This window comes from Peromyscus leucopus, chromosome 3 (assembly GCF_004664715.2).
Source record: "Peromyscus leucopus breed LL Stock chromosome 3, UCI_PerLeu_2.1, whole genome shotgun sequence".
NCBI classification, from domain to species: domain Eukaryota; kingdom Metazoa; phylum Chordata; class Mammalia; order Rodentia; family Cricetidae; genus Peromyscus; species Peromyscus leucopus.
Window position 1 is genome coordinate 140,948,677 of NC_051065.1, and position 144,179 is coordinate 141,092,855.

General features: G+C 38.6%; 4 protein-coding genes across 5 annotated transcripts in view; 3 read left to right on the plus strand and 1 right to left on the minus strand.

The window, feature by feature from the left end:
• The window catches only part of LOC114685855 (T-cell surface glycoprotein YE1/48-like), a 24,600-nt gene extending 20,527 nt beyond the window's left edge, over positions 1-4,073 (plus strand). Inside the window, exon 7 of one of the 2 annotated variants that reach the window (XM_037204066.1) lies at positions 3,625-4,073. In XM_037204066.1, the coding sequence (XP_037059961.1) occupies positions 3,625-3,778 (154 nt within the window). In that variant the 3' untranslated portion in view covers positions 3,779-4,073. The remainder of the gene's footprint in view (positions 1-3,624) is intronic. The other variant, XM_037204067.1, reaches the window with a different exon arrangement.
• Positions 4,074-29,193: 25,120 nt separating this feature from the next.
• Positions 29,194-105,634, plus strand: LOC114685854. The gene is made up of 13 exons (XM_037204322.1): positions 29,194-29,345; positions 30,820-30,909; positions 31,813-32,031; positions 34,009-34,148; positions 38,240-38,343; positions 42,456-42,611; positions 78,754-78,864; positions 80,575-80,738; positions 82,559-82,648; positions 83,936-84,157; positions 86,132-86,274; positions 87,806-87,909; positions 104,512-105,634. The coding sequence occupies exons 1-13, from the start codon at positions 29,234-29,236 to the stop codon at positions 104,663-104,665; spliced, it is 1,809 nt and encodes a 602-aa protein (XP_037060217.1). The 5' UTR covers positions 29,194-29,233; the 3' UTR covers positions 104,666-105,634.
• Positions 105,635-123,268: 17,634 nt separating this feature from the next.
• LOC114685866 (ankyrin repeat domain-containing protein 13A-like) lies at positions 123,269-125,477 on the plus strand. Its single transcript, XM_037204068.1, is given in 2 exon segments — positions 123,269-123,711; positions 123,713-125,477. Coding segments are annotated over 2 exon segments (1,758 nt in total). The 3' UTR covers positions 125,028-125,477.
• A 2,256-nt stretch (positions 125,478-127,733) lies between these two features.
• The window catches only part of LOC114685852 (killer cell lectin-like receptor 2), an 18,552-nt gene continuing 2,106 nt past the window's right edge, over positions 127,734-144,179 (minus strand). The window contains exons 3-8 of the mRNA XM_037204069.1: positions 142,433-142,492; positions 141,324-141,551; positions 138,385-138,527; positions 136,710-136,813; positions 129,340-129,401; positions 127,734-129,162 (exon numbers count right to left, since the gene is read on the minus strand). Of these exons, the coding sequence (XP_037059964.1) occupies positions 129,014-129,162; positions 129,340-129,401; positions 136,710-136,813; positions 138,385-138,527; positions 141,324-141,551; positions 142,433-142,492 (746 nt within the window). The 3' untranslated portion in view covers positions 127,734-129,013. The remainder of the gene's footprint in view (positions 129,163-129,339; positions 129,402-136,709; positions 136,814-138,384; positions 138,528-141,323; positions 141,552-142,432; positions 142,493-144,179) is intronic.

Genomic DNA, 144,179 nt, shown 5'->3' on the forward strand with positions numbered 1-144,179 from the left:
AAACCTAAGCTTTTACATATGGAAAACAATTAGTTAGCCCTACTTTAAATATTTAGGGTACATATTCACTCATCAATAGTTTTTTTTTTTTTTTTTTTTTTTTTTTTTTTTAAATCAGGAGATTGCAGGTAGAAATGTATACAAGGAATTATCTAACATCTTTGATCAAAATCAAGCCTAGCAAGGAAAGTACTTCAGCTAGTAATAATTGGGCTGCTTTGTTTTTTAATCACTAAGTTAGCTATGTATCCTTGTGAACTTTAGATTGTTTTCTAGGGTTTTTCATTTCAAAGCTATTATCAAAACATCCTCCTTTAACCTGAAGTTATTTTAAGGCTTTGTTTCAGCTATGATGCAGACTGAAACCTGTGAACCATCTCTCTACATTAAGATGAAAAGAATTTAAGTTATCTGGGCTACTGGGACTCAATTTTTTTTTACTTAATATTAACCTTAGCCACAGTCCATATGGCTCCTCAATTGAAACTCATGTGTTTTGGCTGTGTGAAATTTCTTGTTTTATTTCTTATTTTCTGTAGCCCCTGCTTTATCAGAGGCAGGGGCAAGCAACATTTTATCCTTCCTTTACCTATGTTAATTTTTCCACTAAAATAATCTCCATCATAATGTCTTCCTATATTTATTAAAGACCTGCAATCATCAAATTCCATTCAAACTAACACTATTATTGTATAAAATCATTACTTCAGTTAAACAGTGCAGTTTAGGAGGATATCATCTCCATAATAATCCTCAGGTAAAAATGCCCAGTAGAATGGGATATTTCCAAGAGATGATCATACTGCATTAAGGGAAGTGGGAATCTCCCCATGCCCATTCATACCATGCCAGATACCAGAGGAACATGGCAGTAGCCAACATGTGAAGGTCCAGCAGAAGTAAAAGACATTCTGGGGTCTGCGGTCTCGTGGTCTTTTCTATCTGAAATCCACCCATCAAGGTTTTGTTTCCTGATGGCCAAGCCCCCTGAAGTAAATTGCCATCTGCTGCTCTTCTGTCATCGCCAATGGCAAGCATGAGATTGTGTTCCTGCTCTTTATGATTCTTCCCTGACTTCCTCACTCTACATTCATCCCTCTTCTACACATCTCTCTTTCACATATCTCCTACACACATCTTTATACAGATATTGCTCCATCTCTCTACACAGCTCTCTCATCTTCATAACTACTCATCTTCCTGTCCACACAGCTCTCTCTTATAGCTTTCTCTCACAACTCCTCTACATAACAGCAGTTCTCTCTGTGAAGAAAATTCTGAACAAATATATGAGCTATATTATGAGGGTCAGAGTCATTCAATAACATATGAGAATCATGGTTTCTTTCAGGCTAGTAATGTCACATTGACCAGCCAGCCAGTGAGTGGCAATTCTTGGCTGTCAGCCAATCTCCTTGGTGAGCAGGCAGGAGGCACATAGGCTGAGTGGTCAATATTTCCCAACAGGAAGTGACACTGAAATTCAGGACTTAAACAATAAACAATTCAATGGCTGAACCTTGAGTCTTGTCATAAAATGAGGTTGGAAGTATGTTCAGAGAGTCAATTGCTGAGAGAATTATATGTACTAAAGTTGCTTTGTGCTTGATTTTAGTTCAACAATCACTTGGGAATTTGTCCTTGTGCCTATTTTGCAGGGGCAACTAGTTCATTTTGAATTTGCTCTAAGGTTTAAAATCAGTTAAAAAAATCTGTTTTTGCAGCTGAGAATACTGTTACTTTCCTATGGAGTCTGAGTTATGAAAAATATCCTGGTATTATTTCAAGTCATTAAAATTATACAGCTATATGTGCCCATAAGATTGAGATATAATCATGAGATTAAATATATACAACACATGAGATTACTCATTACAGTGCAGGTATTAAGGAGATACCACTGTTTTTGCATATGTAACATTACAGACAGAAGTAATAGTATTCAGTTTGTGGCACCATTAGCTTTGCTTGAACAGGGTTCTTCCATTAGAAAATTATTCATCTGGTGTGTTAACACTTGAACTATCAGTTGCTATCTGTTGTATAATGGCATGGCTCTTAGCATTCACAAACCTTTGATTCATTCTTTTTGTTATAAATCACTTTTGTATTACACAAATATACCACAATATTTTTCCATTTGTGAACATATGGTGTGCCTCTAAGTTTTGACAATTATGAGTAAATGCAATTATGAAAGCTATCATGCCAATTTGTGTACAAGTCACTGTGTAAGCATACATTTTTCTTTTTAGTAAATATCTTTTGTTAACAGTTGATATCTTCTGTGTCATTTCTTCCATTTACACATTAAATATATACACATGATTTCCTGACTGTACCCATGAGCATGTCTCATGGCTGTCTAATGTATATTCTATTCCTAATGTGTCTAACCTTGTCTATCTGTGTCCCAAAAGCCACTTGATTTCATTTACCTTTTTTTCTTCTAAATTCCTATGGTAAATTTGAATATTCCATTTCTCTTCATCTTAAATCCATGATTCAAAGAACATGATTTATTTTGCTAAAAATTGATTCCTTTGAATTCTCAGTTCCATGTACTGTGAGTGGGTTTCATTCTCTTTCTGTTTTTCTTTGTCAGAGTCTTATTATTCCACACTAGCTTCAAACTCCTTACGTATTGATGTGTGCCTCAAATTCCTATGTCTTGAACTGTCATTCTCCTACCTTCATCTCCAAAATACTGGAACTATAATTGTGTTCAACTATGCCAGGCTGGATTTATTATTGAGGATCTCCATTTTGAATTCATTCTGTAGTCGGCTTCCTCCATCCATTAGGGGTAAAACTAACTACAGTTCTTCTCTGACCATTTGAGATTTTTTTTCCAGCATCTGCTAACACCTCAGCCTGAGCAGGAATCTGACTTCTGTCAGTTTTTACAGGATGATTTTAATTATTAATTAATTATTTTTATTTCTGGTTTTGCTACATAGCTCAGGTTAAACTGGAAGTAATAGTCCTTCTGTTTTAGCTTATGTACTAGTTTGCTCTGTTTTAAAATTTTTTAATATGTTTTTATTTTGCATTTAATTTTTTTTCACAGAAGGGTAGTTATGGCTTCTAAAATACAATCCTGTAGAAATCATAGTTGTGTTGCATACAGGGAATGCAGTAGATTACCATGATTAAGAAAAGACCTATTAGCTATGAGGTAGGGGAAGAAGAAAGGGAAAATAAGACCAAAATATGAGTTACAAACCTTCATCTGTGCCTGTACTCCAAATCTTCCCTCTCTCCTTAAACGCAAGCATATGAAACCTCGTTCCGTGTGCTACACATATTTGTTTATTACCTTGCACATTTATTGACAAAATATAAGTGGGAAAGAAGGTTTAGGATAAAATAATTCCTTGGAAATATTAAAAATCAGTTTTACCTGCTGATCAAAAATTGCAAGTTTGGAATAAAATGAGGATTTTGGGTATGATCAAGAGATCATTTCTTTTTAATGAGCTTAGAGAATAAAAAACATTTTAGTGATTAACTTATGATTAATAGTTACATATTCTGTATATTTTGGCAAACAGAAATTTTAAAATCATGACATTTCAGTGAATGTTCAAAATTAAGTAATTGCCTATTGTTTTTGTACTTTAGTGACTTGAACACAGCGGAATTCGATCTTAATACTGGAACATGTGCATTTTTATCTAGAGTAAGACTAGATAATGATAACTGTGATCAATTCTACCCCTGTATCTGTGAGAAGAGACTGGATAATTTCGCTGATTCATACTGCAGCAAGAGCTAAAGACAAAATGGAATGTGCTGATCATCATTTGTTTCCTATAATAATTTGTGACTCCTTATGAACAAGTGTTTTGATCCCAGGACTTGGTTCTCTCTGCAAACAGAGAGATGAGCTGGAAGAGTTTGAAAATATTCTCTGAAATCTGACTTGGCATAGCAGAGGCAATCTTTCTTCCTGGAAGACACAGAACACATCTTCTCTGCTGCATGGACACCCTTTGCCACAAGCTCTGAAGAATCTGCTCTTTCTGTTTACTTAAACACTCATAGAACTAAATAAAGAACCCTAAAGAACAGCCTGAATATTTCAATATCAATAGGATAAATCATCTCAATTGAAAGCACAATTAAGAACTACAGTGTAGTTATAAGCTTCAATTTCTTAGTTGTTAGTTGATTGCTGTTCTATTTTTTTTGTGTTTTGTTTCATGTAGAAGTTTTCTTCATTGTTATAAACATTCCACTTGCCCATAAAATTTAATTTAAAATTTGGTGAACATTTGCAACTATAGTTCAAGGAACTACTGAATACATTTTATGCAAGGTATCAGTTTATCCCATCCTTCTTTAAACCATCTATGATAAGTTGAGGCCTTAAAGAAATGGTGGTAATAATTGAAGTTGGCTAGATGTAGTGGCTTACCCTACATCTTATCACTTAGGAGGCTAAGACAAGATTGCTGAAAAAAATTAATACAGTGAGAGCCTGTGTCAAAGAACCAAACAAACTAAAAATTGGGGCCAAAAATTTCCTAAGTATTTTCCAGGGACATCACTTTATCTTATACAACTGTACCCAAGTAATCAAACTTAAGACATCTAGTATTGGTACAGTAATTTAATCTAATCTAGGATCCATGTATTCATCTACTGACTGGATAATGCCACTCTAGGTATTTCATCCATGTTCAGGTTCACATGCATTCAGTGCTGATGTCATTGTTGTGTTCTTTAGTCTTGAAGAATTTTTTATATTTTCTGGTGGTGGTAGTTTTTTTTTTTTTTTTTTGGTTTTTTTTTTTTGTTTGTTTCTTTCTTTTTTCCAAGACAGGGTTTCTCGGTGTTACCCTGTCTGTCCCAGAATTCTCTCTTTACAGCAGGCAGGCCTGGCACTCAGAGATTTGCCTGCCTCTGCCACCTGAGTACTGAGATTAAAGATATATATACTAGCCTTGGCCACGCTAAATTTTGTTATATCGACAAGATTGACCTCTAACTCATGGAGATACACTTACTTTTGCCCCCCAAGTGCTGGGGTTAAAGACATGCAACACCATGTCCAGCTGAAAAATATGGACTTTCATAAGTATACTACCTATCCTCCATTAAATCCAAGTAGAACATTTCCATCTCCTCTCAGTCCTTTCTTGCCCCAAGCTATAGCCTTACACAGTAAGTTGGTTCTATTCCCATTACAACTTTGTATCTGCTTTCTTTTTGCTTACCATGTTTTTAACATTAACCAACAACTTTTTCTTTTTAAAATATTATTTTTTATTAATTCTTTGATAATTTCATGCCATTTTTAAAATCATATTAACTTCCCTTGGTTCAGTTCCTTCCAGTTCACTCCACCTCCATACCCACTCAACTCCCTGTTTTTCTTTCTCTTTTTCTTTTTTAGAACCCATTGAGTCTAGTTGTGTTGGTCAGCTACCTTTGGATATTGGCCCTGGAGTTGGTTCACTGAAAATATTCATAAAATTGACAAACCTTTGGTCAAATTAACTAAAATATACTGATAGGATTGAAATTAATAAAGTCAGAGATGAAGAGGAAGACATGATGGACACTGAGAAAATTTAGGAAATCATAAGGACATACCTTTAAAAAATTTTGTATTCTTCTCATGAGAAAACTGGGTGTCCCTAAGCTTGAAGCACAGAGGGGGAGCACTTAAAAATTCTTTTTTTTTTTTTTTTTTTTTTTTTTTGGTTTTTTGAGACAGGGTTTCTCTGTGTAGCTTTGTGCCTTTCCTGGAACTCGCTTTGGAGACCACGCTGGCCTCGAACTCACAGAGATCCATCTGCCTCTGCCTCCCAAGTGCTGGGATTAAAGGCGTACACCACCGCCGCCCGGCTTCAAAATTCTTTTTATGACACCAGCAAATGTTTATTGGAATATCCTCCTGATGGAATTTTCCTTTAGTGAGTATGAAATGACCTCCCCTGCTGCTTCTCACTAGTTTTGGTTTGAAGTCTATTTTGTCAGATATTAGAATAGGTACGCTATCTTGTTTTTTAGTTCTGTTTGCTTGGAGTATCTTTTCCACTCATTCCTCCTACGTTTGTATAACAAAGACATGGTGGAAGAAATAACTGAGAGCTTACATCTCAAATCACATACAGGAAGGAGAGCAAGCTAACTCTAAATGTAGTGAAATATTTTGAAACCTCATAGCCTACCCCCTGTGACATGTTTCATCCAGGAAGACTATACCTCCTAATCTTCCCCAAATAGCCACCAACTTGGAACCAAGTATTCAAATATCTGAAATTTATAGGATACTTCTCATTTAAACCATCATTGGTGGTATTCATGTTTCTTGAAGGCTTATTAAAGAGACAAGTATAGTGAAAAGCAGAGAAAAGAGATGTGTTCAATGTGACTGTCACTGAGAACAGGAAAAAAAAACAGTTCAGTGAACTCCAAGTGTGGTGGTCTTGGGTTCCTCAAAATATTGTCTACCCTAATAAACTTATCTGGGGTCAAAGAACAGAAAAGCCACTAGATACTTAGGAGAGGCAATGGTAGCACACACCTTTAATCCTAGCATTCCAGAGGCAGAAATCCATCTGTTCAAGGATACAGCCAAGCATGGTGACTCGCGCCTTTAATCCCAGAAAGTGAGCCTTTAATCCCAGGGAGTGGTGGTAGAAAGCAGAAAGCTATATAAGGCATGAGGACCAGAAGCTAGAAGCATTTGGCTGGTTAAGCATTTGGTCTGGTTAAGCATTTGCCTGGTTAAGCTTTCAGGCTTTAAGCAGCAGTTCAGCTGAGATCCATTCTGGATGAGGACTCAGAAGCTTCCAGTCTGAGGAAACAAGATCAGCTGAGAAGTTGGCCAGGTGAGGTTAGCTGTGGCTTGTTCTGTCTCTCTGATCTTCCAGTGTTCACCCCAATACCTGGCCTCAGGTTTGATTTTATTAATAAGAACTTTTAAGATTCATGCTACATCCAAGTCCTTCTTTGCTATTCCTGGCATGAGGCTTAGGTTTAAAGAGAGCCCAAGAGATATGCATAAATAATCAGTAGTGTTCATGTGTGGTTCCAATTATCACTGCTGTCTTTGCTTCAGTCCCTTTGCAAGAAGTTTATAGAACCCTTTGCCATAATTGTAATCTGCTGTGGGATGTCTTTCCATATGTTGTGAATATGTGTTGCTCTGATTGGTTGATAAATAAAGCTACATTGGCCTATGGTAGGGCAGGATGGAGGCAAGCAGGAAAATCCAAGAGAGATAGGAGAGGAGAAAGGAGAGTGGGGCAGATGCTGTTAGCTACTGCCAGGAGAAACAAGATGTAAACTACCAGTAAGCCACAAGCCACATGGCAAGGTATAGATATGTAGAAATCTGTTAATTTAAGATATAAGATCTAGCTAGCAAGAAGCCTGCCATGGCCAGAGTTTGAAAATAATATAAGCCTCTGTATGTTTATTTGGGTCTGAGCAGCTGCAGAACTGAGCAGGACACAGAAAAAGTTTCAACTACAGTAATCTGCATAAAGAAAATGTAGGCATAAACGGAATTAGACCATTATTTAGAGCTGTTGATCCAATATAGTGATCTCTGGTCACCTGTAGCTGCTGGGTCCCTGGGAAGATAGTGACTTACATAATAGCTATAAGAATTAACTCTATGGAAAGATTAAAATAAACAAAAAGCTAAGGATTCTGTGTAGTTCCAAATTATGTTTTTATCTCTTGATTTGAGTCCCAGAAACTCAGCACTCCTTCATTCCCACATGAAGCTGTCAGACCCCAAAGAATCCCTTCCTGACAATCTCAGATAGTATTTTTCCAACTCTCTCTTTACATTTCCTTTAGTGCAATTACTTTGTTTCCCTTTCTTAGACTGATACTACAAGAAGTCAAGCAGAAGATAAGAATACCACAGAAATAACACAGTATAAGGTTTCCTTTTTTCATATTCTGGAAGGGCCTCAAAAGTTTAGTGGTGCTTGGTTGAATCTTACATAACCATTATAGTAAGTTGGCAGCAACTTTTAGTTAAAACCACCCTAAAGATATTTCTCTGCCATCCCCACTAGTGATTCACTCTTCCAGATACCTCGTTGCCCTCATGGCCACTGATACCACATCTCCTGTGAAAACCTATGATAAAGTTGGCTGCAGAATTTCTGAATGCCTTGTATGCTCCTGACTTTCATTTTAGCTATCTTGACCTGTACTATGGCAGGCATACTGTAGCCACACATTGTCAGAAACACAAGAACCAAAATTAGGGAGATTTAGAAACCCACTGGTCTTGAAATGCTTTTGAGCCCTGGGTGGAACAGACTTTTCATTATATGTGTACAAATGCATGCCAAAGGACTACATACTTATAGTTGTTATGAGTTTCAGTGGGCTTCTGAAAACAGAAAAAATTAACCATACATGCTATTTCTAGAAGTAGGAATGGCCTCAAAGGCAAAGTAAAGCATTTGGATCCCTCATAATCATTCTGGATTTATCATCCCTGTAGCTATAAAATTTGGCCTTATTTCCTGGCAGAGCAGTATGTTGAGAAGATACCACAATGCAAAATAAGATGATCTACAATGAAAAACAACACACAGAAGATGGCAATCTAAAGGCAATTTTTGTGGTTTGTGATTGAAAAATTAACAGGACCCTAGGTCTCCCAGGCCTTCAAAGCTACAGAACTCTGGTCTCTTCCTGAGATCTCTGCTTTATATATACTGTCCTGTTATTTTTAAATTTTTTTCCTGCCCTCAGAAAGAGGAAAATTTCTTTGAAGTGATAACATCTTAAAATTTTGTTTCTTTGAACATAAGGAATTTTTCATCCATCACCAACAGGCATCATTGTTCAAGCTTGCAGACATGATGAAGTAGGTTTTACTTAAAAGACCCCTCAGAGGAATTCTTTAGATGGAGAAGAAAATCTATGGGATAAAATGGTTTTTACTAACCACTTTATGTGACACATTGTGTGGGTATGGGTGCTAAGATGTTTACTGGGAAGTCTTTGTGACATACAGTGTGGATGTGTGTGTGCTATGTGCTATGATTTTTACTAGGAACTCTATGTGACACACAGTGTGGATGTGGTGCTGTGTTATTTTTCCTGCACTTCCATACAGGAAGAGCTCCTACCTTTTTTTCTATCTCATTGTTTTTTCTCCTCTTCAGAAATGGTTAAGGAGGGTGTTCTCACAGTGGTAAAATCTCATGGCAATAGTTAGAAGCTAATGTAATCCCCAAATTCTGATAGTTGATGCTATTCCTGTTGTAATAAACATCTTGCTTAAAGAATCATTAGCTTAGAACAGGACTTCACAGGCCCAAATAGCCCAAGAAATCTGTGGATTTCTCTTTACAGCTTAACTCAGTATTTGTCAGCCATACTTTCCCCTGCATTTGATGCACACAAATGCTACTTGGAGCCTTTAAGTGGTGAAGAAGTGATACTCAAAATATCCATGGTGGTTTTCAAGGCAAAGTCCAACATCTCCAAATAAGAGGACCATCTCTTTGATCTGTCAACTGCTAACATACAGAAAACACAAGAAAGATCTATTTTATTTGACACAGATTTCAATAGAGTTAGTTCAAGCCCTTGCTATTATGAAGACAATAATGTTGGCAACTTTATTTAGTTACATTTAGACCATATGTGTCTCACTGTGTTTGCTTTTACTGTACCCAATGATCCCAGTACCTTCTTCTTGCTGGATCTTCATGATTTTACCACCCCACACATGTTTCCTATGTCAACAGCCAGCCGTCCTGATAGAAATACTGAAAGGACCTACCTTGTCTTTTATGGCCATGGGAAGCTTCAAAACAACTTGTATATGAAAAGTCCTATTTGTAATTATTTTTACTAACAAAGACTTAGAGGTTGTTAAAATACCAAAGAAAATGGGACAAAAATGTGCTTTCAGTGAAGGAAATTTGGAAGTTTGATTTAGGGTATACAAGTCAAGTAATTCCACTTTAATGATTGATTAAATGTTAAAATTCTGTACAGTACCCATTTACTACTAAATACTTCGTAGATGTTGGATTTACTTGCAAATATGTGTGTGAATACTCTACAAACATGCATGGTATGTCTTTATGAAAAGATTTTTGTTTTGTTTTGTGGTTTTTGAGACAGGATTTTGATATGTGGCTCAGTTTGGACTCAAACTCTTGATCCTCCTGCCAGTATCTTCTGAGTGACGAAATTCATAATAGACCACCATAGCCGGCATGAAAGCTCACATGAGAATCACACAGTGGCATGCCAAGGGGTGCTGTGATGATGATTGGTGCTGGCTGCTTTAGAGCTGCCAACAATAACTAAACACTGTACATTTTATAAAGGGTGGATAATTACACATAAACAAAAGTCCTTGGTCAAGCCTTTTAATGTACGTTCACTTGTAGTTACCTCATTAAACTGTAAAGTAAATGAGTGGAAAACCAATTATGTAGAAGGTGCTTCAGGAATCCAGGTACAATGGATGAATAATGAATGAGCACCATGTGATGAGGTTTGTAACATGACTTTAAATGGATTTGGGGAATTTTTAAATCCAAATAGGAGGTATGTCTTTGGAACCCGTGAGACCTGTACTGTTTGTCCACTTTTGTGTTAAACTTGCTCACCAGACTTTGTGACATTTGCACAGAGGCCACCAGAGGGCATCTTCAATAAATCACATAAACTCAAGGCTCAAAAATTGGAAATGAGTCTTAGTAAATTTATTATCAGATGCTGCAATTGGGAATATTAGTAGACTATTACTGCAATAAACTTAGCAAAATATATTATTACCTTAAAAATGAAAAGTAAATTTTGAAATCCTTCTTCAGAATATAACATATATTACAAAATGCCCATATTTCTTCCCCTTAGCATCTGTTATATTGCCAAATACCAAATAAAGCCTGTGCCCAACAGTAGAGTAAAGGTTAAGAGTATTTGATACAGTCTATCACAGTGTTTATATTCACAACCCCAGCTCTTGGGCAGCTAAGGCAGGATGATCATCATGAGTTTGAGAACAGCCTCAGCTAAAGAGTGATATCCTGTCTTGAAAAGCTAAAACTATGCCGGGCATTGCTGTGGGATGTCTTTCTGTATACTGTGAATATGTGTTGCTACCATTGGCTAATAAATAAAGCTATCACACAGACTTTCATGTAGGCAAAACACCAATGAACATAAAATAAAAATAAGTTATGTATTTAAAAAAATACTGAACAGCTCCTATGAAATAATTTTTTAAACCCAACAACTCTTGGACTTAAACAATATATGTTTTTAATTAATTAATTAATTAATTAATTAATTAATTTTTATGTATATGGATACTTTGCCTACATATGTGTCTATACGCCACATGTGTTCAGTGCCTGTGGAGGCCAGGAGAGTATGTCAGACCACTAGAACTGGAGTTATGAGCTACCATGTGCATGCTAGGAACCCAACTCAGGTTCTCTGGAGGAATAGTCAGTGCTCTTACCTGCTGTGGTGGTTTGAATGAGAATGGCCTCACAGACTCATATATTTGACTGTTAATCTTCAGGTGTTGGAACTGTTTGGGAAGAATTAGGAGGTAAGGCCATGTTGGAGGAAGTGTGTCACTGGTGGTGGGCTCTGAGCTTTCAAAAGCCCATGCTATATCCTGTTAGCTCTCTGTCTTGTACTTGTGGATAAGATGTAAGTTCTCAGTTACTGTTCTAGCATCATGCTTCCTTCTATGCTCCCCATCATGATGGTCATGAACTCTAGTCCTCTGGAATCCTGAACCCTCAGTTTAAATGCTTTCTTTTATAAATTCCTTTGGTCATGGTATCTTGTCACAGCAATAGAAAAGTAACTAAGAAAACTGCTAAATCATCCCTGCACCCCAGACAAGCACTATATTTTTAATAATCTAAAACTTCAGTGCAATTCCACATTCTCCCATGAGTGTTACACTAAATATTTGTGGGAACCTACACCAAAAGAATACAAGTTTGAATCATTCCAAGGATATAATGTAAGATTTGAATAAATATTATTTATATATTATATACTACTTCTAAAAATTTAAAACCCTTTCTACCGTATGAGTGAAAGGGAGAAAAGAGATGGCACTGTAATGGTCATCTTGCCCCTTCTGTTGAAGTTCTCTGCACTGGGTGTGGAGTATACAGTGTAAGCTCTTGAGCCTTTGGCTTCCTGTGTGGTTTAGCACAAATGCCTTAAGTCACTCTAGATACTTCTTTTCCTCAGTTGTGCTAACCTCTCAGGAAATACCTGGTCTATTTTTACATCTTATTTTTATAGAATCAACAATACAATGTTTTATAATGGCCTTCCAATTCTTGTGATGGTGGGAAGTTAGCATAGACAAGCCATAGGATGTCTAGAATACATCAGTTATTTAACTGTATGTCATGTTTTTTCTATTTGTTTGAGTAAGCTTTAGGAAGCCGTTGTCCAATTGTTACTGGGATTTCACTCCCAACTCTGCTTATCTCTCTAGTCTTTGTGATCTCTGTTGAATGAATTCAGATGAGACAGGGTGTAGGGTAGAAACAGGCAGTGTTTAATACAAAATAACATGAGGGGATTTTAAGAGTGAGAAGAGCAATAAGCAAAGGAGTCATTATAGAGACCACCTCACCATTCACTAAATCGCAGTCAACCCACCAAGGAGCTCTCTCCTAAAAAAAAGCATGTGGAGGTCAGAGGACAACTTTCAGGAGTCAATTTTCTCCTGCCACTAAGAAGTCATTAGACTAGTGGTTCTCAACCTTTCTAATACTGTGATCCTTTAATACAATTCCACATGTTGTGGTGACCCCCAGTCATAAATTATTTTGTTGTTATTTAATAACTGTAATTTTGAGACCATTATGAATCATAATGTAAATATCTTATATCCAGGATATCTGCTGGCATGCAACCCCCAAAGGGGTCGCAACCCACAGGTTGAGAACCACTGCTTTAGGCTGAACCATCCTGCCCTCCCTGAAGGAATGAACTTTCCATAGAAAACCTTATTTATCTGTATCTTTACATTGTAAAAAGAACAGAGTGCATATTTCTTAGAATCCTTGCAGAAATACACTCAAGGGACAGTGTTTAGACACTGTAGGAGAATGTGTTAGTTGCAGGAAAGGATTGGCAAATTCTCAAATGAACGGTTATCTGATAAATTGTTATTCACAGACGGATATAGATTAAAAATGAAACTACAGAATGAGTAGTATTGCTATTAGATACAACCCACTCAGGATATGTTGGTATTTTGTTTATAGGAAACTTAACACTGATGAAAAGTATTGGCCACTACCGGTGAAATTGTTGGTGCTACCACATTAAAGACTATGTTGTGGTGTAGAGGAGTTTGACAGTCGGCTAAAATTGTCTCATATCTTTTCAAAAATTTCCTTCTTCCTAAAAAACTAATACTCTACATTATTTATTTCTAATACTAAAACATCATTAGTTCTACGTACAGTCACTGTAAACGTTGTTGAGATAGTTTGAATGCTTTTTTAAAATCAAATCTTCAATTTTTGTGCATATTGCATTTCTAAATCTAGACCAGGCACATTCCATCTACCAAGGGGGTATGGGGGACCAGAAGCCACCATATTGGATAGAGAGCTCTGAGTGTTGGTCTAACTCAGTTTATGCCTACATTTTATTTATGCAGATTACAATTGTGGCAAAGAGTTCTATAGACATCTCATGGAGGCCTATCCTTTCTTTTCTTCTGTATCTCAGCCTGTGTTGCTGTTTGCCTGGTGAGGTCTCTAGGCCCTGAGGACAGGGGGTGAGGAGATGTGGAGGAAATGGCACAGTCTCCAGCAGGTTGCAACAAGCTTATTTACTTTTAGGGAATGGTAAGCCTTATATACTCTTTATATCTCATCCTGGGGATGAGGTCTGCTTTAGTGCTCACTGCTGAGTTGGTGCTTTCTGATAGGCTCTGGAATCTGCTGGCCATTGCTGGCCTCAAGGCCTCCTTTTGGACATTTTTGCAGGATGCCTAGTCATTTTGGGAGCAGTACAGCACATGTTCTATCTTATCCAAAACGTGCAACATTTCTGCCTGCCTCAAGCCTGTATGCCATTTTTCATAACTCCAACGGTAAGACCAGAATTTACATGCAATCAAGTATAATTTTTTTGAGATAGGATTTTACTATGTAGCTCTGGCTGTAATGGAACTCACTGTGGATTCTAAGTTGCCCTGAAACTCACAGAGATCCACCTGCCTCTGGCTCACTGGTACTGGCATTAAAGGCATGTGCCACAACACCCAGCCCAAAATCATATTTCTATTATGATTAGATTTTGCAAATTGTATGTATGTGTAGAATTGTTTTACTTCTTAAGTCATAATCTCTATTTTTGTTCTGTATTGCTTGCAGGGTCCATAGGAGTATCCTTCTTTCAAACTACTAAATCTTATCTTAGTGCAGGAAAGAGAAATCCCAACTGTTAGAAGTTATTGACATTAGGGTTCAGAAAGCTGAACATTTATATTCCTGACCAGGCTACTCCTCAAAGGAAGACTACAATAATAGGCATCATCTTTTGACAAGATCCAAACCAATCCTCAGGCAGAACTTGGACTGTGACAAAATGAATTCTTTATGAAGAGAATGAAGGTGGGAATGGAAAAAGTTCTTTTTGAAAAAGATTCATTTATTTTTATGTGGATAAATATTTGGCTTGTGTGTATGTATGTGTGGCACATGCATGCCCACTGTTCTCAGAGGCCAGAAAAGGGTGCCAGACCCCTGGAACTGGAGTTATAGATGGTTGAAAGCCACCATGTATGTGCTGTGAACTGAACCAAATCCTCTTCAGGAGCAGCACATACATTGAACTAACTCTCTGGCCCTCCTTGGTGCCTCTCTATCTATCTGTTATGTTATTCTTTTCTTCATTGTCAAGTCCTGTCTGAGTCCTACCTCTGGCCCTGGGTCGACACATGACTTTCTGAACTGCCAGGACAATTACCAGATTAATATCTAGCAGAGGCTTTCTGGTAAAGAACAAAGAATTCAGTTTTTACTCCTTCCAGAGCCAATCCAATGGGCCTGTTAATCATCTGGGCTGGAAATGCTTTTCAGGAAAGCCATGAGGTTTTAGAACAGTACACAGCCTACCCAAGGATGAAGGGTGGTATAGACTCACTATGTTATTTAAAAGAAAGAAAGAAAAAAAAACAGGACAGGGAATTGAATGTAGGTAGAGTTTTTCTGTTCCCATAGCCACTTCCCAGATAATCACTTAGAATCTTAATTTTAATCATAAATGCTCAGTCAATATCTCAGGCTTGTTACTAGCTAACTTTGACATTTAATTTAACCCACACTTCTTATCTGTGCTTTGCTGCATGGCTCAGTACCTTTTCTCAGTTTGGCATGCCCATCTTTTTTCTCCCTGCATCTGCTGGTGACTCCTCAGACTCCACCCTCCTCCTTCCCAGTCCTTAGTTTGGTTGTCTCATCTATACTTCTTGCCTTGCTATTGGCCAATCAGGTTTTTACTAACAATGAGAGCAACACATTTTCACAGTGTGCAATGACTATTCCACAGCAAGCAAGAGATGGGGTTGGGGTGCAAGAAGAACTGGGGGGAGAAGTCAGGGGTTAATATGACCAAAATACATTGCATATATTTTCCCTCAAAGAATAAATAAAAGTATTTTTTAAAAACTCTGCAAGTATGTGTAATTTAGTTCAAATTTATCTTCTTCGTAGAAGCAAAATAAAACCGAAATTATCTAAATTATATCACCATGACTCCAGATTCATATTCATATGTATATATGTATAAGATATATACAGAGAGATGAGGAGATAGAAAGTAGTACATATGCCCATTGAAGGGTTAGCTAGAATCATAAGCATGTATTTATAAAGATTAAAATTACAAGAAAATTTTTATTTTTTCTGATAATATATTTTCCTCATTTTGAGAACAAAAGTGAGATTTTAGTTTAGCAATATTTTGTCTTTTTTGTTTATATATTTATTTAATTTTTTGAGAGGGTTTCAGTATTTTATCTTTTAATCTAATAAGTTTGTACTGATGAACTTCAAAATTTTAAGCTTGAAAATATCAGAAAACACTCGGTAACAATTGTATTATGTACTTAATACCTGAGACAAGCAGCTTCACCAGGGAGGGTTTATTCTGGCTCACAGTTTGAAAATGGCAGAGGCTAGAAGGCATGACAAGGGGACAGTAAGGTGGCCGGTCACATGGCACAGTCAGGAAGCATGAAGAGAAGAAAGCTGGAGTTCAGCTCCCTTTGTCTTTTCCATTCACTGCAAAACCTCAATGAATGCAATAGGGCCGCCCACATTCTTGGTTCTTCCCTCCTTTGTGGAACAAACCTCTTGGAACAAACTCAGGATGTGCCCAGAGATTCGTCTCCTAGATCTAAATCCCACAATGTCCACAGTTTTACCATTGTGGTGAATAAAAAAACTAAATGCTTTTTGAAGGATTACTTAAATCCAATTCTGAAGACACCTGTGACCTCCATTAATTGCTATGGGATGACCTGTGATTAGCTTTAAATGATACAAAGGCAACATGCATTCCTTAGAAATCACACCTCAAATTTTGCATTTTGACTCTTTCCTTGGCCAAAATCACACAAGAGTATTACTGGAGATTCACTTCAGTCCTTAGGTGAAGTGGCCTAAAGTTAGAAACCCCTGAGCACTTCCACATTGAATGAAGCAGAAAACAAGAAACAGAAGAGATTACAATAAGGTGGGTGTAGGAAGAAATCTTTGAAAGGTCAAGGTGGATACACTAGAGTACAAATAGCAGAGTGCCTGTGTCTTTGTCTTCTGGGGATTTTACGGAGGTGATAATGGAAACTCTTCTGCCTAGGATCATGCGTGTGAAAACTGACCTCCACTTCTGTGGGCCAACGGAGAAATAAACAATTAACCACTTTCCGTCATCTTGGTTTGACTCAGCAGTCAGTTAAAGGCTACTCTGTGAGGCCAACCACATTTGCTACCCCCAGTACCCTCTAGCTTTTGCTTGCTGGGGGTCAGGAAGGCACAGTTAGTCTAAGTACTACTATCAGTTTAAAAGTCAGCTTTGTGGGCAGTTCAGGTCCCTAAGCTACTGCTCTATTCATTTGGAGTTAAGCTGTTTGAATATTGCTCAACTCTTAATAGCTGAAAGTTTTTAGCTGCCTCTTTGAGAACTTCTTGGACAGAATGTCTTTGTCTTGTACCTACTATTTGCCTTAGCTCTGATAATTACACAATTCACATTAATTTAGCTGTATGCAGCTGTCATTCTTCCATGTTCTGATTACATATTCTATCATGAGTATCTCTGCCTTCATTATTTACTCATTCATGTCTCATTTGCCTACTCATCGGTTTTTATCTAGCAGATCTTTTATCTAAAGATGGCTTTAACAATCTTATCATTATTTCATTTACATTTTTATTTTAATATGGACTAGACTAGTTGGATGTAAAATAGTCAAACACATATGTCTTTAAAAGAAAAATTAAAGTAGACATACAAAAGAGTTTAGTAATAAAAGCATTCTAAGAAGCACTGAAATGCACAGATATTTTGGATATATGCATGCGTGTGTGTGTGTGTGTGTGTGTGTGTGTGTGTGTTTTAGGGACAGGTAATAGTTTTAGTTAACATGGCTTTATAGGCAATATATATTCTGACAATAATATTGTATGTTTTTACTCATAGTAAATGTTATTAGAAAACATTTAGCTCCATAATTTGCTATATGTTTTAAAACATTTTATTAATTTAATAAAGCTGGTCATTTTTTTTGTCAAAACTCTAAGAACTAAACAACTAAAATGTAATTTCTCTTCTCTGGATGTTTGCTATATATTTCAAGGTATCCATATAGAATCCATATGCATATAATTTATCATGTACAAGGTACACATTCTATGTATCAGATGATTTTATAATACTAAAAGTCATAAATATAAGGCTAGCTAAGTTTGAAACACATAGAAGTAACCTATTACTACAATTATTTACATGCTAAATTTAAAATCAACTTTCTATTTGCTATTAAAATAAGAAAGAAAAGAAATCAACATGTCCATAATATTAAAATATGTCTTTTTAAAGAAATGAGAAGTTCTTTAAAGAATATATTTTTAATGGAAAATAAAAGTGGCTGGAGAGGTGGCTCAGCAAGTAAGAGTGTATGCTGCTCTTGCAGAAGACCCAAGTTTGGTTCCCAGTAATCAAGTCAGATGGCTCAAAACCTCCCATAACTCTAGCTCAGAGGATCCAATGTCCTTTTCTGGCCTACTCAGGTAACTGCATACATGTGGCATACATTCTTATAGACATACATAAATACATAAAAATATTTCTAACAAAAAAGAATTCCGTTAAATATGCATCTGTTAAATAGCACATATTGGCAGTCACAAACTGAACTGGGCATCATTCAACAGAGTAATTAATATCTGTAAGCTCAAAGCATGGTTCCTAAGGGTATATAAGACCTGTGTCTACTTTTAAGAGAAACTGACCTGCCTAGAGAATTCTATAGTTGTAGATGAATTTTTAAGGTGTAGATGAATTTCTAAACAGTCTTATTAAATAAAAAACACAGAGCCAAATACAGAGGTAACAGCTGAAGAGATCAGACCAAATAGCCAAGACTAACCTTAGCTTCCCACCAGCAGTATCTTCCACAGAGAGAGCTTCTTCCTGTCTAAACTGAGCCTTTATTGCCTTCCTGTTCTGCCTTCTCATTGGCTCTAAGCTCAGCCACATGACTTTCTCGTCACTGCTTGTCTATACAGACCTCCAGGTCTGGTCTCTATGTTTGGTAGTAGGATTAAAGGCTCATGTCACCACACTTGGCTGTGTCCTTGACCACACAGAGACTCTGCCTGCCATGTGATCAGATTAAGGGGGTGTGCTACCACCACCTGACTTTTGTTTATGGCTATTTAACCTCTGATCTCCAGGCAACTTTATTTATTAACATACAAATAAAATATCACATTTCAACACAAATAAAATATCACCACATTAAACAGTCTTATTAAAAAAAAAAAACATAGCCAGAAATAGGGGTGAAAATCTGACAGAGATCAGGTGAATTAGAATAGCCATCAGCTAACCTTACCTCACCACACCTCAACTTCCAATTTGTGAACTACTTCCTGTTTTCCCCATGCCTTTATTTCCTTCCTTTTCTGCCCTCTCACTGACTATCTTAGCCCAGCTACCTCACTTCCTTGCCACTGTCTGTCTGTACAGACCTCCAAGTCTCTATAGGTGGTACTGGGATTAAAGGCATGTGTCACCACACTTGACTCTGTTCCCTAGTACAGCCTTGAACAAAGAGAGATCCATATTGATTAAGGGTGTGCACTAACATTGCATGACTTCGATTTTTACTAATAGTGGCTGACCTTTATTCTCTGATCCTCAGATAAATTTTATTGGGGGGCACAGATAAATTATCACATTTCCCCTTTTTGTCTAATAAAATAAAAAATTAAAGAAAAATTATATACAATTAGTACAATAACTATATATAATGTATACAAGCAATAAATACACCAACAACGTGTAGTCCATTTGCATTTGACAAATTCAGAGAAAACATTACATTATCTATCCTATTTTGGTAAGTCCAAAATGTACCTGATTCACTTTCCTAACTTATATTACTAACAGAAAACTATCTTATAATTTTTTTCAAATTTATACACTTTACACCTCTTAGTGAGATTCTTTTCTGAAATTCTTAACAAAGAAAACTATAACTAAAACTATCTAATCTTCAACTTCCTCAGAAATCTGAGAAGTAAATAATATTACCTAGTAAAGCAGAAAGTGCAAACAAGTGACCTCCAAAATATATGAGTTGAGAGAAACAGCCAGCTGCCTGGACAGTCACCTGAGGTTTCTCCACAAGTTGGGGCATCATCTTCAGCCTACAGGCTTAGATTATCTGAAAGACTCATTTGTGAAGCAGGATGTATGCAAAATCTATAGCTTGACCTCACATTTGGTGTGAGTATTCTATGTACCAGATAAACTTAATTTGACCAGTGTCCTGTCATGATTCAGGATTTTAAATTCTGGAAATTGTTGGTGTTTTTGTAATTTGGGTACCTATTCTTCTCAGCTTTTAGATGGCTTCATCTCCTTTATTAAATGCCAGTCTACCATTGAGAGGTTAGACTCTGTCAGCCTAGTTACTTCTTCAAGAATAACCCGTATGGGATTGGATGAGAGTTATATATAAGGGATGCTTCCTAATCCTCATTATATATTGTAACTGAATAAATAGCAAAGTTAATTCTGACTCATCAGTGATAAATTCTGCAGTCTCATTATGTAATAGCAGTCTTTCAGCATACTGAGAGTCAGTGACTATGTAGAGAGGTTCTGAAAAATCCATTAATACCAACTGAAGGGTTCACAACGCGGTTACATTTACTGGGCGGAAACTTCCGCCTAGCCATTTCCGCATCAAGAGCGTCCCGTAGCTAGGATGCCTGATGGGCCCGGATATCTCCGCCTAGCAAGTTCCGGGCCAAGGGGTCTCGCGTGATCAGAGTCCCGTGACATTGCATGGTCATGTAAGCGCGCAACGTGACCATGTGGTCTACGCACATGCGTAGAGTAGTGACGTGACCTGGCCACGCCCCCAGCCGGTTTTAAAAGTCCGGCGCGATATTCCCCATTCTCTTCTCCATGCACGTGTCTCTCCCACAGGCCTGCACACTTTCTGTCCTTTGTTTTCTAATAAACTCTATAAGTGGATTCTGTCGTGTTTCGTGACGTTTCCTACAGGGTAAGAACACAACGCAGCCAGAAAACTAACACCAACAGAATAGCATATAATTCCGATTTTTGAACTGAATTATAAGGACTTTGAACCACTTTACCTAAGTTTTCTGATTTGTAACTTGGCTTTACTTGTTTTTTTGTTTGTTTGTTTGTTTGTTTTATGCATCTGTAGAAAATGTACGAGCTCCAGATATGGGTGTTTCCTGTATAATGCAAGGCAAAATCCAATCACCTCTTTTTATAAGTTCAATTCCATAGCTTTTGGGATATTTGCTGTTAATCTCTCCCAAAAAAATTGCTTTGTGGTTTCTCCTGAATTTTCTGTTCTCTCTGCTGGAGCTGTTCTATCACCCTGAGCAGCCTTTGTTTATTCCAATAGGCATTTGGTTATTTAATTGCTCTGAGAAGGGCTTTCTTCTATGATGGCAGGAATGGTCTGAACTGAATTTGCTGTAGGGGCCTGCATGAGGCCTCTCTGGGAGTTTCCAGAGGGCTGAGGCAAAGGATTACCTTGTCTGTCCCTTGTTGATCTACATTGGTTGGTCTAATTTTTACCCTTACCAGACCTTCTGCATAATCTAGAAGGGAGGGGCATTCTGTTGCTATTGTTCCTCGAATAAACATTCTTTCTAGGAATGTCCTGTTTACACTCCCTTTTCAAATTGCCTTGTTTACCACAACCAAAACATCTGACATTTTCCCTCAAAACTTTTGATATAATCTCTCCTATGCATATATCATCATGGTCATGAGACTCAATATTGTGTCCCTGATCCAATCCTTCAAGGGTGCCAATCTTGCCTTTAATGGCCTGATTATTCTTTTGCATGCAGCATTCACATTCTCAAAGGCCAAAGATTCAATTATTATCTGTCTAGCTTCTGAATTTGGTATCATTCTATTTACTGCTGAAGACAGGCTTTGTAAGAAATCTGTGAAGGTTTCTCTGGGGTCCTGTATAACTTTTTTGAATGATTTGATTTTTTTCCTGCTTCCTCAATTCTGTCCCATGCATTCATGGCTGCCATGCAGCATAGAATTAGGGTTTGGTTATCATATAAACATTGTCTTTTTATATCCACATATTTGCCTTCTCCAAGAAGCTGATCCTGGGAAATTTCCACACCTCTAGTTCTACATTGGTGTTCTATCATTTTAGCCTCCTCCTTAAACTAAATTTTTCACTGTAAATGTAGACTGGCCTCTAGCACCACTGCAACCAATTCCTTCCAGTCCTGAGGAATAATCCTATTACAAGTTGACCACAAGTTTAACATTTGCTTTACAAATGGAGAATGCATGAGATATGATACTATAGCTTCCTTAAATTTCCTTAAATCTAACATTTCCACTGGAGTCCAATTTTCTTGTACATGCCCTTGAGCATAGTTCTTGTAAGGTTACCAAATAGATTAAGTTTGGTTTTTTGAAAATAGGCTGTCTCTCTGTAACTGTATAATTCACTCCTGAAATAATTTCACCTTTATATTCTTCTGTATGGGTCTGAATTTCTCTATTGGTCATTTTAACAGGTTTTTCTAAAGTCAATCTGGAGTTAGTTTCACCATTGAATTTTACTGTCTGGGTGTGAATTTCTCTATGATTCATTTTAACAGGTTTTTCTAAAACTTTTATCTTGGCACTTAAGTTGACCAACCTTTTAAAAACTAATATAAGGATAATTAAACAAATAGTATTCATAATTGATGTTATACATATCCCATGAACATTAATTATCCTCTCATTTAATTGTTCCATTTTTAGACTGCCTAATGTGTTATCAAACAAAGACTAATTTCCTTCCATTGTAAAAATGTTTCCCATTTTTTAATGTGAGGAAAATTCTCTTTAAACTAGTTTTTCCCTTTAAGATATCTTAATTGACCTATCAAGTCTGTGTAGAATAGTAGAAGTCTGAGGGTATTTCAAAGCAGCTACTTAGCATAGTGGCAGTACAAAACGGGAATCAAGAGAGATATAGATAGATAGATAGATAGATAGATAGATAGATGATAGATAGATAGATAGATAGATAGATAGATAGATAGATAGACTACAACCTACCAGGAGAAAAAAAAAAAGCAAAGAAAGCCCAGCCACGTGCTCTGGCCTGAGCCATATTGGGCCTGAGCCAGGGGCTCTGTAAACCTGCAAGCAGTCTGGCTGCTTGCAGCTACATATGGCCCCTTGCAGCTCTGGAGCACTCCAGCTTTGCTGGAGCACACAAGGCCTTAGCCAAGTGACTTTTTTATGAGTTCCTGCCCCACAGTTGGACGCCAAATGTAGCCAAATTTCTAAGCTGTCTTATTAAATAAGAAACACAGAGCCAAATATAGGAGTGAAAGCCTTAGAGATCAGGGAAATAGTGAGAGCCATTAACCAACCTTACCTCACCAGCTCTGCAGTTTCCAAAAGTACCAAGACTTCCTGTCTACCCAGGCTTTTGCTGCCTTGCTGTTCTGCCCTCTCTTTGGCTAGCTAGCCCAGATACCTGACTTCCTTGTCATTACCTGTCTGTACAGACCTCCAGGTCTCTATGATTCGTATTGGGATTAAAGGCCTGTGTCTCCACGCTTGGCTCTGTGCCCTAGTATGTCCTTGAACATATAGAGACCCTGACTGATAAGTGATAGGATTGAGGGCATGTGCTACCACTGCCTGACTTTTGTGTTTACCTTAAAGTGGCTTGATGTTTCCTCTGATCTCGAGGCAAAATTCATTTATTAACATACAAATAAAATATCACCACATTTCAGCACATATAAAATATCACCACACAAAACCATAGGTAAAACTCACACAGAAGAAAAATTTACCTTATCTCAACTCTAAAAATCATTTGTGAATATCTTCACTTCCAACTGGTAGATTATAAATTAACTAGACTATGTGTAGTAATTTATATTAGAGTTCCTTAAATGTGTATCTCCTTTAATCCCATGACTTCATGCATAAAATGTCTTTCTAAGTATGTTCTAAAGTATATCCCATGTAGTTTTTAAACTAAGAACAAAATATTGTAAACGACTGAAATTTCAACAAAGAGGGGTTACCTAATTAGCATAATTAATATATATAATATAAATATAAATATATATAGAATATAAAGGTGAAATTATTTCAGGAGTGAATTATACAGTTACAGAGAGACAGCCTATTTTCAAAAAACCAAACTTAATCTATTTGGTAACCTTACAAGAACTATGCTCAAGGGCATGTACAAGAAAATTGGACTCCAGTGGAAATGTTAGATTTAAGGAAATTTAAGGAAGCTATAGTATCATATCTCATGCATTCTCCATTTGTAAAGCAAAATGTTAAACTTGTGGTCAACTTGTAATTAATAGAAGTGATTACTAATTATATATGGCTTTAAAATTTTTGTAGATCAATATTTATAAAATGAAAAAATGCTTATTATTTATTACAAAAGAATTAGAAACATGGTGTAAATTGGTGTGGTAGTATATGGCTATAATCTCAGCTTTGAAGAGCCTGAACCAAGAGGACTGTGAATTTGAGACTAGCTTGGGCTACATAGTAAGTATGATACAACAACTGTCTCAAAACAAACAACCAAACAAAAACCCCAAACTATCAAAAACTTCAAACAAAACCCAAAAAAATAAGAAATCCTGAGTGTGGAGCTCAGTGCTAGGGTATTTACTGAGTATGCTCAATATTAGATTTGGTATCCCAGCAACATTAAAATGTCAGCAATAAGACCACTATGTAGGAAATGACACCAGTGTTACCCGTAAACATTATCTATGAATAAAAAGCTAAAAGTTAATACCAACAGTTTCACAGTGGAAATGTGAGCACTTCAAAGTATCCTACACTTAGCTGTAATAAGCATAATTCAAAAAAATATTTTCGTCATACAATTTCCTCTTTTTACTTTGGTCAAGAGGAGGGGCAGAAAATCATGAGCTCAAGTATCATTCAAGAGGCGATTCAGTTCTGCCTTTTCTCTTGGAGCCTCTGACGGATATAAACCAAGGAACGCCAACTTCTCCCCCAACTGGGGATCAGTTCTCTCCACCAGAATCGACTCCTGGAAGAGACACAGGTAACAACTGCTTTTATTATTTTTCTATCACATGATTATATATACTCTAGAGAATTTCAGATGGTGTGAGGTGAGAGTGGGATTACTGGGGAAGCCTTGTTGGTTCTGTTAGAGCTGATTGACTCTGGCAGCATGAGAAAACTGGAGTTTGGCATTGTTTATTTTCTTTCTGATTGTGCTGTGACTTCTGCTGTGTGCTAAGAAAGTAAGGTAGAGTTCATTACTCTTTAACTGAGTCAAATGTTTATATATAATTCATCTTGAAGGAGCCATAGGAGTGTAGTGGGTAGCCATTCCAGCTTGGATCTGGAAGCTCCAACCCCCATTGAGACTCTGGCAACTGTCACGTCTATGAGGCGGGGCGAGGGGAGGTGCTGGAAACCTGAGAGCTGGATGGGCAAGGCTCGCTCTGGGCGCTCTCTCTGCGCCTGGACCCTGGATAGTGGAGATTGATTGTGCAGAGCTCCAGAGAACACCGCTGGATTGCGATACACTTTCCCCAGACCCCCATGACCTATCCATTCCTTCATTTGTAAGTCATCCACTAAATAAATCTTCCTTTTAACTACGTGGAGTGGCCTTTATAATTTTCCCCAATATCTGGCGCCCAACGTGGGGCAAATTCCAAAGGTCTGGGCGGCTCCTGCCCTCAGCCTCCTCCCCGGCTGGCGAGTACCTAAACCCACCTGCAAAGTTCCATATAACCAGTCCATTCCCGAAAAGGGGAGCAGCTAGTCCGGTCTCAGCTCCCTAGCTTAGCCCCGAGACCAGTGAAAAACCGCTGCGAGTGAGGTATCCGCCCCCGGCTCCCGGCCATCCCGCCATCTGCCTCCAGCTGCCGCCAGCCAAGGTCGCCAGCAGGCCCTGCTTTGGAGCTGTGCCAGCACCGCCTGCTGGTTGAAAAGCGCTACTACACCCCCCATACCACAGAAAGGTAAGATAAGCAAACCAGCATTTTATTTCAAGTAAAAGTACTTGATAATTTTACATCTTAAAATTGACTAACAAATTTTGAGTAATTCTTGTAATATGGCTGACAACATTACCTCACAAGAATTTAAAAACCTTTTTGCCTGTATGATGAATGACATTCTCCTGGAAATATATGACCTTCCTCAGGCATATTTGGCCTGTACCATTTTGACATTCATCGTAATAATTCACACAGTGTTCAAACACTGATTTAATAATAAGAACAAAGATGAGTCATTATTGGGACTGATACAGGCTTTAAAAGATAGCAATGAAGACTTACAGAAAAAGAATCTCTTTCTGGAATCTGCTTTCAAAGATAGCAATGAAGGCTTACAGAAAAGGATTCTCTTTCTGGAATCTGCTTTAAAAGATAGCAATGAAGACTTACAGAAAAAGAATCTCTTTCTGGAATCTGCTTTAAAAGATAACAATGAAGGCTTACAGAAAAAGATTCTCTTTCTGGAATCTGCCTTCAAAGATAGCAATGAAGGCTTACAGAAAAAGAATCTCTTTCTGGAATCTGCCTTCAAAGATAGCAATGAGGGCTTACAAAAAAAGATTCTCTTCCTGGAATCTGCCTTCAAAGATAATAATAAAGGCTTACAGAAAGAGATTCTCTTTCTGGGATCTGCTTTAAAAGATAACAATGAAGACTTACATAAAAAGAGTCTCTTTCTGGAATCTGCCTTCAAAGATAGCAGTGAGGGCTTACAGAAAAAGATTCTCTTTCTGGAATCTGCTTTAAGAGATGGCAATGAAGACTTACAGAAGAAGAATCTCTTTCTGGAATCTGCCTTCAAAGATAGCAGTGAGGGCTTACAGAAAAAGATTCTCTTTCTGGAATCTGCTTTAAGAGATGGCAAGGAAGACTTACAGAAAGAGATTCTCTTTCTAGAATCTGCTTTCAAAGATAGCAATGAAGGCTTACAGAAAAAGATTCTCTTTCTGGAATCTGCTTTAAAAGATAGTAATGAAGGCTTACAGAAAAAGATTCTTTCTCTAGAATCTGCTAATCAGGATTTACAAAACAGGCTTGTACCCAAAATTGATTTCATTGATAATAAATATGAATATCTAATGGATAGAACACTAACTCTCCAGAGTGAAGTTATGGCTACTCAGACATTGCATAAGGAAGAAAGATTATCATTAATTGATAAAATAAGGTGTCCAGGCTGCCAGCTGTCTTGGTCTACTCTTGCAAGATTCCCGAAGTTGCTTGCATCCGTCTACCATTTCTCAGGTACCATTATGTTCCTTCTCAGGTCTTTGATGGGATTGAAGACTAGCAGTTATAGTTACAACTTAGTATATATAATATCTTAGATAGAACATATTAAGTATTAGATTCAGGTTCTTTAGGATAGGACACCTTTGAATGATCTTTATAACATGCCGTTTACCTATGCTCTATACTTCTCTGGATTTTAAAATGTGTTTCTTGCTTGATATTGTTTGCATTGGTTGTAGTTACATCTTATCTAGGTCATTATCCCTCATTATTTCTGGACAATATTTGATAACCATTCCTTTGTATATAGTCTTGTATTAGTTTAGAACCTTCTTATTTAGACAAAAAGGGGGAGATGCAGTGGGTAGCCATTCCAGCTTGGATCTGGAAGCTCCAACCCCCATTGAGACTCTGGCAAATGTCACGCCTACAAGGCGGGGCGAGGGGAGGTGCTGGAAACCTGAGAGCTGGATGGGCAAGGCTCGCTCTGGGCGCTCTCTCTGCGCCCGGACCCTGGATAGTGGAGATTGATTGTGCAGAGCTCCAGAGAACACCGCTGGATTGCGATACACTTTCCCCAGACCCCCGCGACCTATCCATTCCTTCATTTGTAAGTCATCCACTAAATAAATCTTCCTTTTAACTACGTGGAGTGGCCTTTATAATTTTCCCCAATAATAGGAGTCAGGTAAGATGGGTAAGTGTGTAAAAATACTTGCTACACAAGCCTGACTGACCATCTGAGTTTTATCCCTGAAACCCACATAAAGGTGGAATGAGAGGACTCACCTCACTCGGTACAGTTGTCCTCCGGGCACATGTGAACCATGGTACAGACACAACCTTATGATCAGTAATAATAATTTAAGAAACAAATTATCTAATGGAAAGCTTCCTTTTTCTTAAGAAATTAGGGAAAATAAGAATAATTCCAGAAATCTTCATAAAATTAAAAAACTAGAGAAGACTCAATCCATGTACTTTTTGTTTTTCATATTGTCTGTTGGCCACAATCTCAGTTATCAATGTAAGGGGCAAGGTGAGTTACAAATATTTACTATTGAATAATAATAATTATATATATATGTATATATAGGGTCTTTAATTGGCATTAATCAATGACTGATTAGTGATCAAATTAATTTTCATGTAAGCTCCTCTGGCAATATCATATTCTAGAAAATAATATGTGAAGTGATCTTTGATGTGAAATAATTTGAGATTAAACCTTCAGGTTGTATCCTGCTATGCCCCTCTCTGTTGCTCCCACACCCCACCCCTGCAATACCTCTTTCTACCTTCCTGGTTGCTGCAGTTACTCCAGGTTATGTAGCATGTCTGAGGACTTGGAGCCAGGAACCTCAGATGCGAGAGAACATGTGGCCGTTGTCTCTCTGGGTATGTTTTCCCACACTGTAGGATCTTTTCAAGTTACATCCATTTACCAGGCCTGACCACGGAGAAGAATGTGTAGGCTGTGGCTGGATGGAGAGGTTGGACATCTCAGGTGTTTAGGTTTAACCCAAGAAATATTTATATGTCTTAGAGCTCAAAATTTTAATCATCTCCTATATTAATATTCAAATGTTCTTTTTAATGTGGTATGTGGGAAACCCGGATAGACATATATAATTGAAAAGACTGCAAGAACATTTTATATTCATGTGTTTATCAAAATGCATAATTTTAAAGCAAAGACTTTTGTTTATTGAGAAATCTTGGAACTTTTGTTATTTGAATTGATAGTTTAAAAGTGTTTCAATGATTTGTGGTGGTAGCAATTTTGCCTAACCATTTTTATATATTTGGAATATTTTGAATAAACAGGCTTTTTCAATATTGCAATGACTTATGAGTATATTTTAGATTATTTCCATATTTCCTAATAATAATTGCTGTGACCATTAGAAGTATATATGACAAAAATCTTCAAAGACTTCTCACTTCTAGTGGAAATCAGGGTCAGTTCATGTGCTTTAGTGTGTTTGGGTCATTAAGGGAGTTTATCAGACCGCCTTGCCTTCCCACCCCACTGCAGCATCAGATCTAGGTACCTTCCTAAAGGTGAACATTTTAACTTCTTCTTTAGATATCATTCAAAGTTGGATTTTAAAAAAGAACATAATTCACTTACTCCCAAGATGAATGATGAGGAGGTTACTTACACAACTGTGAGATTCCATAAATCTTCAGGGTTGCAGAATGGAGGAAGGTCTGATGAGACTCAAGGGCCCAGAGAAGCTGGCCATAGAAGTAAGTGCTTTAAGTGTCTAAATTCATCTGTTTTTATGCATTATAACTTTTGACATTTGAAAACAATATTCTACTGCCTTCTATCAAAAACTATAACCTTCCATTTCAACTGGGCTTGGTGATGCACAGGGATGTGAAGCAGATAAATGAAGATGAATAAGAGAGTAATCATGTACAAATTGTTCAAAAATAAGTTTAAAAATTAGGTAATCGTTTTTAAAAGGAAATGAAAACAATAACTCTATTTCTAACTGTTAGCTGGTAACAGAGAAAGCCAGATCGGTAGAGTAGAACAATAGAAGTTTATGAGAAAAAATTTCTTGAGAATTGATGAGTGACAAATAAATACATTCTGTCAAGTTGAAAACACCATTAGAAGGTTTTTATTATTTAGTCTATGCAAGAAGAATTCTGAAACCTTTAAAACTGAAAAACTAGGGTCTGAAGAAACACCAAATGTTCTAGAGAAATGAAATTTTAATGAAATACAAAGTATGCATTAGAAACAATACTTTCTCTTTAGCAAAAGGTGTTTTAATTGTCTTAAATATTTCCAACATCTAATGCAATGAAACAGCAAAAGTAGTTCATCAGAGAAGGAAATCTTTTCCTGGGAAGAAGCTGCAGAGGAAGAGAGAGGATGAGAGAGGGTAGTGGGGATGGGGTGACTAAAATACATTATGCATTTGCAGAAATGCTAAAGAACAATTAACTTTATTAACAAAAACGAGGAAATCTCACTTTTCTATTCTCTTTTTCTGCTTTCTCTGCATGAACTATAACAGCTGAACTCTAAGCTGAGAACTTTAACTTCTTTGACACAGTGATAATCAGGATTGGCTTTCAGATTCTCAGCACCTCAGATTCACAAAGATGTTTAGTATTGTCTAGAAAAAAAATGGAACTTATGGAAAAAAGAGGGAGTTGACTTCTAGGCCCCAGAATGGATGGGCATGTATGCAAGTCAGCTCCAGAATAGCCACTGTTCCCTATATTTCTCAAAAATATCCGTTCCTCTTCCCTTCCTCCTCATCCTCAGTACTCTATCTTGGTGGACTGCACACTCCAGTTTGGGATCATCTACCTGGACTGTGTCTGTGCCTCCAGTGCTTTCTGAAGGATGCACTTTTGATCCTGTAGAACTGGGTGAGGGGCCTGTGCCTGTCATAAGGCTAATTTTAGGCTGAGTCAAGAGGATTGAGAATGTAAGGCTAAAGGTTAAAAAAAAGCTTGTAATCCTTTGAAACTTCACACATGTAGGATTTCTACAGTGGGTGCATTTTAGGCCGAAATCTACAAATTTTGAAATCACGTGTTTAGTCAGCTTGTATGATGGACTTCTGTAAAACTGTCAGAGACCAATATCTCCTCGTTTCCATGCTACACAAAATTATAAGTAGTGTTGGGATGTGCTCTTTTTATGGTGATCATATTCTTGCTTTGTTTTTTGTTTGTTGGCTTGTTTTGATTTAAGAGTGTTCAGTTCCTTGGCACCTCATTGCAATACCCCTGGGAGTCCTTTGTTCCATTCTGCTGGTGATAGGTGCAGTGTTGGTGAAACAGGGTGAGTAACTGGTATACATCTTCTTTGCCTTTCTGCCTAAATAATAAATTTATAAACAAATTATGTAGCTAACACCCTTATCCATTGTTCTGCCTATAATCAGGGGAATGTGCCAGATAGCTCTGGACTACGTTTTCGTTTTTTTGTTTTGTTTTTGCCTGACATACTACAGTGTCCTAGTCTCATACATACCTATTCTCTTAACTCTGGGGCTGTAGGAAGCTGCTTTGTTCTGTCTCATTCTTGGTATTGTTCCTCTTGAGGACTTGATGATAGTCTGCTTTCTGAGCTTAAGTGATTGTGAATAGTATGTAATATTCTGTGAGACACAGCTGTGCCAAAGAAATGATGACATTCTTTTCATTTTTCTTGGTGTTTATTAAGGACATGGATAAGTGAAAAGTCTTCATCTGTACAGAGACATTAAAGCTTAAGCTTTATTGGATTCCTTTAATTTTGTATAGAAAATCACTCCCAGGCTATGTAAAAACATGACTACATATCTGGATATTTTGCTTTCCCTCTGGTTCAATGGGAATTGTGCCATTTCTTAATGTTTCTTAGTTCACATTTTCATGCTGTGTTAAGTATTTACTAAATGTTTTACTTCGGTATTTATTTGAAAGTTTTGTGTTGTAGAAAATTAAATAATTAGAAGTTGTGGTACATCCACCATAATTTTATTCAGCTGTATTGTTTACTTTACATTAAAGTTACCCCAATAGAGAGAAATTTGTGTTTCCATTCCTATAGTTAATTCATTGTATTGTAATTTTCTAAATGTCAAAGTACCAGTTAAAGTAGTAATGTGTTGGTTGTCAACTTGGGCTTTCTCTGTTATCTTAAATTTCAATATTTACTCCTTATGAGCATTTTCTGTGTTATATCTGTTGCTAATTTTAGTTTTTCAGTATAGTCAAGAAAAACGTGAATTGCAGAAAACTCTAAATAATCTCCATCAAGAGTACAGCACCATGCAAAATGAGAGCTACTTAAGGGAAGAAATGTTAAGAAATAAGTCTAAACAGTATGATGCCCTCAAAGACCATCTGGCCTCTCTCAACAGAAAAGAGAACAGACGCTATGGGGAAACTAATGTTTTAGATTGCATACAGCGCACAGGTGAGGAGAGGATCTTGAGTAAAGAATTGCATTATTCTGCATTGTTTCTTTCCCAGAAGATTTGAAGTCCAAGTAGTAGCTTACAATGCTGGTGATCTGTGGGTTAATGGCTTGGGGTTTCTGTATCTCATAGAGGCTCCTGGAACCCCAGAAATCTCTGTTTGAATTAAGAGAATCTTATAGCTTTTAGAACTCAGTGGCTGTTCTAGCTCCAAAGGGATGGAATTTCAAATCAGCACAGCTGAAAATTCAGGTTCTTTTGGTCTATGGGCAAATTTGAATCTCCAAACATTTTGCTGAGAGAAAATGGAAGTTTCTAGCTGAGTGGATTTTCCAAATTCTTAGGTTTAAATAGACTTATAGAATTCATATAGATAGAGTCATAAAAATGTGTGTGTGTGTGTGTGTGTGTGTGTGTGTGTGTGTGTGTGTGTGAATATGTTTTCCTTCTGCCTTGGTATGAGAGAGTTGGCTTATTTGTGACTATGGTGCAGCTCCCTGCAGCACATTCTGGAGCTTCAAAACGGTGTCCACACTTGTGTAACTGTCATTGACACAGTGAATGAGTCCACAAAGATGAAAATATCAAGCTTTACAAAGAACCTTTCTTACCATATATTGTGACTGGTTAACTTTAATGACACAGTTTTTCATTCTTCAATAAATATTTTTTAGAATTTAGAGTTTACAAAGAGCTTTTGCATATGATTTCACCACACTATGATTGGGGTTAACAATCATTATTATGTAAGGATTTATGGTATCTTTAAAACTGCTGTATTATAAAATATGTAATAGGAAAAGAAAAAGTACTATTTTTTTGAAATATTCCAGACCCATGAAAAATATTTTGTGTTATTATTTTAAAATTACTTTATCATCTGTAAATGGTAGAATATTGCTGGAGTACCTATCCTTAGGAGGCTGAGACAGCATGATTATAAATTTGAGGACAATCTGGACAGCTCAGCAAATTCCAGGCTAGCCTGAGATACACAATGATACCTCTTCACAGGAAAACAAAAGTTGGAGATAAAATTTGTTAGTAGACCAAGACCTTCCCCTGCCCCTCCCTAAACAAAATAATCACATTGAGATGTTATTGCTACACAACTGCACATATTTTAATGTATGCAACTTGACGTGTTTGGGTATGTGGGCATACGGTTGAAGGCATCCATATAATTAGGAGAGTAGAATGACACCTTCAAAAGCTCCCTCATGTGTCTCTTATTTATCTTAAGGTAAGAGCTTCTAACACAGACCACAGCACAACCTTAAGTGCACAGTATGTGAGGATGAACTGGGATACAGTGCATTACTGCAGGCCTAGAATTCCATCATCCTTGTAACTGCCTCTGTGCAGCAAGTGTTTGTTCCCCATACTCCAGCTCTGGTATCTCACAACCCTCTGCTTCTTAGTGTTGGGTTGTGTTAAGTACCTTTTCTCAGTTGAGTCATAAAGGTATGGAACACCATCCTTGAGTTCATGCATGTCTGCCACTTAGTTGATCATCTCTCTTTTGGGGCATTGAGATGCAAGACGTGGTTTAATTCTGCAGTGCAGGCTGTATTAGAGTCTACTTTATAGCCAAGGATGGCATGGAAGTTACCACTTAGCCTATGCTAGCTTCAAACTGGTGGTGATCCTCCCATCTTACTCTGTGTAGTGCTCAGGCTATAGGTATAAACTATCGTGCCCAGGCAATTTCCTTCACTTTAAAGTATAAATAGCATATCTTTGTGTGCATGTGCTACATTTTTTTTCTACTGATGTCCACATCAGCTGTTTCTGTATATCCACTGTTATAAACAACACTGCATAGAGCATTGACGTACTGGGATCTGTCAACATTATAGAATTTCAATTTCTTTGAGCTCTGAAATTTTACTTAGTTATAGATGTTTAATTAAAAAGTGCTCTAATAACAGAATACTAGAAATTAAGGATTTTCATCATTCCTTTTTCTTTTGTAGGCACAAATGTTGAAGGACACTGGTTCTGCTATGACGTAAAATGTTATTTCATCATGGACAATAAACACTGGAGTGGATGTAATCAGACCTGCCAGGGCTGCAGCTTATCCCTTTTGAAGATAGATGATTACAATGAACTGGTACCATAGACACTTACATGCTTCTTTACTCTTAGACTCTGTCTCTAACCCTTGGATAGTGAGATGCTGAGCCCGGGTAGGTTCACTGAAAGAGAGACCTCTAAGTGTTGTACATGGTTTGCCTGTAACGTGAGCTGAAACTGCGCAGTAAGAGTATCCTAAGCTACTCCTTCCTGCTCCCGGCTTAGGGTCAGGACACAGGGTCTGTTATGAGAAGACTCATTAAAGAAACAGCCATGTCTTTGTAATCTCCTCTCTCTTAGGAGTCTGCAAGAGAGTCCCTCAGAGGAGCATGTTTTCCTGGAATAAGTTTAAACCTTTGATACAGTACATCCTGTGAGTGACAGTTATGTATCTCCATAGAGTGCCAACTCCACCCAGAGAGGCCAATGTCTAGGGTTTGCTCTTTGGAACCTGGAAGTGAGACTTCCTGAGATATGTAATTGGATGACAATAGAGAAAGTAACTGACCTCTGGGCCAGTTTGAAAAATGGAAATACATGAGATCCGTAGAATTAAGTAGTTTTACCAGTTAGCTCCAATGTGATTGTCATTGAAACTGTCCATAATCTTTACTTCATACTTTTTTATGTTTTTAAAAATAGATGTCTATTTTTAGAAATGAGTAATTAAAAGAAAACAAAGGTGCCAAGATGCTGACATTTTCTTTTTAAATTATTACTAACAAAATCTCTTTTAATATGAAGACTATGTTTTTTCTAGAGAAAAGTATAGATGTAACCAACCATCCCACCAAATAAGAAACACAGAAACAATGCGAAAGAGAAAGCCGAGAGGTCAGAGCTCAGAGCCAAAATCTCACCCTTCCGCCTGCGGTGTCCCAGCCTCCCGAATGAGAGCCCTATTTCCTGACTGTTCGTCTATTTAAAGAGACAGAACAAGCCACAGCTATCTCACCTCACCAGTTCCTCAGCTGGTCCTGTTTCCTCAGACTGGAAGCTTCTGTGTCCTCATCCCAATAGCTCTCAGCTGAACTGTGTTGCTCCAAAGCCTGAAAGCTTAACCAGCCAAATGCTTCTAGTTTCTGGGTCTCACGCCTTATATATCTTTTTGCTTTATATCACCACTCCCTGGGATTAAAGGCTGGTTTTCTGGGATTAAAGGAGTGTGTCACCACCATGCTTGGCTATTTCCAATGTGGCCTTGAACTCACAGAGATCCAGAGGGATTTCTATCTCTGGAATGCTAGGATTAAAGGCGTGTACCACCACTGCCACACTCTTGCTATAGCTCTAATAGCTCTGACCCCCGGGCAACTTTATTTATTAACGTACAATCAAAATCACATTTCAGTATAATTAAATTACCACCACATTTTTAACTGCAGAAAGGGAAGAAAAAAAAAAGAGGGACTAAAGAAAAAGGACAAATGAACAGGGATAAAGGCCGGTGTTATGAATATATATATATATATATATATATATATATATATATATATATATATACTAAAAAGACAAAGTCCCTTAACCAAGAGGCGCTCCAATAAAGTGTGATCTGAGAAGAATCCTCGCGTGGTGGTAAAGAGGATTCAGAACTCAACACACGGAGCGGTGACGTCGGTAAGTTCTCTAGGAACGGTGACGTCGGTAAACGCCCCACAGTTCCTAATTCTCTCTCTCAAATGAGCGGCAGCCGCCGGTTTGAGTTACTGGCGGGTTCCTGGCGTGTGCATTTAACCTGCAGTAAGGCGGAAATGAGGCCTCTGCAAGTGGCACATTAAGCTGTGTGGTGGATTTAGCCTTTGCTAGTTACAAAACAAAAAAGGTTTCTGGGCTACACGCTGCTTGGATTAAAGCACAGACCCACGATGGCTCCCAGAGCTGGTGGAAAACGGACCACCGCCATGTTGGGAAGCTGAGGTGGGCGGAGTCAGCAGCCATAGCACCATTTCAGCTTACAAATGCTGCAGTTTAAAGCAATAGATTCACAATAAGACAGATTCAGATGGAACAAGACTTTAAATGCTTTACAATGTGTGTAAAAATGTACATAGGCTTGGAAGAGAGAGGAAAAGGAACATAGACAGTTATATAAAGAAATAGAAAGTTTAAAAAAATAAAGTCTTTAAAGAGAAAGTAAAAGTAATATAAAAAATAAGCCATGTAAAGATGGATATCACACAGAGAGTCTGGATTATATTGTCTTTGGGATTTTTAACTGCAGAAAGACATTTGATTGTAAAGACTGCTCAGTCAAATCAATGTGTATATTTTAAAGGTATTTCAATTTTGAAATTTATGTCTAAGGATGTTTTACTTTGGAAAGGAGACTCTGCTTTTTTCTCTACAGAAAGCCAGAGGCTATGGATTTGTTCCAGATTAAGATACATCAGGTTTGACCAGCCAAGACCCCCTGAAGGTCTCTGATGACACCATGGCCCAGATGATTCAACATCCAGAATTGTTTCAAGGCAACTGGCTCAGACGATACAGCCTCACGGACTACTCCATGATCCTTAAATATTCTTTGCATCCCCATAAGATACAGCGCCCCCCTCCAGCAGGAAGTAGTTAAGAGAAGCTACGCCCAAATTCCCAAATATACCAAGCTGGCTTTGGAGGTGTGTAAAAGTTAAAACCTTCCTTTTAAAAAAAAAAGAAAAGGGGAAGTGCTGTGGGATGATTTGTATGTCCTGTGGGAGCCCTTCTTGGGTTCCTTGTGGCGTTACCCAGCAGGTCCGTATAGAGGATGATTAGGACCATGGGCCTGAGTGCAGGTGTTTGAGATGGTCTGAACTTGGCTGTGCTGGGGGATGGTCTGTATGTCAAGTTGCTCTGATTGGTCAATAAATAAAACCTGATCGGCCGTGGCTAGGCAGGAAAGATAGGCGGGACTAACAGAGAGGAGAAATAAAAGGACAGAAAGGCAGAAGGAGACGCTGCAGCCACCGCAATGACCAGAGACACTGCAGTCGCTGCCATGACCAGCAGCATGTGAAGACGCCGATAAGCCACCAGCCACGGGGCGAGGTATAGAGTAGTAATAAGCTCATAAGAAGTAAAGATACTAGTTGTGTATAAGAAGCAAGAATGGGTTACTTAAAGATATAAGAAAAGTTAGCAAGAATGGGTTACTTAAAGATATAAGAAAAGTTAGCAAGAAGTCTGCCACGGCCATACAGTTTGTAAAGCAATATAAGTCTCTGTGTTTACTTGGTTGGGTCTGAGCGGCTGTGGGACTGGCGGGTGACAAAGATTTGTCCTGACTGTGGGCAAGGCAGGAAAACTCTAGCAACAGAAAAGGTTGAATGATCAGCTTGAAACCTTTGTTACTGAGAACATGGTACAAAATTCATACACCAGTTCAATGCATGTATAAAAAGTTATAACATAAAAAATTTTAAAGTCAAGTAATAATGTAAATTGCCTTTTGATATAGTAATCGTAATTAAATTTAAACCCATATTTTAAAATATATTCAGGTATTTAATAGACATCATGCCACTTGCATGTCACATGTAAGACACTAAAGTTTTCCAAATATCTGTCCCTTTCCTCCTCAATTTCTGTCACTTTCAGGTCTGAACTTGAGAAGAGATTCCTCTCTGGAGCATGGAGCTTAATGCACAGCTTTTCACACATGACTTTGCACCTTAATAAATTTGCTATGAAGACAAGTCATTACTTACCATATGAACACTTCCCACATGCCTCTGTGGTCTTTGGGGATGCACAGTTGAATAATTTCATAGAGTGTCAGAAGTTATTTAATGAACCATGAATGCAGTGTGCTGGTTTTTAGGAGCCACAAGCAGTAGTATTGTGAGCTCCTGGTCAGCTTTGGTTATACAGTGAGACTTGGTCTAAGAAACACAGACACAAATCATTTCATAAACCCAGTATCTCTAGACACTTGCTGTTTTCATTTTAAATAACTCATGTAACTGACATTAGTTTTTACATAAATGAGCTACTAGTGAGAAATCACTTTAAAAATGAACTTGGAGGGACTGAAGGGCTGGAGGACAGGACAGCAGAGAAATGATATAAGAATAGCTGGGAGCTGCTATGTTGTTCTTTTCTCACCAAACCATAGGAAATTTATCATTAGATGTGTCTTTTCTCTTACAGAAGTTCCTAAATTCCCGGCTTACTAAAAACAGTTACTGGATTGGATTAAAATATGATGAGAGGAGTCAGAAATGGCAATGGATTGGCGATGGCCCATCTAAAGTGTGAGTTTCCTGAACCCTCACACTCTAGAATTGGTGCACTGTTGAGAGGATAGTGTGCAAAGGCTTTTTTTCTCATTTCACAGTGCTTTCCTCATTTTCAGTGGAGTTCAGGGCTAAGGACAAGATGCATAAGACAGTGTTTGAGCAAGTCCTAGATTGTCAAATGTTAATGGACTGGACATTGTTAATGTAAATCTTGACTGTATGTGTTGTATATACTTATTGTATATAGTTTTTCTTATATTACTTATATCCTTCTTTTATTATTTTAGACAAAAATGGGAAATGTAGTGATATATTGTTTACCCTAATAAACTTGCATGAAGATCAGAGGACAGAGACAGCCAGTAGATTAGACATAGAGGTCAGGAAGTGGTGGTACACATCTTCAATCCCAACACTTGAGATCTCATGCCTTTGCTTCGGAAGCACACATGCCTTTAATCCCAGGAAGTAATTTGGCAGACAGAGAAAGGTATATAAAGTGTGAGGAAACAGGAACTTACTCTCTTTAAGCTCAGGATTTCATAGAGATAAGAACTAATGTCTGGCTGCTTTGCTTCTCTGATCTTTTAGCTTTCACCCTGATATCTGGCTCTGGGCTTTTTTTTTTTTTTTTTTTTAATTAAAAGACCATTTAAGATTCAAACAGCAAGTTTGTTTGGTATTCTATAATCTTCTTGTACCTTTATAGGTATGTCCTTTTTAGGATGGAAAAATTTTCTTCTATGATTTTGCTGAATATATTTTCTGGACCTTTGAAGAGGGGTTCTTCTCTCTTTCCTATTCCTATTTTTTTTAAGTTTGTTCTTCTCATAGTGTTCCTGACGTTCTGGATATTTTGTGTTAGGATGTTTTTAGATTAAATATTTTCTTTGACCAATTAATTTGTTCCCTCTATTGTATCTTAAACACCTAAAATTCTCTCTTCCAACTCTTGTGTTGTTAGTGGTGCTTGCATCTCTAATTCCTGTTCCTATATCCAGGTTTTTCATTTCCAGAATTCCCTCAGTTTGTGTTTTCTGTTTCCATTTTCAAGTCTAGAACAGTTTTGTTTGTTTCTGTCAACTGTTTTATTTGTTTCTGTTTTTTTTGTTTGTTTTCTTAACATTCTTTAAGAGATTTATTGATTTCCTCCAATTATTTTATTTGTCTTTTCCTCTGTTTCTTTAAGGGAGTTTTTAATTTTCTCTTTAAGGACCTCTACCATCTTCATTAAGTTATTTTTTCAGTAGTTTTCTTGTGTTTTGGCTGCACTGGAATGTTAAGGTCTTGCTATTGTAGGATATCTGGGTTCTGGTGTTAGCATATTGCCCTTTCTGTTATTGATTGTGTTCTTACACTGGAGTGTAGGCATCTGGATTTGGGATGTTTATAGGTCTAGATGTTGATTCCTGCATTTGTGCTTGTTGGATGGGTGTATTGTCCCTTTGTTTTCTGTTTCATCTCTGGTCTACTGGCTAACTGGCCAAGTGTTTTGATGATTGGAGAGTATTTAGGTGTAGTAGTGAATCTCCACTGGGTTTTTTTGGGCCTTGTGAACCTAGGTCCAGCCTGGCCTCCAGTGAAGCTGAAGTCTTCTTCCTAAGTTGTACACCAGAATATGGAACCCAGGTGAGGGGTTGCTAATCTTCTGACTGGTGTAGACTGTACCTCAGCCTATGGAGTCTGCTGGAGTTGTGGAAAAGGGCTGGCCATGGGAAGAATGATGAGCTGGAGGGTTTTGGTGGAAGAGGGAGTCTTAGGGAGACAAAATCCAGGGGGCATGATGGTAGTCTAGCTAGGAGGCTGGTACTCACTGAATAGACCACTGGTAAGGACTGTACAAGAAGAGCAGTGGAATTCTACCTGAATTGGGAACAGGACCCAGTATCAGTGTTGGTGCTGATGGGGGGTGAAGGCATGGAATGTGCCCTGGGGTATAGGGTCTGGAGACTGGGGCAGCTCGGCTGGAAGGTCTGTCACTCACCTGTTCTTCCAACTGGAGTGTGCTGTACCTGGTCTATGGAGTCTGCTGAAGTTGTGGGGAAGGGCTGGCCACAGGGAGGATGATGATGTGTAGGGATCGGGAGTGGAGTAGGTCTTGGGGAAAAAGAATTCAGGAGGTAATAACAGACAATCTGGGAGGTGGGCCACACACACTCCCTGGTTGACTGGTAGGGACTCCTTTTTTTGTTTGCATTAAAGATTTATGTCAGTTAGGCTTGCCTTGAACTCCTGATCATTCCATCTCCATCTCTCAGGTGCTGGGACCAAAAGAAGGCATGACTGTGCATTTCCTGTCTTTTATTTCTGGAAAGATATCAACCATACTTATTTAACACAAATTACGTGGTAATCCTAGTGTCTGAAGTTCTATGGTTTAATGTACTGTTCTGTGGATGTTGCTCATGATGCCATTTTTTTTATTTACTAAGTTTCTTCTTCAGCTGCTGCAATAACTGTCTGAAGCAATGGTATTCACAGTGGTAACTTTCTCAGGAACCTTTCATTCTGTATCTGGGCAAATGGCAGGTCTGGCTCACTTCTATTCTAAATGTGCCCTGCCAGTGTGGACAGCTAGGTTCCAAATCTTCAGGAATAATTTATTCATTCTCCTTCAAGGACACTCTCAAGTAGGCTATCACAGAGGTAGTCAAAAAGAGAAGACCTTATGTGGTGCATTAATATGTTCAAAGCACATAGATTAGTATTGTTATTAATTTTGGCTTTTATGAAGTATCATTCATACAGGCTAACTCTGCTATTCCTATCTTTACTTTTCAAGGTAGAATAAAACTAGAATTGATGGTGTTTACTATGAATGGCCACAGAGTTAATGCATTTGTTTGTATTATACTGCACCAGACAGAGTGAAATGGGCAGGTAGTAACATGTAGAGTGAGGTACCAGGGACTGAAAGGATGCCTTCTCCCAGGTGAAGGGATCTTTGTAGTCCTTGCCTATGCTGCAGAATTGTTCCCTGTGATGGTGTGATTACTAGGGACAGACCTGAGGCTTCAGAATAGAAGGCCCATGATCAGAAGGTTTCTGTGGTTTCCACAAGCATTTTCTCCAGTGGGAAGATGCAGTAGCTTGGACACCTTTTTCAATGTCAGTTTCTAATGGACCTAGTGAGAAGCTATGATCTTAACCTGTGTTTCTTGAGTAGAGGACTAGGTTCGCTCCAACATGGAGGTAAAGTTAAGAGCTCATGATGCAGAATGTGTACTCCATGTGTGTCTTGTGAATAGTTACTGTCTGCTGGGTCTTTTCTTCTTTGCCCATGTTCAACACATATGCTTTATTTATTGTCCCATAATCATATCTCATTCCCACTGTACCTTACCTGTTCTCTCTATGATCCATGGGCAACTTAGTTTCATTTATCTTCCTCTTTTGTTCCTAGGATAAATCTAAACATTCTATTTCAACCTGGCTTAAATCCAGGGTTGAAGGTAGGTTATCTTTTGTTGAAGATTTATCTGTTTGCCTTCTTAGCCCCATGGAGTTCTCTGTTTTTCATCCCCTTTCTACTGTTCTTTGAACAGATTCTCACCAGGTTAATTTGGTTAAAACTCCTTGTGTTGCTCAGGTCATAACACCTTGTCCTGTTTGCCATGTACATTTATTTATTTTTTAATTTCTTTATTGAAATAAGCATCCTAGGAAATCAACTTTAGTGTAAAATTATCCCTTAGCAATACTGAAAGTTAATTTTACTTGAAGATGAAAAGTTAATAGTGTGGAAGAGATAAAGAGTAGAATTGGGATCAAGAAACTATTTGTCTGTTTACTTTTATTATTTTTTTGTGAATGTATGCATATTTATGTAACCATGTTATAGCACATCTGTAGTGAGAGGGCAATTGAAGGAATCACTTCTCTCCTTCTACTGTGTGGTATCTGAGGGTTAAATTCAGGTTGTCAGGTTTGGTGACAATGGCCTCTACTCACTGAGCCATGTCACTGGCACAAGATCATTTTTTATGAATCTAGAGAAAAAAAATAGTAAAACAAAATTCATTCTATATTCTGTATATTTGGGCAAATAAATTTTGTTTTTAAAATTGTGGTCTACATCAATGTAAGTTTCGAGTTTTAAAAACTGACCATTATGTTTTGTTTTATAGTAATTTGACAACAATGAAATCAATAAAGGAAAGTGGAATCTGTGCATTTCTCAGTTTTGGAGGTATACGTCATGATGACTGTGGCATAAAGCACCCCTGTGTCTGTGAAAGGAGAATGGATAAATTTCCTGAATCAGTTTGCAATATAAAGAAAGAGTAAAAATGGAACATTTTTCATCTTTGTTGGTTTCCTGGGATGATTTGTGTCTACTTAATTACTGAATGTCTTAATCACAGGGCTCAATCAGCCAAGAAAACTGGGTAATAGATGGGAAAGGGAAGAAATTTTCTTCTGAAACCTGACTTAACACAGCAGAAGCCATCTTACTTCTTGTGAACACAGCAGTTTATATCTGGAGAATGGATGCCATTTGTCCCAAGCCTGCAGTATCATTCTCTTTGTTTCCTGGATGACACACAGATCCAAAAACATAACCACGAAAAACAGCACACCCATCTCCTTCTCACTAGGATAATCCATTTCTGTACTCCATTGCTCTCGCATCACAGTTATGAATTAGGATGCAGTTGTGGGTGTCTGTTTGTTAGTTGGTTGGTTAGTATTCATTATTTTTCATATGTAGGAGAATTTATTTTTAAAAATAATTCCTTTGCTGTAAAATATATTTCCAGATTTGATGAATAATTCCAGGCTAGATCAAGGACTTCACACAACCATCCACAGTCCATATATGTTCTCATCCTTGCTCTGTCTCATTGATTTGCTGATAAGTTGAGATCACGTACATACAGTAATAATAAGTGAGGCCAGATGGATGTCATGGCTCAAATTTATAATCTTAGAGATACAGGAGTTTTGGTGCATCCTATATCTGCATAGTAAGTTTGAGGTTACTTGGGCCACACAGTGATACTTTCTCATGAAGCATAATAATAATGATGATGGAAATAATAAAACTAAGCTGCCCATGGACATTTACTAGGGACAATCCATTTCTTTTATAGCATCATACTAAAATAATAAATCTCAAGAAAATTAGTATTGACCAAGTAATATGTTCTACTCCATAACCCATATTCATATTTGTCAATTTTCTGCATCATATCAGTGTCAATATTTCCTCACATTCTCTATCACCATATGAATTCACTTGTAATGTCCTTTAGATCTAAAACTGTTAGTGACTTATGATGTCTGTTTTTGAACCTTGATATTAAAGAAATCAACTTTTACCTTGTATTGTATATGTAACAAAATATATTCACTTTAGGTCATGAGCAATTTGAGTTTTAAAAACTAAGTACTTATCTTCAAAAATCACTGTACAGGCTATTTTTATGTTATCTTAATAAAAGTTAAATACATCTGAGAGGGGGAACCTCAATTGAGAAGGTGCCTCAATAAGATCTGGCTGTAGGCAATCCTGTAGGAGATTTTCTCAATTAGCAATTGTTTGTTCCTGGATACCATAAGAAAGGAGGCTGAGCAAGCCATGGGGAGCTTCCAGTAATGAGCACTCCTACATGGTCTCTTCATCAGCTTCTGCCTCCTGGTTCCTGCCAGATTTTAGTGATTGTTCAGACTTCCTTCAGTGATGGATTGTTAATTGGAATGGTAGCAAAACAATCCCTTTCCTTCCCAAAATGTTTTGGTCATGGTGTTTCATCACAGCAATGGTCCTCCTAACAGAACAATATAACCCTATGAGGTACATTTTCATTTTACCACCCAAAGTGCCTTTCTGCCCCTTGGCCTCCCCACCTGGGCCCAGGTTAGCAGCTATATGTTCTCTTGTACTGTAAATTAGTAAGGCATATTCCACATGCTAAGTACAGATTTGTGATTGGCTCCTTATTTCTTTGTCTCTTTTTGTTATGAATTACCTGTGCTGATGGGTAGAGCCAAGGTGCCCACAGCAGTTGAGAGACAGAGTTGTGTGGGAGACCAGCCCACACATTTATTTACCCCAGGGACTCTTGAGGAATGAGGGATAAGATAGTTAGAAATAAAGGGGAAAGAAATGGAGAGAAAACACAGGATAGACTTGAGTGAGCCTGTATCCTTATCCACCGGCTCAGAACTTTATTGCAAAGGTCTATTTATAACAATGCCAAAGGGTGGAGCAAAAGACCTGCCCCTTGCTAGTTACAGTCAAGTGTAAACCCTTACAAATGCCTGATACTCAAGCCCATGGTCCAGTCAACCTCTTATGCAGTCTCTCTGGGTACAGCCACCAGGAAACCAAGTGGGCTACAACAGAGATGCCATGCAGATAGCTCTCAGTGAAGAGTTTTATTTGGTGGGGCAAAGAGAGGGGGGAGAGAAAGAGGGAGAGAGGGAAGGGGAGGGGTTGAGATATGCACACCTCATGGGAGGAAAGTGGAAGAGAAAGGAGAGAAATAGTAGAGTTTTCAATTAAGAATAGGCACTTGGGGCCGGGCGTTGGTGGCGCACGCCTTTAATCCCAGCACTCGGGAGGCAGAGACAGGCGGATCGCTGTGAGTTCGAGGCCATCCTGGGCTACCAAGTGAGCTCCAGGAAAGGCGCAAAGCTACACAGAGAAACCCTGTCTCGAAAAAACCAAAAAAAAAAAAGAAAAAAAAAAAAAGAATAGAAAAGAATAGGCACTTGGGAGGCAGAGGCAGGCAGATCTCTGTGAGTTCGAGGCCACCCTGGTCTCCAAAGCGAGTTCCAGGAAAGGCGCAAAGCTACACAGAGAAACCCTGTCTCAAAAAACAAAAAACAAAAAGAAGAAGAAGAAGAAGAAGAAGAAGAAGAAGAAGAAGAAGAAGAATAGGCTTTTATTGGCCAGGCGGTGGTGGCACACGCCTTTAATCCCAGCACTCGGTGAGGCAGAGGCAGGCAGATCTCTATGAGTTCGAGGCCAACCTGGTCTCCAAAGCGAGTTCCAGGAAAGGTGCAAAGCTACACAGAGAAACCATGTCTCAAAAAACAACAACAACAAAAAAGAATAGGTTTTTATTGATCGGATTCCCCTTGGTGCAGTGGGGAGGGGCTGGGATCTGCCTTGGCTCAGTGTGCCAGACTCTGCTGACTCAAAAATATTAAATTTTTGAACCCCTAGAGTTATACCTAAAACCAGTCTATCTTGTATCATGAAGTCTGTGAATGAGGCATAGCTATCTGTAACTTTAATAGGAAACTTACTGATGAACTGTCAGTAATCTTGGGATTGGGGCTGTCAGACTGATATACCCTAGTCATCAAACATCATCAAATTTGAGAAGGATAAATTTAAGAGGTGAGACAGCTTTTTAGCTACCTGGCCTGGGCCACAATCCCAAGTCTCTCTGTAGTCATTGGGGGCTTGGACAGAGGCCTCCAAAGGAACACTTGTTCAGCTGATAAGCCCAGATGATCTGACAGATTTTTCTGTAGAATAGAAATTTGGGAAGGTCATCCTACCTGTCTTGGCAGACAGAATAATCTATCCCTGTTTCTCCTCTTTTTTCAGTCTGGTCAGGATCTCAGCATTTTTCTGCATGGATGGCCTTGCCATAAGCTTCCAGGTAGAGGTTCTGTGGCTATCTATCTTCTTGGAGATGATACAGGATGCTGCCAGGAGCTGACTTGTCTCTTTACCATAAAAAGCCTTTATATTAAAAGACATATTCTCAGAGCTCTACAGGTGTTTGAGGATTGGGGGAAAAATCTGTTAGATGAATTTATAACTTTGAGAGCACACACACACACACACACACACACACACACACACACAACTTAAATCTGAATATACAGGTTTCCCAGTTAGTTACAGCTTAATGAATTAGCAAGGGCAGGCAAGGCTAACTTTCTTAAGCTTGAATAGACCTTTAGTGAGGAGAGACATTCTTCAAGCTGTTGGCAATGATATCTGAATCTATTACCATTTGTCAGGCCCTGTAGCTGTAGTTCTGATCTTTGAGTACAGCCAGATTATAATCTTGAATGGCTTATACAGAAATAATTATTTCTTAAGCTGTTTCCTGAGAAGGCAAAGATGAGTGACAAGAAAAGATCCCAAGACAGAATGAGAACAGGAGAAAAGGGGCTTGTGTAGATGTAACCAACCATCTTATTAAATAAGAAATACAGAACCAATGCAAAGAAGAAAGCCAAGAGGTCAGAGCAATAGCTACGAGCTTAAACCTTACATTTCCTCTAGTGGTGGTCCTATCTCTCCATAAGAGACCTACTTCCTGTGTGTCTGTCTTTATAAAGACTTTTTGTTCTGCCTTCTCATTGGTTGTAAAACCAACCACATGACCTCCTCGTCACTGCCTGTCTGTACAGACCTCCAGGTCTTCTATGGTTGGTATTGAAATTAAAGGCGTGTGTCTCCATGCTGGCTGTATCCTTGAACACACAGAGATCTGCCTAGCTCTGCCTACCAAGAGCTGGGATTAAAGGCGTGCACCACCATTGCCCAGCTTCTGTGATGGCTTGCTATTAGCTCTGACCCCCAAGCAACTTTATTTATTAACATACAAATAAGATCACATTTCAGTACAAATAAAATATCACCATATTTCCCCTTTTCTATTTTAATAAAAAGAAAAAAGGAAATAAGTTGTAACTAATGTAAGAAAAACTATATACAAAAGTACAATAACTATATACAATATATACAAGTAATAAATACCTAAACAAAGTCTAGTCCATTTGTATTTGACAAATTCAGGGAAAATAATTCCATTATCTATCCTATTTTGGTAAGTCCAAAATGTATTTAATTCACTTTCTATCCTAATTAATCTTCAACTATAACTAACTAATCTTCAACTCCCTCAGAGATCCAAGAAGGAAAATAATATTACCTAACAAAAATATAAAACAGGAAATGCATGCAAGCAACTTCCAAAAAATTGTGAGTTGACAGAAACAGCCAGCTGCCTGGACAGTCACCTGAGGTTTCTCCGCAGTGCTGGGGCTTAGTGTATCTGACAGACTCATTTGTGAAGTAGGATGTACACAAGTTCAACAGTTCAACCTCACATTGGGTGAGAGCAGTCCATGTACCAGAAACACCTGAATTCCACTAGTGTCCTGTTATGATTCAGGATTTTAAATTCTGGAAATTGTTGATTTTTTTTTAAATTCAGCTGTCCATTCTTCTTGGCTATGTGTGTGTGTGGCTTCATCTCCGCATCCTGTTCTTCTCCATATCCTACAACTAAATGCCAGTCTACTATTGAGAGGTGTGAGTTTAGTTACTCTTCAAGAATAACTGTTTTAGCTGCTGTTCCATTGCACATCAGAAGCCATTGGCCCAACTGCCTGTTCAGCTGCCTTCAAAGAAAAGGGCACTGCAATTTTTCCAGATTGCGAAGGTCACTTCAGGGATGGTGCCATAATGTCCTGGCCTCAGAAGATGACTTTTGATAAAACCATAACCACACTTGTTTTGGCAAGAATCAGTAGTCCTTTGTTTCATGTCCTGTCTGTCCTGTTTGTCAGCAGTTGATTCGAGGATACTTTGTTGTCCAGTGGCTAACTTTTGCCACAATGAAAGTTAACTCCATATGCAGTTTCTTCAATGCCCATATTTTCTCTGAAGTAGATTGGTGCTGCCAGGAGCTGACATGTCTCATAGTCATAAAAAAGTAAAAAAAATCTAAGTTATTAAAACATTTTAAATGTCATATTCTATAGATCTCTGAAGGGTTTGAAGATGACCTGTCTATCTAAAATATATCTGCTCAATCTTGAAAATATACCTAATATGACTACAAGTTCTATTATAATGTCTAACTACTAACATTCATTTCTTTATATCCCAATAGTTGGTAATAATAACATTCAAGGAACAGAAAATTGCATTACATTGTTAAATGAATGGTATAAGTACAATTAGAAATATAGCATATTCTGGCTAAGATCAAAAACACTGAAGACACTTTATGCTGGAGAGGATGTGGAACTAGGGGAACTCTCCTCCACTGCTGGTGGGAATGCAAGCTTGTACAACCACTTTGGAAATCAATATGGCGCTTTCTTAGAAAATTGGGAATCAATCTCCCCCCAAGATCCAGCTATACCACTCCTGGGCATATACCCAAGAAATGCTCAATCATACCACAAGAGCACTTGCTCAGCTATGTTCATATCAGCATTGTTTGTAATAGCCAAAACCTGGAAACAACCTAGATGCCCTTCAACTGAAGAATGGATAAATAAATTGTGGCACATATACACAATGGAATACTACTCAGCAGAGAAAAACAATGACATCATGAGGTTTGCAGGCAAATGGATGGATCTAGAAAAAATCATCCTGAGTGAGGTAACCCAGACTCAGAAAGACAAATATGGTATGTACTCACTCATAGGAAGATGCTAGATGTGGAACAAGGATGACTGGACTGCTACTCACATCACCAGTGAGGCTACCTGGAAAACGGGACCCCAAAAAAGACACGGAGAAATGGATGAGATCTACATGAACAGCCTGGTCATGAGTGGGAGCAATGAAGGGCGACGGTTGAGGGAAAGAGAGCGGGAGATCCTAGCTGGATCAAGAAAAGAGATGGAAAACAAGGAATAGGAGACCATGGTAAATTAAGACCACATGAGAAGGGGGAGGAAGCTGAGAGCTAGGGAGGCCCACGGAGATCCATAAAGATACCCCCGCAAAAGACTGCTGGCAATGGTCGAGAGATGGCCGGGATTGACCTACTCGGGTGATGGGATGGCCAAACACCCTGATAGTTGTGCCATAAACCCCATCCAAGGACTGAGGAATCTGGATGCAGACATCCACGGCTGGGCCCCTGGTGGAGCGCTGGGAGTCTAATTAGTGAGAAAGAGGAGGGTTTATATGAGTGAGAATTGTTGAAGCCAAGGTTGGATAAAGCACAGGGACAAATAAACAAATGAATGGAAGCACATGAACTATGAACCAAAGGCTGAGGGGCCCCCAACTGAATCAGGCCCTCTGAATGGGTGAGACAGTCATTTGGCTTGATCTGTTTGGGAGGCAGCTGTGAGGTAGTGCTGGGTCCTGGGCTCATTGCATGAGTTGACTGTTTGAAACCTGGGACTTATGCAGGGATGCTTGGCTCGGTCTGGGACGGGGGGACTGGACCTGCCTGGATTGAGTCTATCAGGTCGATCCCGGTCCTCGGGGGAGACCTTGATCTGGAGGAGGTGGGAATGGGGTTGGACTGGGGGGAGGGGGAGGGGAGCAGGAGGGGGAGAGCAGGGGAATCTGTGGCTATTATGTGGAACTGAATGGTGTTGTAAAATAAAAACTAATAATAATAAAAAAATAAAATAAAAAAAGAAATATAGCATATTCTAACAATATCAATTTCAATATATATAATTTGTATATAATATAAAACAATCCGATCCAATGTAAAGTATTTAAAACTAGTAATTGTCTTTCTTTTTTCTTTTAAACAAGAATCTTAAATCTAATCTCCTTTGCTTAGCCCTTTTCCAGTATGGGATTGAATGTGAGTTATATATAAAGGATAACTCCTTTTCCTGATTGTATCTTGTAATTGAATAAATAGTGAAGTTAATTCTGAAGCATCAGGGATAAATTCTGCAGTCTCAATATGTAATACTACTTTTTCAGCATACTGAGAGTCAGTTACTATGTTGAGAGGTTCTGAAAAATCCATTAATACCAACAGAATAGCATACAATTCTGATTTTTGAACTGAATTATAAGGACTTTGAACCACTTTACTTAAATTTTCTGATTTGTAACCTGCCTTTCCTTGTTTGTTGGCATCTATATAAAATGTATGAACTCCAGATATGGGTTTTTCCCATACAATTCGAGGCAAGATCCAATCAGCTCTCTTTATAAGATCAATTCTATTGCTTTTGGAATATTTGCTGTTAATTTCTCCCAAAATATTACTGCAAGCTCTTTGCCAAGTTTCACTTTCTGTCCATAATTTTTCAATGTCCTCCTTAGTTAAAGGTATGACAATTTCTGCTGGAGCTATTCCTGATAATTGATGAAGTCTCAATTTTCCTTTCCAAATCAAGTCAGAGATTTTTTTCCACATAAGTTTTTAATTTTTTATTTGGTTTATTTGATAAAAATATCCATTCCAACATAATACCTTCTGCATTAATATTCCTGTAGGAGAATGCCTAGAAGGTAAAATAACCAAAATTCAATCCAACTTTGAATCAATACGATCTATGTGCCCTTCATGTACTTTCTTTTCTGCCAAAGCCAATTATTTCTCAGCTTCAGGTGATAATTCCTTTAGACTATTTAAGTCCTTGTCACCTTCTAAGGTTTTGAACAAAGTATTCAGCTCATCATTTTTTACCCCAACAATAGTTAGTAGATGAGAAATGTCTCCAAATAATCTTTGAAAGTTATTAAGAGTCTGTAGTCTATCTCTCCTATTTTGTACCTTTTGGGGTCTAATTTTTATAGCTCTATTTTATATCCTAAATAATTAATAGAATCTCCTCTTTGTATCTTTTCTGGAACAATTTGTAATCCCCAGCAAGGCAAATTTTTCTTCTTCAAACTTTCTTTCTAAAGTATCTGCATTTGAGTCAGCTAGTAAAATATCATCCATATAATGATAAATTATAGATTTAGGAAATTTTTTACGTATCACTTCCAATGACTGTTGTACAAAAATATTGGCACAGAGTTGGGCTATTCAACATTCCCTGTGGGAGGACCCTCCACTGAAATCTTTTAACCGGTTGAGTAGGCACTGTGAAAGCAAATAGGCACTGTGAAAGCAAATCTTTCTCTGTCTTTTTCTTGTAAGGGTATTGAAAAGAAACAGTCTTTTAAATCAATAACTATGAGAGGCCATCCTTTTGGTAACAGAGTAGGCAAAGGAATTCCAGATTGTAAAGAGCCTATTGGCTGAATTACTTTGTTAATTGCTCTAAGGTATGTTACCATTCTCCATTTACCAGATTTCTTTTTAATAACAAATATAGGGGAATTCTGAGGGCTGGTTGATTCTTCAATATGCTGAGCATTTAACTGTTCTTCTACCAGCTCTTCTAAAGCCTGGAGTTTCTCTGTTGTTAAAGGCCATTGCTGAATCCATACAGGCTTGTCTGTTAACCATTTTAACGGTAGAGCTGTTGGTGTTTTTGGAAGATCATCAGTTGTTGTGCCCTGTTCTTGTATAATATGGATGGCTGGTGACCACTCATTAGAATAATATCTTCTAATATTTCTCTCAGAAACATGTGCTAGTTTATGATTTGTTTCTGAGGTTAGAGGGATGTTAATCTGAGTATTCCATTGTTGCATTAGGTCTTGACCCTACGGGTTCTTAGCTATGTTAGACACATATGGTTTTAATTTTCCTCTCTGTCCTTCTGGACCTATACATTCCAGCCATCTTGCACTCTGTTTCACTTGAGATAAATTCCCAATTCCTAGCAGTTAAACATTTACCTCCTGAAGAGGCCAAGTTGGATGCCAAAATTCTGGTGCAATTATGGTAACGTCCACACCCATGTCTACCAGACCAGACAACAAAACACCATTTATTTTTATTGGTAATTTTGGTCTTTGTTCATTAATAGAAGTTTGCCAAAATTTTTTCTTTATGTTTTCTCCTGAATTTTCTATTCTCTGTGTTTCATCATCCTGACCAGCATGATTTATTCCAATAGGCATTTGGTTATTTAATTGCTCTGAGTAGGGGTTTCCTCTACAACTGCAGGAAAGGTTTGAACTGGATTTGCTCGGGGGGCCTGCCTGAGGCCCCTCTGGGAGTTTCCCGAAGCCTGAGGCAAAGGATTACCTTGCCTGTCCCTTGGTGATCTACATTCCTTGGTCCAGTGTTTTCCCTACCACACCTTCTGCATATTCCAGAAGGAAAGGACATTCTGTTCCCAGTGTTCCTTGAAGAAACATTGTTTCTAGGAATGACCTGTTTATAGTCCCTTTTCAAATGTCCTTGCTTTCCACATCCAAAACATCTAAGATTCCACAAACCTTTTGAAATTGCTTTTCTTACCCACATGCATTCAAGGCTGCCATTCGACATAGAATTAAGGTTTGGATATCATATAAACATTGTGGTTGTATTGAAGCATATTGGCCTTCTCCAATAAGCTGATCCTGGAAGACTTGTTTACCTCTATCTCTCCATTGTTTTTCTGTGTTTTTAGCCTCCTCTTTAAACCACATTTGTCACTGAAGCTTTTGTCTGGGTTCTAAAACTGCATGTGCCTGCTCCCGCCAGTTCTGTGGTATAATCCTATTACAAGTTGACCAGGTGTTTAACATTTGCTTTACATATGGGGAATGCATGCCATAAGATACTATTGTCTCCTTAAACCTTCGTAAATCTAACATTTCAGTTGGAGTCCAAATATTTTGCCTATTCACTTGATCTGGTAGCTGCTCTATGGTTAATGGATAAATTAAGGATGACTGTGTGAAAACAGGCTTTCTTTCTTTAACCTTATGAGACAATCTTGAAACAACTTCACTGTTACTTTTTTCTGTCTGAATTTGAATTTCTCTATAATTCATTTTTACAGGTTTAACAGGTTTTTCTAAAACTCTTATTCTGGCACTTAAATTGACTATCTTTTTAAATAGTAAAATGAGGATAAGAAAAGTAATAAAGTGCATAATTCGATAAATATTAATCTTCTCATATAGTTGTTCCATTGTCAGACTGCCTAAAATTTCAAGCAAAGCCCATTTTTTCCAATGTACACATAAAACCCACTTTTTTTAAAATGTGGAAAAAAATTCTCTTTTAAATAGTTTCCTTTAAAATATCTGATATCTTAATTGACTTACCAAGTCTGCGTAGAACAGAAGAAATCCAAGGGAATTTCAAAACAGCCACTAGTGTCTGAGGTGTGAATCGAGAGAAAGGAGAGAGAGAGAGAGAGAGAGAGAGAGAGAGAGAGAGAGAGAGAGGGAGAGGGGGAGAGGGGGAGAGGGAGAGGGAGGGAGGGAGGGAGGGAGGGAGGGAGGGAGGGAGGGAGAGAGAGAGAGAGAGAGAGAGAGAGAGAGAGAGAGAGAGAGAGAGAATAGCCACAAGTTCTGGCTAAAAGCTTAATCCAGCCATGTGTTCCCACTTGAGCCAAGTCAAGCCTGGGTTCCAGCTTCCTTAAGCTCCGACCACATGTGTTGGCTTTACAGGCAGAGGCCCTGTTCATCAGGGCAGGCCTGAGTTGTTTATAGCACTGGCTTTAAGCAAGTAGGTACAGCTGCGTGTAACCGCTTGGGGCTACGGTCAGTCCGGCCTGAGGCCAAGCCAACCTGGGCCTGAGCTAGGGAGCCAGGCCACCTAGGCCAGAAACTGGACCTGCCGCCAAGCCAAGCCAAGCCAAGCCAAGCCTTTTTTAATAGATTCTTTTCACATTGGGTTCCAAATGTAGATGTAACCAACTGTCTTATTAAATAAGAAACACAGAACCAATGCAAAGAAGAAAGTCAAGAGGTCAGAGCAATAGCTAAGAGCTAAAACCTTACTCTTCCTCTCACGGTGGTCCTACCTCTGAAAGAGAGCTACTTCCTGTGCGTCTGTCTTTATAAAGACTTTCTGTTCTGCCTTCTCATTGGTTGTAAATCCAACCACATGACCTCCTCGTCACTGCCTGTCTGTACAGACCTCCAGGTCTTCTATGGTTGGTATTGAGATTAAAGGTGTGTGTCTCCATGCTGGCTGTATCCTTGAACACACAGAGATCTACCTAGTTCTGCCTACCAAGTGCTGGGATTAAAGGTGTGCACCACCACCGCCCAGCTTCTGCAATGGCTTGCTAATAGCTCTGACTCCCGGGCAACTTTATTTATTAACATACAAATAAAATCACATTTCAGTACAAATAAAATATCACCATAAGCTTGTGAATCACAATGTAGCCCAACTCTGAGAAAAGGACCCTCTGAGAAAAGGGAAAGTACCCTCTTGGTGGACTCTATGCCAGGGTTTTTCCATTTGACCCAGCATTTCAGCCGGTTTTGGACCAGGAACATGAGACGATGTATTCTCTTCTGAAAGTGCTTTGAGCTGGTATTGGGATGCTGCTGTCAGGACCCTCCAAAATGTTGGAAGGCTTAGTCAAAGACTGGGCAATTAGTATTTGTCATCTGATCTAGCAGTAGAGGAAGAAAATAATTGCGTTTGGCTGGGCAGGTCAATATCATATAGACAAGAATCTCTGCTGACATTTGTAGCTGCTTCAATGTTTCTGCCAGACTGCTGAAATATAGACTAGAGGTGAGAGTTAAAATTTATAATTTATTTGAAATCTTTAAGTGTATAGTTTTGGTAAGTGGTGACCAGAAGAGAGAAAAAAAAATATATCTGAAAAACTGCAGTAGTCTCATACTTTAAATTTAAAATCCGGAGTTTGTGACTCAAAATGTATCAGAATTGTATTAATGCTAAGATCTGAAAATTTAAAACCTTAATATAATGATATCATCTACTACCTCTCCAGGGCCTCACCCACACTAGCAATGATGGAGGAATGAATGCCAGGTGCCAACTGAACTTTCCTCCACCCAGATGGCTGGAGCCAGAGAAAGGTAACTGGGAATGCCAGGCCAATGAGCTGGCAAGTTGGCTATATCATCAGCGTGTATTTCCTCTGATGCATGGAGGGGAGCTTATATGTCTCTGGGTCCCACCTGCATGGGCAGCTAAGGAGGATGGAATGGCAGACCAGAACTGAACCTCCCTCTGCCTGCCCAGGTGGCTTGACTGCAGGGCGTACTGCCCATGCTACCATTTGTAAAGATAGCAATGAGGTCATATGACCTGCTTGTTTTGACCTTAGCCAAGATGGCCCTATCTGATCATGTGATCACTTCTATCAAATATGGCACCTGACCATGTGTTCATGTCCCCAGTAACAGTGGCAGCAGCAGAGGAAAGGCAGGCTGCCAGAGGAGGGAGGGGCCTGGCCCAAATGGTGGTGGTAACAGCAGCAGCAGCAGATATACAGTCAAGTGAACAGATATTTCTATGGTTAGTCCACCACCCATTTCACTCAGCTCCAGTGGGGAGGAGCCCCTAGTGGTGGCAGAGCAGCCAGTGGAGCAAGGGAAGAGCCCTACTCCAAAGTCCCGTGGGTGGAACAGGAAGTCCTGGCAGCAGGGTTATGTAGCAGAGAGAAAAGATTTAAGATAGAATTATGGACAAGGATAGGAATTAGAGGCAAGGGGTACATGCCATGTAAAGGAACCTGGCGACCAGTGCTGGGGATGTTTTCTGTATGCTCTGAATGTATTGCTCTGATTGATGGATAAATCAAACGCTGATTGGCCAGTAGCCAGGCAGGAAGTCTAGTGTAGGTGAGATAGAGGAGAATTCTGGGAAGTGGAAGGCTGAGTCAGGAGACGCTGCCAGCCAGACAAGAAGGAAGTAAGATGTAAAAGTACTGGTAAGCCACAAGCCAAGTGACAACTTATAGATTAATAGAAATGGGTTAATTTAAGATATAAGAATTAGATAACAAGAAGCCTGCCACGGCCATACAGTTTATAAGTAATATAAATCTCTGTGTGTTTACTTGAGTCCAAGTGGCTGCAGGACTGGCAGGTGAGAGAGATTTGTTCTGACCTCTGCATGAGCAGAACTGGAGTAAACTCCAGCTACAGACAGGTGATGATGTAATTGCTTAGCAGGAGGCTGGAGGAACATGGGGGAGTTGGCAATGAGGAGAGAACTGAGAGAGGATAGTGCGTTTTTTTCACAATGAAGTAGAGAAGGTCCAAGGGCTAGAATTTCTAATGTCTCAGAAATTCAGGGAGGACCAATGGCACAAGTTCCTCAGTGGACCATTGTCCAAAGAGCAGGGGTTGAGGGCAGGAGTCGGAGTGCGACACAGCCATCTCCATATGCCATTGCATAGGGGTGGGGCCTAAGGGCTGTGAGCCTGACAGACAGCAACCAAAACAAGATTGACCTCCAGCCAACAAAGGGCTCAAGATAGCTAAAGGATTGTCACACAATAGCTTTGGGCCATGCAGGGGCAAAGACCCAAGGGGCTTAAAGCCCAAAGGCAAAGTGGACAGCACTATGATACAAATGAACCCTAAGTTGTGGGGAAATGCCCAAACAGGAAGATCCTGCTTACCTATCCAATAGGGTGAAGAGTTTCCAATGGTCCTCCAGCCAGAAACATGGTGGGTGGCACAGGTTCCCAAAGCTCCTCAAGACTGCCGGTGGGCAGGAGAAAGCAGTGGGATTGCCTGGCAACCCTGGGCGCCAATGTTATGAATTACAAACAAATGCTGGTGGGTAGAGCCAAGGTGCCCCACGGCAGGTGAGAGACAGGGATGCCATGCAGATAATACTCAGTGAAGAGGGTTTTTTGTTTGTTTGTTTGTTTTTGTTTTTGTTTTTTGGTGTGGGAAAGAGAGAGATAGGGAAAGGGAGAAGGGCAAAGGGTTTGAGAGGCACACACCTCGTGGGAAGAAAGCAGAACAGAGAAAAGAGAAGAGAGAGAAATGGGCAGGGTTTTCCCGTAAAAACAGGCTTTTACATCAGGGTGGTACCAAGGGGCAGGATCAGAATATTAACACTTTTGTTATTATTATTATTATTATTATTATTATTATTATTATTATTTTTATTTTTAGTCAACTCAAACTTTTTTTCCACAGATCAGTGGTTCATTGTTTTTGTTACAAAGCACTTTTTTGGTACTCAAATGTTCCATAATATTTTGGCATTCACATGTGACTAGATGATATGTTTCAAATTTTAACAATTATGAATAAATTTCTCATGCTAATTTGTGTTAGTCACTGTGTGAACATATATTTAATTCCTTTTAGTAAACATCTAGAACTCTGATATTAGAATCCTTGTGGTAAGTGCAGTTTCATTTAACAAGGAACTTCTAGCATGTTTCACATGATACATCATCTTACTTTCTCTGCAACATGGGAGAGCTCCCTTTGACCCTAATCTTTGCCAACACTTGATATTATCAATGCTTTGGGTTTTTACCAGTGTGACCAATTGAGAAATTTACATGTCTCTAAGAACTAATGATACCAATCATCTTTTTTCAAGTACTTATTGGTCACTCATATGTTTTCCTTTGTCAAATATCTGTTCATATTTTCTCACCTCCTATTTGTACCATTGTAAAGGATTTCTGTATCAAAATAATTTGTACACATTGTGTTTGATAGAATTATGTGCTGTAATATTCTCTACTGTCTAGTCTGCATGTTCGGAAATAAATCATTTAATAATATAAAATTTAAATTTCATTCAAGTTTGACTTATCACTTTATTATGATTTCATAATAAGTCTTTAGTATGAAGAGTTTCTTAATTCAAATTTGCATAGATTTTAACCGCATTATTTTATCTAGATATTATATAGTTCCACCTTCCACATTTAGCTCAAGGTAATATTTTTTTTCATTTGGATATTTTATTTATGTTCTCTCTCTCTCTCTCTCTCTCTCTCTCTCTGTGTGTGTGTGTGTGTGTGTGTGTGTGTGTGTGAGAGAGAGAGAGAGAGAAAGAGAGAGAGAGAGAGAGAGAGAGGTCATATGCCATGTGAGTATGGGTACTTCAGAGGCCAGAAGAGGGCAATGGATCCCCTGGACCTGGTCTTTTAGGAGGTTGTGAGCCACACAGGTACTGTGAACTGAACTTAGGTCCTCTGTATGAGTAGTATGCATGCTGCCTCCTCCTTTAAAAATCATAACAGACACTTATTGAATATTTCAGGAGAGATGTTTTAACTGTATTTTATTTTGAATACATTTTTAATGGAAATAGATATTTTTAATACAATCTATTCTGATTATGGCTTACCCTCCCTCATCTTTTCCCAGATCCTCCTTACTTTCCTCACCTACCCAAATTTATATTCTTTCTTTCTCTCTCTATTTTGGATACAAACTTGCATCTAAATAATAATAATAATAATAATAATAATAATAATAATAATAATAATAAACAAAATAAAGTTAGATAAAATTAACAAACAAAACACAATAGGGCAAAATGAACAGAAGAAAAAGAGCCTAAGAAAAAGCCCAAAATCTCATACAGACACAGAGACAGACACATTTGCACACATAGAAATCCCATAACAGCACAGAACAGGAAGCAGTAATATGTATGCAAAGGACCTGTAAGGGGAAAAAAGCTCTGACAAAGCATTATGAGACAAACAACCTCCAAAAATGACACTGAGTTCATTTTGTGTTGATCTTCTACTGATGGGCATGAGGCCTGGTCATAAGAGTGCTTGTAGTATCTCAGAGTCATTTTGATTAGCATTTTCCTGATGGCTAAGGATGTTGAACATTTCTTTGAGTCTACTCAGCCATTGAAGATTCCTCTGTTGAGAATTCTTTGTTTAAATCTGTACCCCATTTTAAAATTGTATTATTTAGCATTTTGATGTGTAGTTTCTTGAGTTCTTTACACATTTTGGAAATCAGCCTTCTTTCAGATGTGCAGTTGATAAAGATCTTTTCGATTTCTGTAGGCTGCCCTTTTGTCTTATTGACAGTGTCCTTTGCCTTGAAATGCAAATCAAAATGCCTCTGAGATATCATTTTACACCTATTAGAATGGCTAAGCTCAAAACACTAACAGCAGCTGATGTTGGAGAGGATCAGGACTAAGGGAAACATTCCTCCACTGCTGGTGGGAGTGCAAACTTGGACAGCCACTTTGGATATTGGTATGCTGCTTTCTCAGAAAATTTGGAATCAATCTCCCTCAAGATCTAGCTATACAAATAATCTACCTTGAGAGCCAGCTATACCACTCTTGGGCATATACCCAAAGGATAGTCAATCATACCACAAGACACATGCTCAAATATGTTCATAGCAGCATTATTTGCAGTAGCCAGAACCTAGAAACAACCTAGATGCCCATCAACCAATGAATGGATAAAGAAAATGGAGTAAAATTACACAATGTAGTATTAATCAGTGGTAAAACCCTATCACACCATGAAATTTGCAGACAAATGGATAGAACTAGAAAAAAAAATCACCCTGAGTGAGGTAACTCAGACTATTAAAGACAAACATGGTATGTATGCACTTATAAGTGGATATTGGCTGTAAAGTGTAACCAGGACACAATCCACAGTCTCAGAGAAGCTAGGTAACAAGGAAGGCCCAAAGAAGGATGCATGGACTTCACTGGGAAGGGGGAATAGATGAGATCTCCTGGGTAAACTGGGGGTAGAGGGAGATGGGAGGATGAGAACATGAGGGATTGGGTTGGGCAAATTGGGGGCAATTATGAAGAGAATTAGTGTTAGAGTACTGAAAAAGATATCCTGATAGGCTGGGCCATATGAGGGTTAGAGAGAAACCTGGTGCCAGGGAAACTCCCAGGAATCCACAAGGATGACCCCAGCTAAGACTCCTAGTAACAGTGGAGAGGGTGGCTGAACTGGCTTTCTCCTATAATTACACTGGTGACTACCCTAGTTGTCATCAGAGAGCCTTCATCCAGTAACTTATTAAAGCAGATGCAGAGATCTACAGTCAAGCACTGGGCTGAGCTCCAGAAGTCCAGTCTAAAAGAGAGATGAGGGACTGTATGAGCCAAGAAGGTCAATGTCATGATCAGAGAAACCATAGAGACAGCTGACCTGAGTTCATGGGAGCTCATGGACTCTGGACCAATAGCTAGGAAGCCTGCATGAGACTGATCTAGGCCTTCTGCATGTGGGTGACAGTGTGTAGCTTAGTCTGTTTGTGGGGCTCCTAGCAGTGGGATCGAGACCTATCTCTGGCACTTGAGCTGGCTTTTGGGAACCTATTTCCCATATTTGGATGCCTCACCCAGTCTTGATGCAGGGGGAAGAGCTTGGTCCTGCCTCAGCTTGATATGCCATGCTTTGTTGACACCCATGGGAGACCTGCCCCTTTCTGAAGATGGAGGCCTGCTGCTTTCTGAGACAGAGGAGGAGTTGATGAGGGGGGTAGATGGGAGGTGGGGGGATGAAACTGGAGGAGAGGATGGAGAAGAAACTGTGGTCCATATGTAAAATAAATAAAGTTATTGTAAGATGTCAATGACAAAAAAAATGGTTTGTATACCCAGTGAGACTGTCAGAGAAAACTAATTTTTCATTTACAAGTGCTTATCAATTAGAGAGAGCTTCTGTGTTAGGGATATGCATTTGTTTCCACTTCCCCTTTTGGTACTGGGATGCCTTAAGGCTCAGCCATCTGCAGGCCCTGTGCATACTGCCATAGCCTCAGTGAGTTCATATATGCATCAGTTCTCCAGTGTTTGGAAGACCTTGTTTCCTTGGTGTCCTCCATCATCCATGGCTCTTATACTCTTTCTGCCTTTTCTTTCATAGGGTTCCCTGAGCCTTGAGGGGAAGAATTTGTTCATAACATACTATATAGAACTGAGTGTTTCAAAGTCTATCACTCTCTGCATATTGTCTGGATGTGGATATTGGTGAAATTATTAAGGCTACTCCACATAGTTAAAAGAAAGATTTATTTAGTGGGTAACTTACAAATGAAGGGATAGGTAGGTTGTAGGGTCTGGGAAAGGTGTATCGCAGTCCAGTGGTGTTCTCTGGAGCTCTGCTCGGTCAGCCTCCACCGTCTAGGATCCAGGAACAGAGAGCACACTGGCCCATCCTGATCTCGGGTCTTTTGGCACCTCCCTTGGCCCTGCCTTCTAGGCGTGACAGTTGCCGAAGCATCAATGGGGGTTGGAACTTTCAGATCAAAGCTGGAATGGCTACCCACTACATGTGGGTCTCCGTATTTGTTCCATCTTCTGTAGTAAATAGTCTCCTCATAACAGATGCTGTGTACTGACACTAATCCAGGGGCAGAAAGAAGTAGCTTGGGCTCAGTATCTTACTTCCAAGGGTTAGAGAAAGATTCTAAGAATAAAGAAGCGTGTAAGAGTCTATGGTACCGGTGCATCATCATCCCCTATATTCAAAATGGATAAGCTACAGTCTTGGCAGGTCTGGATTGGTGAAATTATTAAGGCCACTCCACGTAGTTAAAAGGGAGATTTATTTAGTGGTGTAACTTACAAATGAAGGGATAGGTAGGTTGCAGGTTTTGGGAAAGACGCAGTGCAGTCTGGCGGTGTTCTCTGGAGATGGCCATGCTCTATTAACAAACTTTATCTCCAACCATTGTTTTCATGTAAAGAGGTATCATTGTGTATCTCAGACTGGCCTGGAATTTGCTGAGCTGTCCAGATTGTCCTGAAATTTATAATTCTCCTGTCTCAGTCTCCTAAGAACAGGGACTACAGCAATATGCTACCATTTACAGATGATGAAGTTCTTTTAAAATAATGACACAAAACCTTTTTCTCAGCTCTGAAATATTTCAAAACATTTTTGGCACTTTTTCTTTTCTTATCACACATTTTGCAATGTTGCAGTTTTAAAGATATTATTAGTGTTTGCATAATAATAATTGCCAACACATATCACACATAAAAGCTCTTTGTAAACTCTAAATTCTAGAAATAATATTTAATAATGAATGATAAACTGTATCAACTAAAGTCAACCAGTCATGATACAAGGTAACAAAGTTTCCTTGTAATGCTTGATATTTTCATCTTTCTGGCATCATTTACTGTGTCACTGACAGAGTTACTCAAATGTGGATACCATTTTGAAGCTCCCAAATATGCTACAAGGAGCTTCACCATGGTTACAAATACCTCATACAAAGAAATAAGGGAAAAAGACATACACACAATTATTTTTATGACTGCATCTATATAAATGTTCTAAGTTCATTTCAGCCTATGAATTTTGTAAATACATTCTTATTGGAAACTTCTATGTTCTGTCAGCAACAAAGTTAGAGACTCAAATTTGCCCACTAGCCAAAAGAACATGAATTATCAGCTGTGCTGACTTACAATTACATCCCCTTGGAGCAGTAGAAACCACAACAGCCACTGAGTTCTAGAACCTGTAAGATTCTCCTAATTCAAACAGGGGTATCTGGGGTCCCAGGCCCTTCTATAAGATAAGGAAACCCCAGGACATTAACCCAAAAATCACGAGCATTTTAAGCTCCAAATTGGACTTCAAATCTTATGGAGAAATAACAATACAAAATAATGCAATTCTTTATTCAAGATTCTCCATCCCCCATGTCTGTGCACTGTATGAAATCTAAAACAGCATTAGTTTCTGCATAACATCTGTTCTGTTTTCTGTTGAGGGAGTCCAGATGGTCTCTGAGGGCATCACACTCTATAGACTTATTTCCCAACATTTCTTCGCTTAAGTGACTGTCATTTTGCATGGTTCTGTATTTTTGATGGAAATTAAAGTTTTTTGCAACTCATGTTTTTCTTGACTATACTGAGAAACTAAAATTAGTAGCAGATATAGCTCCTAAAATAGTCATAAGGAGAAACTATTGAAATTAAATATAACAGAAAAAGCCCATGTTGACAAGAAACACATATCATTACTTTAACTGGTACTTTGACATTTAGAAAGTAACAACTCAATTAACTAATTATAGGAATGGAAATAGAAATTTCTCTTTAATATAAAGTAAAGAATACAGCTGAATAAAATTATGGTACATGTACCACATTCCAATTGCATTTTTCACAGCACAAAACTTTTAAATAAATACTTCAGTAAAATATTCAATAAATACTTAACACAGCATGAAAATGTGAACTAAGAAACATTAAGAAATGGCACAATTCTTATTGGAAGAGAGAGAAAGCAAAATATCCAGATACATAGCCATTATCTTAGCACAGCCTGGGAGTGATTTCCTCTAAAAATATGAATAAAGAAATCCAATAAAGCTTAAACATTCATGTCTCTGTACATATGAAGTCTTTTCAACTAAAAATGCCCTTAATATATATATATGAAAATAAAAATAAAAATCATCATTTCTTTTGCATATCTGTTTCTCACAGAATGTTTACATAAGATTTACAATAATCTAAACTCAGACTATCACAAAGTCCTCAAAAAGCAACAATACCAAGAATGAGACAGAACAAAGCAGCTTCCTCCAACCCCAGAGTTAACAGAATAGGTATACATGAGAACAGAACACTGTAGTATGTCAGGCAAAAAAAAAAAAAGTCCAGATCTATCTGGCACATCCCTTGATTATAGGCAGAACAATCAATGAAAAGAGAGTGTTAACTACATAATTTGTGTCTAAAGTTATTACTTAGGTAGAAAGGCAAAGAAGATGCATGCCAGTTACTCACTGTGTGTCACCAACACTACAACGGCGACCAGTAGAATGAAACAAAGGATTTCTGGAGGTATTGCAATGAGGTGCCAAGGGACTGAACACTCTTAATCAAATCAAATAAATGAACAAAAACAAAGCAAGAAAATAATCACCATGAAAAGAGCACATCCAATAATAATTATAACTTTGTATACTATGGAAACAAGGAGCTATTGGTCTGTAAAAGTTTTACAGAAGTCTATCATACAAGCTCACTGAAAATGTGCTTTCAAAATTTGCAGATTTTTACCTAAAATGCACCCACTGTAGAAATTCTGTGTGCGTGAAGTTTCACAGAACTTCAAACTATTTTTACCTTTGGCTTTGTATTCTCAATCCTCCTGACTCAGCCTAGAGTAGCCTTATGACAGGCACACTCCCCTCACCCAGTTTTACAGGATCAAAAGTGCATCCTTCAGAAATCACTGGAGGCACAGACACAGCCCAGGTAGACAATCTCAACCTGGAGCGTGCAGTCCACCAAGGGAGTGTAACTGAGGAGGAGGAGGAAGGAAGCAGGAGTGGGTGTTCTTGAGAACTGTAGGGAATCGTGGTGGTTCTGAAGCTGACTTGTATACAGGTACATCCTTAAAGGGGCCTAAAGTTAAACCTCTCTTCCCCCCCCCCCCCGTAAGTTCTGTTTTTCCACTAGACTATACTAAACATCTTCATGTGGCTGAGGTGTTGGAAATCTGAAAGCCAAGCCTCTGATTATCACTCTGTCAAAGAAGTTAAAATTCTCAGCTTGGAGTACAGCTATTATAGTTCATTCAGAGTAGGCAGAAAAAGAGAACAGAAAAGTGAGATTTCTTCTTTTTTATTAATAAACTTAATTGTTCTTTGACATTTTTGAAAAAGCATAATGTGCTTTAGTCATTTCCATTCCCACTACCCTCTCTCATACCCTCTCTTCCTCTGCAGCTTCTTCCCAGGAAGTGTCTTCCTCCTCCGATAGACTGCTTTTGCTGTTTGGTTGCATTAGATGTTGGAAATATTTAAGACAATTAAAACACCTTCTGTTAGAATAAAGTATTGTTTCTAATGCATATGTTACATTTCTTTAACATTTCATTTCTTTTTCTAGAACATTTGGTGTTTCGTCAGATTCTAGTTTTTCACTTTTAAAGTTTCAGAATTCCTTTTTACTAAATGATAAAAACCTCCTAACAGTTTCTCAAATCTGATGGAATGTTTTAACTTCTTATTTGTCAATTCTCAAGAATATTTTTATTATAGAAATCTATGGATCTCCTCTAACTGGCTGACTTTCTCTGTTACTAACTAGCAGGTAAAAATAGAGTTATTGTTTCCTTTTCCTTTTTTTCTTTTGAAAATTGATTACCTAATTTTTAAACTTTTTTTGGAACAATTTCGTACATGGTTACTTTCCCACTCATACTCATTTATCTACCCCCCCCCCCATGCATCACCAAGCCCAGCTAACATGGAGGGTTATTGTTTTCAGTAAAAAGAAAGTAGGATAATGTTTTCAAATGTCAAAAGTTGCATAAAAAACAGGTGAATTTAGACATTTAAAACACTTACCTCTGTGGCCAGCTTCTCTGGACCCTTGAGTCTCATCAGGCCTTTCTTTATTCTGCAACTCTGAAGAAGACTTATGGAACCTCACAGTTGTGTAAGTAATCTCATCACTCATCTTGGGAGTAAGTGAAGTACGATCTGTGTTACAACCTGACCTTGAGTGATTTCTAAAGAAAAAGTTAAAATGTCCACCTTCAGGAAGGTACCTGGATCTGATGCTACTGTGGGTGGGAAAAAGTGGGGTATGATAAACTCCTGTAATGATCCAAACACCCTAAGTCACATGGACTGACCTTGATTTCCAATAGAGGTGAGAAGTCTTTGAAGATTTCAGTTATTTACACCTCTAATGTTCACAGCACTTATTATTAGGAAGTACAGAAAGAATTAAAAATTTACTAATAAGATATTGTAATATTGGCACAGCCTATTTGTGTTAAACACGCAACATATATAAATTGTTAGGCAAAATTGATGCCACTGAAAATCATTGAAAACACTTTTAGACTATCAATTCAAATAACACACAGTCAAACCTTTCTTAATGAATATTTTGCTTTAAAATTATTTACACGTGGTAGCATGAATCTTAAAAGGTCTTATTAATAAAAACAAACCCGGTGCCAGTTATTGGGGTGAATGCTGGAAGATCAAAGAAGCAGAACAAGCCACAGGTACCTCACCTTGCCAATTCCTCAGCTGATCCTGTTTCCTCAGACTTGAAGCCTCTGAGCCCTCATCCAGAAGGGATCTCAGCTGAACTGCTGCTCAAAAGCCTAAAAACCAGATCTAGTTCCTGATTCTCACACCTAATATACCTTTCTGCTTCCTGACATCACTTTCTGGGATTAAAGTTGTGTGTCACCATGCCTGGCTGTTTCCAGTGTGACTTTGAATTCACAGAGATCTGGATGGCCCTCTCCCTTCAGAATGCAGAATGCTAGGATTAAAGGTGTGAGTGCCACCATTTTCTGGCCTCTATGTTTATCTAGTGGCTGTTCTGTTCTCTGACCCCAGATAAGTTTATTAAAGTGCACAATATATTGGGGGACACAATATCACCACAACACATTTTGATAAATGACAAATATAAAAAATGTTCTTGCAGTCTTTTCAGTTATACATGATTCTCAAAGTTTCGCAGACACCATCTTCAAAACAATATATGAAGGTTAATATTGCTGATGATTAACATATTGGGCTCCAAGACACATAAATATTTTTTTTTGTTAAAGCCCAAATACTTGAGATATCCAATTTCTCAACCCAACCTTAGGTTACATATTCTTCTCCAGAGTCAGGTCTGGTAAATGCATGGAACTAGGAAAATCCTACTGAGTGGAGTAACCAAGACCCAAGAAGACAAATACTGAATGTTCTCTCACATCTGAGGCTCCTGGCTCCAATTCTTCAGACATGCTACAGAACCTGGAGTAACTGTAGCAACCAAGAAAGTAGAAAGGGGTATTACAAGGGTGGGGTGTGGGGGCAATAGAGAGGGGTGTAGCAGGATACCACCTGAAGTTTTAATCTCAAATCATTCCATGTACATGATTATTTCACATATTATATTCTAGTATATAATATTGCCAGAGAAAGCTATAAGAAAATAAATTTTGTCACTATAAAGCAATCATTAGCTAATGCCCATGAAGGATTCAATTTGATATCAATATACTATTAAATAGTAAATATTTGTTGTAGTTAGAGTTTTTCTGGTCCTGCCTGGCCCAGGGTCAGGACAAATCTCTCTGACCTTCCAGTCCTGAAGTCACTCAAATCCAACCAAGCAAACACACAGAGACTTATATTACTTATAAACTGTATGGATGTGGCAGGCTTCTTGCTAACTGTTCTTATATCTTAAATTAACCCATTTCTATTAATCTATAAATTGCCATGTGGCTCATGGCTTACCGGTATCTTAACATCTTCTCATGGCGGTGGCTGGCAGTGTTTCTCTGCCTCAGCCTTCCACTCCCCAGAATTCTCTTCTCTCCTTATCCCACCTATACTTCCTGCCTGGCTACTGGTCAATCAGTGTTTTATTTATTAACCAATCAGAGCACACATTTAACATACAGAACATCCCACAGCACTTCTCCTTTTCTTTTTTTTCAAAAAGCAAGGTTTTAACTTTCACATAGTAAAATTACAGATAACAAAAAAATTATCAAGCAAGAATTACAGTTACACTATCTAGTCTATTTATAATGACTAGTCTATTTGTATTTGGTAAAATTAAATAATATATCCTATACTTGTGAGTCTAAGGTTTCATATCTAACTTATCTCTTATCATAACTAAGGAAAATTATAACTCTAGTCTTCAACTACATCAAAGACCCCAGAAGAATATACTATTACCCGAGAAATGGGAGAAGGATGCAAGCAACTTTCAGAAGACAGAGACAGCTGGTAGCCTGGACAGTCACCTAATGTTCCTTTGTAAAGTTGGGGCATCTGTCTTTAGCCTACAGGCCTACAGTCTCTCAGTCATTCCTCTCTGTGTCCTGTAGAATGTCTGGCAGTTTTCTCTGTAAAGCAGGAACCTGAAGGACCATTTTGCCAAGCAAAGTTCAGTGGTCACCTTACTGTGGGTCCTGCATGTCCAGTTGATCAAGCAGTCCCAGAAAGAACAGTTTCTCGCCAAATAGCTATTTTTGCTAAGGTGAAGATAAACTCCATATGGAGTGTCTTTGATGCCCATCCTCCTCTCTGAGTAGTCAGTGCTGCCAGGAGCAGACATGTCTCATTGTCCAAAAAGTCTAAATTTTTAAAAAATTTTAAATGCCATATTTTGTAGGTGTTTGAAGTGTTTGAAGATTACCCATCTATCTGAAATATATCTATGTATACCTAGAAGACTTAACTAACATGGCTACAAGTATGAAGATCATAGATGACTAATTATTAATCTATTTCATAATTACTCATTACAATCTAAATGAGTTACATAAACATAATACTTCAAACAAGAATAGAAATATATATACAATATAACAAAATTAAATTTAAACTTGTATCAATAAACTAAAATCCATAGCAATGTAAAACATTTCTAAACAAGTTGTTACTCTTTAAAAGTAGGCTCAGCAATTTACTCTTTTATCCTATCAAATCTATATCACATCCCCTTTTCTTCTTTAGAAAGAGATTGCATTTATAATCAACCTGTTTTAAATAAAAATATTGGTTTTTCTCTGTCCCACACCAGAGGGCTCTTCTGATTTGAGACACAAAAATCTCTTAACTTTTTCTTTTAACAATATGACTGGGTTTAGAGAAGGAGTGAGCCAATTCCATCTCCAAAGCCAGCTTGGTATATTTGGGAACTTGGGCATAGTTTCTCTTACTACTTCCCGCTGGAGGAGGCGCTGTTGCTTATGGGGACATAAAGAAAATTTTAGGATTATGGAGTAGTCCGTGAGGGTGTATTGTCTGAGCCAGTTGCCTTGAAACCATTCTGGATGTTGGATCATCTGAGCCATGGTGTCATCGGAGACCTTTCAAGGGGTCTTGGCTGATCAAATCTGATGTACCTTAATGATGTGGGACGGTCTGTATGTCAAATTGCTCTGATTGGTCAATAAATAAAACACTGATTGGCCAGTGGCCAGGCAGGAAGTAGGTGGGACAAGGAGAGAGGAGAATTCTGGGAAGCAGAAGGCTGAGGGAGACACTGCAGCCGCCGCCATGACCAGCAGCATGTGAAGACGCCAGCAAGCCACCAGCCACGTGGCAAGGTATAGACTTATGGAAATGGATTAATTTAAGATATAAGTACAGTTAGCAAGAAGCCTGCCACGGCCATACAGTTTGTAAGCAATATAAGTCTCTGTGTTTACTTGGTTGGGTCTGAGCGGCTGTGGGACTGGCGGGTGACAAAGATTTGTCCTGACTGTGGGCAAGGCAGGAAAACTCTAGCTACACCTTAATCTGGAACAAATCCATAGCCTCTGGCTTTCTGTGGAAACAAAAGCAAAGCCTCCTTTCCAAAGCAACATATTCTTACATCCAAATTTTGAAGTCAAGGTACCTTTAAAATATACATATTTGCTTAACCCAACAACAGCTTTTACAATCAAATGTTTTTCTGCAGTTAAAAATCCCAAAGATAACACAATCTAGATTTTATGTGTAATATCCATCTTTATGTGGCTTATTTTTATACTACCTTGTAGCAGGAATCTTAAAAGTTCTTATTAATAAAATCAAACCCAAGGCCAGTTATTGGGGTGAATCCTGGAAGGTCAGAGAGACAGAACAAGCCACAGCTATCTCACTTTGACAATCCCTCAGCTGGTCAGGTTTCCTCAGACTGGAAGCTTCTGTGTCCTCATCCCAATGGCTCTCAGCTGAACTGCTACTCAAAAGCCTGAAGCTTAACCAGCCAAATGCTTCTAGTTTCTGGTCCTCACACCTTATATACCTTTCTGCTTTCTACCATCACTCCCTAGGATTAAAGGCTTGCTTTCTGGGATTAAAGGCATGAGTCACCATGCCTGGTGGTTTCCAATGTGGCCTTGAACTCACAGAGATCCCAGATGGATTTCTGCCTCTGGAATGCTAGGATTAAAGGCATGTGCTATCACTGCCTAACTAGTGGCTTTTCTGTTCTCTGATCCCAGATAAGTTTATTAAGGTACACAATATTTTGGGGAACACAATACCACCATACTACCTTTACTGTCTCTTTAAAGACTTTATTTTTTTAAAACTATGTATTTCTTTATATAATTGTATATATCATTTTTTTTTATTTCTTTCAAGCCTACATATATTTTACACACATTGTAAACTACTCCATCTGAATCTATCTTATTGTGAACCTATTGCTTTAAAATGCAGCATTCTAAGACTGAAACCGTGCTCTGGCTGCTGGCTCTGCCCACCTCAGTTTCCCAACATGGCGGTGGTACAGTTTACCACCAGCTCTGGGAGCCATCAACTCTCAGAAACAGTTGGTCTACGTTTTTATCACAGCAGCCTGTAGCCCAGAAACTTTTTTTTTAACTAGTAAAGGGTAAATCTACCACACAGCATAATGTGTCTCTTGTAGATGCCTCATTAATGCCATACTGCTGGTCAAAGGCACACGCCAGGAACCTGCCAACTTGATAGAGACAACTAGGAAGTTGTTTTTACCTCCATTTTAGAATCTTTTTTCTCAGGTTTTAGGTGGAAACTCTTGCCAACCTGTTGGGCACCATTTGTAGTTAGAGTTTTTCTGGTCCTGCCTGGTTCAGGGTCAAGACAAATCTCTCTCACCCGCCAGTCCTGCAGCTGCTCAAACCCAACCAAGTAAACACACAGAGACTTATATTACTTATAAACTGTATGGCCATGGCAGGTTTCTTGCTAACTGTTCTTATATCTTAAATCAACCCATTTCTATTAATCTAAAAATTGCCATGTGGCTCATGGCTTACCGGTATCTTAACATCTTCTTATGGAGATGGCTGGCAGTGTCTCTGCCTCAGCCTTCCACTTCCCAGAATTCTCTTCTCTCCTTATTCCACCTATACTTCCTGCCTGGCTACTGGCCAATCAGTGTTTTATTTATTAACCAATCAGAACATCCCATAGCACTGTTTCTGTCAATGTTACATCTACACTTTGTAACTTACCTTGCCCCTTACATTCATAACTGAGATGGTAGCCAACAGATAATATAGAAAACAAATGTACATGTATTGATCTTCTCTAGTTTTCTAATTTATGAAATTTTCTAAAATTATTCAAAATTTCCCTTATTTGCTGAGAAAAGGAAACTTTCCATTACAAAATTCTTTTTTTAAAATTGTTATTTATTATTATTAGGGGTTTTTTGGGGGGGGAGTTATCTGAGCCATGGTGCATGTGTCCAGCAAGATAACTTTACTGAGGGAGGCCCCTCATTCCACCTTTATGTGGATCCCATGTATCAAACTCAGGTGGTCAGTTTGTCTTGTGTAACAAGTACACTGAGCCAACTCACCTGGCTCCTGTTATGACTTCTTCAAGATGGGTAGTATTTAAACATTTAACCCACTCAAAAATAATGAACCTCATTGAACCCTGTACCTCATTTTCTTAGCAGACAGCAAAAGTCACAGCACAATCACAAAGAAAATAACCAGTGCTAAACTCCAGTTTTCACATGCTGCCCCAGTCAACCAGATCTAACACAACCAACAGAAAAAAGGGTCCTTAGCAATCCTGCTCTCATGTCAACAGCATCTGAATTTCTCTAGAAAATATTTGATCATGTGATAGAAAAACAATAAAAGCAGCTGTTACCTGTGTCTGGACCCAGAAGTGATTTTGGTGCAGGGAACTGATCCCCCAGCTGGGAGACTAGTTGAACTTCCGTGGACTGATCCTCTCAGAGCTCCAAGAGAAAAGGCAGAACTGAATCACTTCTGAGTGATACTCCAGATCGTGATTTTCAGCCCCTCCTCTTGACAGAAACTGAAAAGAGGAAACTGCATGATGAGAGCTGATGCTGACAGAAAGGGAAGAATCAACATACTATGACAGACGCAGAAAATCATAGCCATTTCTAAGGCTTCTAACTTATCAGTCAAAATTGCACTTTTTTTTGGTGAGTTGGTGAGTGCAGGACTTGCATGTTATCAGTAGTAACCTTTTCTAAGGCCTGTTCTCATCAGTCAATTTTTCTTATTTGTCACTCATATCAACCACCATTTTTAGGGATAAAACAATAACTACCAAACTGATGATTATAATTGACACTATGTAAATCTAACCTAAGTTAATTATCCCCTCATTTAATTGTTCCATTTTCAAACCAACCATTGTGAAATCATACAGAAACCTAACTCCCTCCATTGTAATATTGTTTCCCATTTTTTAATGTGGGAAAAACTCTTAAAAAACAAAATAAAACAAAACTAATTCCCCCCTTTAAGAATTCCCAGTTGTGGAGCCATTACTTATGGCAGGACAGCTTGCAAAACCTTGATGCAAGTGGGGAGAAGCGTGGTACTGCCTCAACTAAATGTACCAGGCTTTCCTGACTCACTATAGGAGCCCTTACCCTTTAGGAGGAGGAGATAAGGGGTGGATAGGGGAAGGCTGAAGGGGAGCAGGAGGAGGAATGAAAGGAGGATCTGTGGTTGATATGTAAAATGAATAAAAAATTCTTAAATCAAAAAAATCCTATTAAAAAAAAAGAATTCCAATTTGCCTCACCAAATATTCTGCTGCTGTTGCTGGTGAAGTGTGAGGCTTGGCTGTTGCTATGCAGAACCATCAGGCAGAGAACACAGATGGTGCACAGCCTGTCTGAGGTCAGCTACAACTGCTCTTGCATAGCTGTGAGCTGAGAGCTTGGTGGCCATTGCAACAATGATACGAGAGACTGATCAGGTGTCAAGGTGGCTACCTAGTGTGGCAGCAGCCCCAGGCGGGGGTTCAGGGGAAGGCCTCAACCTGTGGGGAGAGGGAGCCAGCTGTCTGAAAAATGGACACAGGGAATTGTGCAGAAGAAGCACGTGTGGTGGGAGTCACCAGAAGGCACAGCCAGCCTGTCATGGGTGGGTAAGTACAATGGCGTTTGGAGCCTAGGTGCCTCTGGAGTTTTGGGCTTCTGGAGTTTGGGTGGCAGCCAGAGAATGTTGTAGAGGGCCTGCAACAGGAAAATCCCAGATTCACTCAGAGGGCTTGGAGAAAGAGAGGAAAAGCCAGTCAGCACCTCAGCTGGGGCAGGTGCAACTCTGGTGGGCTGCTGGTGGCTACAAAGCCAGGGGCAAATGACTATCTTGTGAATTTGTGCCCCGAGTTGGATGCCAGGTGAAGTGATTACCTAATTATTCTTTATCAATAAAAATTTGGGAATCAGATATCGTAGTAAGAACCTGAAAGATAAGAGGAGGGGAGCAGCCACCAGTGAATTCCTACCTCTTCAGTTTCTTCCTCCTAAAAGGCCCAGATCCTCTCTCAGCCCCATGTTACTACTGTCTCCTATCTGTGTATAGTCCTCCAAACCTCTATGGCTAATTGTGGTCAGCTAGTGACTAGCTCTGCCCTCTGACTCCAAGCAAGTTTTATTTGTCAGAATAGAATGAAAATATCACACAGCATTATTACTCTTCAGAGTTTCTGTGAAGAGTTAATAAGATATACAATTAGCTTTTTGTTTTGTTGTTTGAGGCATGGTCTCATTATGTAATCCTGGCTGGCCTAGAACTCACTATGTAGACCTGGTTGGACTCAGATTCCCAGACCTTTGCCTCAAAAGTGCTGGGATTAAAGGTTTGTGCCACCAGACCAAGCCTCACAAATGAAGTTTTAAATCAGCCTGGCAAATGGGTAATAAATGTACATTTAACATTAAACATTATTATTTGAAGTCCAAGACTCAAATCTTTCCTTATCATATAAATTTGAACAAAACACTGAATCTTAAAGACTTTTTTCACATGGTCATTCAGAGAGTGTGTCACCTACTTTTTAGGGTTGGAATACCTGCAATCAGTAATACAGACAGAAGAGCTTAGATTTCAAAAAATGATTTTTTTGAGCATTCTAGCCTCCAGAACCTTCTCTAGGACACAAATTGAGCTAGTTTTCTTATCTGACCTTGTCAAAGAGTGCAGGTGTTTGGAAGAACAGAATGGGGAGAGTATGTAAGCAAAAGTGAGGAAACAGATCTACAGCAGTGAGCCAGTATTGCTCTAGAAAAACCATGTCGTTACCCCACTGCACATGGAAATATTAATGGTGCTGAGACCTTTTCACATCCTTGGCTCTGCTGAGAGGGTGTCATCCTTACCCCAGAAGCTAAGCACATGCAGGACATGTTTCTTTATGTTTTCTACATATTGTTTACCTCCTCTAACATCATGCAAAGTCTGTGGGCAAGAACTCCAGATCTATTCTGTTAATTACTGTAACTGAAGAAAAAATGGGAGATGGGGTGCCTACCAGTGCTCTTGATGAAAGAAAGGGGTAGCTAATAAAAACTAAACACATGATGGACAATTTTTTGGTTGTAGACAGTCAGGAGGATACCAAAAAACTGTAATGCCAAAGAGAAGCACCCTCCTTTAAGCTCTGTACAACTAAGCTCTGAATTTCTAGGAAAACATAAAGTGTTAATGATCACAATTAGAATTAGAAGACAGAGTCATATAAGACAGAATTGATAGACACTCCCACTGTGGTTTTTTGGCCAAAGTCAAGCACAAAACAGGAAATACCAAAATTCATCTCAACCAATTAATAAAAAGGATAGGTGAGAAACTTGAAGAAAGATTTTGTTTTCTTGACTTTTGTCTTCTAAATTCATTTTTTGTGCCAAAAACCTCATACATATGCATGCTCATATATATCCAAAATTTAACAATTTAACAAAGGTACAAATATATTAAAATACAAATTATGCAAATGAACAGACATATTGTCTAAATCGAATTAAGTCCATTAAATAAATGCTATTTTTAATCATTTAGGTACTTGCTCCCAAAGATATCTTCAGGCCCAGATAATCAAAATTTTAAGAAAACAAAATACAAATCTTGCCAAAAATTAAGTTTACAAAAATACAGGAATGACTTTTTAAAATTCAAACAAACACATAGGTCCACTGTTTTCTCCATATCATAAAGAGAAGAAGGCTGAGTGTGATGGCGCACACCTTTCTTCCAGCACTCAGGAGGCAGAGCCAGGCAGACCTTAGTAGTTCAAGACCAACCTAGTCTACATAATGAGTTCCATGCCAGATAAGACTACATACTAAGACTCTGCTCCCCCCAAAAGAAAACATTTTTAGAGAATTATATGACTCATATTCATAATTCTAACATGTAAGAGGCAAGAACAGGAGTCATGCCAAGAGTTTAAGGCCAGCCTGGGCTACATAGTAAGTTCCAGACAGGTGAAAGGAATAGTGTGAAACTATTATGTTTCACTGTCTGAAACATAAAGCAAATTAAATAGGGGTGAGGGTGGTGGTGGTAGATAAAGTTATAGGCCATTCTGTTATAAACATACACACAAATATTCTTTTAAAATATTACCCCAAGAAATAGACAATATGGAGAAATGTCATGATATATTTATGCAATGGCATGTCTATGACACTCTTGAAGTTACAGCATCTTTAGTTGCTTGCTTAGAGTCTTTATGAGACCAAGCCCATAAACAGTCATTCTTAGATAGGGAGCAGTTTATGAAGCCCCATCCTCCAATGCCATTATTTTCTGTCTGTGGTTTCTGGAAGAGAGAAAGCTACCATTTTTCAGTGATGTAATCACTCTTGAGTTACTTTGACTCCAGTGGATAACTCCACACCCATGTGCCTGTGATTGTGGCAACTTAAATAGTCAGAAAATGAAAACAGAACTATAAGAAAGACATCAAAGTGGGATTACCACTCTACAGGCAAAGGGTTGATGGGGGTAGGCAGGTATCAGAGGTGAGGAGGATAAGTGTGAGTAAGATATATTAAAAACAAGTATGACACTGCAAAACACTAAATTAACTTTCATACAAACACACATTTCAATGAGGCAAAGCTATATAAAATGGTAATATATATTAATGAGCAAATGTGATTTTTTTTTACCACATGTAGAAATTCATTTAACATTCAAACAACAATGGACACATTTGTTTATAGGTATAAATAAAAATATTGAAAAGGCAATTTGATGTTATGTCAATTGCTCTAAATAATAGTGTTTAGGCTCCACTTGAGAAAAATGACCTGACCATTCATGGATTTTGGCCAGATTCATAGTAAGAGAAATGAAACCTTTTCTGTGTAGTGGGCCTCATATCCAATCAGAGAGTAACTGTTTTCCCCCATAATAGTGATAGCACTATTGCACCAGTGGGCATAACTGGCCTGGCAGCTGTTTTCTCGCTGTTAAGTTTAGAGTTGCATAAAAATGTTGGTGGACTTTTCTCCCTCCATAGCCTATGTCTGCTCCTGTCTCTATGTATACCAGCCAGCAGCAAGAAAGCTTTCAGATGTGTTCCAACTTGATTTCACTATGTCCTGCAAACTAGATGTTCAGCGATAGAATCTTATAATACAGTTCTGGTAAGCAAACAAAAGCAATGGCAATATCCTGTGCTATTTCAGGGAAGTGTCCTACCTCTGCATTGGGACTTTTCTTTGATGCCCTGTATCTTTTGGAATTGCCAAATTCCATTCAGCTGCAGTTGCCAGTACTGGGCCTGCACAAGTTTCAGTCTGTCAACAGTCAGTCTTGGGTGCGGAAAAGATTCATTGGACATTATTCATCCCTGGGAAACTACTGGTATTGACAAATGCTGGGAGAGGGATAATTATTGTCTTCCATTTTGTCCCTATGAGTGAGTACACCAGGATGTATGAATATAGTCCTTCACTTGCACCCTGCAGGGCTCCAAGGATCGACCTAACTGGGGCAATGAGCAAAAGACCAAAAGACAGACAAAGCAAAGCTGTGATCCGGTGGTCTGGTTTCTGTAATGGAGGAGATGGGCACCCTGGAAGCATGGCTTGTTTATAATACAGCATTAAACAGGAAGACAGAGTTATTGCATACAGCCGAACAAGTATGTAGTACTTGTGGTAAAAAGCTACAATAAAATGAAAGTAAAGTTTGGTGAGAAATTTGGACATATTTTGGCAAGGGTTAGCCCATGGCAACAGACTAGAATTCAAACCATCTTTTACTTCTTCTCTTTCCTCTTTTATTGTTGTTGTTGTGTTGTTACTATCATTGTTGCTGCTATTATTATTATTATTTTTATTATTATCATTCTAATGACAATATAATTAAATCTTTTAGGTCTACAAAAGGAACATTGTCAGGAGACATTTGTGGTCAAACCTGAGTCTTTGTACATGCCAAGCAAGGATCTTTTATGAACTGTATCTGAAATTCCAATGCAGTTTTTAAAGTCTTCAGTGTTAGAATATGAGACTTCACAGGGAATGTGCACATTAAGGGCTTTGAATGAAGATCTGTGGATGCAAAACCAGCTTTCACCTTAAAGGTAATAACAGATTGTTTATTCTGAAGCCATTTTAAGTGACCTTAGCTCCATGTTCAATGTGGAAGCAGGTTCATGAACTTTTGTAGTTCTACAGAACTGAGAAAGTTATAAATCGAGGCAAATTTAACATATATTGGTTGATACTTCAGAGAGGTGGTTACAGCAAGATGGAGGAAGCTTTTGTATAGGTCATCAGATATTCTTAGCATTCAGGTTGGTGGGAGTTAGTGGTCTGTTAAGTAAATAAATTTCATGAAGTCTTTATCTATTTGTCACAGGATATTAGTTCTAACAAAAGTGGGTAAGAAATGGCTATTTAAGGGACTAGAGATTTTTTTAGTAAGGTAATTAGCCTCTGGACCTACAACATTCCAACTTCTCCACTTCACTGTAGCTTTATTCAGTAAATCGGTCTTTGATACCATAGCTTCTCTCCGAGAATTCTCATTCACAAACCTATGGGCAAAACTCACAAGAAGAAAAATTTACCTTATCTTATCTTAAAAAAAATCAGTTGTGAGTATTTTGACACCCAGTGGGTATACTATAAATGAATAAGATAACTTGTAATAATCTATATTAGAGTTCCTTAAAAATGTATCTACTTTAATTCCATAAGAAGTCTTTCTAAATATATTGCAATGGAAATCCCATGAAGTTTTTAACCTAACAACAGCAAAATGCTGTAAAACAACTTAAGTGTTCAGCAGTAGATGTTTATTTAATTGATTTCTACTGTATACAAGAGACTAATAATTATATTTGGCTTAAAATATCTCATAAATCATTATTTATAAATCATAAATGCTTTTTATTTATTAGAAATATCAAGAAACATGATGTAAATTGATGTGGTGGTATATAGCTGTAATCTTAGCAGTGAAGAAATTGAGTCAAGAAGACTGTGAGATTGAGACCAGTCTGGTCTACATAGTAAATATGATATAACAACTGTCTCAAAACAAACAAACAACAAAACACACACACACACACAGACACACACACACACACAAACACACAAACACACACAGAGTAAAAACCAAAGTCTGTAGCTCAGTGGTAGAATCTTTGCTGAGCATGCTCAATGTCTTATATTAGATAATCTCACACGGTGAAAATATCAGCAATAGACTACTCCCTTTGGAATGACATCAATGTTCATAGTAAATATTATATATGAATAAAAAGCTATAAATGTTTACAGCAAGTTTCATGCTGGAAATGTGAAAGCTTTAAAGGCATCCTAAAACACACAGCCGTAATAATCATAATTCAAAAACAAGAAGTAACTTTTTAAAATATTAACATAAGGAAAAACTTCTAACAGTCTCTTACTAAATTAAGAGTGGAGGAATGTCAGTCAACTCTTTTTACTAGTGGTTTTTCTAAAGATACTGTTTTTATTCTTGCAGATACATTCCTCTCAGTCTTCAAATATTGATTATGTACAAGATCTTCAGCATCTGTACATAGATTCTTCCCTTTCTGTCAGCATCAGCTCTCATCATGCAGTTTCCTCTTTTCAGTTTCTGTCAAGAGGAGGGGCTGAAAATCACGATCTGGAGTATCACTCAGAAGTGACTCAGTTCTGCCTTTTCTCTTGGAGCTCTGAGGGGATCAGTCCAGGGAAGTTCAATTTGTCTCCCAGCTGGGGGATCAGTTCCCTGCACCAAAATCACTTCTGGGTCCAGACACAGGTAACAGCTGCTTTTATTGTTTTTCTATCACATGATCAAATATTCTCTAGAGAATTTCAGATGCTGTTGACATGAGAGCAGGATTGCTGGGGACCCTTTATGTTGGCTGTGTTAGATCTGGTTGACTGGGGCAGCATGTGAAAACTGGAGTTTAGCACTGGTTATTTTCTTTGTGATTGTGCTGTGACTTTTGCTATGTGCTAAGAAAGTAAGGTAGGAGGTCCTATGGCGTTCACTACTCTTGAGTTGGTTAAATGTTTATATAGTATCCATCTTGAAGAGGTCATAATAGGAGCCAGATAAGATGGCTCAGTGTGTAACATACTCGATACACAGGACTGAGTGACCACCTGAGTTTGATTCGTGAGACCCACATAAAGGTGGAATGAGAGGCCTAACTCAGTAAAGTTATTCTCTGGATAACTTCACCATGGCATAGGTCCCGCCAACCACCCCCAAAACACCCAAATAACAATACATAACAATTTAAAAAAAGAAATCTGTAATGGAAAGTTTTCTTTTTCTCAGAAAATAAGGGAAATTTTGAATAATTTCAGAAAACTTCATAAATTAGAAAACTAGAGAAGATCAATACATGTACTATTTCTTTTTCCATATTATCTGTTGGCTATTATCTTAGTTATGAATGTAAGGGGCAAGGTGACTTACAAATATTTACTATTTAATAATATATTGATATCTATTATCAGATTGACTCTTTCACGGGCATTCACTAATGACTGCTTTCTAGTGACAAAATTAATTTTCATATAGTCTCCTCTAACAATATCATATTCTAGAATATAATATGTGAAATAATCACATATATAGAACGATTTGAGATTAAAACTTCAGGTTGTACCCTGCTATGCCCCTCTCTATTGCTCTCACACGTCACCCCTGCAATACCCCTTTCTACTTTCCTGGTTGCTGCAGTTACTCCAGGTTCTGTAGCATGTCTGAAGACTTGGAGCCAGGAGCCTCAGACATGAGAGAACATGCAGTATTTGTCTTTCTGGGTCTAGACTACCCCACTCAGTAGAATTTTCCTACTTCCATGCATTTACTAGGCCTGACCCTGAAGAAGAATGTGTAGGATAAGACTGGGTAGAGAGGGTGGACAGCTCAGGAGTTTTGGCTTTAATTGAAGAAATATTTATGTGTCTTGGAGTCCAAAATGTTAACCACTCACAGTATTAACCTTCATATATTGTTTGGATGGTGGTGTCTGGGAAACTCTGAGAGTAAGTTTAGTTGAAAAGACTGCAAGAACATTTTTTATATTTGTGTTTATCAAAATGTGTAAATAATTTTAAAACAAAATTTTTATTCATTCAGAAAGCTTTTACTGTTTGTTATTTGAATTGATAGTTGAAAAATATTTCAGTTATTTGCAGTAGTACCAAATTTTCCTAACAATTTATATATGTTCAATATTTTAAACAAATAGGCTGTGCCAGTATTATAATAGTTTATTAGTAAATTTTTAATTATTCCTGTATTTTCTAATAATAAGTGCTGTGAACATTAGAGGAATAAATGACAGAAATCTTCAAAGACTTCTTACCCTAGTAGAAAATAGGGTCAATCCATGTGATTTAGGGTATTTTGATCATTAGGGGAATGAATCAGACCCCACCCTTTCTCACCCCACTGCAGCATCAGATCCCAGTACCTTCCTGAAGGTGGACATTTTAACTTTTTCTTTAGAAATCACTCAAGGTCAGGTTGTAACACAGACCGTACTTCACTTACTCCCAAGATGAGTGATGAGATTACTTACACAACTGTGAGGTTCCATAAGTCTTCTTCAGAGCTGCAGAATAAAGAAAGGCCTGATGAGACTCAAGGGTCCAGAGAAGCTGGCCACAGAGGTAAGTGTTTTAAAAATCTAAATTCACCTGTTTTTTTATGCATTGTAACTTTTGACATTTGAAAACATTATCCTACTTATTGGAGAAATTATTTTGGCCACTCCACGTAGTTAAAAGGATATTTATTTAATGGTGTAACTCACAAATTAAGTAATAGGTAGGTCGCAGGGTCTGGGGAAGGTGTATCGCAGTCCAGCCGTGTTCTCCAGAGCTCTGCACAGTCCACCTTCACCGTTCAGCGTCCCGGCACAGAGAGAGCGCACAGAGAGAGCGCTGGCCCATCCAGCTCTCACATATCCAGGCGCCTCCCCTGGCCCCGCCTCGTAGGCATGACAGTTGCCAGAGTCTCAATGGGGGTTGGAACTTCCAGATCCAAGCTGGAATGGCTACCCACTACACCTACTCTCTTTCCACTGAAAACAATAACCCTCCATTTTAGCTGGGCTTGGTGATGCACGGGGCGGGGGGGAGATAAATGAATATGAGTGGGGGAGTAATCATGTACAAAATTGCTCAAAAATAAGTTTAAAATCAAGTAATCAATTTTCAAAAGGAAAAGGAAACAATAGCTCTATTTTTACCTGTTAGTTGGTAACAGAGAAAACCAGACAGATATAGGAGTTCAATAGATGTCTATCAGAAAAAGTTCTTGAGAATTGACAAGTGAGAATTGAATACATTCCATCAAATTTGAGAAACTGTTAGGAGGTTTTATTATGTAGTCTAGTCTAGAAAAATTCTGAAACCTTTAAAACTGAAAAACTAGGGTCTGAAGAAACAACATATGTTCTAGAGAAATGAAATCTTAAATAAATGCAAAGTGCACATTAGAAGCAATACTTTCATTCTTGCAGAAGGTGTTTTAATTGTCTTAAATATTTCTAACATCTCATGCAACCAAACAGCAAAAGCAGTCCATCAGAGGAGGAAGACACTTCCTGGGAAGAAGCTGCAGAGGAAGAGAGGGGATGAAAGAGGGTAGTGGGGATGGGGATGACAAAAGCACATTATGCATTTTCAGAAATGTCAAAGAATGATTAAGTTTATTTATAAAAAAGAGGAAATATCACTTTTATGTTCTCTTTTTCTGCTTACTCTGAATTAACTGTAACAGTTGAACTCCAAGCTGAGAACTTTAACTTCTTTGACAGAGTGATAATCAGAGGCTTGGCTTTCAGATTCCCAACACCTCAGACACACAAAGATGTTTAGTGTCGTCTAGAAAAAAAAAGGAACTTATGGAAAAAAGTGAGTTGAACTTAGGCCCCTTTAAGGATGGACCTGTATACATGTCAGCACCAGAACAATCACGGTTCCCTACCAGTTCTCAAGAACATCCACTCTTCTTCCCTTCCTCCTCATCCTCAGTTAAGTGCCCTTGATTGACTGTATGCTCCAAGTCGGGGTCTTCTACTTGGACTGTGTCTGTACCTCCAGTGTTTCTGAAGGATGCACTTTTGATCCAGTAGATCTGGGTGAAGGGTATGTGCCTGTCATCCAGCTACTTCTAGGATGAGTCAGGAGGACTGAGAACATAAGGCCAAAGGTAAAAAAGTCTAAAACCCTGTGAAACTTCATACATGTAGGAATTTTACAGTGGGTGCATTTTAGGTAGAAATCTACAGACTTTTAAAGCATATGTTCAATCAACTTGCTCAGCTTGTATGATGGACTTCTGTAAAACTTTTAGAAACCAATATACCTTTTTTGAATGCTACAAAAAATTATAATTAGCATTGGGTTGTTTTCATGGTAATTATTTTCTTGCTTTGTTTTTCATTTGTTCATTTATTTGTTTGTTTGTTTTGACTTGATTTAAGAGTGGTCAGTCCCTTGGCACCTCACTGCAATACCTCTGGGAATCCTTTGTTCCATTCTGCTGGTGATAATTGCCGTGTTGGTGAAAAACAGTGAGTAACTGATATAAATCTTCTTTGCCTTTCTCTCTAAGTAATAACTTTAGACACAAATTATGCAGTTAACATACACTGTCCATTGTTCTATCTATAATCAGGGAATGTGCCAGACAGCTCTCAACTGTGGTTTTGTTTTGCTTTGTTTTTTTTGTTTGTTTGTTTTGTTTTGTTTTGTTTTTGCCTGACACACTGCAGTGTCCTGTTCTCATACATACCTATTCTATTAACTCTGGGGCTGTTGAGAGCTGCCTTGTTCTGTCTTATTCTTGCTATTTTTCCTTTTGAGGACTTACTGGTAGTCTGTTTCCTGAGTTTAGGTGATTGTGTATCTTATGTAAATATTCTGTGAGAAACATCTATGCAAAAGAAATGATGATGTTCATTTTTCTAGTGTATATTAAGGAAACGGTTAAGTGAACAGTCTTCATCTGTACATAGACATTAAAGCTTGAGCTTTATTGAATTCCTTCACATGTTTAGAGAAAATCACTCCGAGGCTGTGCTATGACATGGCTACGTGTCTGGATACTTTGCTTTCCCTTTGGTCCAATGAGAATTGTGTCATGTCTTAATGTTTCTTAGTTCACATTTTTCATGCTGTGTTAAGTATTCACTGAATATTTTACTTATGTATTTATTTGAAAGTTTTGTGCTGTGAAAAACTAAAATAATTGGAAGTTGTGGTACATCTACTGCAATTTTATTCAGCTGTATTGTTTACTTTACGTTAAAGTTACCTTGATAGAGAGAAATTCCTGTTTACATTCCTATAGTGAGTTAATTGAGGTGTTACTTTCTAAATGTCAAAGTACCAGTTTGTTGCTGGAGAATTTCTCTCCAGCTCTTACCAAGTCCCGCCAGTCCCGGAGCCCACTTATAAAATAAACACACAGACACTTACATTATTTAAACTGCTTGGCTATTAGCTCAGGCCTAACATTGTCTAACTCTTACTCTTATATTTAGCCCATTTCTATTAATCTATACTTTGTCACATGGCTCGTGGCTTACTGGTACCTTACATCTTCCTTGTCCTGGCGGCAGCTCCAGCCAATTCCCCCTCTGCCTTCCTGTTTCTCTTTTTCTCCTCTCTGTTAGTTCTGCCTATACTTCCTGCCTGGCCACTGGCCAATCAGTGTTTATTTATACAAAGCAATATCCACAGCACCAGTTACACTAATTATATGTGTTGTTAATCAACATGGGTTTTCTCTGTTAACTTTAATTTCAATATTTACTCCTGGTGAGCATTTTTGGTATTATATCTGTTACTAATTTCAGTTTTTCAGTATACTCAAGAAAAACATGAATTGCAGAAAGCTCTAAATAATCTCCATCAAGAGTACAGCACCATGCAAAATGTGAGCTACTTAATGGAAGAAATGTGGAAAAATAAGTCTAAAGAGTATGATGCCTGCAAAGACCATCTGGCCTCCATCAACAGGAAACAGAATAGAATCTATGGGGAAACTAATGTTGTTTTAGATTGCAAGCAGCTCACAGGTAAGGAGGGGATCTTGAATAAAGAATTGCATTATTCCGTATTGTTTCTTCTCCAGAAGATTTGAAGTCCAATTAGCAGCTTACAGTGCTGGTGACCTGTGGGTTAATGGCTTGTGGTTTCATTATTTCATAAGGGGCATGGAACCCTAGAAATCACTGTTTAAATTAGGAGAATCTAATAGGTTCTAGAACTCAGTAACTGTTTTGGCTTTTACTGCTCCAAGGGGATGTAACTGTAAGTCAGCACAGCTGATAGTTCAGGTTCTTTTGGTCTGTGGGCACATCTGAGTCTCCAACTTTGTTGCTGACAGAACATGGAAGTTTCCAATAAGAGTATATTTATGAAATTCTTATTAGGCTGAAATGGAATAGAGCATGTATATGGGTGCAATCATAAAAAAACTTATGTGTGTGTTTTCCTTCTGCCTTAGTATGAGAGAGTTGGCTTATTTGTGACCATGGTGAAACTTACTACAGCACATTTTGGAGCTTCAAAATGGTGTTCACACTTATGTTACTCTGTCAATGACACAGTGATTGAGGCCAGAAAGATGAAAATATCTAGGATTGTAAAGAAATTTTCTTACTTTGTATTATGACTGGTTGACTATAATGGTCACAGTTTATTGTTCATTACTAAATATTTTTTTTCAGAAATTAAAATTTACAAAGAGTTTTTGCATATGATTTCACTATGCCATGATAGGGGTTGACATTCATTATTATGCAAGGACTAATAATACCTTTAAAACTGCTACATTATAAAATAAAGGTGCCGACAATTTTTTGAAATATTTCAGAGCTATGAAAAATGTTTTGTGTCATTATCTTAAAATGACTTTATCATCTGTAAATGGTAGCATAATGCTGTAGTCCCTGTCCTTAGGAGGCTGAGACAGGAGGATTATAAATTTGAGGGCAATCTAGACAGCTCAGCAAATTCCAAGCCAGTCTGAGCTACACAATGATACCTCTTCACAGGAAAACAAAGGTTGGAGATAAAGTTTGTTAGTAGAGCATGACCTTCCCCAGTCCCTAACCAAACAAAATTATCACATTGAGGTATTATTGCTATACAAACTGCATACATTTTATTGTATTCAACTTGACATATTTGGGTGTGTGGTCATACTGTTAAAAGCATCAACATAATCAGGAGAATAGACTAACTCCTTCAAAAGCTCCCTCATGTGTCTCTTATTTCCCTTAAGGTAAGATCTTCTAACATAGATCACAGCATAACTTTAAGTGCACAGTGTGTATGGATGAACTGGGGGCACAGTACATTACGACAGGTCTAGAATTCCATCATCCTTGTAACTGCCTCTGTGCAGCATGTGTTTGTTCCTCATATTTCAGTTCTGGTATCACACAAGCCTCTGCTTCTTAGTGTTGGGCTGTGTTAGAAACCTCATGTGAGTTGAGTAACAAAGTATGGTCTTGGGCCTGGCTTGTTTCACTTTACACACTATCCTTGAGTTCATCCATATCTGTCACTTAGTTGAACATCTCTCTTTTGTGGTATATAGGTGTGAGACATGGTTTCATTTTGTAGTGAAGGCTTTCTTAGAGTCTTCTTTATAGTCAGGGCTGGTAAAGAAGTCACTACTTAGCCTAGGCTGGCCTGGAACTGGTGGTGATCCTCCTGCTCTATGGAGTGCTTAGGTTATAGGAATAAGCCATTATGCCCAGCCAGTTTACCTCCCTTTAAAGGATAATAGTGTTCCTTTGTGTGCATTTTTTACATTTTTTTCTACTGATTTATCAACAATGAACACATCATCTGTTTCTATATATTTAGTGTTATAAACAACACTTCATAGATCAAGTGTGTACAAGGATATCTCAACGTTCTAAAATTTCAATTTCTTAGAGCTCTGGATTTTACTTAGTTATATATGTGTAATCAATACAGCTCACTAATAACAGAATACTATAAAGTAATAATTTTCACCATTCCCTTCTCTGTTGTAGGCAGACGTGTTGAAGGACACTGGTTCTGCACTGACATAAAATGTTATTATTTCATCATGGACAATAAACGCTGGAGTGGATGTAAACAGACCTGCCAGAATTGCAGTTTATCCCTTTTGAATATAGAGGATAATGATGAATTGGTACTTTAGATTACATACTTCTTTATTCATAGACTCCTTCCTTAACCCTTGGATAGTGAGATACTGAGTCCAGGCAGGTTTATTGAAAGAGAAAACATTGTATATGGTTTGCCTGTATTGTGAGCAAAAACTGTGCAGTAAGAGTATCTTAGGCTACTCCTTCCTGCTCTTGGCTTAGGGTCAGGACACAGGGTCTGTTATGAGAAGACTCACTACTAAAGAGACAGTTATGTCTTTGCAGGCTCTTCCCTTTCTCAGGAGTCTACAAAAGAGTCCCTGATAGAAGCATGCTTTCCCTGAATAAATTTAACCCTTTGGTATAGCACATGCTGTGACTGACAGTTATGTATATCCATGGAGTGTCAACTCCACCCAGAGAGGCCACTGTCTAGGGTTTCCTCTTTGGAACCCAGAAGTGAGACTGCCTGAAATGAGTAATTGGAAGACAACAGGGAAAGTAACTGACCTCTGGGCCAATTTGCAAAATGGAAATTATATGAGAACCATGGAAGTAAATAGTGTCAATGTAACTGTCCATAATTATTACTTTATACTATTTTTATGTTTTATAAAAAGATGCCTATTTTTAGAAATGAGTAATTAAAAGAAAACAAAGGTACCAAGATGCTGATATTTTCTGTTTAAATTATTACTAAGAAAATCTCTTCTATTATAAAGACTATATTTTTCTAGAAAAAAGGTTGAATCATCAGCTTGAAATCTTGGTCATTTAGAACATGGTACAAAATTTATACACCAGTTCAATACATATATAAAAATTACAACATAAAAGAATTTTAATGTGAAATAGTAATGTAAATTGCCATTTAACATAGTAATCATAATTAAATTTAAACCCATATTTTAAAATATAGTCAGGAATTTAATTAGACATCATGTCACTTGGATATCACTTGTAAGTTATTAAAGTTTTTCAAATATCTGTCCCTTCCCTCCTCAATTTCTGTCACCTCCAGGTCTGAACTTAAGAATGTCTTTCTCTCTGTAGGTTGGAACTTAATGCAAAGTTTTTCACATAGGATTTTTCATCTTAATGAATTTGCTTTGAAGACAGGGCATTGCTTATCATATGAACACTTTCCACATGCCTCTGTAGTCTTTGGGAATGCACATTTTATTAATCTCATAGAGTGTCAGAAATTATTTAATGAATCGTGTATGCAGTATGCCTGTTTTTAGGAGCCACAAGCAGGAATATTGTGAATTCAAGGCCAGCCATGGCTACACAGTGAAACTTGGTCTAAGAAACACAGTCACAAATCATTTCATGAACCTAGTACCCCTAGACTCCTGAAGTTTTAATTTTAAATAACTCCTGCAGCTGACATCGGTCTTTATATAAATGAGCTACTAGTGGGAAGTCACTTGAAAAATGAACTTGGAGGGACTCAAGGGCTGGAGGACAGGACAGCAGAGAACTGACATAAGAATACCTGGGACCTGCTATGGTTGCTCTTTTCTCACCAAACAGAAGGAAATTTTATCATCAGATGAGTTTTTTCTCTTACAGAAGTTCCTTCAGCTCCAAATTAAGCCGAACAGTTACTGGATTGGATTATCATATATTACAACAGAAAGCAAATGGCAATGGATTGGCGATGGCCCATCTAAACTGTGAGTTTCCTGAGCCCCCACACTCTAACACTAGTGCACAGTTGTAAGGATTGTGTGCAAAGGCTTTTCTCTCATTTCACAATGCTTTTCTCTTGTCAATGGAGCTCTGGGGTAAGGACAAGATTCATAAGACAGTGTTTGAGCAAGTGTTAGATGGGGCAGAGGAATGGTCTAGAAGCAGACTGCCAGTGATGTAATACTGAACACAGCTCAGGATTGTATGTTCCAAGATGTGCAGAGCCCAAGCAAATCAACAGCATAAGATCACTTGAAGTGACTAGAACATCCTGATAGATACTATGAGAATGAATATCTGAATCATTCACATCATTTGTTTCTGTAGTTAGCTTATATAATTGTTTGTTATTTATAATCTTAGAAATTTTTTGCATATACATACATATGTATATCTACCTTCTGTTTCAAGATGTCATATTGTGTAAACTCCAAGTTTTACGTTAATTTGTAATCTGGTAGAAACTATTCATTGATTATCTTTATTAATAATAATTCTTTTTCTTGAATATATCTCATGTGCATAAAATACAACATGATTAAACCCTTACCTTTGTCTCCCTAAGCTTCTTCTGCTTCTGTCCTAACATGTGCTCCTCCAACTCATGTTTTTTACTTGATGCTGTCCATACGAGCATGGTACAGCATCCACTGGAGGAAGGATACCTACCAGGGATCCCCCCCCCCCAAGAAGAGCAAATCTTCCTATTCCAGCAGCAGCCACCTAACATCAGTGATCTTAAGTGGTAGTGGGCAGTGCCCCATCTATACAGGAAATTTGTCATGTCCAGAATGCTGATTTTCATGGTGCTTTCCCCCTTCTCTGTCCTTACATTCTTTCTGATTCATCTTCCCTCTATTTTCTGAGTCTTGGTTGTGGTGTTTGGGGGAAGAGTTTATGAAGATATCTCCGGTATGGCTGAGCATATATTCTCTTCTCCTAAGCTCTTTGACCAATTCTGCTTCTTTGCACCTACCAATACCCATTGTAAAAAGAAGCTTCCCTGACAGAGGTGGAGAGCAGCCCAGGTCTAGGCCATAAACATAAATATTAAGAGTGCAATTTGACCACATGGGCCACTTAGTGAAATGATAGTAGCAGATTCCATACGAGGGCCCATGACTTCCACAATAATGGGCTTTTGGTTTGGATTACAATATCAAACATGACACCCTTCAACTCCAATAAGAAAGCAGTTACTTATCCTATTACTATGGGTCCACTGGACATGTATTGCCTAGAAGGTCAGTATTGTGGCTTGTGGGGTCCAATACTGGGTAAGATCTTTCAAATCTTTTCTCTCTTTGAAAATTTGAATGTAATTGGCCCACATAGTCTCATAGGAAGTGGCACTGTTAGTAGGTGTGGCTTTGTTGGAGTAGGTGGGATCTTATTGGAGGAAGTGTTTCACTGTGGGAGTGTGCTTTGTGGTTTCCTATGCTTTGGATACCACTGAGTGTGTCAGTCGGCTTCCTGCAGCCTGCACATCAAGAGGTAGCCAGCAGCAAGTCTGCCTGCACACTGCCATGTTCCCCACCATGATGATAATGCACTGAACCTCTGAAACTGTGAAGGAAACACCCCAATTAGATGTTTTCTTTATAAAAATTGCTGATGTCATGGTGTCTCTTCACAGCAATAAAAACCCTAACACACCATGACACTCCCCTACCAACCTGCAAAGGACCTTTGACCCATTGAAAGCTAGCCCAAGGAAGATGCTTCCTGATTGGATTGAGATTGATTTTTCTGTCCTGGCACCAAGTGTGTGGTGTCTTCAGAAATAGGGTGTTGCCATGTAGTTGTAGTGGAAAACCAAGGGCACAGCAACAGCTTATGTTGTTTAGAGACCTCTGTGGTATCACTGACCAGTAATTTCTTTGGAGGTATTCCTTACCTTACACTTTGATTTTTATTTAATAACTCATATTTTCTGTGGATCTAACTCTTTTTTAAATTATATTTTGATATTTTTAAATTAAATTTTCCATAGAATATATTTTGATTAGGTTTTCCTCCCTCCTTAATACCCAGTACCTCCCCACCTCCCTCCCAACTCACTCAATTTCAACTTATTTCTCCCTCATTCCCAAAAACAAAAGGAAAATAAAATCAAACTAAAGAAATCAACCAATAAGACAAAAATTGCCTAAAACAAACAAACAGACTAACACACAAAGGTTCCCAAACCACCAAAGAAAAAAGGAGTCTGTTTTGTGTTTATCAACTATGAGCTTACTAACTAGTAGGTATCCATAAGGCCTTTTATACATCCTTAGTTTTGGTTGATTCATCCTTTATTATCTCCTGTCTATTATTTTCCAGTATTCATTCATATTTTATCTTTAATCCTAAGAACCCTCCCTCTGCCTTCATTTTACATATTTATCAGTTTTTCTGATTATTGATTTTTTTTAGAAATACAAATTTTTTAAAAACCCCTAATAATTCTGTTTGTTCTTTAATAACTTGTTAGCTAGTTACATTTTAACTTACTTTTTATATCATTTAAAATAAATTTAATTTTTATTGTTTGTTGTTGGTTGTTGTTTTTAAATAGAGATTTATGTCCTCAGGCTGGTCTTGAACTCCTGATCCTTATATTTCCATCTCTCAAGTGTGAGACTACAGGCAGGTGTAACTATCTTATATCACTTTAAAGATAACAACTGTACTTATTTTACATGTGTTAATTGGTAATACTATTGTCTATAATTTTGTGGGCTTAATGTACTGTTTCTGCTGGATTTTGTTCATTATGGAATTCTTTGTGGTATTCAATGAATTTCTTTTTCAGCTGCTACAAAAACTATCTGAGGCATCAACAGTGGTAACTTTCTCAGAAACCTTTCATTCAGTGCCTGAGAACATGGCAGGTCTGGCTCACTTCTATTTAAACATGGTCCTGCCAGTGTGGACAGTTAGGTTCCAAATCTGCAGAAAGATAACTTCCTCTTTAGTCCAAGAAACTCTCAAGCAGGCTGTCACAGAGGTGGCCAGAGAACAGAAGACCTTACATGATGTATTAGTATGTACAAATCATACAGATTATCACTATTGTAATTAATTTTGGTTTTCCTATAGGAAATATCATTTCATACAGGCTAGCTCTGCTCATTTGCATGTACTTCCCAAGCATTAGAACTGTTGGTGTTTGCCACTGTGAAGGCCACAGAGTTAATGAATTTGTTTGTATTCTACAGCACCATACAGAGTGAAATGAGCATGTGGTAATATTTAGAGTGAGGTTCTAGCGGCTGAAAAGATGTCTGCATCCAGATTAAGTGATCTTCGTAGACCTTGAATATGTTACAGAACTGTTCCCAGATTATGGTATGATTACCGGGCCTAAACATGAGGCTTTTATCAGGAAGTCTAGTGGTCAGAAGATTTCTGTGGCCACCACAAGTATTTTCTCCAGTGGGAAGACACAGAAGCTTGTACACCTGCTTACAATGTCAGCTTCTAAGGAACCTAGTGAGAAGCTGTGAGCTTGTGTTTCTTGGTAGAAGTCCAGGTAGACATCACCATGGAGATAAAGAAATCATGATGCAGAATATGTGCTCCATGTGTATCTTGTGAATAGTGTCTGCTATGGCTTTTCCTCTTTGCCAATGTTCAACACACATGCCTTACTAATTGTACCATAATCATATCTTATGGTTGACTAATATGTATACTCAGCCCTACTATACATTACCTGTTCTTTATATGATCCATGGGCCACTTAGTTTCATTTAGCATCCTTTTCTGTTCCTATTGTAAATATAAATCCTCTATTTCCACCTAGCTTAAATCCAATGTTAAATGAAGGCAATCTTTGGTTAAAGTTTTATTCCTTTGCCATTTCAGCCCCGTGGATTTTGGTGGATTTCATTCTCTGGTATTCTGTGACATAAATTCTCATTAGGCTAAGCTGGTTCAAACTGATTGTATTTCCCTAACTGGCCTTGAACTCCTGATACTCCTGGATTCATTCTTTGGTATTTGAATGGTCATTTTCTGTAGATTCACTATTTATTTTGCCCTGCCTATTAGTAGAAAGCCTGGCTGTCATGCTTTACTGATGCTTTGGGAGTCTCAGCTTTACTGAAGTCTTAGTCTATACAGGAATCTGCTTTCTGCCTGTTCATAAATGAACTGAATCAGTTTTAGTTGATCAGGGTCTTGCTCCATAGCCAGGTATGGTGATATTTTATTTGTACTGAAATGTGATTTTAATTTTATGTTAATAAATAAAGTTGCCCTGGGGTCAGAGCTACATTAGAGCCATAGCAAGAGCATGGTGGTTAGAAGAGCTAGGTAGATTTCTGTGTGTTCAGGGATACAGCCAGTATTGGAGACATACGCCTTTAAGACCTGGAGGGCGGTACTTACAGGCAGTGATGAGGCAGTCATGTGGTTGGGTTTACAACCAATGAGAAGGCAGAACAGAAAGACTATTTAAAGACAGACAAACAGGAAGAAGCTCTCTCGGGGAAGCTAGGAGCACTGCAGGAGGTAAGATTTTAGCTCTGAGCTCTGACCTCTCGGCTTCCTCTTTTACATTGGCTCTGTGTTTCTTATTTTAATAAGATGATTGGTTACATCTACAGCCAGGTTTATCCTGGTTTATAATCCTCCTAAATCAGCCCCCTCCATGCTAGGTTATAGTCATATATCATTTTTCTTTGTTTGTATTGCTTTTGATTTTTCAAGATAGGGTTTCTCTGTGTAGTCTTGGCTATCCTGGAACTCAATCTATAGACCAAGCTGGCTTCAAACTCACAAAGATCCACCAACCTCTGCCTCACAAGTGCTGGGATTAAAGGCATGTGGCACCACCGCCCAACATTGTGTTTTAGTTTTTATTTAACACTTTGAATTATCTTTCACAGGAAGGTAGTTGTGGATTTAGTATTCATTGTCCATCAGAGATTGCAGATTTGTTGCACACAGGGAAGTCAGTCGATCACCATGTGTTAGTGAAGGCCCAATACCTCTGAGGAAGGGGAGGAAAGAGAAAAAACAAAACAGTCACAAACCCTCTTCTGTGACTATTCTACAAATGTCCCTTTCTCCTCAAAATGCATGTATATAAGACCTTGTTGTGTGTGCCACATGCATTTATTTCTTTTTTAAACTATCTTTATTGTAAAAAGTATCAGAGGAAAACAATTTTAGTGTAAAATTGTTCCAAGGAAATACTGAAAATTAATTTAACTTGCTCACAAAACATTAACAGTGTGAAGTAGATAAGAACCTGAGTTGTGATCAAAAGACCATTTTTATTTTTCATTTTATTCCATTTATTTTTGTGGACTATTCACATGTACTGTGACATACAGGTCACAGCACAGGTGCAGTGAGAGGAGCGTTGAAAGCATCACTTCTCTCCTATTGTGTGGGATCTGAGGTCTGAACTCTGGTTGCCTGGTCTGATGCCAATGGCCTCCACCCACTGAGCCATTTCATTGGCCCAAGACCAATTGTATGCATTTAGAGAAAATAGAAACCTTTTATTGATATACTTATGATTAATTCCATACTTTGTATATTTTGGTCAATGAATCTCGTTTTAAAAACTTTGGCCTGAATCAATATAAGGTTTGAATTTAAATAATTTCCCATTGTATTTTTCACTTCATAGTGATTTGACAGTAATGGGATCACCACGTAAGACAGGAGGCGGTGCATTTTTCAGTTCAACAGGTGTAGATGATGATGACTGTGTTAGAACTCACTCCTGTATCTGAGGACAAAAAGTGGATAAATTATCTAATTCAGTGTGCAGTGCATAGGAAAGTTAAAAATGGAATGTGGTCATCTTTGTTGGTTTCCTGTGGTGATTTGTGACTACTTAACGACCAAATGTTTTACCACAGGTCTCAGTCGGCTGTGCAAACAGGGCGATGAGCTGGAAAGGGAAGAAACATTCTTCTGAAAACTGACTTAACAGAGCAGAAGCCATTTTCCTTCCTTGCACAACACAGCAGCTTGTGTCTGTAGAATGGATGCCTTTGGTCCAGGGCCCTAAGGAATCACTCTCTTTTTTTCCTGAATGACACATGGAACTTAATACAGAACTCTAATAAATAACACACATATTTCATCACCACTAGAAGAAACCGTTCCAACATCCATGGTGTTGACAGCACAATTAAGAACTAGGATGCAGTTGTGGGTTTCTGTTTGTTTGTTAGTTGGTTAACTACTGGTTGACACTTTTTATATGTAGAAGAATTTCTCATCTTTATAGTGCATTTATTTCCTGCAAAAAAATAATTTCAGACTTAGTGTATAGTTTCCAGACCAGTTCAAATCACTCATACAACCTTCCACAATCCATATGCATTCTCATTCTCTCTCTCTCTCTTTGATCCATTTGATGATGAGTTGAAACTCTGTAGATACAGTTATATTCATTGAGGCCAGGTGCATGTGAATGTTCAAGACTTACAATCTTTTATCTTTTCTTTCTTTCTTTTTTTTTTTTTTTGGTTTTTAGAGACAGAGTTTCTCAGTGTAGCTTTGTGCCTTTCCTGGAACTCACTCAGTAGCCCAGGTTGACCTGGAACTCACAGAGATCTGCCTGGCTCTGCCTTCAAGTGCTGGGATTAAAGGCGTGCACCTTTTATCTTTTCTTATTTATTTATTTTATTTTATTTTTTATTTTATAATTTAATTTAATTTTACATATCAGCCACGGGTTTCCCCTGTCCTCGTCCTCCCCCTCCTACCCCCTTTCCCCCAGCCCACCCCCATTTCCATATACTCAAGGGCAGACTCCCCTGGGAATTCAGCTCAACCTGGTAGATTCAGTCCAGGCAGGTTCAGTCCCCTCCTCCCAGGCTGAGTGAAGTGTCCATGCATAAGCCCCAGGTTCCAAACAGCCAGCTCATGCACTAAGGACAGGTCCAGGTCCCACTGCCTGGGTGCCTCCCAAACAGTTCAAGCTAATCAACTGTCTCACTTATCCAGAGGGCCTGATCCAATTGGGGGCTCCTCAGCTATTGGTTCATAGTTCATGTGTTTCCATTCATTTGGCTATTTGTCCCTGTGATTTTCCCAATCTTGGTCTCAACAATTCTTGCTCATACAATCCCTCCTCTTTCTCGCCAACTGGACTCCTGGAGCTCCACCTGGGGCCTGGCTGTGGATCTTTGCATCCACTTCCCTCAGTCATTGGATGAGATTTCTAGCATGACAGTTAAGGTGTTTGGCTATCCTATCACCAGAATAGGTCATTTCGGGCTTTCTCTCGACCATTGCCAGTAGTCTATTGTGGAGGTATCTTTGTGGATTTCTGGGGACCTCTCTAGCACTTTGCTTCTTCCTATTCTCATGCGATCTTCATTTATCATGGTCTCTTTTTCCTTGTTTTCCCACTCTGTTCTTGATCCAGCTGGGATCTCCTGCTCCCCCAAGCTCTCTTTCCCTTGAAACTTGCCCTTCATTACCCCCACTCACATGCAGGTTGTTCATGTAGATCTCATTTCTTTGTCATTGGGTGATCCCTGTGTCTTTCTTAGGGTCCTGTTTTGTAGGTAGCCTCCCTGGAGTTGGGAGTAGCAGTCTAGTCATCTTTGTTTTATATCTAGTATCCTCCTATGAGTGAGTACATACCATGTTTGTCTTTCTGAGTCTGGGTCACCTCACTCAGGATGATTTTTTTTTTCTAGATCCATCTATTTGCCTGCAAACCTCAAGATGTCATTGTTTTTCTCTGCTGAGTAGTACTCCATTGTGTATATTTACCACATTTTATTTATCCATTCTTCAGTTGAAAGGCATCTAGGTTGTTTCCAGGTTCTGGTTATTACAAACAATGCTGATATGAACATAGCTGAGCAAGTGCCCTTGTGGTATGATTGGGCATTCCTTGGGTATATGCCCAAGAGTGGTATAGCTGGGTCTTGGGGGAAATTGATTCTCAATTTTCTAAGAAAGCACCATATTGATTTCCAAAGTGGCTGTACAAGCTTGCATTCCCACCAGCAGTGGAGGAGAGTTACCCTTGCTCCACATCCTCTCCAGCATAAAGTGTCTTCAGTGTTTTTGATCTTAGCCATTCTGTCAGGTGTAAGGTGGTATCTCAGAGTCGTAGACAAGCCCTTATCCAAAACTAACCAAAAGACAGAGAGAGAGCATAAAATTAACAAAATCAGAAATGAAAAAAGGACATAACCACAAACAATGAGGAAATCCAGAGAATCATCAGATCATACTTCAAAAACCTCTACTCTTTTCTTTTTTATTAAGAAATTTTCTATTCATTTTACATACCAATGACAGATCCTCCCATGGGGAGTCAGCAGAGCCTGATAAACTCAGTTGAGGCAGGTCCAAGTCCCTCCCCCTGAACCAAGGCTGTGTAAGGTGTCCCACCATAGGCAGTGGACTCCAAAAAACCCACTCATGCCCTAAGGAAGGATCTTGATCCCACTGCCGGGGGCTTCTTAAGTAGATCAAGTTATGTAACTATCTTGCCTATGCAGAGGGCCTAGTCCAGTCACTTAGAAACTCCACAGCTATTGGTCCACAGTTCATGAGTTCCCACTTGTTTGGTTTGGTTAAGAATTATAACCTTATAGGTAAATGAGTTTGAGGGTAGCCTTAGGCTACATAGTATGTTTGAGGTCATTGTGTGCTGCAGAGTAAGATTCTGTCTGATGAAGCCTAATAATAATAATGGTAATAATAATCATAATAATAATAATACATCTATAAATATTTTGTAGGGACAAGCAATTTCTTTTACACCATACTAAAACAATTAAACTCAATAAATGTGGATGATTTATTAATATGTTCTAATCCATAATCCATATTCTTATTAGTCAGTTTTCTCAGTTTTCTGTATCATGTCACTGTTGATATTTCTTTGTACTTAGGATCATGCAGTGCATTCACTTGTGTTGTCCTTTAGTTCTGAAACTGACTTAGGATTGCTTGTTTTTTTTCCTTCCTTCCTTTTTTCCTTTCTTCCTTTTTTCCTTTCTTCCTTTTTTCCTTTCTTCCTTTTTTCCTTCCTTCCTTCCTTCCTTCCTTCCTTCCTTCCTTCCTTCCTTCCTTTCTCTCTCTCTCTCTCTCTCTCTCTCTTTATTCGATCCTTTCTTTGTTACTTCTCTCTTTCATTCTTTCTTTTGACAATTACACTTAATAAAATCAAGTCTTGAAGTAAGATTGTACATGTAATAAAATGCATCCACTGTAAATCATGAGAAATATGAGTTTTAGCAAATATGTATACCTTTGCAAGTACCATTATGCAAATTAGTTTTATGTCAACATGACAGAAGCTAGATTCCTCTGAGAAGAGGGAACCTCAAGTGAGAAAGTGCCTCAGTAACAAACATCTGGCTGTAGGCAATCCTGTGGGGCATTTTCCTAATTAGGGACTGTTGTGGGAGGCCCCAGGCCAATGAAGGTGATATCACTGCTAGGCAGGTAATCTTGGGTACTATAAGAAAGTAGGCACAGCAAATTTAAGGAAGAAGGGCAGTAAGCTGCACTTCTCTGTGACATATGCATCTACCCTTGCCTGGGGTTCAGCCTCCAGCAGTGCAGAGCTTGAAAGAATTTCACAGAGTAGGCAAAGTACAACTTTTTTATCTGAGAGGGTAAAAAGAAAGATATTCACACAGATTATTAATAGCTTTCTTCTTCTATATTCTTTTTTCTGTATTCTATGATTTTATTCTTCCTCTACAGCTTATAAACCCTAATAAAATTTTCCAGGCAATATAAAAATTACGATGTGGTTACTGTAGATGGACAATTTACTCCTGCCTACCTGTTCCTGAATAACCAGTCAGAGGCTTAATATTAATTACAAACTGTTTGGCCTATTGCTCAGGCTCATTTTTAACTAGCTCTTACAACTTAAATTAACCTATTTCTATTGATCTACATTTTGCCACGTGTCTCATGGCAAATATTTACTATTTCATGTGTTCTAGCACATCTTGCTCCTCCGGTGGCTGGCTGGCATCTGCTTCAGCTCTGCCCTCCTTTCTCCCTGTATTCAATTTGTGTTTCCAGCCTAGCTGTCTTCTGCCTGGCTATAGTTCAAATCAGCTTAATTTATCATCCAATGGGAACAACATATATTCACAGCATATAGAAAGTCATCCTACAGCATTTCCCCTTTTCTGCCTAATTAAAAGGAAGGTTTTAACTTTAATATAGAAAAATTACATGTAACAAAACAGTTATCAAGCAAGAATTATAGCTATAATATCTAGTCTATTTGTATTTGGCCAAATTAAAGAAAATACTCTATCATTTATCCTATTTTCACAACTCTAAAGTTTCATCTCTAATCTACCTCTTATCATAACTAAGGAAAACTACAATTATAACTATCTAAGCTTCAACTCCATCAAAGACCCCAGAGGATATTTACCCAAGTAAAGAGAGAGTGCATTCCAGGTAACTTCTAAAATTTTAGATATAACAGAGACACCTGGCTGCCTGGACAGTCACCCAAAGTTCTTGTGTAATGTTGGGGCATCCATCCTTAGACTACAGGCCCATAGTATCTGGCAGACATTTCAGTGAAGCAGGAAATTTGAAGGTCTGTCCTGCCCATCTTGACAAAGTTCATCAGTCACTTTTCTCTGTGTCTTGCAAATGTCTGGCAGTTTCTTCTGTGAAGCAGGAACTTGAATGACTATCCCGCCTTGTTCACTTTCCTCTAAGTCCTGCCTGTCCAGTTTATATAACAAATTGTCAAGCAGTCCAGACAAGAGCAGTTTCTTGCCCAAATGGCTAGCCTTTGCCACATTGAAAGCAAACTCCATAAGGAGTTTCTTTGATGCTCATCACTCTTTTTGAAGTAATTGGTCCTGCCAGGAGGAGACATGTCTCAATGTCCAGAAAAGTATAAGTTCTTAAAATACTTTAAATGCCATATTTTGTATGTCTTTTAAGTGTTTGAAGATTACCCTACCTATCTGAAATATACCTCTGCATATCTAGAAAACCTATCTAATATGACTATAAGTTTGACTATTTAGATGACTAATAATTTGTATTTTTAGCTATATGTTACCTTTTTAAATGAGTTGTAGAAATGTAACATCTTAAACAAGAGTAGAAATATACATATAGTACAACATAATTCACCTTATATTTGTATCAATAAACCAAAATGTATACCAATGTAAAGTATTTTGAGATTAACGGTTATTTTTTGGATTAAAATAGAGCCAATAATCTACCTTTTCCTTATCCTTTCTATATCATATCCCCCTTTTTTCTTTAGAGAGAGACTGACTATAAACATTAACCACTTATAATCAACCCCCTTTCAATGAAAACAAACACTCATAAACAATATTTGGGAATATGGGCATAGTTGTCTATACTACTTCCTGTTGAATAGGGTCACTGGTGATCTTATGGGGATCCTGAGAAAATATAAGATAATGGTCAAGTCCTGGGAAGATCACCTACAACCCTTCTTGATATATACCATCTGCCAAGGTTCAGAAGACCTTACTTGATCAAATCTGATCCATCTTAACCTGAAACAACTCCACAGCCTCTTACTTCCTACAGAAACAAAAGGAGAGCCTCTTTTCCAAAGCAATGTATCCTTAGACCCAAATTTTGAAATCAAGATACTTTTAAAATATGTATGTTGGTTTAACTTAGTAGCTCCATAATCAAATGTCTCTCTGCAATTAGCTCATTAACAGTCAAAAAAATTCAAAGAAAACACAATAATATACACAATCCAGACTCTTTGTGTATTTTCCATGGCTTTACATGGCTTATTTTTTATGTATTACTTTATTATTTTTCAAGATTTTATTTTTATGACTATCTATACCCATTCTCTTCTCTTTCCAAAGCGTATGTACATTTTTTGAACATACTGTGACCCATTTAGAGGTTTTTTTCCATCTGAATTTATCTTCTTTGGATATATGTAATCCTTTTCTGATCACTACTTTAAACTACTAAGCACTAGGACCAAAGCAGGTGCTTTGGCGGCTGAGCTGACTCTGCCCCATTCCCTTTCCCTGAGTGCCTTGCTTCATAGTGGAGGTAACAGTGGGAGCCACATTTATTCCCCAACTCTGGAAGAAGTATTAAGTATCATGCAGCTATGCTCTCAAGCCTGCAGGCAGCAGCTGAAGCAGCTTCTTTAGACCTCAGCCTGTGAGAGACTGCGGGAGTCCACCATGTTCAGCTGAGGCCCACCATGGCCAGGGGATGCAGTTCTGTCCCTCGGCCTGTGATGAGAGACATAAACTAGGAAAGTGCTTCTGGCTCTGTTTTAGAATCTCTCTTTTTTATAAGCTCTCTCAGGTTTTATGTAGAAATTCTTGCCAAACACCTGGGCACCATATGAAGACAGAATAATCTCTCCTGCCTGCCTGTTCCTGAATACCCATTCAGAGGCTTAATATTAATTACAGTCTGTTTGGTCTATAGCTCATGCTCATTACTAGCTATCTCTTACATCTTAACTTAACCCATTTCTATTAATCTATGTATCACCACGTGGCCGGTGGCTTACTGGTACTTTCACATCTTGCCTCTTGGGCAGTTCACTGGCTTCTCTTAGACTCCATCCTCTTCTCCCTGTATCTCTGCAGCTCCTTTATTAACTAATGGTAATAAAATATATTCACAGCATACAGAAAGACATCCCACAGCAGGTTACATTCTATTTTTCAAGTGAATGATCTTTCAAGTCATCTCAAGAACCCACACACATTTACATCTAAGTAAGTTGTTATAGATTAACAGGGTATGAGCAACCATGGTATTTTTCTCAGCTAGCTTTTTTTTTTTTGCTGGCAGTCTGCATATTGAGATTACAAAGAAAGAATCAATCACTTTTATTACTTATATTAAAAGGTAATCTTTTAAGGAATTTTAAAAGAATCACAAACCTAAGCTTTTACATATGGAAAACAATCAATTAGCCCTACTTTAAATATTTAGTGTACATATCCACTCATCACAGTGTTTGTTTTGTTTTGTTTTGTTTTTTGTTTGGTTTTGTTTTGGTTTTGCTTCAGGAGATTGGGAATAGAAATGTATACAAGGAATTAACCAATATCTTTGATCAACAGTCAAGCCTAGCAAGGAAAGTACTTCAGCTAGTAATAATTGGGCTGCTTTGTTTTTTCATTCCTAACCTAATGAATAGCTATGTGTCCTTGTGAACTTTAGATTGTTTTTAGGATTTTTCATCCCTAAGCTATTATCAAAACATCTTAATCTAACCTGAAGTTATTTTAATGATTTGTTTCAGCTATGATGCACACTGAAACTTGTGAACCATCTGTCTATATCAAGATGAAAAGAATTTAAGTTATCTGAGCTACTAGGATTCAATTGTTTTTCTTAATCTTAACCTTAGTCACAGTCTGTATGGCTCCTCAATATAAACTCATGTGTTTTAGCTGTGTGACACTTTCTTTTTGTATTACTTATCCTCTGTAGCCCCTGCTTTATCAGAGGAAGGAGCAACATTTTATCCTACCTTTACCTATGTTAATTTTTCCACTAAACTCACCTCTATCATAATACCTTACTATATTTATTAAAGACCCACAATCATCAAATTCTAATTTAAACTAACACTATTATTGTATAAAATCACTACTTCAGTTTAGCGGTACAACATAGGAGGATATCATCTCCATAATAATCCTTAGGTAAAAATGCCCAGTAGAATGGGATATTTCTAAGAGATGATCATACTGCATTATGGGAAGTGGGAAATTCCCCATGCCCATTCATACCTGCCAGATATCAGAGGAAGATAGCAGCAGCAAACATGTGAAAGCCCAGCAGAAGAAAAAGACATTCTAGGGTCTGTGGTCTCAGGGCCTTTCCTATCTGAAATTTACCCAACAAGGTCTTGTTTGCTGATAGCCCATCCCCTGAAGTCAATTGCCATCTGCTGCTCTTCTGTCATCACCAATGGCAAGCTCAGATTGTGCTCCTGCTCAGTTTAATTCTTCCCTGACTTCCTAACTCTACATACATCTCTCTTCTACACATCTCTTCCTATACTATCTTTATATAGATATTGCTCCATCTCTCTACATAGCTCTCTCTTCTACATAACTACTCATCTTCCTGTCCATACAGCTCTCTATTATAGCTCTCTCTCTCACACACACAGCTCCTCTACATAGCATCAGTTCTCTCTGAGAAAAAAATTCTGGACATATATATGAGCTACATTATGAGGGTCAGAGCTATTTGATAACATATGAGAATCATAGTTTCTTTCAGGCTAGGGATGTCACATTGATTGACCAGCCAGTCAGTGAGTGGCAATGCTTGGCTGTCAGCCAAGCTCCTTGGTGAGGAGGTGTGAGGCACATAGGCTGAATGGTCAGCATTTCCCAACAGAAAGTGACATTGAAATTCAGGACTTAAACAGTAAACAGTTTTTTGACTGAACCTTAATCCTTGTGCTATAAACTTTGGTTGGAAGTGTGTGTAGAGAGTCAATTGTGAGAGAATTATGTCTATTAAATTTGCTTTGTGCTTGACTTTAGTTCAACAAACAGACACTTGGTAATTTGTCCTTGTGCCTATTTTGCAGGGGCAACTAGTCTATTTTGAATTTGCTCTAAAATCTAAAATCAGCTAAAAAAAAAAAAAAAAAAAAAAAAAACTGTCTTTGTAGCTGAGATTACTGTTATTTTCCTATGTCAGCCTGAGTTATGAAAAATATCCTGGTATTCTTTCTAGTCATCAAAATTATACAGCTTAATGAGAAGTCATCTTCCTGACCATCCACAGATATATGTGCCCATAAGATTGTGATGTAATCATGAGATTAAATATACACATCACACGAGATTACTCATTACAGTGCAGGTATTAAGGAGACACCACAGCTGTTTTTGCACATGTAACTTTACAGACAGAAGTAACAGTGTTCAGAGCTTGTGGCACCATTAGCTTTGCTTGAACAGGGTTCCTCCATCAGAAAATTATTCATCTAGTGTGTTGATGCTTGAACTATCAACTGCTATCTGTTGTACAATGCCATGGCTCTTGACATTCACAGACCAGTGATTCATTCTTTTTCTTATAAAGCACTTTTTTTTATTACACAAATATACCACGTTTTTTTCTCCATATGTGAACATGTGGTATATTTCTAAGTTTTGACAGTTATGAGTTGTTGCAATTATGAAAGCTATCGTACCAATTTGTGTACAAGTCACTGTGTAAGCATATATTTTTCTTTTTAGTAAATATCCTTTGTGAACAGTTGGTATCTTCTGTGTCATTTCTTCCCTTTGCACATTAAACATACACACATGATTTTCTGACTGTACCCATGAGCATGTCTCATGGGTGACTAATGCATATTTTATTCCTAAATTATATAACCTTTCCTATGTGCATTCCACAAGCCCCTTGGTTTTATTTATCTTCCTTTCTTCTAAATTCCTATGGTAAACTTGAATACTCCATTTCTCTCCATCTTAAATCCAAGATTCAAAGAACGTGATTTATTTTGCTAAAAAAATGATTCCTCTGAATTCTCAGTTCCATGTAGTGTGAGTGGGTTTCATTCTCTTTCTGTTTTTCTTTGTAAGAATCTTATTAGCCCACACTAGCTTCAAACTCCTTATGTATTGATGTGTGCCTCAAATCCCTATGTCTTGAACTGTGATTCTCCTACCTTTATCTCCAAAACACTGGAACTATAATTGTGCCCAACTATGCTGGGCTGGATTTATTATTAAGGATCTCCATTTTGAATTCATTCTGTAGTCATCTTCCTCTGTCTATTACAGGGAAAGCTGGCTACAGTTCTTCTCTGACCATTTGAGATTTTTTTCCAACTTCTGCTGACACCTCAGCCTGAGCAGGAATCTGATTTCTGTCAGTTTTTGCAGGATGATATTAATTATTAATAAATTATTTTTTTGATTTCTGGTTTTGCTACATAGCCCAGGTTAAACTGGAACTCACAGTCATTCTGATTTAGCTTATGTACTAATTTGCTCTATTAACAATTTCTAATTGTTAAATATGTTTTTATTTTTAATTTAATTTTTTTCACAGAAGGGTAGTTATGGCTTATAATATACAATCCTGTAGAAATCATAGTTGTATTGCATACAGGGAGTTCAGTAGATTACCATGTTTCAGAGAAGACCCATTAGCTATCAGGTGGGGGAACACGAAAGGGAAAATAGACCAAAATATTAGTTACAAGGTTCATCTGTACCTGCATTCCAAATCTTTCCTCTCTCCTTAAAACGCAAACATATGAGACCTTGTTCTGTTTGCTACACATATTTGTTTATACCTAGCTCATTTATTGACAAAATATAAGTGGAAAAGAAGGTTTAGCATAAAATAATTCCATTGTGTTATTAAAAATCAGTTTTACCTGCTGATCAAAAATTGCAAGTGGGGAATAAGATGGGGATTTTGGTATGATCAAGAGATCATTTCTTTTTAATGAGGTTAGAGAATAAAAAACATTTTAGTGTTGCACTTATGATTAATAGTTCCATATTTTGCCAAATAGAAATTTTAAAACCATGACATTTCAGTGAATGTTCAAAATTAAATAATTGCATATTGTTTTTGTACTTTAGTGACATGAACACAGTGAAATTGAATCATAATACTGGAAGATGTGCATTTTTATCTAGAACAAGACTAGATAATGATAACTGTGATCAACTCTACCCCTGTATCTGTAAGAAGAGACTGGATAAATTCCCTGATTCACTCTTTAGCAGAAGCTAAATGCAAAATGGAATGTGCTGACCCTCATTTGTTTTCTGTAATAATTTATGACTCCTTACGAACAAGTGTTTTGATCACAGGACTTGGCTCTCTGTGTAAACAGAGAGATGAGCTGGAAGAGGTTGAAAATATTCTCTGAAATCTGACTTGGCATAGCAGAGGCCATCTTTCTTCCTGGAAGACACAGAACACATCTACTCTGCTGCATGGACACCATTTGTCTCAAGCCCTGAAGAATCTGTGCTTTCTGTTTACTTAAATACCCATAGAACTAAATAAAGAACCCTAAAAAATAGCTTGACAATTTCATTATCAATAGGATAAATCATCTCAATTGAAAGCACAATTAAAAACTACAGTGTAGTTATAAGCTTCAATTTCTTAGTTGTTAGTTGATTGCTGTTCTGTTTTATTTTGTGTGTTTTGTTTCATGTAGAAGTTTTCTTCATTGTTATAAACATATCATTTGGCCATGATGTATAATTTCAAATTTGGTGAACATTTACAAGGATAGTTCAAGGAATTATATTTTATCTAAGACATCAGTTTATCCCATCCTTCTTTAAACCATGTATGATAAGTTAAGGCCTTGTAGAAATGGTGGTAATAACTGAAGTTGGCTAGATGTAGTGGCTTACCCTTGTAATCTTAGCAATTAGGAGGCTAAGACAAGATTGCTGAAAAAATTAATACAGTGAGAGCCTGTGTCAAGGAATCAAACAACCCAAACAAAATTGAGCCCCAAAAGTTCCTAAGTATTTTCCAGGGACAACACTTTATCTTATACAACCATATCCAAGTAATCACTCAGGACATTTAGTATTGATACAGTAATTTGTTCTAATCTAAGATCATGTATTCATCTACTGAGGGATAATGTCATTCTAGGTATTTTCTCCATGTTCAGTTTCACATGCATTCAATGCTGGTATCATTTTTGTGTTTTTTGTATTTTTTTTTATGTTTTCTGGTGGTTTGGTGATGGTGATAGGTTTTTTGTTTTTTGTTTGGTTGTTTTGTCCAAGGCAAGGTTTCTCTGTGTTACCCTGTCTGTCCCAGAATTCTCTCTGTAGAGCAGGCTGGCCTGGCACTCAGAGATTTGCCTGCCTCTGCCACCTGAGTACTGAGATTAAATTATATATAATTTTGGCCAGCCTAAATCTTGTTATATCAACAAGATTGATGCCTAACTCATGGAGATACACTTAGTTTTGTCCCCCCAAGTGCTAGGGTTAAAGACTTGCAACACCATGTCCAGCTGAGAAATATGGACATTAATAAGTACACTACTTATTGTCTATTAAGTCCAAGCAGAACATTTCATCTCCTCTCTGTCCTTTCTTGTCTCGAGCTGTACTCTCTTTCACAGTTAGTTGGTTCTATTTGCATTAAAGTTTATATCTGCATTCTTTTTGCTCATCATGTTTTTAACATTAACCGATAATTTCTTCATTTTAAAAATAATATTTTTACTAATTCTTTGATAATTTCATGCCATATTTTTAATCATATTCACATCCCCTGGTTCAGTTCCTTCCAGTTCATTCCCACCTCCCAACTAATTCAACTCTGCTTTATTCTCTTTTTCTTTTTTTAAAACCCATTGTGTCCAGTTGTGTTGGTCAGCTACTTTTGGATATTGGGCCTGCCCTGGAGTTGGTCCATTGAAAATATTAACAAAATTGATAAACCTTTGGCCAAATTAACTAAAAGATACTGATAGGCCAATCAACTGTCTCACCTATTCAGTTTGGGAGGCAACTAGGCAGTGGGACCAAGTCCTGTGCTCATTGCATGAGTTGGCTGTTTGAAACCTGGAGCTTATGCAGGGACACTTGGCTCAGTCTGGGAGGAAGGCACTGGACCTGCCTGGACGGAGTCTACCATGTTGATCGCAGTCCTCGGGGGAGGATTTGCCCTGGAGGAGGTGGGAATGGGGGGTAGGCTGGGGGTAAGGGGAGGGTGTGGGAGGGGGGAGAATAGGGGAACCCGTGGCTGATATGTAGAACTGAATGGTATTGTAAAATAAAATAAAATTTTTAAAAAAAGATACTGATAGGATTGAAATTATTAAAGTCAGAGATGAAATGGGAGACATTATGATGCACACTGGGAAAATTAGGAAATCATAAGGACATACCTTAAACAATATCTGTATTCCATTCTTATAAAAACTTGCTGCTCCTAAGCTTGAAGCACAGAGTGGGGAGCACTTCCAAATTCTTTTTATGATACCAGCAAATGTTTATTGGAATATCCTCCTGATGGAATTTTCCTTTAGTGAGTATGAAATGACCTCCCCTGATGCTTCTCACTAGTTTTAGTTTGAAGTCTATTTTGTCAAATAATAGAATAGGTACTCCATATTTTTAGTTCTGTTTTCTTGGAATATCTTTTTCACTCATTCCTCCTAAGTTCATAAAAGAATTACTTTTCTAATGTTTGATAAAAACACCATGATCATGACAAATTATAGAAGAAAGGGTTTATTTTAGGCTTATGGTTCATGAAGGCTAGGTTCCATGATGGCTGAGCAGAGACATGGTAAAAGAAATAACTGAGAGCTCACATCAAATCACATATAGGAAGCAGAGCAAGCTAACTCTAAATGTAGTAAAATCTTTGGAAACCTCATAGCCTGAGCCCTGTAACTTGCTTCTTCCAGGAAGATTACACCTCCTAATCTTCCCCAAACAGCCAAAATCTTGGAACCAATATTCAAATACCTAAAATTCGTAGGGTACATCTTATTTAAAGCATCGTTGGTGGTATCCACAAGTTAACCATGTTTCTTGAAAGCTTATTAAAGAGACAGGATAGTGAAAAACAGAGAAAAGAGATGTGTTCATTGTAACTGTCATTGAGTACAGAAAAAAACAACAAAACAAAAAAACAAAAAACAGTTCAGTGAACTCCAAGTCCATCTTTGCTGTTCCTTGAACGAGGCTTAGGTATAAATAGAGATGAAGAGATATGCATAAATAAACAGTACTGTTCATCATATGGTTCCAATTATCACTGCTGTCTTTGCTTCAGTCACTTCATAAGAAGTTTATAGAACCCTTTGCCAAAATTGTAATCTGCTGTGGGATGTCTTTCCACATGCTGTGAATACGTGTTGCTCTGACTGGTTGACAAAGTTACATTGGCTTATGGCAGGGCAGGGTGGAGGCAGGTGGGAAAATCCAAGAGAAATAGGAAAGAAGAAAGGAGAGTGGGCAGACACTACTAGCCACTGCCAGAAGAAGCAATATTTAAAGTACCAGTATGCTACAAGCCACGTGGCAAGGTATGGATCTGTAAAATTGGGTTAATTTAAGATATAAGATCTCTCTAGCAAGAAGCCTGCCACGGCCAGAGTTTGAAAATAATATAATTCTCTGTATGTTTATTTGGGTCTGAGCAGCTGCAGGACCAGGCAGGACACAGCAAAACTTTCAGCTACAGTAATCTACATAAATAAAATGTAACCATAAACTGAGTTAGACCATTATTTAGAGCTGTTGATCCAATATGGTGGTGACCACTGGTCACCTGTAGCCATTGGGTCTTGGGAAGTTAGTGACTTAGATAATAGCTGTAAGAATTAACTCTATGGAAAGATTAAAACAAAAAGCTAAGGATTCTGTGTAGTTCCAAACTATGTTTTCATTCTCTTGATTCGAGTGTCAGAAACTCAGCACTCCTTCATTTCCACATGAAGCTGTCAGTCCCCAAGGAATCCCTTCCTGACACATCTAAGATAGGAATTTTCCTACTCTCTCTTATGCATTTCCTCTTATGCAATTACTTTGTTTCCCTTTCTTAGACTGATACTTACTACAAGAAACCAAGCAGAAGATAAGAATACTACAGAAATAACATAGTATAAGGTTTCTCTTTTTCATATTCCGGAACGCCCTCAAATTTTTAGTGGTGGTTGTTTGAATCTTATAAAACCGTTATTGTAATTGGTAGCAACTTAGAGTTAAAACCATCCAAAGGACATTTTCTTTTGCCATCCCTACCAGTGATTCACTCTTCCAGAAGCCTAGTTGCCCTCATGGCCACTGATACCACTTCTCCTGTGAAAACCTATGATAAAGCTGGCTGCAGACTTTCTGGGTGCTTTGCATTGTCCTGACTTACATTTTAGCTATCTTGACCTGTACTATGGCAGGCATGCCATAGCTACACCTTGTCAGAAACACAAGAACCAAAAATTAGGGAGATTTAGAAAGCCAGTGGTCTCGAAATGCTTTTGAGACTTTTCATTATATGTGTGCGAATACATGCCAAAGGACTACATACTTTTGTTATGAGTTTGCTATAAGTTTCACAGGACTTCTGAAAACATAGAAGAATTAAACAGTACATGCAGTTTCTAGAAGTAGGAAGGCCTCATAGGCAAGGTAAAGCATTTGGATCCCTCATAATCATTCTGGATTTATTCTCCCTGTAGCTATAAAATTTGGCCTTATTTCCTGGCAGTGCAGTATGTTGAGAAGATACCACAGTGCAAAATAAGATGGTCTACGATGAAAAACAACACACAGAAGATGGCAATCTAAAGGAAATTTTTATGGTTCATGGTTGAAGAGTTAACAGCACCCTAGGTCTCCCAGGCCTTCAAAGCTGCAGACCTCAGGCCTCTTCCTGAAATCTCTGTTTTATGTTTACTGACCAGTTATTTTTAATATTTTTTCTGCTCACTAAAAGAGGAGAATTTCTTTAAAGTGATAAAACTTTAAAATTTTATTTCTTTGAACATAAAGAATTTTTCATTCATCACCAACAGACATCACCTTCAGACATAGAGGGTTGGGAATGCTGACGTAGGTTTTACTTTAAAAGGCCCGTCAGAGGAATTCTTTAGATGGAGAAGAAAATCTATGGAAAAATGGTTTTTATTATTCACTTTATGTCTTGTGATCTGCAAGAATATATCATAGAGATTCGGCTGAGTATTAAAGCTATACCTTGACTGGCCAAGGGTCTGTCAAGAGAAAAGCTATTTATTATGAATATTTGGTATTATCCAGGCTTTAATATTCTACCTGTCTTCTGTTAGGAAATTCTCATGTGGCCAAATATTTTCAGACCTGCTGAACTTGTAGGTAACTTCCCTGTTGGCGCTAGTACCTGGATGAGTTCAAGTAAGCAAAGACAATCTGGCAGGAGAATCACAGCATTGTTTCTTGTGCAAATGAAGCTGAGACCATCCCCCAGACCTGAGGCCTAGTGGCTCCGCCGAGCAACTGACTGAGAACAAAAGAGATTTTTACATACCAAGGTGAGAGGTAGAATAACATTCCCGAGGAGGCAGACAACAGCAAGGGAAAAAAGGAGAGACATTTTTCTGTAGAAAGACCCAGAACTGCTTGGTGAGAGAGAATAGAGGAAGACAGGTTCAGTAGAGGGTAAGCATATCTCTAGAAGAGTTTTCTGAGTGCCAGGAGTAGAGAGTAGCAGAGATGGAGAAAGAGGACACAGAGGACGAAGATGAGGCTGGAAGCATAGGAGTTTAGTCATTAGCAGGACTATGAGCTGGGGAGCTGGACAGAACTGAAGTTATAGAAACAGGAATTCATCCCAGAGAAATAAAGTAAATGGATATAGACATAGAACTTGGTATGTCTAGAGTTATTCCTGCCTTGAATGCCTGTTGGAGCTATAGCTGTATTGATGGAATTTTGTCTTAGAGAAATAAAGTTAACTGATATAAGAACAGAGTGTACATAGATTTTTTTTCCTCTCAGATATCCTATGGCAAGCAAAGCTAAACCCTGGGACCCCTGGGTACTCCATATTTACGTGACACATTGTGTGGCTGTGGGTGCTGTGATGTTTATTAGGAACTCTTTATGACATACACTACGGACGTGTGTGCTATGTTATGATTTTTGCTAGGAACTCTATGTGACACACAGTGTGGATGTGTATGCTGTGTTATTTTTCCTGCACTTCTGTACAGGAAGATCTCCTACCTTTTTTTCTATCTCATTGCTTTTTCTCCTCTTCAGAAATGGTTAAGGAGGGTGTTCTCACAGTGTTAAAATCTTGTGGCAATAGGTAGAAGCTAATGTAATCTCCAAATTCTGATAGTTGATGCTATTCCTGTTGTAATAAACATCTTGCTTGAAGAATCATTAGTTTAGAACAGGACTTCACAGGCCCAAATAACCCAAGAAATCTGTGGATTTCTCTTTACAGCTTAACTTAGTATTTGTCAGCCAAGCTTCCCCTTGCATTTAATACACACAAATGCTACTTGGAGCCTTTAAGTGGTGAAGAAGTGATACTCAAAATATCCATAGTGATTTTCAAGGCGAAGTCCAACATCTCCAAATAAGAGGACTATCTTTTTGATCTGTCAACTGCTAACATACAGAAAACACAAGAAAGATGTATTTTATTCAACATAGATTTCAATAGAGTTAGTTCATGCCCTTGCTATTATGAAGACAATAATGTTGGCAGCTTTATTTAGTTACATTTAGACCCATATTGCCATTCTCAACTCTCACTGTGTTTTCTTTTATTGTACCCAAGGATCCCAGTACCTTCTTCTTGCTGGATCTTCATAATTTCATCACCCCACACATATTTCCTATGTCAACAGCCAACCTTCCTGGTAAAAACACTGAAAGGAACTGCCTTGTCTTTTATGGCCCTGGGAAGCTTCAAAACACCTTGTATATGAAAAGTCCTATTTGTAATTATTTTTACTAACAAAAACTTAGAGGTTGTTTAAAATATCAAAGAAAAATGAAAAAAAAATGTGCTTTCAGTGAAGGAAATTTAGAAGTTTGATTTAGCATATAAGAGTCAAATAATTTAATGATTGATGAAATGTTAAAATTCTGCACAGTACCCATTTACTACTAAATAATTGGTAAATGTTAGACTTACATGTGAATATGTGTATACATTTTCTATACACATGCATGGTATATCTTTATAAACAGATTTTTGTTTTGCTGTGTGTTTTTATTTTTGAGACAGGATTTTGATATGTGGCTCAGTTTGGACTCAAACTCTTGATCCTCCTGCCAGTATCTTCTGAGTGACAAAATTCATTATAGACCACCATAGCTGGCATGAAAGCTCACATGAGAATCACACAGTGGCATGCCAAGGGGTGCTGTGATGATGATTGGTGCTGGCTGCTTTACAACTGCCAACAATAACTAAATACTGTACATTTTATAAAGGGTGGATAATTACACATAAACAAAAGTCCTTGGTCAAGCCTTTTAATGTACATTCACTTATAGCTACCCTCAGTAAACTGTCAAGTCAATGAGTACAAAACCCATCATGTAGAAGGTCCTTCAGGAATCCAGGTACAATGGATGAATAATGAGCACCATGTGATGCAGTTTGTAACATGACTTTAAATGGCTTTTGGGTATTTTTAAATCCAAATAGGAGGTATGTCTTTTGAACCTGTGAGACCTGTATTGTTTGTCCCCTTCTGTGTTAAATTTGCTCAAGAGCTCACCAGATTTTATAACTTTTGCACAGTGACCACAAGAGGGCATCTGTAGTAAATTACATAAACTCAAGGTTCAGAAATTTGGAAATGAGTCTTAATAAGTTTATTCTCAGATGCTGCAATTGGGAATATTTGTAGAATATTACTGTACATAAACTTAGCAAAATATATTATTACCTTAAAAATGAAAAGTAAATCTTGAAATCCTTCTTCAGAATATAACATATATTACAAAATACCCATACTTCTTCCCCTTAACATCTGTTATATTGGCAAATACCAGATAAAACCTGTACCCAACAGTAGAGTAAAGGTTAAGAGTATTTGATAAAGCCTATCACAGTGTTTATGTCCACAATCCCAGCACTTGGGAGGCTGAGGCAGGAGGATTATCATGAGTTTGATAACAGCCTTAGCTAAAGAGTGATCTCCTTCCTCAAAAAGCTAAAATCATGCTAGGCATTGCTGTGGGATGCTTTTCTGTGTGCCGTGAATATTTGTTCCTCCCATTGGTTAATAAATAAAGCTTCTTTGGTCTATGGTAAGGCAGGATAAGAGCCAGGTGGGAAATCCAAGCAGAGACACCTGGAGAAGAAGGACAGAGCCGGGGTAGACACCATCAGGCACCCAAGGAGCAAGATGCCAGTAGAACTAAATTTTGTAGATGCATATATATGTACCTACAAACACACACACACACACACACACACACACACACACACACACACACACACACACTTACTTAAATATATACACAGGTAACAGCCAAGTCCAACACTTCTTTTTTTTTTTTTGTATTTATTTTACAATACTATTCAGTTCTACATAATAGCCACAGATTCCCTTGTTCTCTCCCTTCCTGCCCCCTCCCCTTCCCCCCAGTCCACCCCCCATTCCCACCTCCTCCAGATCAAGGTCTCCCCCAGGACTGGGATCGACCTGATAGACTCAGTCCAGGCAGGTCCAGTCCCCTCCTCCCAGATTGAGCCAAGCGTCCCTGCATAAGTCCCAGGTTTCAAACAGCTAACTCATGCAATGAGCCCAGGACCTGGTACCACAGCCTAGATGTCTCCCAAACAGATCAAGCCAATCGTCTGTCTCACCTATTCAGAGGGCCCGATCCAGTTGGGGGCCCCTCAGCCTTTGGTTCATAGTTCATGTGTTTCCATTCATTTGGTTATTTGTCCCTGTGCTTTATCCAACCTTGGTTTCAACAATTCTCGCTCATATAAACCCTCCTCTTTTTCACTAATTAGACTCCCAGCGTTCCACCAGGGGCCTAGCCGCAACACTTCTTTTTTTTCCTTATTATTTCTATTAAGCCTTTAACAAATAAATTATCTTCTTAGTGATGTATAATTAGATCTTCAGTTCCAAACAGTTACCCTATTTTCTTTCTTTCTTTCTTTCTTTCTTTCTTTCTTTCTTTCTTTCTTTCTTTCTTTCTTTCTTTCTTTCTTTCTTTCTTTAAATTTTGGTCTTTATTCATTTGGTTCTTTAGGCTAGATAAATATTTTATGTACTTATAAAACAAATTTGAAAATAATCTCTGTACATAAAAATAAACCACATAAGGATGAAATTTTCCAAACAGTATTAAACACCATAGTTCCATGGTGTGTGTCCCTAGTGTAACTTGACAGTTCAAAAACAATTGCGGGGGGGGGGGGGAATCCTATAGGCTGCGTTCAATTTTTTTTTGTGTGTGTGTTCATTCTCTCTTCTTTTAGTTCTTTATTTTGTCCTTGTCTCTTAATTAGCTGTTCATATGTTGTCATACTACTGAAAATTTGTGTATTTAATATTCATACTGAATAATCAACAGAATTTTAAGATACTTTTAAATGTAGAACTCTGTATGTAATGAGAAAAAAAATTAGGTAAATAGTTAAAATAATTTTAGGTATTTTATTTTTAATTTTCAAAATCTATTTCCTCCATGAAGTAGCTTGTCATCACTTCATATGTTTTTAACTTAGAAATCAAGCCTCAGTGAAGTTAAGTATTTCCTTTTACATATTTCTAATAAATTTTAAGAAATGTCAAAAAAAAAAAGATGCCAGTAGAATGGTAATGTCATGGCCATGTGGCAATATATAGATTGATAGAAATGGGTTAAGATGTAAGAGCAAGCAACCAATAAGCCTGAGCCATAGACCAAACATTATGTTATTAATATTAACATACTGAGTGATTATTTTAAAAATGGCTGCTGCCTGGGTGGGACAGAGCAGGACTAAGAAACTTGAGTCTACATTGGGCATCCAACATGGAGCATGAATCTACAACCCTGAGATTAAGAGTCTCATGCTCTACCAACTGACTGAGCTAGCTAGAAAGTGATTATAGATACACACACAGGAAAACTTCCAGCTGCATTTGGCACCTAGACATAGTGGTAAGAGTTTCCACCTAAAACCTGAGAGAACTTAAAAAGAGATTCTAAAATGAAGCTAAAATCAGCTTCCTAGTTCATGTCTCTCATTTCCAGCCACAGTACAGAGATGTGTTTCCTGGTCACAGTAGGCTTCAGCGGTAACATGGCATGCTCCTGTGGTCTCTCATAGGCCAAGATACTAAGAGGGTTCTCCCAGCTGCTGCCTGCATGCTTGGGAGCACAGCTGCAGGCTTAAAAACACAGGCACACTACTTAATACTGCTTCCCAGAATTAGGGAGGTAAGCATGACTACTTGGTAACAGCACCATGTTGGAAAACTGATCAGGGCAGAGCTAGAAGCCAGGGCTGATGCTGCTTTCATACTAGTCAAGAAGTTTAACAGTTTAAAAACTCTCCTGGTCACAAAAGGAGTACAGATACACAATAAGAGAGATTGAGATGGAAAAAAAATTCTGAACAGGTTACAAGATGTTTGAAAATATACGTAGGCTTGGAAGAGAGAAGAAAAGGAATCTTGGCAGATATATAAATAAATAAACATCCTTAAAAGATAAAGTCTTTAAAGAGACAGGGAAAATAATGTAGAAGTCAAGCCATGTAAGGATGGAAAATACACAGATAGTCTGGATTATGTATATTATCGTGCTTTCTTTGAAATTTTTGACTGTTAATAAACTAACTACAGAAAGACATTTGATTGGAAAGGCTGCTGAGCTAAACAAACATAAGTTTTAAAGGTGAATTTTGACTTCAAAATTTGGGTCTAAGGATATGCTGTTTTGGAAAAGAGGTTTTGCTTTTGTTTCCACAGAAGATGAGAACCTGTGAATTGCTTCCAGGCTAATATGGTTTGATCAACCAAGATCCCCTGAAAGGTTTCCAGTGATAGCCATGACCCAAATGATTCAACATCCAAAACAGCTTCAATGCAACGGCTGAGACAATACAGCCTGACAGACTACTACAGCCAAGATTTAACTGTAATTCTAAATTTTCTCATTATACCCCTAAGATTGCCAGCATGCCAAATCAGCAGGAAATAGTATGGAAAGCTGTTCCCAACTTTCCAAAATATTGTTTATTAATGTTTATTTTTATTTAAAGAAGATTGATTGTAGCATCAATCTTAAATGTCTTATTAATAAAAACAAATGCAAGCCAGGTATTGGGGTGAATGCTGCAAGATCAGAGAAGCGGAACAAACCACAGCTTCCTCACCTTGCCAGTTCCTCAGCTGATCCTGTTTCCTCAGACTGGAAGCCTCTGAGTCCTCATATATGAATGGATCTCAGCTTAACTGCTGCTAGAAGTCTAAAAGCTTAACCAGCCAAATGCTTCTAGTTTCTGGTCTTCATGCCTTATATACCTTTCTGCTTCTTACCATCACTCCCTGGGAATAAACACTCACTTTCTGGGATTAAAGGTGTGAGTCACCATGCCTGACTGTTTCCAATGTGGCCTTGAACTCACAGAGATCCAGAGGGATTTCTGCCTCTGGAATGTTAGGATTAAAGGTGTGTGTGCCACCATTTTCTAGCCTCTGTATCTAGTGGCTGTCCTGTTCTCTGACCCCAGATAAGTTTATTAGGGTGCATAATATTTTGGAGAACACAATACCACCACAATTGATTATAAATATAATCTCTTTCTAAAGAAGAAAAGGGAATATAGATATGATAAGATGAAAGGGTAGATTATTGAATCCACTTTTAAAAAGCAACAACTCATTTGAAATATTTTACATTGCTATATCTTAGTTTTTGATACAAATTTAAAATTAATTTTGTTATACTATATGTATATTTCTATTATTGTTGAAGGTATTATGTTTATGCAACTCATTTAAAATTGTAATATATAATTAAGAAATACAGATTAATAGTCATCTATGGTAATCAAACTTATAGACATGTTAGTTTTTTTAGGTATATAAAGGTATATTTCAGTTAGGTAGGTAATCTTCAAACACTTCAAAAACTTACAGAAGATGGCATTTTAAATGTTTTAAAAACATAGAATTTTCTAGACAGTGAGACATGTCTGTTCCTGGCAGAACCAATCTACTGCAGAAAAGATCATGGGAATCAAAGAAACTCCATATGGAGTTTGCTCTCTTTATGTCAAAATTAGCCATTTGAGCAAGAAACTGCTCTTGTCTGGACTGCTTGACAATATGTTATATAACCTGGACATGCAGAACCCATGGGAAAATGACCACTGAAGATTGCCAAAAAGAAGGTGAGATGAAATGGTCCTTAGGTTCCTGCTTTACAGAGACAGCTGCCAGACGTTCTTCAGGACATAGGGAAAAGTGACTGAAACTTTGCCAGTAAGTGAGACAATTCTTCAAATTTCCTACTTTACTAAAAAGTCTGTTAGACCTAGGCCTATAGACTGAAGATGGATGCCTCAATGTTGCAGAGGAAATTTGGGTGACTGTCCAGGCAGTCAGATGCCTCTGTCATTTCTAGAATTTTGGAAATTGCTTACAATGCACTTCCTGTTTACTTTGGTAATGTTATATCCTCCTGGGGTCTTTGATGGAGCTGAATACTAGATAGTTATAATTATAGTTTTCCTTAGTCATAATAAAAATAAATTAGATATAAAACTTTAGAATCATAAAAATAGGATAGATGACAGAATGTTTTCTTTAATTTTGCCAACTGCAAATAGACTAACTATTATAACTATAATTCTTGCATGATAACTGTTTTGTTATATGTAATTTTACTATGTTTAAAATGAAAACCAAGCCAGGCAGTGGTGGCGCATGCCTTTAATCCTAGCACTCAGGAGGCAGAGGCAGAGGCAGAGGCAGGCAGATCTCTATGAGTTCGAGGCCAGCCTGGTCCATACACAAAGCTACACAGAGAGACCCTATCTCGAAAAACCAAAAAAAAAAAAAAAAAAAAAAAAAAGAAGGAAAGAAAGAAAAACCATTTTTGATTAGACAGAAAAAGGGGAAATGCTGTGGGATGGTCTTTCTTTAAGCTATGAATATTTGTTGCTCCCATTGGTTAATAATTAAAGCTGCTTTGGCCTTTGGTAAGGCAGGATAAGAGCTAGGTGAGAAATCCAAGCAGAGACACAGGAAGAAGAGCAGAGTCAGGACAAACACCATCCAGCCACCCAAGTAGCAAGATGCCAGCAGACCAGTAACAACATGGCCACATAGCAATATATAGATTAATAGAAATGGGTTAATTTAATATGTAATAGCTAGCTAGCAATAAGCCTGATCCATAGACCAAACAGTTTGTAATTAATATTAAGCCTCTGAGTGATTATTTTAAAAATGACTGCTGCCCAGGCTGGACAGAATGGGGATGAGTGGGACCAAGAAACTTCAGTCAACAGGGTGTGCTATCATACATCTTTAATTCCAGCAGTTGGGAGGCAGGCACAGATGGATCTCCAAGTTTGAGGCCAGTCTGATCTACAGAGCAAGTTCCAGTTCCAGGACAACCAGGTCTACAAAGAGAAATCCTGTGTTCAAAAACAACAAACAAACAAAAATATACAACCAAGAAAACAATAATAATAACAATAACAACAAAAGCAAAATTTAAAAAATAAAATCTCAATGAAATAAACAAACAAAAGGAATATTTGATGTACTTATACAATTTAATAAAGATGAAAATTTAAATTAAATAATTAGTTTAATAGAAACATCTGATATGATGTTAATTAGAAAGCAAGGTTACAAAGCAACGTGAAACTCTTGCTGTGTTCTGTAGAGGAAAAAAAGAAGATATATTGGTATAATTTTATAGCAAGATTCCAAAAGCTCTTCTGTAATTTTCCCTCATTGCTCCTATTTTCTTTTCTTTTAATTTTTTATTATTTCAATGTTCACTATTGACCTTCATCCCTTATCTACAAATAACCAACAAACAGGTGTGCAACACAAATGTTAGATGTGTATTTACCCATTGAGGATGCAATTATGAACCACCTAATATTCCTAAATTTCAGATTTTTCTCACTAAGAAATGATAATAACACCCCTACTATACAGTTGGTAGAGAATCAGAACAATGATTTATGTCAAACAGCTATGATAGAAAGATAAAACAACCCCAATTCTCCCCCAAACCAAACTATTTAGATGGTGAAGCTGGCACATACCAGTTTGACTCAGCCCGCAGAGGATGAAATGTGGATGACAGCACCGAGAATGACCCACGGCTGATTTCTGAAGAGCTGGTCCTGATGAAAGGATTCGGTTATTTTCTTTCAGTAAAACTGATACTCAACCAATAACTCACATGATACAGAATGTAAAGTAAAACTTTTGTGAGAAATTATTGTCAGAATACTGGGCCTTTCAGTGGAGAGATCAGTTAAGAGCACCGGTTGCTCTTCCAGAGGACCTGGGTTTAATTCTAAGCATCCACATGGCAGCTCACAACTATCTGTAACTCAAGTTCGAGGGCTTCTGACACCATCACACAGACTTTCGTGTAGGCAAAACACTAATGAACATAAAATAAAAATTAATTATGGACTTAAAAAATATACTGAACAGCTCCTACGCAATGATTTTTTTTAAACCCGACAACTCTTGGACCTAAGCACTATATGTTTTTAATTAATTAATTAATTAATTTTATGTGTATAGATACTTTGCCTGCATATGTGTCAGTGCATCATGTGTTCAGTGCTTGTGGAGGCAGCAGAGTATGACAGACCCCTAGAACTGGAGTTATGAGCTGCCATGTAGAACATGTGTTCAGTGCCTGTGAAGGCCAGAAGAGTATGCCAGATCTCTAGAACTGGGGTTATGAGCTGCCATGTAGATGTTGGGAACCTAACCCAGGTTCTTTGGAAGAGTAGTCAGTGCTCTTACCTGCTGTGGTGGTTTGAATGAGAAAGGCCCCACAGACTCATATATTTGACTGCTTAGTCTCTAGGTGTAGGAACTGTTTGGCAAGATTTAGGAGGTAAGGCCATGTTGGAGGAAGTGTGTCACTGGGGGTGAGCTTTGAGTTTTCAAAAGTCCATGCTATTTCCAGTTAGCTCTCTGTCTTGTACTTGTGGATGAGATGTAAGTTCTCACTCTCTGCTCTAACATCATGCTTCCTGCCATGCTCCCCACCATGATGGTCATGAACTCTAGCTCTTTGGAATCCTGAACCCTCACTTTAAATGCTTTCTTTTATAAATTCCCTTGGTCATGGTATCTCATCACAGCAATAGAAAAGTAACTAACAAAACTACTAAACCATCCCTCCACCCTCCAAAAGCACTATATTTTTAATAATCTAAAACTTTAGTGTAATTCCACATTCTCCCATGAATGTTACGGTGAACATTTGTGGTAAAACTACACCCAAAGAATACAAGTTTGAATCATTCCAAGGATTGATTATAAGATCTGAAAAAATGTTAGTCACATATAATATACTACTTCTAAAAATTTTGAACTCTTTCTACTGTATGGATGAAAGGGAGAAAAGAGATGGCCCTGTAAGGGTCATCTTGCCCCTTCTGTTAAATTTCTCTACCCTGGGTGTGGAGTATACAGTGTAAACTCCCGAGTCTGTGGCTTTCTGTGTAATTTAGCACAAATACCTTAAGTTACTCTAGATACTTCTTTTTTTTTTCTGTTGGGCTAACCTCTGAGGAAATACTTGGTCTATTTTTATAGAATCAATAATATTATATTTTATAATGGCCTTCAAATTCTTGATATGTTGGGGAGTTAGCATAGATAAGCCATAGGCTGTCTAGAATCCATCAGTTATTTAACTATATGTTATATTTTTCTATTTGTTTGAGTAAACATTGAGAAAGCAATTGTCCAGTTGCTACTGGGATCTCACTCCCAACTCTGCTTATCTCTCTAGTCTTTGTGATCTCTGTTGAATGAATTCAGATGAGACAGGATATAGGGTAGAAACAGGCAGTGTTTAATACAAAATAACATGAGGGGCTTTTAAGGGTGAGAAGAGCAATGAACAAAGGAGTCATTACAGAGACCACCTCACCATTCACTAAATCACGGTCAACCCACCCAGGAGCTCTCTGCTAAAGAAAAGCATGTGGAGGTCAGAGGAAAACTTTCAGGAATCAGTTTTCTCCAGCCATGATGGGTCTATGTATCAGCATCAAGTCATTAGGCCAGTGGTCCTCAACTTTTCTAATGCTGTGATCCTTTAATACAATTCTTCATGTTGTGGTGACCCCCAGTCATAAATTATTTTGTTGTTATTTAATAACTGTAATTTTGAGACCATTATGAATCATAATGTAAATATCTCATATGCAGGATATCTGTCTGGTAGGCAACCCCCAAATGTGTCACAACCCACAGGTTGAGAACCCCTGCTTTAGGCTGAGCCAACCTGCCCTCCCTGAAGAAATTAACTTTCCATAGAAAACCTCATTTAGTTGTATCTTTACACTGTCAAAAGAACAGAGTGCATAATTCTTAGAATCCTTGCAGAAATACACCCAAAAGACAGTGTTTAGACACTGTCCAGGAGAATGTGTCAGTTACAGGAAAGGATTGGCAAATTCTCAAACGAACTGTTATCTGATAAACTGTTATTCACAGACAGATATAGAATAAAAATGAAACTACAGAATGGGTACTATTGCTATTAGACAGATACCAAAACCCACTCAGGATATATTGGTATTTTGCTTATAGGAAACTTAACATTGATGAAAAGTGTTGGCCACTACCTGTGAAATTCTTAGTGCTACCACATTAAAGACTATGTTGTGGTGTAGAGGACTTTGACAGAGGGCTAAAATTGTCTCATATCTTTTCAAAAATTCCCTTCTTATTAAAAAACTAATACTGTACATTATTTATTCCAAATACTAAGACATCATTAGTTCTACATACAGTCACTGTAAATTTTGTTGAGATAGTTTGCATGCTTTTTTGAAAATCAAATCTTCAATTTTAGTGTGTATTATACATTTATTGCATTTCTAAATCTAGACCAGGTACGTTCCAGGTACCAAGTGGCTATGGGTGACCAGAAGCCACCATATTGTTTAGACAACTCCGAGTGTTGGTCTAACTCAGTTTATATCTACACTTTATTTATTCAGATTACAGTTGTGGCAAAGAGTTCTATAGACATCTCATGGAGGTCTATACTTTCTATTCTTCTGTATCTCAGTCCGTGTTGCTGTTTGCCTGGTGATGTCTCCAGGACCCGAGGGCAGGGGGTGAGGAGATGTGGAGACAATGATACAGACTCCAACAGGTTGCAAGCAAGCTCATTTATTTTTAGGAAAGGGTAAGCCTTACATACCCTATATACCTCATTGTGGGGATGAGGTCTTCCTTAGTGCTCATTGCTAAGTTGATACTTTCTGATAGGTTCTGGAATCTGCTGGCCATTTCTGGCCTCCAGGTCCCCCTTTTTTGTATTTTTGCAGGATGCCTAGTCATTGTGGGAGCAGTATAGCACATGCTACAGCTTATCCAAAACATGCAACAGTTCTGCCTGCCTCAAGCATTTATGACATTTTTCATAACTCTAAGACCAGATTTTATATGCAATCATGTATAATATTTTGAGATAGGGTCTTACTATGTAGCTCTGGTTGTCCTGGAGCTCACTGTGAATTCTAAGTTGGCCTTAAACTCACAGAGATCCACCTGTCTTTGGCTCTGGCTCGCTACTGCTAGGATGAAAGGCATGTGCCAGGACACCCAGCTCCAAAATCATATTTTTATTATGATTAGATTCTGTAAATTATAATTATGTGTATAATTTCTTAAAGTCATAATCTATTCTTGTTTTGAATTGCTTTCAGGGTCCATAACAGTATCCTTCTTCAGAACCACTAAATCTTATTTTCCTGTAGAAAAGAGAAATGCCAATTGTAGAAGTTATTGACATTAGGATGCAGAAAGCTGAACACATATCCATGGCCAGGCTACTCCACAAAGGATGACTACAATATTAGACTTCATCTCTTGACAAGATCCAAACCAATCCTCAGGCAGAACTTGGACTGTGACAAAATGAATTCTTTATGAAGAGAATGAAGGTGGGAATGGAAAAAGTTCTTTTTAAAAAAGATTCATTTATTTTTATTTTATGTGGATAAATATTTGGCCTGTGTGTATATATGTGTGCCACATGCATGCTTACTGTCCTCAAATGCCAGAAAAGGGTGCCAGGCCCCTGAATGGAGTTACAGATGGTTGTAAGCCACCATATGGGTGCTGTGAACTGAACCAAGTCCTCTTCAGGAGCAGCAGATACATTCAACTAACTCTACTGCCCCTCCTTGGTGCCTTTCAACTGCCTGTTATATAATTTTTCCCTCCATTGTCAAGTCCTATCTGAGTCCTACCTCTGGCCCTGGGTCGAGACATGACTTTCTGAACTGCTAGGACTATTTCCAGATTAATATCTAGCAGGGGCTTTCTGGTAAAGAACAAAGAATTCAGTCGGTGCGCGAGCTGTCAGCGCGGGCGCGAGTGCGCGGGGCGCGGGGTGGGTGCGGCCGAACGGGTCCCCGAGCCGGTCCCTAGCCTGGCCCGCGACCCCGGGCCTCCAGCGCCGCCCTCTCCGGCCTCGGAGGCCCGCGCCGCCCGCCTCGCCCCGCACTCGCCGGCTCGCCGCTGTCCTCTCCCCGCTCTCCGGCCAGTCGGGCGGCGGGCCCCCGAGAGACCCCGTCGGGTCGAGGCTGGTGGCAGGCAGGCGGGCGGGCGGGCGGTCAGGCCCGAACCTCGGCCTCCTCGCCATGTCCTCGGGCCGCGACGCCAGCTTCCCGCTGCACCTCCTGGTCTGGAACAATGACTACCCGCAGCTGGAGAAGGAGCTGCGGGACCAGATTGCAGAAGCTCTGGACCCACGGGGTCGGACATTACTGCACCTTGCGGTTTCTTTGGGGCATTTGGAATCTGCTCGAGTGTTGCTGCGACATAAAGCAGATGTGACCAAAGAAAATGGCCAGGGATGGACAGTTCTGCATGAAGCTGTGAGCACGGGTGATGCCGAGATGGTCTACACCGTCCTGCAACACTGAGACTACCATAACACATCCATGGCCCTTGGAGGTGTACCTGAGCTGCTACACAAGATTCTCGAGGCCCCGGATTTCTATGTGCAGATGAAATGGGAGTTCACCAGCTGGGTGCCCTTGGTCTCTAGAATCTGCCCGAATGATGTCTGTCGCATTTGGAAGTGGTGCTAAGCTGCGCGTGGACATCACTTTGCTGGGGTTTGAGAACATGAGCTGGATAAGAGGGAGACGAAGTTTCATATTTAAGGGAGGAGACAACTGGGCAGAGCTGATGGAAGTCAACCACGATGACAGAGTGGTCACCACTGAACACTTCGACCTTTCCCAAGAAATGGAGCGCCTCACCCTGGACCTCATGAAGCCAAAGAGCAGGGAGGTTGAGAGGCGGCTCACGAGCCCAGTCATCAACACCAGCCTCGACACTAAGAATATTGCCTTTGAAAGAACTAAATCCGGATTCTGGGGCTGGAGGACAGATAAAGCAGAAGTTGTTAATGGTTACGAAGCCAAGGTTTACACGGTCAACAATGTGAGTGTGATCACCAAAATCCGCACGGAGCACCTGACAGAGGAGGAAAAGAAGAGGTACAAAGAGGACCGGAATCCACTGGAGTCTCTGCTGGGAACTGTGGAACATCAGTTTGGTGCTCAAGGGGACCTCACTACGAAGTGTGCCACCGTGAACAACCCCACGGCCATCACACCCGACGAGTACTTTGACGAAGACTTTGATCTGAAAGACAGGGACATTGGAAGGCCAAAGGAGCTGACGATCCGAACACAGAAGTTTAAAGCTACACTGTGGATGTGTGAAGAGTTCCCGCTCTCCCTCGTGGAACAGGTCATTCCCATCATTGACCTCATGGCTCGGACCAGCGCTCATTTTGCAAGATTGAGAGATTTCATCAAATTGGACTTTCCTCCTGGATTCCCTGTCAAAATAGAAATCCCCTTGTTTCACGTTTTGAACGCACGGATTACATTTGGAAATGTTAATGGCTGTAGCACCGCTGAAGAGAGTCAGAATGTGGAGGGGATCCAGGCCGACACAGCTTCCGAGGTCACAAGCTTTGAGGTTGATCAGTCTGTGTTTGAAATTCCTGAGTCCTATCATGTTCAAGATAATGGCAGAAACGTGCATCTCCAGGATGAGGACTATGAAATAATGCAGTTTGCCATCCAGCAGAGCCTGTTGGAGTCCAGCAGGAGCCAGGAACTTTCGGGACCAGCTTCAAATGGAGGGATCAGCCCCACCCACAGCTATGAAGCCCAGTATGAGAGGGCCATCCAGGAGAGCCTCCTAACCACCATGGAAGGCCCGTGCCCAGGTGCCCTCAGTGAGTCGAGCCGCTTTGATAGTGACCTGCAGCTGGCCATGGAGCTGTCTGCCAAAGAGCTGGCCGAACAGGAGCTAAGGCTCCAGGAGGAAGAGGCCGAACTCCAGCAAGTCTTGCAGCTGTCACTCACCGAGAAATAGACATTTCTGTCCAGGGGCTGCGCGGGAGTGCTTCGTCAGCTGAGACCCGACAGGCAGAGGGGCCTACACTCCTGCAGACAGCAGCTGCCCCTTCCTTATGCAAAGGAGCAGGCCCAGGGACTCCCCAGAATGGAGAAGGGGAGCACTGGCAGGCCCCATCTCCAGGCTGAGGGGAGGGGCATCGTCACCTTCCATTAGCTGCCCTGGCTTGCAGGTCACATCTCTACTACCAGCTTTAGACAGACGCCAAGCCCTGCGGGTTAGCAGAGACATCTTAATCAGGAGTTCTAACAGTTCCTGTAGGGTCAGGGTGCTTTCTACACGGGAGCAGCGGCCTTTGTAGAGTGCTCACCAAAGAAACGGGTTATGCTGGCCTCTCCATTTCCCTTCCTGTAGGGTCCCTAGGATAGGACTTTGCCGCCATTACACCTCCTCATCTCTACCTTGTCCATGCCCTGTACCCCAGCTACGAGGATATGCACAGGATCTATTTTAGATTATGGCTAACTATTTGCATCAAATTAAGATAGACAAATGACCATGAATGTTGCCTTAGCCTTAAAAATTACTAATAGTTTTAAGCCACCTCACTCCACATACTGAGGAGAGTTCCTCTGGGAGCAGCATCCTCCAGGCTACACCAAAGGCAGCTAATCCTGTCCTTGGAGGAGCAGCTAGGGGAGTCGACAGCTGGTTCTCGAAGCAGGCAAGCTGACCGAAGCGCTGGCCCAGCAGAGCCAGCTGCAGGCCTGGCTGCCTCGGAGGACGGACAGGATGGACTTGAAGTCAGAGGGACGCTAACATGGAGTAGAGGCTCTTCATCCAAAAGGGAAAAGGGACAACTCATTGCTTTTTAGAGTTCAAATCAACATCTTTCTGGATATATATATATATATATATATATATATATATATATATATATATATATATTGGTTTTTTCGAGACAGGGTTTCTCTGTGTAGCTTTGCGCCTTTCCTGGAGCTCACTTGGTAGCCCAGGCTGGCCTCGAACTCACAGAGATCCGCCTGCCTCTGCCTCCCAAGTGCTGGGATTAAAGGCGTGCGCCACCACGCCCGGCTCTGATAAATATATTTTTTAACAGAATCTTTTTATTATTTTTAAAAGATATAAAAATGACTACTCCCATCAGTAGCAATACAAGGTTATGCATTTTAACCAGATTTTCTCAGGCCTTTTTTGGATACCTTTAGTAGTTAACTATTTTGTCTAACCCTCCTGTAAATACCTACTGCATAACAGACCGACCCCTGGGGGATACAGCCAAGGGCACCCTGAACCTCTCACCCGGTGCAGGTGTCACCCCCACAGGCTGCGCTGACCACTGGTAAACAGCACCTGCCTCTGTTTTGCATCTGTTTCCTGTTACGCTTCTTTTGGGATAGGAAGGGAATCCACCAGTCCCAAGAATGTCTGTTTGATACAGTCAGTGTTGCCAGTAAAATGTTCTTAGACAAAAATAATTGTGATTTTAATTCCTCATAGCCATCTGCCTTTTGTCATGGTCTAACCAGAATTCCCTCCCTGTACATAGGCCAGTATGGGCATCACATTTGTACAGCTTGGCGGTCTGTTTCCTTGGCGTTTGTTGGGGGCAAAGGTACTGTGGGAGTGGCAGTCCTGGGCCATGTCACCCACCAAGGTGACTCCCGGGTGACTCCTCTGTTTGTATTCCTGAAGTCTGTGACTATGTCCCCAGGAAGTCACTTAAAAAAGGACTGAGCATTGCATCAACATGTTGCAGCTTTCCCCATGTGTTCTCTCTTAAAACGCAAATAAATACACTTCCATAGAGGGTGTTCACAAAAAAAAAAAAAAAAAAAAAGAACAAAGAATTCAGTTTCTACTCCTTCCAGAGCCAATCCAATGGGCTTGTTAATCACCTGGGAAGAAAAATACTCTTCAGAAAAGCCATGAGATTTTAGAAGAGTACACAGCCTACCCAAGGATGAAGGGTGGCATAGACTGTGTTATTTAAAAGAAAGAAAGACAAAAACAGGGCATCTACCTCCCAAGCACTAGAATTGATGATATTTGCCACTGTGAAAGGCCACAGAGTTAATGAATTTGTTTGTATCCTACAGCACCATACAGAGTGAAATGAGCATGTGGTAACATTTAGAGCAAGGTTCTAGCAGCTGAAAGGATGTCTGCATCCAGATTAAGTGATCTTTGTAGACCTTGACTATGTTACAGAACAGTTCCCTGATTATGGTATGATTACTGGGCCTAAACATGAGGCTTCTGTAAGGAAGTCCAATGGTCAGATGGTTTCTGTGGCCACCACAAGTATTTTCTCCAGTGGGAAGGTGCAGAAGCTTGTACACCTGCTGACAATATCAGCTTCAAATGAACCTAGTGAGAAGCTGTGAGCTTGTGTTTCTTCGTAGAAGTCCAGGTAATAGTAAAAGATGCAGAGAAAATGGAGCCAAATACAAATCTGAGCTTAGTATGTGACACTCTTGACTATGCCTTCCTGATTTACATTATAAGAGAGTATATGTCTGCTTTCCAGGGCCCAGGTAGGGCAAGGAATAGAAAAGAAATTTGGGTGGCAAAAAAAATAAATAAATAAAAAAAAAAATAAATGTGCTATTAGGATTTGATTGTTCTCTTAGTTGGGGTTTCTATTGTTGTGATGAAACACGATGACCAAAAAGCAAGTTGAGGAGAAAAAGGTTTATTTGACTTAGACTTCAGCTTTGCTGTTCATCCTCAGAAGAAGTCAGGGCAAGAACTCAAGCCTGGCAGGAATCAGTAGGCAGAACCTGATGCACAAGCCATGGAGAGGTGACACTTACTGGAAGATTCCCATGGCTTGCTCAGCCTTTTTTCTTATACAACCCAGGACCATCAGCCCAAGGGTCCCACCACCTACGAAGGGCTGAGCCTTCCTAATCAATCACTAATTACAAATGCCCTATAGGCTTGCCTACAGCCAGATTTCATTGAGGCACATTCTCAGTCGAGGTTCCCACCTCTCAGATGTATCTGGTTTGTGTCCAGTTGACATAAAACTGGCCTCCACAATGGTTCTTGAAGAGATGTACATATTTTTAAACTCATATTTCTCATGGCTTACAGTGGGGACATTTCAAATACATACAACTCCAAAGTCAAATTTGATATATTTAATATCAGAGTCAAAAAAATAAAGGCATCATGTCAATAACCATTTTAGCACTAAAGGACATTACAAGGGAAAGCACTGATGATAGTGAATGTGAAGAAATATCAACAGTAATTAATATGGATTATTGAATACATCATATTACTAGATCAATACTAAATTTCTGTAGTCTTATCACTTTAGAATGATGCTATTATAGAAATGGCTTAGAAAATACTTATGGACAGTTTGTATTATTATTATTATGACCATCATTATTATTATGCTTCATGAGACAGAGTCTCTTTCTGTAGCCCATGATGGCCTCAAACACACTATGCAGCCTAGACTGCATTCAAACTCAAGTACTTATAAGATTATAAGTCTGAGTCATGACATCCAGCTGGCCTCAATGAATTACTGTATCCTTGGGTTTTCAATTTACCAGCAAATAGGTCAGACATACAGACAGACAGATAGAAAGACAGAAGAGAGAGAGAGAGAGAGAGAGAGAGAGAGAGAGAGAGAGAGAGAGAGAAAATGAGAGCACATATGGACTATGAATGGTTGCATGAGTTTCTTGACCTAGCCTAGCAACTACTCATCAAATCTGAAATTGTGTTTCATAGAATATAAATCCTTTCTAAACATAAGTTCTTCTACCTGCAAAAAACAACAAACATTAACCAAAAAATTGACAAATAGAATGCCAAAACTGCATCGTAGTTCTTAATTGTGATGTCAAAGCAATGGAATATTGAAATGGTTTGTCCTAGGGATGATGAGTTAGTTATGTGTGCTAATTATCAGTATTCTGGATTTGATTCCATGTGTCATTCAGGAAACAAGGGATGATTCCTCAGGGCTTGGAACAAAGGGCATTCATTCTCCAGACATGAACTGTTGTGTTTAGTAGGAAGGGAGAAAGCTTCTGAGGTGCTGTTAGATTTCTGTAGAACATCTCTTCTCTTTCCAGTTCATTGCCATGTTTGCTCAGCTGACTGAGTCCTTCGGTTAAGACATTCAGTTATTAAGTAGTCACAAATCATTACAGGATACCAGCAAATATGACAAAATATTCCATTTTTTACTTTTCCTTTACACTGTACATGGAAACAGGGAATTTATTCATTTTCTTTTCACAGATACAGAGGTGGTTTCTACCACAGTCATCATCATTTATACCTCTGAAACTGAGATGTGCACAGCCTCCACTTTCCTTTAATAATTTCACTGTTGTCAAATTACTGTAAAAAACATACAATGGGCAGTTATTAAATTTGAAACATATTGATGTGATGTAGGCCATGATTTTAAAAACAATTTTTATTGACTAAAATATACTGAATATAGAATTAATTGTGTTTTACTACAAGTTTTTTGTTTTCTCTAAATTCATTAAAAAAAGGTCTTGGGCCAGTGACACAGATCAGTGGATAGAAGCCATTGCTACCAAACTTGACAACCTGAGTTCAGACTTTGGATACACAGAGTAGAAGAAGAAAAGTGACTCCTTCAACTACCCTCTAACTACAGATGTGCTGTGACATGGGAACACACATGCATACATTCACACAAAAATAAATAAGTGTAATAAAAATAAAAAATTAAAATAAAAATATTCTCTTGATCACAATTCAATTCCGTATCTATTCCATATTGTTAATTTTCCATCTTCAAGTAAATTTAATTTTCAGTATCACTAAAATATCATTTCACACTAAGGTTTATTTCCTATGATGCTCTTTGGAATAAAGAAATTTTAAATCAAGAAAAAAAATTAAATGTATGTGGCACACAAGACAGGGTTTCTTGGCTTGGGCAACACAGTGAGATTTAACCAGGCAAGGCTGATGAGATTCTATATAAAAGAAGATAAAACAGGGAAGGAAATCTGCCAAACTCCATGGGCTGTGATATCAAAGGGATAAAGCTTAAACAAAAGATCATCATTTGTTGAGCCCTGTATTCAAGTGTGTTTAGATTAACCATAGGAACAGCAAGAGAAGATAAATGAAACTAATTGGCCTCTGGGGTATAGACAGAACAGGTAAGGTACAGTACGAGTGAGTATATACATTAGACAGTCACGAGACATGATTACGGGTACAATCAATAAAGCATGTGTGTTGAACATGAGCAAAGAGGAAAAGACCCAGTAGATACTAACTATTCACAACATCCACATGGAGCACACATTCTGCATCATGAGCTCTTTACCTCCATGGTGGTGCCGTTTGGAGCTCTACACAAGAAAGACAAGTTACTCATAGCTGCTCACTAGGTCCATTAGAACCTGATATTGAAACAGATGTTCAAGCTACTGCATCTTCCCACTAGAGAAAATGCTTCTGGTGGTGAAAGAATCTTCTCAACACCAGTTTTTTTTAATACAGAATCCTCATTTCCAGCCCTAGTAATCATTTCATCATCAGGGCACAGTTCTGTAGCATAGATAAGGTCTACAAAGATAAGATATTTTAGCCTGGCTGCAGGCATTCTCTCAGCCACTGGCACCTCACTCCAAATGCTACCACTTGCCCATCTCTGACTCTGTATGGTGCTGTAGGCTGTAAATAAATTCACTAACTCTGTGGTCAGTCATGGTGGAAATCAACATCTATCCTGGTGCTTGTGAGGTAGATGTAGAACTGGGGCTAGCCTGTATTAAATGATACTTCAAATAGAAAAACCAAAACTAATAGCAACAACAATAATCTGTGTACTTTGAATATATTAAAACATCTTGTAAGGCTGTCTGTCTTCTGGCCACCTCTGTGACAATCTACTTGAAAGTGTCTTTAGAGGAGACAAAGGAAATTATTTTCCTGCATATTTGGAATTTAGCTGTCCACACTGGCTGGACCACATTCAAACAGAAGTGACCCAGACCTGCCATGTTCCCAGGCACTGTAGAAAATATTCCTAGGACAGTTACCACTGTGAATACCAAGCTTCAGATAGTTTCTGTAGCCATTGCAGAAGACATTCAGGAAATATCTCAAAGAAAATGACATCATGAAAAATGTCAGAATCCAGCAGAAACAGTACATTCAATGCATAAAACTTCAGACATTAGGATTACCATCTAATACTTGTAAAGTAATAATAGTTGATATCTTTCAAGAGACAAAGGACAGGCTCAGTCACACCTGCCAGTAGTCCCAGAATCTGCAAGTTGGACATACAAGGATCAGGTGTTTAAAGCCAGCCTGGGACTCATGAAAATTGCTATCTAAATAAAAACAACAAAATAAAAATTAAAATGATTTTTAAATGATATAAAAGGTAATAAAAAACTATAATTAACTCCTCCATTTCTGGTGAGAGTGAAAACTTATGCAGCCACTTTGGAAAGTGACATGGTTGTTTCTCAGAAAATTAGTAATCAACCTACCTTAAGAGCAGCTATTCCACTCTTAGGCATATATCTAAAGGATGCTCCATCCTACCACAAGGATATTTGCTCAACTATGTTCATAGCGGCTTTATTTATAATAGCCATTGTCATGAATTATTGCATGTGGGGGTCTCCCAAAGGCATCCCAAGTGTTCAGAGAAACATACGGGCAGATGCATGCCATGTGGGCATGGCGGCTGTGGCAGTGGTGGCGGCAAATTATTCACAACCCAGACACTGCATCCATGTGGAGAGTTTATTATAATAAAGAGATGAAGAGAAAGATAGGAAAGAGAGAGACAGAGAGAGAGAGACATCAAAGAGAGAGAAAGGTCAAAGGTGCCCATCTTATGGAGTAAAAAAGGTAGAAGAGAGAGGGGAAAGAGGAGGAGTATTTCCTTAGAATCAGGACCTAGGGCAGTGCCAATGGATGGCTCAGAATACTAACATTGGTTTCCAAGGGGTGGGTCAGAATATTAACAGCCACAAACTAGAAACAACCTAGACATCCATCAAAAGTAGAATGGATAAAGAAAATGTGGTCCATTTACACAATGGAGTACTATGGAGCTGTTAAAAAAAATGACACCATGAAATTTGCCATCGATTGGAAGGAACTAGAAAAGATCATTCTGAGTGAGGTAACCCAGACACAGAAAGATAAACATGGTATGTACTCACTTTAGGTGAATATTAGCTATAAACTAAAGGATAACCATGCTACAGTCCCAAGACCCAGTGAAGCTAAGAAACAATGAAGGCTTAAGTGGGTATGGGGTCAGTGAATCTCATTGTGAAGGGAAAATAGAATAGACATTGCTGGTGGAAGGGGGAGGGTTCTGGATTGGGGTGGGTGGGCATGGGAACAGGAGGGGTCAGGTGGGGGAAGATGGAGGAAGAGAGTACTGGCAAAGACAACTGGAATGAGTGTCATCTTTGGGATGAGCTAGAAACCTAGTGCAATGGAAACCCCCAGGAATCTACAAGGGTGACCCTAGCTAGCATTCCTAACAATGGGGGAAACAGAGTCTGAATAGGCCATTTCCAGTAACCCAGCAAGACATCCAATGGAGGGATTGTGACCCTCATCACAGCTGCAAAACCTTCAATCTACAGTTTGCCCTGCCTACAAAGAGATACTAGGGTAAAGGTGGTGCAGAATTTATGGGAATGGACAACCAATGACTGGCCAAGCTTGAGATACATACCATGAGTGGTAGCCCACCCCTGACACTGCCTGGAGGACCAGGACCCAGAGGCCAGACAGCCCAGACACCTTGGATAGAGCTGAACATTACTGACAAATAAAGTCCATGAAATGATTCATAATCGTCTTCTATACTCATAGATTGTTGCCTAGCCTAATTGCCACCAGAGAGGTCTCACACAGCAACAGATGAAAACATGAAGAGACACACAGCCAAACGTCAGGAAGACCTTGGGGAATCCTGTAGAAGAGGGGAGGAATGATTGTGAGAGTCAGAGTGGCACAAGAAAACCACAGAATCAATTAACCTGAGCTCACATGGACTCAGAGAATGAACCAAAATCCAGGGAGCCTGCATGGGGGTGACCTAAGCCCACTATATATATGTGACAGTTGTGTAGCTTGGTTTATTTTGTGGATCTCTGCTGTGGATATCGTTCTATATAAATAAAACACTGATGGCCAGTGACCAGGCAGGAAGTAGGTGGCCAGGCAGGAAGTAGGTGGGACAAGGAGAGAGGAGAATTCTGGGAAGCAGAAGGTTGAGGAGGGAGACACTGCAGCCACCACCAGGACAAGCAGCATGTAAAGACTCTGGTAAGCCACCAGCCACGTGGCAAGGTATAGATTTATAAAAATGGGTTAATTTAAGATAAAAGAACAGTTAGCAAGAAGCCTGCCATGGCCATACAGTTTTTAAGTGATATAAGCATCTGAGTGATTATTTTATAAGTGGATTGTGGGACTGTGGGGCTTGGGGAACCTGGAGAGAAGCCCTCCAGCAACAGATCTCCTAACAGTTAGAGCAGGGCCTTTCTCGGACTCTATTACCTGCTTTTGGGACATGTAGATGGAATTTTCTTTTGGACACCCAGCTCCCCAACAGTGACACAGAGACTTATTATCAATTATGAATGCTCAGCTGATCGGTTAGGTTTGTTTCTTACTAGCTCTTATAACTGAAATTAACCCATTTATATTCATGTACATGTTGCCACATGACTCATGGCTTTACCTCTCCACCTGCATGTCTGTTCCCTCTCTTTGTGCTGGTGACTCATTATGTCTCCTCCCTTATTCCCAGCATCCTTTGTGCCTGGGAATCCTGCCTAGCTATTGACCGTTCAGCTTCTTATTAAACTAGTACAGTGACTCATCTTCACAGTGTACAAAAAGAGAGACCCTTCTTCATACTGGGTTGCTTCATCCAGCTTCAGTAGGAGAGGAGGTGCCTAGTCTTACTGCAACTTGTTATAACATGGCTGTCTGGTATATCTTGGGAGACCTGCCTTTTCCTGAAGAGAAAAGAGGAGGAGTGGATTAGAGGGTGGGAGAAAAAGGGAGGAAAGCAAGGAAGGAAGGAAGACTGTGACTGGACTGGAACAATTAATTAATTAATTAATTAATTAACTATTTTTGATTTTCTAGAGACAGGTTTCTCTGTGTAACAGCGCTGGCTATCCTGGAACTCACATTATGGACAACGTTGGCATTGAACTCACAGAGAACTGCCTGCCTCTGCCACCAAGTGCTGGGACTAAAAGTATGTAACACACCCTCCCCCAGCAATAAACGTTAAAAATAGAAGAAAAAAAAAGACAACCCCCTAAAAGAAACCAGCATTTGTTGGTTTTTGTTTGTTTGTTTTTGAATGGTCATGTTGTAGAAGTTGGATAATAAACATTGTTTTTAAATACACACACACACACACACATACACACACACACACATACACACACACACACACAGCAACATTATTTTTAGACAAATACAGAATTCCTAGGAGAGAAATTTTAATATTAGTATTTCTAAAAACATCAATAATCAAGAGGAATGTTGGTAAGGTGTGATATGAAAATAGAGGGAGGAATCCTGAGACTTAAAACATCAAATGTCGATAGTACTGGGGATAAAGAACAGGAGAGGATCATAGGTGGATTAACCAAAACTAAGGGTTTAAAAAGGCCTTATGGAAACCCACTAGTTAATAGGCTTGTCGATGATCAACACAAAGTAGACTCTTTGTTCCTTTGGTGGTTTGGGCTTGGGGTATGAGTGTGTATGTGTGTGTGTGTGTGTGTGTGTGTTTTAATATTTTTTATCTGATTGGGTGTTTTTTAATTTTATTTTCACTTTTGTTTTTGTTTTGGGGAGAGAGAAAGAAAGACCTTGAATTTAATTGGGGAGGGAGGTGAGGAGGATGTGGGAGGTGTTTAGGGTAGGAAAGCTGATCAAAATATTTTCAATTGAAAAATGAAATTGAAAATAAAAATATAAACATTAAAAGAGTTAGAACCACAGAAGACATGAGTTATTAAATGAAAATCAACGTATAAAGCAGGGGATACATCCAGAGGAATTATTGGTTAGCAAGACTACAGAGGTCTCCAAACCAGCACAGCATATTACCATTACCTTTGGTTACCCACCATAACTACATGGTAAGACCTGATTGCTGATACACCACACACTGTGATGTCAGAACAAAGAGAAATCAATTTCAAATCAATCAGGAGACTACTTTCCTTGAGCTATTTTTCAAAGGATGAGAAGGTGATTTGCAGGCTGCTGGGGGAGAAGAGTTATGAATTGTTTGACCCAGAACTGGAGCCTGCATGCTTCAATACTGGCTGGCTAGGCAAGATGTGCCCAGTGGTACCATTGTTGTAGGATAACTAAGTGTTTTATTATTAGTGTTGAGATCTTCACTACATAAGCTATACATGTTTGCTATTGTAATCCAAATGAAAAGCCCAAGAATGTGGAGTTCAAGGGCCCTAGGGTGGAAACTGCTACAGTCATGTTGATAAGTGGGCATGTAGTCAAACTGTACTCTTACTACATGTGTTTACAGTCTAGATCTGGGCTGCTCTCGACCTTGGTCAGAGAAGCTTCTTTTGCAGCAGGCAGTAATCAGTACAGAGCAGCAGAACTAGTCCAAGTTCAGAAGGGAAGAGAAAATGTGTTTTGCCCTATGGGGACATCTTCAACTCCCTCCCCTTCAACACCATCCCAAGACTCAGGGAACAACAGGGCAGAGAAAGTGGAAAACAAATGTAAGAGCCTGATGATAGGAAAACCTCTGTGAAATCCTGTAATGTGGACATGACAAGACTTTCCCACTCACAAACACAGCAGCTGTGGTCACCTATATGAGACCTGAACAAGAACAAGCCAGCCAAAATTCCAGCAGTTTGTGGGGGGGGCTCTATTTCTTAGGGAGATAGTATTGTTAGGTGACTGCTACTGGAATGAGAGACACATTCTTTATTAAGGTGGTGGCCACTGGGAGGTATTCTTGCTCCAGTGAATGGCCTACAAACATGCACCAGTGAACAGCATCGACTAAGAAAACATGAAGTAGATGGGAACACCTTAGTTATAGTCAGGGGAAGGTTGAGAGGGCAAGTAGGGGATGATATGATCATATTTCATTCTGTATATATATGAGATTTTTAAGAAATGGTATTAATAAAGAAAATCAATGAACAGTTTTCTACCAGGTCAGAAATGAACAAACTTAGAGCTTATAGAATACAGCAACCTTGAAAAGTAGATATGCATATATATTAATGTGTTTTTATATTTAGAAATGAACAATTACATAAGCTAACTACAGAAACAAGTCAAGTGTATGTTTAAGATACACTCATAATATCTTTCATGATGATCAAGTTACTTTGAATAATCTTAAGCTTTGGTTTTTTTTGTGTCCTCTGCATCTTAGAACATACAACCCTGAGCTGTGTTCAGTATTACGTCACTAGCAGTTAGTTTCTAAACCATTCCTCTTCCCTAACACTTGCTCAAACACCATCTGATGCATCTTGTCCTGACCTGTGAGCTCCATAGAAAATGAGGAAAGCCATGTGAAACGAGAGAAAAGCCTTTGCAACCTTCCTCCCAACTGTGCACCAGTGTTAGAGTGTGAGGGTTCAGGAAACTCACAGTTTAGATGGGACATCTCCAATCCATTGCCATTCCCCTTTGCTTCCATTATATTTAAATCCAATCCAGTATCTGTTTGCAGTAACCTGGGACTGTAAGAACTTCTGTAAAGAAAAAAAAAAAAAAAACATGTATTGTGATAAAATGTCTGTCTGTTTGGTTGAAAAGAACAGGGTAACAGCTCTCAGCTATTCTTACATCAGTTCTCTGCTGTCCTGTCCTCCAGCCCTTCAGTCTCTCCAAGTTCATTTTTAAAGTGATTTCCCACTAGTAGCTCATTTATGTAAAAACTGATGTCAGTTACCTAAGTTGTTTAAAATGAAAACTTCAGGTGGCCAGAGATACTGGATTCCTGAAATGATTTGTGACTGTGTTTCTCAGAGAAAATCTCACTGTGTAACCAAGACTGATCTTTAACTCAAAATCTCACTGCCTAAGACCCCAAAATGCACATTGCCTACCTGGTTCCTTAAGCAAGACTGACACTTTATGAAATTATTCAAATACACATTTCAGATAACTACAGAAGCTTGTGGGAAGTCTTTAACTTTAGTGACCCCCCCTGTCTAAAAAAACAAATTAATCCAGATGATAAGTCCAAGTCCTCTGTGAAAAGTGATGCCTTATCCTCCATGTTCCAGCAATGAAGCCATGATGTTATTTAGTTCCAAAAGTGAGAGAACTTGTGGAAGGGGGAGATATTTGGAACTAATTACACTCATATGTCTTACATGTGACATACAAGTGGAATGATTACTAATAAAATTACTGAATATATTTTAGGATACGAGTTTAAATTTAACTGTTTACTGTATCAAATGGAAAATTATAACATTACTTGACATTAAAATTTTATTTTATACTGTAATTATTCAGACGTGTATTAAATTGGTGAAGAAATTGTGCATCATATTCTAAATGACAAAGTTTCAAGCTGATGACTCAACAATTTCTCTAGAAAAACACCCTGTATGTATTTGAAGAGATTTCTTTAGTGACAAATAAAGTTAAAGTCAGGATCCTGGCCACTCATCTCTTTTTAAATATTCATTTCTAAAGATAGATTTTTTAATGAAACATAAGAATATTAGGAAGTAAATATTATGGGCATTCAGTGAAAATCAACATGAGACTAACAGGAAACCTGTTAATTCCACGGTTCTCATATAATTTCCATTTTACAGATTGGCCCAGAGGTCAGTTACTCTCTCTATTGTCTTCCAATTACTCATCTCAGGCAGTCTCTTGTTTGTGTTCCAAAGAACAAACCCTAAACTGTGGCCTCTCTGGGTGTATTTGACACTCTATGGAGATAAATAACTGTCGGTCACGTGATGTGCTACACCAGAGGGCTAAACTTATTCTGGTAAAACATGCTTCTCTGCAGGATTCTCTTGCAGATTCCTGCAAAAGAGAGGAGATTGCAAAGACAGGACTGTCTTCTTAGTAATGAGTCTCCTCATAACAGATCTTGATCCTGAAACTAAATAGGGAGCAGCAGGAAGGGATGGACTGGGAAACTCTTACTGCATGATTTTTGCTGGCATTAAAGGAAAACCACATTCAAGTGCTGAAGGACTCTTTTTTTTTTTCAAAACACGTGGGATCAGTATCTCACTATCCAAGGGTTAGAGAAGGAGTCTAAAAGCAAAGAAGCAGTAAGAGTCTATGGTACCAGTTCATTATCATCATCTATCTTCAAAAGAGATAGGCTGCAGTCCTGGCAGATATGTTTACATGCATTCCATTGTTTATTTTCCATGATGGCATAATAACATTTTATGCCACAGCAGAACAAATGTCCTTCAACAGGTTTCCCTACAATAGATAAGGCAATGGTGAAAATTCTTATTTTCTGTTATTCTGTTATTAGAACTGTAGTGATATTTTGTATATGCTCTAACATATAAAGCTTGTCTTAAGATCAGAGGGCAGAGCCAGCCATAGTTAGCCATAGAGGCCAGGCAGTGGTAGCACACAACTTGAATCCTAGAACTCAGAAGGCAGAGGCAGATAGATCTTTGTGAGTTCAAGGCTAGTCTGGACTACATGAGATTAATCCAGTCTTCTTAAAAGAGAAGCAGAGCCAGGCAGAGGCCGTTCACAGCTTTAATCCTAGTACTTTGGAGTCACAAGCCTTTAATCCCATTAATCCAGTCTTCTTAAAAGAGAAATAGAGTCAGGCAGTGACGACTCATACTTTTAATCCCAGTAATTGGGAGTTGCATGGCTTTAATCCCAGGACAAGGAAGGTTGAGACAAAAAGTGATATGGCTGGGTAGAGAAAGGAATATAAGGTGGGTGGAAACAGGATTCAGGGGCATTCAGTCTGAGGATTTATCAAAACAGGAACTTCCCCTTTTGGCTGAGGAGTTGGCGAGGTGAGAAGTAGCTATGACTTGTTTCCTCTGATCTTTAAGCATTTACCCCAATATCTGGCCCTGGGTTTTTATTATAAGACCTATTACAATTTGTGATATAGAAGAATGTATTTGTTACACATCTATAACTAACTAAAACCTCATGGCTCTCAAAAATTGAGATACTAGAATGCTGAGAGACCCCTACATACCCATGTTCTATGCAGCACTTATTATAACAGAGATATGGATAAAATGTAAGTGTTCATTATGAATGAATCAATAGAGAAAATGTAGCATATACACACAAAGGAATATTATTTATCCTTGACAGGGAAGAAATCCAACCGGTCATGATGAATTATGCCTGCCTATAAACCCAGCAATCCATAGGCTGAGGCACAAGGTTCATCTCTAGTTTGAGGTCAGCCTAGGTTAAGCAGTGAATTCCAGGCCAGCCTTGGCTATAAGATGAGTTCCAAGGCAGCCTGGGCTACAGAATGAAAACATTGTCACATCTAACCTCCCCAAAGAGAAATCCTGACCTAAATGACCAACTGTATAGTAAGAGTCTCCCAGGTGACTCCTGACTGCTGCTCACTCAATGTCAGGACTAAGTGTCCTGTTATGAGCCAATTCATTACTAATGAGACAGCAGAGTCTTTGCAATAAATTCCATTTCTTAGAAGTCTACAAGAAAGTCTGTCAGAGAAGCATGGATGAATTTGAAGATAGAATGTGAAATGAAACAAAGCAGAGCCAGGACCATACTTTTTTATTTTACCCAGATGATGTTTATAGCACAGCCCAGTTCTAAGAAGCAGAGGTTTGTAAGATCCCAGGGGTTGGAGGGAGGGGAAATGAGCACTTGCTGCTCAGAGGCAGTTACATGGATGATGCAATGCTAGGTCTGCAGTGATGCACTCTGCCCACAGTGGCCCACATGCTACTGTACACATGCAGCAGTGCTGTGCTCTATGGTAGATGCTCTTACCTTAATAGATATAAGAGACAAACAAGGAAGCTTTTGATGGTGATTTCCTGTTCTCCTGCCTTCAAGGGTACACCCATATGCCCAAAGTATCAAATTTGAATACATTAAAATATGTGTAGTTTACATAGCTACGGCCTCTCAATAAGATGTATTTGTTTGGCCTGTGCTGAGGACCCCCTTTCTCTATTAACAAACTTTTATCCCCAACCCTTGTTTTTCTGAGAAGAGGTATCATCACTCTTTAGTTCAGGCTGGCTTGGAATTTGCTGGTCACCTAGACTGTCCTCAAATTTGCCATCCTCCTGCCTCAGTGTTCTAATCACAAGCATTGCAGAATCATGCTACCACTTAGAGATGATAGTTAGTTTATTCTAAAATAATAATATAAAACACTTTTGATGAATCTGGAATGCTTCAATGACTATATTTGGATTTTATCATTTTCTCTGTCACATATTTTAAAATTTACCAGTTTTAAAGATAATATTAGTCCTTGAACAATGGAGATTGATAACCCCTGCTATCATGCACAGTGAGATCATATTCAAGAGTTCTTTGTGAACATTAACTTTTAAAAAAATACTTAATAATGAATGATAAACTGTGTCAATTACTGTTAACCAGCCACGATGCAAGGAAAGACAGGTTTCCTTGAAACACTTGATATTTTCATCTCTGTGTCATTCAGTGACAGAGATTCACCAGTGTGGGCACCATGGTGAAGCTCCCATGTGTGCTGCAGTGAGCTTCACTATGGTCAGAAACGGGCTAGCTCTCTGATACCGAGGCAGAAGGAAATCACACACACACACACACACACACACACACACACACACACACACTACTTTTATGACTACATCCAGGTAAATGCTTTAAGTCCATTTCACCCTAAGAATTTGGTAAATACTTTCTTACAGGAAACTTCCACATTCTGTCAAAAAAAAAAAAAAAAAAAAAAAAAAAAAACAGTGGGGACTTAGATATGACCTCTCATGAAAACAATCTAAGTTCTCAGCTGTGCTGACTGAGCTTCCATTCCCTGGGAGCCGTGGAGACAGGATGGCCACTGAGTTCTAGAAACTAAGATTTTCCTAAACCACACAGGGATTTCCAAGGTTCTAGGCTCGTCCATGAGACAAGGAAACCCCACCCATTAACTCAGGGATCACCAGCATAGTTAGATGATAACTGGACTTCAAATCTTCTGGAGAAGAATCAATACAGAATAATGCAATTCTTTATTCAAGATTCCCTTCTTACCTGTGTGCTGTACGCAATCTAAAATGACCTTAGTTTTCCCACAGTGTCTGTTCTGTTTTCTGTTGAAGGAGTCTGGTTCCTTCTGATGTTTGAGATCATCACACTCTCTAGATTTATTTCTCAGTAATTCTTCCTTTAAGTAGTTGTCATTTTGCAGGATGTGATAATTTTGAGTAAGGTTGTTTAGAGTTTTTTGCAGTTCATATTTTTCTTGACTATACTGAAAAACTAAAATTAGTAGCAGACATAACACAAAAAATGCCCATAAGGAGTAAATATCAAATTTATGATTAGAGAAAAATGTTTCACATTGACAACCAACATATATCATCATTTTAATTGCTATTTTAACACTAAAAGTAATTCTTCAATTAATGCATTATAAAAATGGAAACATGAATTTTCCCCTATTGGCAACTTCAGTGTAAAGTAGGTGAAACAGTTACATAATATCATGGTGGAAGCACCATATGTTCTGATTAATTCATTGTTTTCACAGCACAAAACTAACAAATAAATACTTAAGTAAAATGTTCAGAGAAACCTAACACAACATGAAAATTTGAACCAAGAAGTAATATCACAGTTATCATTGGAGCAGATGGACTACCCACAGGAGGACAGACAACAATATGCAGATATACAGCTATGGTGGAGCCTGGCCCATCAGTGTTTTTCTCTAAAGACGTGATGACATCAAATGAAAGATAAAGATGAAGCTCCAGACCTTCTACTTCTGTGTACAGATTCAGTCTTTTCACTAAATCATGTCCTCAATATGGGCTGGGGGAAAGTCCACAAAATGATATAATTTATTTGGGACAGCTGTTTCTTAGAGCATGTATATATCAGATTCATAATCACCTGAGTTCCCAAAGCAGAATATCACCAACACATCTATTATCAGAAGGAACATGATCATGAGTAGGACAGAATAAGGCAGTCCAAGGCAGCCCCCGTCACTGTAACGTCCAAGAGTTCAGGGGTCCAGATAAAACAAAAAAACTTACAAATTCCCGAACACCTGGAATGTCACTTGGTGACAAAGTAATGGACAAACTGGTGTCTGTTGGCATTACCTAGGCAAATGATGTATTTTTATTACTCACTGTATATCAGCCACACTGAGATGGCCATCATCAGAAGTAAGCAAAGGATCCCGAGAGCCACTGCAATGAGATGTAAGGAGAATGAGCACTCCTAAAGACTTCAAAATCATCACCAGGACCATCCCAGGGTCCACCACTAGCCATGACCTGGGGCACCATATGAAACAAAGAGATGGTACCTCTAATGTTTTAAGTAAAATTCCAGAATACAAACCAACTCCTATACCTAAGGTTTGGGCAACATTTTTGAAGAGAGGATGAAAAGATTGTAAACTACAGAGACTCAGGACATCTTCTCCAAGAGAAGGAAGCTGTACCAGGCAATCTCAAGAATATCATAGCCTAGAGCTGGGCGGTGGTGGCGCACGCCTGTAATCCCAGCACTTGGAAGGCAGAGGCAGGCGGATCTCTGTGAGTTCGAGGCCAGCCTGGGCTACAGAGTGAGTTCCAGGAAAGGCACAAAGCTACACAGAGAAACCCTGTCTTTAAAAATCAAAAAAAAAAAAGAATATCATAGCCTAAGAAAGACACACCCAACCACAACACCAGAGGACATGCCAATATGGACAGGGGATCTCCACACGACCCCACTCCTGGATGATGAACTATGGGCACCTGATGACAGCTGACAGAGAAAACAAGTCTCTCCTAGGGATGAGCCCATAGTGAATATCTATACAAAATGGTCAGCTCTAAAACGTATGCATGTAAACAATGCTAAATGGAATCACAGATTGCCTTTATAAACACATGCAAACATGTAACTAATAATTAAAGGAAAAGGAAACAATACAGACAAGACATTAAAGGAGGAGAATTAGCAGTTACTGGAAGGGGAGCAGGGTTAAAGGGGAACAGGATAGGATAATAATGGATTAAAGATGATCAGTAAATTATATGCTTATACAAAAGTCATAATGAAGCCCATTATTTTATATAATTAATAAATTATAATAAACCATAAAAAGAAAACTTTAAGCTTTAAATTTCTGAATGACAAACACTCATCTGTTTATAGCCAATGTATAGAAGCAGTTCTTTAGAACTTCAGAAATTTTTGCCCCTTCATCCTTGAACTCTCAATCTTCTTGACTCAGCCTCACAGGCAGCTAGAATGACAGTCTCAAGCTGCCTCATCCAGGTGCACACAGTTTCAAAAGTTCATCTTACAAAGCACTGAGGCATAAGCAAGATGCATGTAGGAAACTCCAAACTGTAATTAGCAGTCCACAAAGACATTTCAACTCAGTATGAAGAGGAAGGAAAGATCAAACAATGGGCTTGAGAAACTGGGAGCCACTAGGAATATTCTGAACTCTATAAGGGTCTATCCTTGAAGACTTCCTAGGAGTCAGATCTTTTCTTGTCTAGCAATTCTGTTTTTCTCAAGAAAATAAGTTATTTATCCTTGTGATTTGAAGTCTTGCGTTCTAGGGTCCCACATCTCATTATTACCACACTAATGTAGCACAAGTCTTCAGTTTAGAGTTTAAATATAACAATATTTGAAGGGGAATAAAAATAGAGGGTGGAGGATTTATACCTCCCCTTCTAACCTGACTGTTGTTGCTGATGATTGGCATTTAAATTTGATGAAACACTTGGCATACCTTGTTTTAGTAGAGATTTGTTTTTATCACATACTTTTAATTTCTTTAAGATTTCCGTTAGAAAATCAGTGTTTCTTCAGATTGTAGTTTCTCCTTTCTTGTGGCCTCACATTTTTAACCATATTTTGATAAAAACA

Excerpts from the sequence above, each read along its gene's own strand:
- LOC114685854 (XM_037204322.1), top strand. The coding sequence starts at position 29,234 with ATGAATGATGAGGAGGTTACTTACACAACTGTGAGATTCCATAAATCT. Across the intron at positions 82,649-83,935 it reads TGCCGTGTTGGTGAAAAACA|TTTTTCAGTATACTCAAGAA; the intron begins GTGAGTAACTGA and ends TACTAATTTCAG. Across the intron at positions 84,158-86,131 it reads AGATTGCAAGCAGCTCACAG|GCAGACGTGTTGAAGGACAC; the intron begins GTAAGGAGGGGA and ends TCTCTGTTGTAG.